This window comes from Anolis sagrei, chromosome 1 (genome assembly GCF_037176765.1).
Source record: "Anolis sagrei isolate rAnoSag1 chromosome 1, rAnoSag1.mat, whole genome shotgun sequence".
NCBI lineage: Eukaryota > Metazoa > Chordata > Lepidosauria > Squamata > Dactyloidae > Anolis > Anolis sagrei.
In genome coordinates, this window is record NC_090021.1 from 136158581 (window position 1) to 136266439 (window position 107859).

Sequence of the window (107859 nt, forward strand, 5' to 3'; positions counted from 1 at the left end):
TAATTAAAATGAAGGACAATTTTAACAAATATAACAATGGGAAGTGTGGGCCTGCATTTGGCTGATGAGATAGAATTGTTGTTGTGTGCTTTCAAGCCATTTCAGACTTAGGCTGACCCTGAGTGAGGGACGGGTAAATGATCTTGGAGGGCCATATTTGTCCCTTAGGCCTTAGTTTGAGGAGCCCTGGTCATGCTCCCCCTCTATTCTGCCTTGGTTAGACCACACCTGGAATATTGTGTCCAATTCTGGGCACCACAGTTCAAGAGAGATATTGACAAGCTGGAATGTGTCCAAAGGAGGGTGACTAAAATGATCAAGGGTCTGGAGAACAAGCCCTATGAGGAGCGGCTTAAAGAGCTGGGCATGTTTAGTCTCAAGAATATAGCCATATAATTCAGAACATCAAGGCAAGGCAGATAATCCACAATATCTGCTTTGAAGTGGACTATCTGAGTTCATGCTGCCAGATAATCCAGTTCAATGTGGGATTTTATTCAGCTGTGTGGAAGGGGCCCAACACAGCTGGATATAATCCACATTATCTGTTTTGAACTGGGTTATTTGGTAGTGTAGATGCAGGGCCCTTCCACACAGCCCTATAACCCAGAATATCAAGGCAGAAAATCCCACAATATCTGCTTTGAACTGGATTATCTGAGTCCACACTGCCATATATCCCAGTTCAGAGCAGAAAATGTGGGATTTTATACAGCTGTGTGGAAGGGGTCTATGATCATCCAAGTTCAATTCAAATAATGTGGATTTTCTGCTGCAACAACCTGGATTATGTGGCAGTGGAGAAGGGGCCAAAGACAGAAGACACAGACAAATAGAAACACATCACTATCCTAAAGCTACTTGAATAATTAACACAGTCCCCTTCTACACTGCCATATAATCCAGTTCAAAGCAAATAACCAGGATTCGAATCCGGGGAGAGGCGGATGAGCTCCCTCTATCAGCTCCAGCTCCTCATGCGGGGACATGAGAGAAGCCTCCCACAAGGATGATTAAAAACATCAAATCATCCAGGCATCCCCTGGGCAACGTCCTTGCAAACGGCCAATTCTCTCACACCAGGAGTCACTCCTGACACGACAAAAAAAAATCTGGATTTTATATGGCAGTATAGAAGGGGCCTGAGGGCCCTTCCACACAGCTATAATAACCCAGAATATCAAGGCAGAAAATCCCACATTATCTGCTTTGAACTGGGATATATGGCAGTGTGGACTCGGATAACCTGGTTCAAAGCAGATATTGTGAGATTTTCTGCCTTGATATTCTGGGATATACGGCTATGTGAAAGGGCCCTGAATCCACAATTCCATATATCCCAGTTCAAATCAGAAAATGTGGGATTTTAGTCATCTGTGTGGAAGGGCTCTGAGTCTAACTGCCATATAATCCACATTCAGAAAGGTGGGAGAGATGCATACACCTTTAAACCTTTAAGAGCAGCGCTGGCTGAGGAAATGCATTCATGTTCATACAACTCCAGTTGCATCTATGGAATTAATGAAGCTTTGAACTGCCTTGGCTCAATGCTATGGACTTGCGGGGTTTGTAGTTTCATGAGGCACCAGCCTTCTTAGGCAGGGAAAGTTAAAAGCCTTGCCAAACTATAACTCCCACCACTCCATCGCCTGGAGACTGAAAGCACCTCCACTTTAGAAGGAAAGCAGTTTGGCATCCTTTGAGCAGGCATGTCTCAGAGCTGTTGTAGTTTTGCAAGGCCTTGGGTCTCCCCTGCCCAAGAAGTGCCACGCTACAACTCCCAGAGGTCCAGAGTACAGAGCCAAGGCAGTTAAACTGCATTCATTCTACAATGTAGAAGCACCCTTCCTCTCCAAAGTCATAGTTCAGTACCGCATTGGCTATTTAATATAATACAATTATAATACACTATAACGAGGTAAACAAATATATTTATTCACTATCCTTTGATTTATGGGCTGGAGCCAGCTCAGATTGGTGGCGCATGTGCTTTGCCTTTGGATCTGGGGAAAGAGCTGCGTGGGCACCAGCTTGGATTTCAAAGCTTTAGTTGGCTGCTAAATCCGGAAGGAGATCAAAACTCAGTAACACGGTCTGTCTCTTGTTAGTTCTTATCAAGGTTACCATGTTATCTCCTGCCAAGCGAGCTTCCTATGTCTTCAGGTAACTCTTAAAGGCACAAAAACCAGGAAGAACCTAAAACTGGAGGGAAATTAGGAGCCTTGTATTGCTCTCATTGGTGGATGTCAAGGGTGCATCTGTACTGTAGAATTAATGCAGTTTGGTCCCACTTGAACTGTGTTGGCTCAGTGCAATGGAATTGTGGAATTTATTGTTTGGTTGGCAGAGAAGACCTTGTAAAAGTAAAACTCCCATGATTCCCTAGTATTGAGCTATGGTGGTTAAGGTGGTGTCAAACTGCATTAATTCTAAAGTGTAGATGCTAAGTACAGAGTCAGAGGCAGCCCTAGGTAATTTTCAATGGTAAGCAAACAGTATTTTGCCCCCCCCCCCCCGCCCCCAATCACTGATATATATTTTCTGTTCATTGTGGGAGTTCTGTGTGCCATATTTGGTTCAGTTTCATCATTGGTGGAGTTCAGAATGCTCTTTGATTGTAGGTGAACTATACATCCCAGTAACTACAACTCACATATGTCAAGGCCTCAAGAGCGCCCCTGGGCAAAATCAACTATACTGCAAATGCTTACTTTGTGTGATGAGTTGAGCCACCCCTGTACAGAGTGCAGATTCAACACACAAAACATCAAAGAAATAGGTGTGTTTTAAGCATTTGATTTATGTTGTGAGGGAAATAGGTGATACAAACTAAATAAAAATTAAAAATTGGGACAGTAAAGAAAGAACAACACTCATGTTGTTCCAGGGGAATTCCAGACATGAAACAATCAAGGCCAGCTAACCTCCTAACAAAGGATTCTCCCAGGCAAGAAGCGGCCAGGCTTTTAAACTGCAAGTCTATTCACTGCTAATCAAGCTGGCCAATTGCAACATTCACACCTACCTTAAGCAGACAAGAGTTCTTTCTCCCTCCCTGGACAACACACAGCTATATAAACCCCTCTTGCCTAGTTTCCAACAGACCTCACAACCTGTGAGGATGCCTGCCATAGGTGTGGGCAAAACATCAGGAGAGAACACTGCTGGAATATGGCCATACAGCTTGGAGAGGAAGGAGTTTTTCCTCCGCAAGTCTTTTTTGTTCTCTCTGGATACAGGTGGGCGCAAAAAGGGTTTGCCGTACAGTCATTTTCACAATTTCCAGGGCCCTACTATGTGTCACTATTGGCTGGACAGAAGGCAAAGACGGGAGCTCTGAAATGTCTGCTTTTTCAAGGAGCCTTGTGTTAAGTGGAATCCTCCCCCTTTCCACTTTTTTGCTTTCTCATGCTAGGGTTTCTTGCTCAGTGGGCACTGGATGTGTAACTAGCCCCCTTTCCCCAAAGGTGGAAGCAAATGGCTGGTAGCAACAAAAATCAATTTTTGGAACATTTTCAGATAAGGGAGAGTCAACCTGGACAAAGCAACTTTAGAATAACGTGATCAAAACATTAACTTGACATATAAAAAAATGTAGAGACTGTCAGGTTTAATGCCATACTTGTCCATTTTCCTTAGAGGAGCTGAACCGGCTGTTGGTGGGAAGCAGGACCAGATGGCCCCTTGGTCTGGTGCGGCAAGCTGCTGCTTTGGCTCTTAAATGAACATGTCTGATCACGCCATTCATCTTCATTTACCTAATTTGACTAGTTAAAACTTCATAGCTGACACCAGGCAAAGTCTCATTGATCTGTCAAAAGGTGCCAACGAGATGCACCTTTGGACAGACTTCATTCTTTAGAATGTAGATTTCAAAGTCAAAACTATACATTTAAAAGGGGAAAGATTTGCTACATTTAAGGGAGCATGTGTATGCACAATTCTTCAGTTAACCAGATTGTGTTGCCCTAGCGCTTTAGATATTGTTGAATTGCAACTGCTAGCGTTCCTTCCACAAGCTGCCTTCTACAACCCTCCTATACTAGTTATTTGTTATGTATACAATTCAGATTGCTTACTCTATTGTATATGTGTGTATTGGTAGGCAGTTTTACCTTAACTCTATGTTGTTTGAGGTTGTGGGAGGGACTGCAGACCATGTGATCAGAACTGGGACTATTCAGACTGAGACTCCATTCTAGACGTCAGTGTTGTGTTGTGTTTAGTATTGTATAGTTAGTTTTGTTTAGGCTGTGTTCAGTTTGCATTAAGAGAGTATGCATTAGACATAAGACTGAGAAGAGACTGCAACAGAATGCCTTAGAGAACTTACTGTTTAAACTTTCAACTGATAAGCTGTATACTTGTATGCTGAATACATGAAATTTGTAAGTAAACCAACTATCTTATTTTTTTTAATGAAAACTACTTATTTTTGTCTCTTGAGAGCATGAAACCAAATATACTTTATCGGAGAGCAGATGTTTTTGGCAACTAAAATAATACTTCTGAAGATCTGCTATATATTCGGTGCAGTGGCATATCTCTGTTCATAACAGTTACCAGGTATATCAGTCTAACAACTGAGACACCTAATTTGCCTTGTATGAATACTAGTGGATGTACTACTAAAGAGAAGATTCGCTCAAATGAGTTTTTAGCGCTTCTCAGGAAGAGCATACTTTACAAAAGGGTTATGATTTTCCAAATGGTAATGAATGCCAATTAATCCCCAAAAGGTCACACTTCCAAAAGGCTATGGAAGGTCTGATTTTCCAAAAGGTTATGATCTCAAAGGTCATCCTTTCCTAAAACCTCTTGGGACAACTGCTTTTTTCCAGGAGCCTTGTGTCAACTGAATCACAGGAATGGAATCCTTCCCCTTTTGCCATCTTCTTTTTCCTCTGTCAAATTTTTGATGGTGGCAAAGCAAGGACTCCTTAAAGAAAATTTCAGTGCATGCTGGATGTGTGATCAACCCCCTTCCCCCATCCTTCCTTCACTATGTTTATGCAAATACAGGTATTCCAAAAACAAAACAAAAAATAAATCTGAAATCCAAAAACACCCACCAGTTGCAAGCATTTCAGATAAGTTAAACTCCATCTGTATTTTCTTTTCATTCCTTGTTGATGCTTTTGAAAATTCCCTGTTGATGCTTTTTTTAAACCATAATTATCATACATTTGAAATGAAAATATGAAATTGCTCCATCTATGAACAATGTGCTTAAATTCTGAGCGATCATTGGTTCCTTATTGGGTAGACACAGTCTGTTGTTGTGGTTGTTGTTGTTGTTATTATTATTAATTTCATACACTTTACCCCACCTTTTTCCCCCCAAGGGGGGACTCAGGGCAGTCTCACATAAACACCATACAATGCTATCATCATATAAATAGTCAACAAATACATTAAAACATTAAAACAAACATTAAAACAATAGATTAGTCACACCAGTTAAAATCAAATCCAAGTCTGGGGTTAAATCAATGTCGTAGTATCCAAATCTTCTTTCCAATTGCTGGGTAGATTCATTGGTCAGTGTAGACTCATACAACACAGTTTAACTGCATTTCAAACTGCATTATATGGCACTATAGCTCCTGAGTTGGCCTTGCGGCAAATATCTTTTTAATCAGGCAGGTTTCTGGCAATCATCTGAGTTTTAGGGAGAAGAGGGCTTTGAATGGGCAAGTGCTTCTTGCTTTTTAAAGATTCTGTTTTAATATTATTATCCATTTAATTGAATTTATAAATATTGTAAGTTGCATTCAGTTAATTTATTACTTATTTATTTGCCCAACATTTACATCACTGCACCACACTAGCGCTGAAACACTATTCGAATCATGGTTGCTCATTCTAGATCTGCCCCCTTCCCTCCTTCATACTCTGCTTCTCACTCTTGTTGGTTAATGGATTTCCTCTCCAATGCAGTCAAAAGGGAACATAGATCCTACATCTTTTCCAAAATCTACCCTTTGCCACCCACCCACCCATTTTTTCCAAAATCTAGGGACCCACAAGGACCTGAAATGTTTCTCTGCCACCCCCATCAGAGCCTGAAACATTTATTTTGATTCATGCATCTCACTCCATTCCAAGGGCACAAAATGTGAAAATCCATAAATAATAAAAAAGTAAACATGAGCCCCTGTGTTATCAATTTTTTATTTTAACAAATCCAGACTTCTCTTTCTGACTTACTAAAAAAATGAGAGCTTCCACTTACATTCTGTACCCAACTATAAAGGACCCTTTCGTTTTTAAATATACAAGTAGGATGGGTTCTCTGTATCCACTGGGCTTTGGTTCCAGGACTCCCCGTGATATCAAAATCCATGAATACTCAAGTCTATAGTAGCATAGTGAAATGCTATTCCTTGTATAAAATGACAAATCAAGGTTTGCTTTTTTGGAAAAAAAATTAAAAATTCAAGATGTGGATATGGAATGCTGACTATTTTTATTTTGAGAGTGTACATGCATGGCAAGTGTGCTCCTTTCCAGATGGCAGTTCAGTGGCATGAGTGTTGGTATTTGAAATATCCACAAATGAAAGATAAAATGAGATTGAAATTAATCTGAGGGAGCTATGGAAGAAGAATTTGGAAGCCAGCATGAAAGGGAGCTGGATTATGATTTGGGAGATCCGGCTTCCAATCCCAACATAGCCATATCACCCATTAATTAATACTGTTTGACACCTCTTTACTGTTACTGTTTGACATCTCTTTAACTGCCATGGCTGAATGGCATAGAGTCTTGTGATTTGTAGTTTGGTGAGGCACCAACATCCTGTGAAAGAGAAGGCTACAACCTTCATAATTCCATATCACTGAGCCATGGTTTCATACTGCAATAATTCTATGAATTAGATCCACCCTGAGGACCCTTCCACACAGTTGTAAAAAATCCACATTGAACTGGATTATATGGCAGTGTGGACTCAGATAATCCAGTTCAAAGCAGATATTGTGGATTATCTGCCTTGATATTCTAGGCTGTGTGGAAGGACCCTGAGTCTCTCTCTTTGTGTCTTTGTCTGTCTCTACCTGCTTGACCTACCTTCTCGTGATAAGGTGAATATAAAGTGTGGAAGAGAGTCATTTATACTGCCTTGAGCTCATTGGAGGAAAGCCAGGAAATAAATGTGAGCATTCCTATTAATAATTAAAGAATCGTAAGATGGCAGGGCAAACAGGAGCCTTGATGTGTATTTCGACAGCACAATAGTCACAAACCTACTCACTGTACAATTGGCCTTCCATATCCACAGATTCTGCACCCAGGTATTCAACTAAACAAAACTATCCAGAGGAGGGAAAAGCAAATACTGATTGTGATGTGTGTGGAACCGTACACTAATGTGTAGTCTACCCTGCTGTACCCTCCAGCCATTTCAGAGATCCTCATGTTAACTTGAGTTGTTCCCCCTTTTTGTTTAAAGGATGCCATATTGCTACACCATTATGGATAATCAGGCTTGAACTTGAACTGATTTTACTATCCATGGGGGGCCCTGGATACTAAACTCCAGCAGATGCAGAAGGACAACAGTGTGTGTGTGTGTGTGTGTGTGTTTGTTTGTGTGTGTGTGTGTGTGTGTATATATATATATATATATATACACACACACACACACACATACACACACACACTACACACATGCGTGTATGTATAATAGTAATTATTTTTGAGTGTGTGTGTGTATCTATCTATCTATCTATCTATCTATCTATCTAATAGTAATTATTTTTGAATATGTGTATGGGAGCCCCTGGTGGTGCAGTAGATTAAACTGCTGAGCTTGTTGACCGAAAGGTCACAGGTTTTAATCCGGGGAGCAGCGTGAGCTTCCACTGTCAGCCCCAGCTTCTGCCAACCTAGCAGTTCAAGAACATGTGAGTAGAGTAGATCTGTAAACCGCCTTGAGTTGCCTGAGGGCTGAGAAGGGCGGTATACAAATACAGCAAATAAATAAATAAATAGGTACTGTTCCAGCGGGAAGGTAACAGCGCTCCATCAGTCATGCTAGCCACATGACCTTGGAGGTGTCTAAGGACAACGCCTGCTCTTCGGCTTAGAAATGGAGATGAGCACTAACCCCCAGATTCGGACACGACTGGACTTAATATCAGGGGAAAACCTTTATCTTTACCTTATGTGCACGTACATGGGCAATTTTTTAAAATGCAAATGAACCTTAATAGCCATGCTTACAACTCACAGACTCTATCTCTACTCCATTTCCCTTTCTCTCATGTCTTGCAAATATACTATGGGTTCTGCTGGATCAGATAGGCCACCAAGTGCAGGATCCTGTTTCCAACAAAGGTTAGTCAGAAATTTCTAGAAAGCTCATAAACAGAGGAGAAGTCAATCCCCTTCACCCCCATTATGCAAATCCCAGCAGGAGGGCTGTGGGGGTGTGCGCACTGATGAATTTGTGTTTGACTAGCTCCATCAGTTGTGGCACAAGGTTATCTCAGCAGTCTGTTGCAAAACAGCATTTGCCTTAACTTTCTTGGCCTTATCAAATTAAAACCCACTAGGGTTTTTTTTTCTTTAACGTCACTCTGACTTCATGCATCTCTGTTGAAAGAATGCACATTAATCACTGGCATCCGGAGAGTCTGCCGAATGTCCGGCTCCTAATGAGTCATCTGCTCTAACGGTACGGGTCTAGGTCATGATGGCTGGGGAACCTCTTTCAGTCCAAGGGCCAAATTCAATTTCCGTGAAGATCAGTGAAGGCCAACATTCCACTGGTGAATGGGGACTAAGGTAAAAGGGTGGGGACAAAAGTTAAAGGTCTTACTGCAGATAACTAAACTTTACAAGAGGAACTTCAGCCATTGTATATGGTGGATATATCATACAAAATTTGGGAAAGCACCAAATGATGGGACAGGAAGATCCCTTGTCCATGGGAGATCCATTACATGACCCTCCATAGATGTAAACATCAGTCAATATATGAAGAGTCATTTGTTCTTCCACTACTCCAAACAGAAAATGGGTTATATGACCTCTGTAACTAGTGGAGTGATGTGATACATATTTACAAGGGGGACAACTCGTTTGCAACTGGGATGGATATTTCACATGAACAGAGGCGGCCCTAGGTAATTTTCAATGGTAAGCAAACAGTATTTTGGCGCCCGCCTCCCCCCCCCCCCCCCAACCAATCTCTGATAAATATTTTCTGTTCATCGTGGGAGTTCTGTGTGCCATATTTGGTTCAAATCTGTCGTTGGTGGAGTTCAGAATGCTCTTTGATTGTAGGTGAACTATACATCCCAGTAACTACAACTCGCATATGTCAAGGTCCATTTTCCCCCAAGAGTGCCTCAAGAGCACACCTGGGCAAAATCAACTATACTGCAAATGCTTACTTTGCGTAATGGGTTCAGCCACCCCTGCACATGAATGGAGTGATCAGGGTAACAATTATACCCCCCACCCCAGAGTCTGCAAATGTTATATTTGTGGACTACAGTACCTAGAATTCCCCTTACCAGTGGCCAGTTTGGCTAGAAAGGATTCTAGATATATAGTCTGAAATAGAGCTTTTCCAAGATCTTATTCTATCTACAATTGTCTTTCTCCTTGTCTGGATTTTGTTTAGTTTTGAATCTGTACATCTGCCCTATTGAAGATGGAAGAGGTAGAAAACCAAGAGGTGCAACTTTGATGCCACATCTTTTGGGGTAGTGAGAAATCCTTCGCAGCAAAAGGACATCCCTATTCTTGAACATCCTATATATATTTTTCTGCAGTTCATCTCATAGGGTCTGATGTTGAGTATGTAGCAGAGGTCTGCAAAGGTTCTGGTATATTTCTGTGGCTGCAAACCAAGGCCCTTTTTACCCTATATCCCACGATCTGATCCCAGATTATCTTATTCAGACTGGATTATATGAGTCTTCTTTGCCAGATAACCTGGGATAAACAGATAACCTGGGATCAGATCCTGGGATAAAAGGACAGTGTGAAAGGGGCCCAAGTTCAGTGCTGTGAACAGCAAACAGCTGTCAATCTGCTGTGTAGCCTTATGTTTTTGCCTGCATGGAGTGCTTGGCTTTTGTATTCATTCTAGAGGCTTTGGAACTGAAGTTCATAAATCTGAATCCAACAGTGTTACTCCTGCTACATTTTCAAAACTTGTTGCTTTGTGCATTTGTGATTTCTGTGCATGTGTTTATTGTGTACTTTTACTCTTTCATCTATGTTATGAATTCTCAAATACCTGCCTTCAACTTTTACCGCCCTCATATCTTGCCACCTAGTGGTGGTTCTTTATATTACTACTTCCTCCATCTCCATGTTCATAGTGTGATAGCAGAACCAAAGGTGAGAATTATTTGGCCTTTCAGATGATGTTGGGCTATAACTCCCAGCATCCTTCCACAGTAGCTATCCTGGCCAAAGCTACTGGCACTTATAGTCCAACGTCATCTGAAAGGCCAGCAGTTTCCCACTCCTGCTTAAATATTACCTGACTACAAAAGAGAGTGAATGTAACCATCTCCAAACACGGTTAAGGTCATATAAAAGTCCAGAGAATCACTGAATTAAATGGGCCATCAGTGTAATTTGAGACAAGTCTGTTTCTTTCTTCCTATCTTGTTATATAGAGAGAGATTCTTTGTACTACTACATGACTCATATTCTGTATATATGTCAAGAGTTCTGTGCTATCACATATTGTCTGTGTGCCAACATAGTCCTATAGCTGGGCATTCTGTCACTATATAGTGTACTAAATTGTGGCTTTATTAACTGTTCTGGTATAGAAATATGATGAAACCTTGCTAAATTGTTCATGCTTGGTAGACTTGTGAACAGAGTTGGTTGGGTCAGTTCCCTTCAGCCGAACTGGCTTGTTCGGCTGGCCATAATGGTAAGGGCTCAGCCGCCAAGTTTTTTTCAGCCAAAACAGCCCATGTGGCTGCCTGGCACGGCTTCTTCCCTTCTATTCGAGGTCATGCAGCACATGCTTCAAACCCAGGCTCCCTCGGAAGGAAGGAAAAAAACAAGCCCAGAAAGGGTGCTTCCTGAACCCCATTGCTCAAACTCAGATTCCCTTGAAAGGAAGAAAGAAAAGGGTTTCAGGAAGGCGGTTTCCTTAACTCATTCCTCAAATCTAGGTCCCCTTGAATAATAATAATAATAATAATAATAATAATAATAATAAACAACTTTATTTGGACCCCACCCCATCTCCCCAAGGGATTCAGGGTGGCTCACAACATAAATAAATACAGTAACATACATGGAGTAAATTAGACAAATAATAGCATATCAAGCAATATCAAAAACAGACAAGGCATGCTACAACACAAATAGCATTGTTAACAATAAAAGTTATAAACATTAGTTAAATCACTGTTATTCCTGTGAATTAAAAGTGCCTACTACTCCTGAAAGGAAGAAAGGAAAGGATCCCAGGAATGGAAAGGGTAGCCTTGTAAGTTCCCCATTCTCGCCAATGGGCTAGATCTTCCTGGATTATCTGTCTGCCTAGCTGAAAACATATTTTTCCATTAGCTATTTTCATGAGGCTCCCAAAAATGAATCTGGGTACCCAACAAAATTCAGATACCAAAGAAAGATCGCCCTTCAGCTGAAATGCACAAGCCTAATGCTTGGTAAGACAGGCGGCTGGGAGGTGGAGACCTCATGAGCTTTTTCCCCACCAGTGTGACAAAACAACAAGCACTTTTGTATTGTGGTTGAGGATTCCACAATGAGCACAAAATGTATCTGAAATAGTTTCCTTTCCCTTTGTAAAAACAAAGCACACATAGGAAGATTCAGCAATGAAGGATCAGCTCATTGATGAAATGGACACAAGGGAACCAATCAATTTCTTCAACTTTCAAAAATCCTTGCAACAAGGGGTCAGTGATTTTAACTTTGCTATGCCATTTACACCATTCACATTTGTTCACAAATCATTTTCATACATGCAGGAAACTTTGAGACCATAAGCCAATATTTTTCTGTATCATAGATAAAGAATAGATACACTATATACTCATATATAAGTTTAGAAATTTTATCCATGGGTCAATATGAGTACTGTATCTTAAGCCATGTGTGTGTGTGTGTGTGTGATTTTAATTGATGTTTTGATGTTTATGTTTTAATTGGTTTGGATTTTAATGCATTTGTTTATTTATCAATATGTATATGTATATGCGGCATCAAATTGTTGCTTTTATAAAGCTGCCCTGAGTCCCCTTCGGGGTGAGAAGGGTGGGGAACAAGTATGGTAAATATAAATTCACACACACACACGTAGACTGCCTCCTTCTCTGAGTAGAAATTAGGGCTGGCATTGGTTCTTTCCTCTCAATTTATCCATGAGTTGTATCAAAACCCATAATTTTGGCTCCAGAACTTGTCCTTGACTTATACATGAAGTTGACAGGAAGAATTGGAAGAAGTTTATAAACAAATATGGCCATGTTTCATGTATTTCTTTTATCATTTTTCATTCACATATCAATACCACCTTCCATGCAATGAGCTCAAGGCATGCTACATAATTCTCTTCCCCTCCTAACCCACAAAAACCAGTGGGTTTTGTGGCTCTTTGAAGATATGAGTTCAGTTCTCTTAAGATTATTAAAAAGAGCTGCCTTTTTAATATTTTTCTTGGTATGCTTTGAGCAGAGAAAGGAAGAGACCAATCATTGAGAGCAGGCATGTAGCTTGGGGTGTGTGTGTGTGTGAGGGTCTTCAGCCCCCCTCCCCCCCAAATTCTCAGAGTGGTCCGTGAGAAGGCCTTACTGGGACATTATTTAAACTGTTATGTTTATTCATATCATGATCTGATCACCATCTCAATATATTCCATATGCATGGGAGTATTGGGATAACGATACAAAAGGTTTGCTAGGGTAGATCCTCAGCTCCCCCCCCCCCCGAATCAAACTCAGCCCCCCTGAACCAAACTCAGCACCCCCCCCCCCCCCGAATCAAAATCCTGGCTACGGGCCTGAGTGAGGGGGTTCAAAGGAGCCATAGATGAGCAAGATGCTATGCAGAAAAATGCATGTAAGACACAGATAACAAACATTCCCCTTTAGACATTATACAACTTCCATTATCTCCAATTATTGGTCCTGCTAGCTGAGACTGATGGTAGCCTCACGCCATCTGGAAGGCCAGAGAGATTCCTCACCCACGTTGTAAGGACAGCTCATCTTGCTAAACATACAGAAGAAATTCATCAAGTAAATGTTTCAGGAATTTTCAATTAAGAAATGCCAGAAGTTTGATTCAAAATTGTCCCTGAAGAAGATCTTAAAGTAAGGACAGACCGAGACCATACTTGGAGCATTTTGACAATTTCTTGTATGGATTTGATTGGAAACTTCCCACCTTCTGTTTCTTTCATCCTGCTAAATAGCAACATTAATTCACTGCCACTGCCCATGACATTAAAACTGCTATAAAAAGCAATTGCAGAAATACTTTTGTCTGATGCATGTTGGCTTTTTTGTGTTCTTGTGTGGGTTTGTAGTTCATGCATAAACACTAAGTTAAAAAATGATGCCTCTATAGTCTTACTTTAGACAAAAAGAAAATGCTGTCAGAAATCATGACAACCATTCTTCACGATCTAGGTGTTTACCGACAACCAATATAGCAACTGGGCCAGAGGTCGGAAATACAGAAAGTCGGGCAATTTCTTTCCAGTTTCCTTGCAGCTTCGGTGTAGCTTAATATAGCCTAACTACAACGGATTCCTGTAAACCTCTCACTATGCCCTACCTAACTGCTACCTGAATGCAAATCTTGGTTGGTGGGTTTGTAGTGGAAAACATAAGTGGACAAATTGACATGAATAATTCATTAGCTCTCTCTTTCTAAGAGTTCTGATATTTCATCCTGGAATTTCTTTGCCTTCGACCCTGGAGAGCCACTAACAAGAGGAGAATATACTAGGCTAGAAAGATGAAGAGTCTGATCTACAGTGTCTGATGTCAGCCCTCAATTTATTAAGGCAGTCATTTCACATTTATTCCCCCTTACCTTCCACCCCACACACAGACGTATATCAACACAGGCTTTGCTCCTGCTTTTCCCCCCTTGCCTATTCCCTTAGGGCTTGCACATGCTTCCCTTTCAAATCTGGTCTGTTCTTGAGAACTGACTGTGGAGGTTGGTAGGACTGCCTGACGAAATGATTTATATGACAGATTTGCTGTATGTTTTCCTTGCATAGGTTTGTATCTCACCAGAAATACAAATTCATGCCTTAATAGTAATTAAAACACATTTTTGGAGACAAAAACGCAATGTAAACACGGTATATTTTGTGGAGGAAATGAGTTTAAAGATGGTTCTACACAGACAATATAATCCAGTTTGGAAGTGGATTAAATTTAACCATTTTCATTGCGCTGCACCCACATAAACACCCCAGGAAGTGTTTTCAAGTTGGGACAGTGGCCACAATATCCACTGCATGTGAATTGAAACCATTTTATATTGTCTGAGGTGTTTATTTATATTGTTTCTTGTACTTTTAGTTTCTTATATTGTATTGTTGTATTCTTATGTGTTTATTTGCATTGTTGTATTGCTGGGCTTGGCCTCATGTAAGCTGCCTCGAGTCCCCTTGGGGAGATGGTGGTGGGATATAAATTAATTAATTATTATTATTATTATTATTATTATTATTATTATTATTATTATTTGAAACACAACAAGGTGAGTCCACAGCAGACAAGATCACTATGCTGGCTGTTGTATTGGCTCACACATCGGACACTTCCCGAGTGTCTAGGACTGTGTGATGTATCAGTGAATAATGTGTGCAGATCCCAGTAAGGTGGTCTTCTGCAGCTGGCAGATGGTAATTTTGTCAGGACCGATTGTGTTTAAGTGCAGGCAAAGGTCTTTAGGCACTGCACCCAGTGTGCCAATTACCACTGGGACCACCTTGACTGGCTTGTGCCAGAGTCCTTACAGTTCAATCTTTAAATCCTCATATCATGTCAGCTTTTCCAGTTGTTTCTCTGCAATCCTGCTGTCACCTGGGATTGCAACATTGACGATCCATACTTTGTTTTTTAAGACAATTGTGAGGTCAGGAGAATTGTGCTCCAATACTCTGTCTGTCTAAATTCGGAAGTCCCAGAGGAGTTTGGCGTGTTCATTCTCTGTAACTTTTTCCAGCTTCTGATCCCACCAGTTCTTTGTTGGAGGCAGATGGTATTTGTGGCACAAGTTCCAATGAAGCATCTGAGCAATGGTGTTTTGCCTCTGCTTGTAGTCCATCTGCTTATTATTATTATTATTATTATTATAATTATTATTATTAAAGAAGACAGAGAATTTACTTACACAGGATCATCTCTTCACACATCAACCATTCACTTAGAGAAGACAAGGCATCGTTCTTAAGACACCAATTCTATGGGCTGCTTTACTTTCCTTCTCAATCCCATTACTCTAGAGGAGACCCAAGGTACTCTTCTAACTTCCTATAGTTGGTTAAAAAAGGAACAAAAAGGTTTAAGTGGCAACAGCACAATTTCGAAAGCCTAGTAGTATGAAAGGGAAGATGCAGCAAAAGCAAAGATGATATTTTACAATTCTACTATTCCTTAGTATTACATTAATGATTTTAAAAAAAATACTGTTCCAGGCCCATGCAGAAGGATTTTGAAAAAAAAAAAGTGGTGCATAGGAGACGCTTATTCCTCCACGCCACTGAAATGATTCAATAATAATAATAATAATAATAATAATAATAATAATAATAATAATAAACCTTTATTTGTACCCCGCTACCATCTCCCGAAGGACTCGGTGAGGCTTACATGGGCAAATCTCACCGATCCCATCTCACATGTTTTTAAGCCCAGAACCTAAGCAAAACCAGGTTATCTGGGTGATAATGCAACCAGTTTACTCAACTCAGCAGCTTGCTAATGTGTTCAACTACAATTCCCATTGTTCACATAGTTGTTATAATGGGCCCCAAGTTGGAGAACTTCATGATGGCAAGAACATCTCTATCCCTCCACACACCCTACTCCCAAGATATCAGGAAAGACTCAGTACAATTTTCACATAAACAGTAAGAAATATGTTAGTAAAAGCAATATATGATAACAGCTTTCAGCTATATTAAGAAAGAACATCTCCAGAGAGAATACTATGGTGTTAAAGAATATGAGATATGGTTAATAAGCACGATTAAATGTTATACATGTTTCTGTGAAAACAATAATTTCCCTACCCTTGAAGGGAAGAAACATGGAAATGTTATCTCTATTCTCTACTGGAATGATAAGTGTAATGATCGTCATATAATGCACAACCACACTGGAGATGAAAAAATGTTATTTTGTGGGGTTTTTTTTATCTCTTTTGCAATTACTTAGGAGACAAAGCAATGTCTCAATTTCCCATCGCCTCCTAAATAATTGCAATGGGGATAAAGAACCACAAAATCCAAGAGGAGTTAGGAGGATGGGGATGATGTGTAATAGCAGAGTGAAATTAGATTCTCTCACACAACATCATTAGATTATTTCACCCCTCCTGATACTTTCACAAGTCAAGCCTGTGTCTTTATATAGGGTTGCGAGATCAGAAAGATCACCAGCCCTGAGATTTCCGTACTAAAAACTTGAATGTAAGGGTGCATCTACACTGTAGATTTAATGCAGTTCAACACAACTTCATCTACCATACCTCAATGCTATGGATTCCTGGGATTTGTAGTTTGATGAGGCACCAGAACTCTTCAGCAGAGAAGGCTAAAGATCTTGTCAAACTACAAGTTCCATGATTCCATAGCACTGAGTTCTGGCAGTTCAAGTTGTGTCAAACTCTACAGTAAAGGTCCATCCTAAGAGATGACCTTCTGTGATCTCACAGGAGACATGTCCTGATAATACCATTAAAACTGATAGTTCACTCATTGACCAGAGTTGGAAGGTTATGTCATTTTTTTTTAAAAGCACGAACAATTTAGGAAAATATATATTAAACAGATGGAGCCCCAGGTGGTGCAGTGGGTTAAAGCACGGAGCTGCTGAACTTGCTGATTGAAAGGTTGCAGGTTCGAATCCGGGGAGCAGGGTGAGCTCCCACTGTTAGCCCCAGCTTCTGCTAACTTAACTGTTTGAAAGCATGCAAATGTGAGTAGATCAATAGGTACCACTCCGGCAGGAAGGTAACAGTGCTCCATGCAGTCTTGCCAGCCACATGACATTGGAGGTGTCTACGGACAACGCCGGCTCTTCAGCTTAGAAATGGAGATGAGCACCAACCCTCAGAGTCGGACATGACTGGACTTAATGTCAGGGGAAAACCTTTACCAATATTAAACAGACTCACTTTTGGGACATTGTCCACACCCTGAGATTCTTCCTTCTCAATTTTAAAACTCAAGTAGGAAGGCCAGATTCAGAAATCTGGAAAATCTATGTATGCTATTGTCACAGATATCCCGATTGCAGAGAGAAATATGAACTACTCAGACCTGGTTGACATGGATGAGAGCAGCCATTTTATTTTTGATCTATATGTCCCTATGAAGGCAGTAGATTCTTGTCTCCTGCTAGTGATTAATTAATTTCCTTATATATGACCTCCTTAACCCTAGGGGATATGTTCCTGGACTTTGTGTGGATACATGGAACTGTGGATAATAGTGAACCATATTATTTCCAATGAGACTTCTTATTTGTTGGTCCCTTTAAGTATCATTTTATTTCTACCTTCCTACTTTTAATAACACTCTTCTATATCAGAAAATCCAGGGTTGAAAATTGCCCCATCTTTGCTGTAAAAAGTAATAAATATGCCCAGTCTTTCTTGGAAATAGTCAAATAGTAATTTCTCCTTAATATACATTGTCAATTTGTTCACCATGGCTAATTCGCATATTTTCATCACGTCAGTATAACTGGTTCTTTCCATCTCTGGGCACAGATGATTCTTGATGCTGTAATCATGTATAATCTTCTAATCTTGTAATATGTAACCCATGTTTATTTTCTAATTGGTCATTTAGCAACCCCAACATATATATTGCCGAAGGCTTTCATGGCCAGAATCACTGGGTTGTTGTAGGTTTTTCAGGCTATATGGCCATGTTCCAGAAGCATTCTAGAACATGGCCATCCAGCTCAAAAAACCTACAACAACCCAACAAATATAGTTTAGGTTTCCTTGTAATTTTAACCTTTACAGTATCTTCTAGCATAATGTACATCTGAATCCAATATTTCTGGGCTTTTTCACATATGATAAACGTCCCAATATTTTGGTTCTTGTGGGTTTTTTCGGGCTATATGGCCATGTTCTAGAGGCATTTCTCCTGACGTTTCGCCTGCATCTATGGCAGGCATCCTCAGAGGGTGAGGTCTGGAGCTGGGAAAAAAGAGGGTTTATATATCTGTGGAAAGACCAGGGTGAGACAAAAGGCTTTTGTAAGATGGGCTAGGTGTGAATCTTTTCAATGACCACCTTGATTAGCATACAATGGGCTGACTGTGCCTGGAGCAAACTCTTAATGAAAGGTGATTAGATGTCCCTGCCTGTTTTTCTCTCTGTTGTTTTAATTTTAGAATTTTTTAAAACTGGTAGCCAAATTTTGTTCATTTTCATGGTTTCTTCCTTTCTGTTGAAATTGTCCACATGTTTGTGGACATATTTTCTTCACATTTCCAACCATTACTGGATCTACTTTAGATATTTTAGGAATCCTCACTGGTGACAGATACAACCTATAAATCATTTTATAAAAAATCTCTTTCAAAAGGTACTCTTTGTACAGACCTTCTCCTATTGTTCCAGTTTTATTTGTATGACCCATTTACCATACAATCCTTTGCCTGTTCTTTGAATCATAGAATCATAGAGCTGGAAGAGACCTCATGGGCCATCCAGTCCAACCCTCTGCCAAAAGCAGGAAAATTGCATTCAAAGCACCCCCAACAGATGGTCATCCAGCCTCTGTTTAAAAGCCTCCAAAGAAAGAGCCTCCACCACACTCTGGGGCAGAGAGTTCCACTGCTGAAGTTCTCTCGCAGTCAGGAAGTTCTTCCTAATGTTCAGATGGAATCTCCTTTCTTTTAGTTTTAAGCCATTGTTCCACATCCTAGTCTCCAGTGTAGTAGAAAACAAGCTTGCTCCCTCCTCCCTATGACTTCTCCTCACATATGTATTCATGACCCTCATCATGTCTCCTCTCTGTCTTCTCTTCTTCATGCTAAACATGCCCAGCTCTTTAAGCCACTCCTCATAGGGCTTATTCTCCAGACCCTTGATCATTTTAGTCACCCTCCTCTGGACACATTCCAGCTTGTCAACATCTCCCTTCAATTATGGTACCCAGAATTGGACACAATGTGATTCCAGGTGTGGTCTGACCAAGGCTGAACAGAGGGGTAGCGTGACTTCCCTGGATCTAGACATTAGACTCCTATTTATACAGGCCCAATCCCATTGGCTTTTTTTTTTTTTTTTTTTTTTTTGCTGCTGCATGATATTGTTGGCTCATGTTTAACTGGTTGTCCACGAGGACTCCAAGATCTCTTTCACATGTACTGCTCTTAAGCCAGGTGTCCCCCATTCTGTATCTTTGCCTTTCATTTTTTCTGCCTAAGTGGAGTATCTTGCATTGGTCCTCGTTGAACTTCATTTTGTTAGTTTTGGCCCATCTCTCTAATCTGTCAAGATCGTTTTGAATCCTGCTCCTGTCCTCTGGAGTATTGGCTATCCTTCCCAATTTGATGTCATCTCCAAACTTGATGATCATGCCTTCTAACCCTTCATCTAAGTCATTAATAAAGAGGTTGAACAGGACTGGGCCCAGGATGAAGTCCTGCTTATGGCACTCCACTTTTCACTTCTTTCCAGGATGAAGAGGACGCATTGGTGAGCACCCTCTGTGTTTGTTTGCTTTTCCAATTACAGATCCAGCTAACCGTAGCTTTGCCTAGCCCACATTTGACTAGTTTGTTTGCCAGAAGGTCATGGGGGGCCTTGTCAAAGGCCTTACTGAAATCCAGATACACTACAATTATGCGTTACTATTAACAAGTTATGTAAACAAGAAAAAAAATTCTGCCTCCATGTGGAATTTCATAGTGAATTTCTTCATGTTCCTTATGAGATGTATGTCTAAAGCAAGGATATGAATTACCTCCTTTATTAATAATTTAAAAAAAAAAAAAGCACACGGGAACCAATCCCCATTACGATTTCCTGGGAGTAAGGTCCCACCAAACTCAATAGGACTTACTCCTAAGAAGACATTTTGCGACAATTCATTTATATATATAGCCCCACTTTTTCTGACATTGAAAAAGCCCAGGAGGGAAGAGAATCTGGGGCAGGCAGCCTCCTGAATAAGAATCTTCTTTTCCACGTACCATTTATTTTTCATGGAAATTACAATGGAATTTATATGCTGGAAAATACAATATGAATGCACTCCTTGGCATACTCCCTGAAAGTTAGTTCTACTAAAATAAACAGTAAGGTATTATTACAGAGAAAACATGCTGAGGATGAGCAGATCAGCAGGAACTAAATTGTTATTTCTTTCTTTAAGAATCAAACAGAGCATGAAACTTAAATGTGCTTTGCCCATTCTGGCATTTGTCAAAGTATTTAGTCGATTTCATTCACTTTTTTTTTGTACAACCTTTTTGGAAGAGAAAGTACCTGAGATCTGAGACACATTGACTCATCTGTAATCATGATCCAAGTAAGTCATAGATTACCTAACTTGTATATGAAGACAGCAATGATTAAACTCATCAAGTAGTGACTTGTATGTTCAACACTGAAGAGGCAACATCCCAGATGAAGCTTCCTTTTCACCTGGCAGGTTGAATGTTTCAGGGGAGGCTGTTCATACGTCCAACCTGTGAGTCACTGAGTGATGACACGTCAAATGATGAACGTGCCAGACGTGAGTCAGCACAAAATCCCAAGTTCTCACAAGTAGCTGCAGGTAGTCCTGAATAATCCTGATGCAATAGGCAGTTCTGGAAATTTCAATCCAATGCAGTGATTCACCAGTTGTCCAGTATGCAAAAGGCACCCCTATTTTTGTACAGGAAGGCCTCTATGCCCAGAAGGACCTAGACGTGTCACCAAGTCTACCTTGGATTTATGAGTGCAAAGATCAGTCAGAACTGTAATATCTTCCTTAAAAGAATTGGTCAGTGAGTCAGTTGTTGTCTCAAAGATGATACGAAAGGAGGTGGGAGTGGGGTAGGTGATTTGGGGTTGTTGCAATGAAGCAAAAGGCATTCTGGTATAATACAGAAATATTATGAGCAGACACCATTTTTGTGCAGTTGTGTCGTATAGGTGTGTTGATACCCAGGTTCTTCCCCTAGGTGGGATTTAAGGTGTATTTATAACAGGCATGGGAAAACCTTGGCCCTCCATGTGTTCTGGACTTCAACTCCCACAATTCCTAACAGCCAGTAGGCTGTTAGGAATAGTGGGAGTTGAAGTCCAAAACACACGGAGGGCCAAACTTTGCTCTTGCCTGAATGATAAGATCAAAAGCCATATAAGTAAACTTACATAAAAAGTGAAGACTCTATGCAATGAAATTTTCAATTTTCTGGTTTTGTACTATTTGGAAGAGAGGTTATTGGAGACTGGCAATTGCCCTGGAGTAATTATGTCATTCCCAAAGGCCATGTCTACAGCAGCTATAACACACTAGAGAAAAAGGCTGCTTGGTGCTGTCAGATTTTCTCTGCCTTCTTTGCCACTTCTGGACAGCTTGTGTAGAAAACCAATTGAATTCTGACCCAGTTACAGGGAATCCAAGACAGAAATCCCTCCATCAGCTCAAACTGATATTTCCCTTGTAACTGAAATTACACCTTCTTCCTTCATTCCGCACTCTAACAGCAGGATGATCTTCGAATGTCAAATGTCCTGCCATTGCTCCCATTGATGAAACGTCAACCATCCATTCTGGATTACCAGATATCTTCTTGAAGAAATGATTGCACAGGAACGGTAGTAATATATTGATTCACATTGCTTGCCATTGCACAACTAAACAAGAGAAGTTGTTGTTGAACTGCAACACTCATCACTCTCTACCACTGTTCTCTGCTGGAGATGATTCAGAAGGGTGCAGTTTAGAGGGGTGCAGTTTAGAGCTCCCTAACAGGCATGGATAGAGCCGCGTCAGATAACTCATTGCTCATAATAATTTCGTTAAAATTACCCTTTTAAAGCAATTTTGAAGCATTTTTAAAAACCAGAAATTTCTTTGCCCTTCCAAAGCCTTTTCTGCCATTTTTTGTTACGACTCAGGAAGTGAGTCGGAAATTATTCAGCATATTTTCAGCCCTCTAGCCTGCTGGGAGGCTGGGAGGGTTGGTGGGATGGAGGGAAGTTTGAAGGAAATAAAATAGAGACAGTAGTGGCATTTGCAGTGGCCTTTCACAAAAGAGCTGTTGTTGAGATAAAAAAAACATCCTGGTAATAGACACAATTCAACCAAAAGAGGAGGGAATCGGTTGGTAATTTGTAATTCTTTTAGTTGCCTTTTCAACTTAATTTCCTGAAATACTTAGGGATGTGCAAATAATTGGATGAAAATAGCACAGAAATACTGATTTATCTTCCACAGCAGGGAGGAACAGTAGATTTTATTTAAAGACCCAAGCCTGGGAAGCAAACTGAGCAGAAAATGTGAAATGAGCTAGCAAACTAACTCAGTATATGGACAATCGTTCCTAATTTTCCTGTACTAGCGGTAGGAAACATGAAGATTTTCAGATTGTTTTGAGACAGCAGCTTCCAGCAGCTCTAGCTAGTAGAACTAAAGGAGAAGAACGCTGGGAGTTGTGGTGTAACAACATATGGGGGAGTGCATGATTTTCCCCTCCTCATTCATCCAAGACACAAGGTCATATTTAGCTCATAGGCCGAGGAGTTCACTCTGTATTTAGTTATTACCTTGTGCTTTTGACTTCTGTAAAACAGAAGACTCTACATCACATCTTATAATTTTGATTCTCCCTTGGAATGGGAATTGCATGGACTAAACTGCATTTTGTTTGTGTAGACATAGGCTGTGCATTTGGCTGACTCCTTTGGGTGGGACAGAGGCTACCTTCCAATCATTCTTTAAAATTACAGTGAAAGTATGTCCACATACCATTTAGCACGTACACTATAGTATATTATAGATGTTAAAATAAGCTGTTTTACCTCGGGACTAAGTGGTACTGAACAAGAAGACTGTCCCAGGTTTGGAGACACTAGATCCCTTTTTTAGATTCTCTTTTTAAAGTACCATACAGGCTCTGTTTATTTTATGGGAAAGTATATCTTAAATTTCCTGCCACACACTTGGAAGGGAATGCTTTCAATGCAAATCCACCTCATTTCTAGGGGATGTGGGGGACAGCATGTCCTTAAAATGGGTAGCATCAAGACGCTGCCAATACATCCCAGTGTTTAATTCGGTTGTTCAGGAAAATGTACAAAAACATGTTCTATATTAAAAGATGACTGAAAATATAAAACTTTCCCCTTTTTTAGAAAACAGAGAAACTACAGTTGGCAGAAACATACCCAAACCTTGTATTTTCACCTCAGGATAGGCCACATGTTGAGCCCTTCCTGGAAGAGACTGGTTGCTTCGCTGCCACAGGGGTGCCATTTTCTAGTGTTTGAGAGAAGGTGCCAGGTCCTCCTTGCTCAGGCTCATAGACTAGCCCCCTGAATGGCCCAGAAGTTAAGCGGTCACACTCTCTCAGCCACAGGGTTAGATACACATGCTTTAATTTCTCCTAAATTATCAAATCATTTTTGAATAATTAGGTGCCAAATTAAAGGTATTTTATGTAGTTTCTAAAAATTTGGTAATAGGTATGAGTCATTGATCTCGATTTTTAGATTGCCAATTAAAAGTGTGTGTGTGTGTGTAGAGAGAGAGAGAGAGAGAGAGAGAGAGATCATTTTCTGGTCTTAAACATTTGTAAACATACATAAGAAGCACAACGGGGCAAGAAAGACTGACTGGACTTGCACTCTTGAGTGTCCACTGAAGTTTATTGATGGAGCCTGATTTTTGTCAAAGTGTATTGACACAGTTTTCAAGTGTTTCCAACAGACGTTGTGGTAGTCTTTTGTAACTATAAATTTCCAATTAACAGTCTCTGTGTCATTACATCTTCCAGGATGTCTATGTAAAGATATCTCAATACATCAATATTCATGCTTCATTGATTAAGGAGGAAGATGCCCTTATTGGTTAATTATGGATACTGGAACTGGGAGAGGAAAAACCAGAATGGCTAGAGGGAAAAGCCTGCAGTAACACTACTGTGAAACTTTTCATTGTTGGTCTCTAGCATAAATGATTAACACCACTAATATTCCTTCAAGTGTAATCCACCATATATTATAGATCTCACCAACCTTGGAGAACAGTGTTTCTGGACCTTTCAAGGCAACAGAGTAAATTTACTAATTTGTCACAATGCTTTCTCCTCAAACTCTCAGTATTTTAATTACTTCCTTTTGGTCTCCGGAATCAAAGAGGTGTAGATAGAGAAAGGGTTGAGGCCCAGAGAAGTCCATTATTCTTTTGAACTCTTCACTTAAGACAGAGGTTCTCAATCTGTGGGTCCCCAGGTGTTTTGGCCGAAACTCCCAGAAATCCCAGCCAGTTTACCAGCTATTAGCATTTCTGAGAGTTGAAGGTCAAAACATCTGGGGGCGCACAGGTTGAGAACCACTGACTTATGAGAAGGGAACATGTAGCCTTCAGATGGTCTGAGACTACAATTTCCATCACACCAAATGAGTTAAAATTGGACAAGGAAGCCAGAGTTCAATTACTCTTCACTGAGTTAGGGGTGTAGGTAGGGAGGCAAATGCTCCCCCTTAAGAATTCTGCATTCCCAAATGAGTTTTACCCACTTCCCACCTTTCATAACTTCAAACTTCAACTAAGCACTTAGAAATAGTTAAGGCATTGAAAGAAAAATGGCAACAATAACAAGGGAATGCCAGTGTAGCAAATCTAAGAGTTCTAAGTGCACATTCTTACAATGTCTTCATTTCCATTACCACCCAGATATAGTTATACCCGTGTTACATTCATATGAATTAGATTGTATCATGAACAACTTCATTGGTCTACTTTGTGCTCCCAAAGACTTACAGTATTTTTATTAGTCTTCATAGTGCCACAAGATTTTTGTTGTTGTATGCTTGATTTTCTCATTTATTATATGCAGAATTGATTTTCTTCTTAAAGGGATGCAATGAAATGGAAGAAGACAGATTGGAATATGTCCTAACTAGAGGGAGGGAGAGAAAGAGATGAATGAAAAATAAGAGGTGTGTGCAAGTAGGCTGTGAAAGTGCAACCTATGACTCAACATTCCCGCTGAGGAAGGGCGGAAAGCCCAGAAGCCAAATGCAAATTGAAAAGCTTTCTGACTTAGATGGCCACACAAGGAAGTGTGTAGGTGGCTGCCCATCATTCAGTGATGTAATCTGGGTTCAGGAAGATTAGTGGGCTGATCAGGGAACGCTGACCACTCACTGTCTCAGCTTTCTATGTAGGGCTACAAAAACAGTATTCTGGAAATGGAAAATGTTGAGGTTATTTGAAAGAAGGGAGTTGGTTGCATGGATGTGTTAAAAGAGGGAGTGCTAGCACAAAAGGATAAAGGCAGTCAATTAAATTTTCAGAAGCCCGAAGGCAACAGAATGGAATGAATAAAGGTCATATGAAGCATAGTGTCAATTTGCACACCATTACACATCTTCCTGAAGTGTGCTAAAAAGGGTTCCACCACTTCAGTAAAATGATGTAATCCAGGTGGCTGAATGAAACAAAAGATCAATTGCAGTTTGTGAGTCTTCATCAGAATTCATAAAAAAATCTGATTTTATCAGTGTTGCTCAGTAATGTAACTGCATTTTCCCACGTTTCATTTTTCAATGAAAGGTGTGCTACAAATACTGACACAATCTCGCCGCTTCTCAATGACTTCAAATGGTGAAAATCACGTTTTCTCAACCCATCTTGTCAAAGCAACGGGCCAATGTCAAAGTGTGGAGCTGTTATTTCGGGGAATGTTTCAATCTGAGATGAGCAGGACAGTGGTCACATGGGACACAAAAGCTCCATATGTGACTCCTGGTGTAATAGTCAATCCACATCAAACATCAATTCTAAATACATTTCGTCTATATTATTGTATCCTATAGAGTCACTTTTGAAATATTGGCTGTTTGAATATAGTCCTCCAAAAATGTGCTTTAGGACTCTGTGATCATCTTGTAAATTATTCTATGTCCAAATAGGAATATTCTGGACATGCAGAACTTGCTATTCAAACTTAAGCTCTTAGCAATCCTCATCCTTGTTGACAGAATTAGCAGTGGATGGGTTTTTGGACTGTGTTTTCATTTTTCTTTCTGAATAAGCATGAAGAGATATTGCTGTGGTGAGGGTTTTCTGTAAAGAAGTGGAGTTTTGAAGCTGTACAATGGAGGCTCAAAGATTCATTGCTGTCGATACAATTGGGTTTTCCTGACTTCTCCTATCCCTAGAGTCCACTGCATCTACTCTAAACAATCCTGATTCAAGGACTGCCTTTCACGAGAACCTTCTTCTCACTCATTTTGGGCTATATAAAGTATGAAGTGGCTCAAGTCAAATTCAAGAAGCTTTATGAATATTTTCTGGAGTTGCTGGAGACATAGAAACCCTAGTGTGAAAATGAACATGTATTGAGAGGTAATGATTCTTCCCCCCTTGCCCCCTGAATATTCATCAAGAATGTTGGCCCACAGATAAGGGATTTTCATCTAATTTATAGAAATTTAGAGAATTTCATATATTAATTCCTGTAGTGTGAGAAAAATAGTTGGTTCTCCACATCTGCATGTTTAATTTTTTGTGATTTTGATCATTCGCACATTTGATTCAATGTTCTCTCTAGGGATCTCAATGTCTTCCTGTGGGAACTCCATGGGAAGTTGAGGAGAATATAGAGATTCCTAGAGCTGTTTTCCCAGGTTAATATACATTTTTCAATTTGTGGTTTTTCACAGGGAACCCCTGTGCCCCTAACCCTAGGGAAAATGATGGGCTGACTGTATAGTAATAATGAATGAATGCTGGGATAAATCTGGGACAGGCTGATATTCTGTGGCTATTCTTTATAGGAACATTTTTATATAGTAGTAATTGTCCAATGAACATGAGTTGCATATTAAAAAAATGTGTGTGTAAAAAAGGCATGCTATATATGCATGTGTACATACTTTGTAATGAAACTATGCTTTATCGTTTACAAATTAAGTTTTTTTAAAAGGATCATAGACTGAAGAAGCCCCTACAAAACAGGTAGACTTCAAATTTTACACCACAATGTCTACAAAGATTTGCCCCTTTCAAGTATGTTGGATTGAGAGTCACAAGGACAAAACATTGTAAGTGGTTGCTCCAGCAACTGAGAAACTTCAGAGTTAATAACATTTCTGTTAAATGTACCTAATATTTCCATGAGAAGTAACTGTAGTCAATAGAAAAACAAAATGTTCTGGTAGGAATCAATGATAAGACCAAACATATGGCAATAAAGTTATTCACACATTTTCATTTTTTTACAGCATATTACAAGTGAACATTACATTATTCAATATGAACTAAGAGCGGCCTAGAGGCAGAACAGACCTAAACAGACTAGGCAAAATGTCCCATGCCCAAATTCACATCAGAGAAAAGACTCAAGGAAGAGGGGGAAAACATAGTTGTTCTTGACCAAACATAGCATGTCTTCCACATATATGATGTGAGAAAAAGGATTCCTGTTTTCCTAGTATTTCTATTGTGCAAATATATTTCATAAAACTAAACAAGTGTTGGTCAGATAACAGAAAAGAGCATACTATATTAGAAGACAAGTATTCACTTAGGCAAACTAGATTATAGAACAGACTCCCAACATTAACATAAAATATGAAATTATTCTTTCAAGGCTGATCTAGAAAATTGTAGGAAACTTCATCATATTATACACTAGAGAGGATTTATGCCTCTCCTCCAGCTTTCAAGTGAAATTGTGAACAACTATATTCTCTGGTTTAGAAATTTTAAAATTGTTATCAGGCTTCTATTCCTACTGGAAAACTGTTCTCACACAAATATTATTAATTTGATATTTATTCAACTTTTTATACAGCTACTGAATAATTTATACAAGATAAAATGATATTATAAATGTCAGTTGTGACAATTAACATTTAATATTTTCATGTATGACTCTGCTATTCTGTTAAATGATCAACATTATAACTGTGTTTTTGCTATAGGCAAACTTTTATTTTACAAGAAGAGTAACTGTATCACATAAATGTGTTGCTCTCCTAAGTACTCTCCTCCCACCCACCCCCCACCCCCCGAAGAGATCTGGAGTGTTGTGTGGTTTCCAAGCTGTATGGCCATGTTTTAGCAGCATTTTCTCCTGATGTTTCGTTTGCATTAGTGCAGTGGTTCTCAACCTGTGAGTACCCCAAATGGTTTGGCCTTCAACTCCCAGAAATCCTAACAGCTTGTAAGCTGTCTGGGATTTCTGGGAGTTGTAGGTCAAAATGCCTGGGGACCCCCCAGGTTGAGAACCACTGCATTAGTGGCTAGCATCTTCATAGGATCAGATCATTCAGCCCGGAAACCATACAATACTACTCCAGTGATTCTGGTTGTGAAAGCCTTTGACAAGTTCAGGAGATCAATTGTCACGTTCCTACCAAAATCGACTTAAGTGCCCATGTTATTCCATCAAAATGAGTGTCTGCACAAAATACTGACTTGAACAAAATACAAAGCATTTTTATCTTTCAGAAACTGAATGTACAAAGTAAGCTTCTTTCCAAAATATTTTCATAGGCAAAGGATTAAAAAGGATTTTAATTATACACATATGGTCACAATTCTGCCTTAAAAAGGAAACTGGGAAATGTACATAAGGCCGCTTGTAAATGTACACTTTTTATGTTACTGTTACAGTGTCATGTTCAGAGAAAAATTGACAGTATCATACATATTTGCTTTAGGATGAAACAAGCTGTTCAAAAATACAGTACTCTTCTGTACAAAAACAAATCGTGCCACATTTAAGATGGAAGAAGCACTGGTTTGTGTAATCAGATTTCAGTCTATTAATTTGTCTCTATTCCCATTAATGATTAAACTGGTTAAGTTTCCCAATGTCCATATTAACAGAATAGCTATGTTATAAACAAAAAATTTTCTTGTAATACATAAAAGAAAGCTGGTTTGTATTTCGGAAACCATATAAAGATAGAATTTTTAAAAAATCAGTCTTGATTTGCTGAAATAAATTTACATTATACAACACTATGTCAGGGCAAAAAGGGACAGGGGTATGAATATACACTAAAATGCAAATTTTCTTCCCAAAAGGGGTAAAACAAATTACATTTACAGCATGAAGGTTTACAAATGTACATCTGTACAACCAAAGTAAGCATCACTACTCCATTAGCAAGGCTTGTAAAACATTGAAAACGAGAAATCTGTTTACAAATGGTAAACTTACATCTATTAACTACACTTATACAATGCCTATATTTATAAGGAAGCAAAAAGCTATTTGAATATTTAATCATGCTTTAGATGTTGAGCTATCAAGTTTAAGTAGGCCTTGCCCTTTCCCATTAAATGCCTACAGTTTCATCTACTGTGAGAACACAAAGCATATATGCTCAACACGTTCAACTTGTCTTATATTTGTATATGCAAAGCAAAAAACACATATCTTATGCCAGCTATCTGTCTAGTCATTTAAGGTAGGTTTACTCTTTTCCTGGACAGTATGTTGCTGGACTGAAGTACCACCTTGATTTTCTTCTCCTACCTTCTTCTATCAATTAAATATTTAAGGATATATACATAGCTTTTATACACTCTAGAGAAAAGAGTACTATGTTGTAAAAAACTGTTTCTGACGTGAAAGGTAGAAATTGTTCCTCAGTGTTTACATTTGATCATTCCTTAACTGGTATTTGCAGTGCCCTGAATGCTATTTGGATTATAAAATTGTGAACCATCAAAATACAGAACTTAACTTTCTGTAACATGTTAAATAATAAGTATGCAACTGCTCTATTTTCAAATGTTATCAAAAAGATTCCACACAAAGGGGGGAGGGGAGAATGAAAACTAATTCTATATACAATTATATAAACATGTTGCACTATGGAGATGGGGAGACCTACCAGATTGTAAGCCAGTATATTAAAAGAATACTGTACTTTTCCCTTTAAAAACTATTTTTATTCAGTGACTTTACAAGTAAAAATTTACAAAATGTGAGCACAATTCTGATAGTTACATCATTTACAGGCATTCTGTGCTTTGTGAGCCATGCAACCTGATAGGTCTCTGATAAGAAATGGCCATATGTTGTAAATTCATTCCCCCGAAATATACACATGAATATTTTTTTTACAAATGGATGACGTCAATAAATAGGTTTTTTTTAAAAAAAATCACAACATTTTAAGTTAAGTTGTGTGTTTTGATAATTCACAATAAAACTCATCTTCTAGATTGCTGCTTGAATGTGTCTTTAAAGCATTCCATTTGGTGGTCCTCCAACTGGCCCCAGATCAGCACTATTCTTCAGGTAATACTTTTCCAGTTTGGCAAGGATATGTTTGCCATAGGTGTATTTCCGCAGGGTTGTAATATGAGGCCGGATCTGCAGTAAGAAAGGTTAGGTTATCAGAACATCTCCATCACCAAACAGACAAAGAGAAGAGTGATGAAACTGAGAGACAATCCTCCCATTTAAACCTCAGGCAAGCACATACAGTGAGATACAGGCTGGCCTCAAGCTGTATAAGGCAGTATCATCCATAAACCCAGTGCCCCCAGTGGCACAATGGGTTAAACCTTTATGTCGGCAGGACTGCTGACTGACAGGTCAGCAGTTCAAATCTGAGGAGAGCGGGTTGAGCTCACTCTGACAGCTCCAGCTCCTCATGCGGGGGCATGAGGATGGCCTCCCACAAGGATGGTAAAACATCAAACATCCGAGCATTCCCTAGGCAATGTCCTTGCAGATGGCCAAGTCTCTCACACCAGAAGCGACTTGCAGTTTCTCAAGTCACTCTTGACACGAAAAATAAAAAATCCATAAACAGTATTTGAATTCTTCTTGGAAATGGGTTGGGGGCTAGTGAAGTTGTTGTAACAAGAGGATTGTATATTCCATGCAACCAGCTCTGGGCAGGGGGGTAGCCAAAACATTTGCACTGGCTGAAGTTTCTGAACAGTAGTGTGCATTGAAGCAATCCAAAAGGGGCTGTATTCAAGACATGTGCCAATAAAGCCAGGAAGGGCAGAGGTGCAAGGTCCATATAGTATTGTCCACATCTTTCAACTTCCCAGTAAAAAAAAGAGGAAAGTTGAAAAAAAAATCTTTCAACTCCACAGGACAAGCAGTAGATAAAATTACATCTGCTGGACCTGCATCAACTACAGCATACAAGCTAGAACACATCCAACTGTGCCTGCAAATTATTCACAGCTGGAAGTCAAGTGGTCTGCATTCTGTGGTTGAAGGCAATCGGACACTAGAATTAAGAGCCATTAAGGGACTCCAAAGGGTGAAAAATGGGGACTTCTAATATAATACAGATTAAGGGGAATTTCTTTAAAATACTACAGCAGATACTGTGGACAATTACCTTGTGCATTATAATCTTGCGTTGAGCAGGTTCAGCCATGTCAATCATCTTCTGAACAACATAATTTGCATACTGGTCCTTCATCATGGTGTATAAGGCACTGTGAGGACCATCATTCTGGCAACACACCTCATCAATAAGCAAAGCTCTTTCAGCACGAGACGCGTGCGTTACACATTTTTCAACGACATTGCTGGAAAAAAGATATGTTAGTATTTTTTAAATCTGTTAATGTGTGTTTACAAAAACACAATTTAAAGTATGCTTGGAACTAAACAAGTCAGCACTGCTGAAATGATGTGCCAACAAAAATTTATTCTACCATGCTACTCTCAATACCTACCTACAGGTTTATTTTTACAATAGCAGTTGGGATGCAGGAACTACTCTAAAGGTTCCTTTCTTCATGACTAAGAATATAACCAAAGCTCTGAGAAATGTATGAAGAGTCCATTCCTTTATCTGCTTTCCATTCTAATGTTGACGCAGTTTCCAGGAAATACAATCTTGATGTTGGGAAGAACATCACCTAGATCTCTAAATTAGCTAGTTATACTTGTTTGGAATGGGGCTGAAGTAGCTCCCACAACTGAAAACAATGTAAGAATGGATATGGGACTTTTCTCAACAAAGTATCTAAAAATATATGATAATGGCAGATCCAAGTGTTTAAACACAGAATTTTCCAAATCATGATAGCTGCAGTCACTGGATTTTGATTTCAACAGACACTCAAAAAAGAGGCTCTAACCGTGGCATTATGACTTTTTTTTTCTCCATCTGAGGACGCCACATAAGAATTAAACTGAAAATGCTCCGTATATACTCGAGTATAAGCTGACCCAAATATAAGCTGAGACACCTAATTTTACCACAAAAAAAAACCTGGGAAAACATATTGACTCGAGTATAAGATGAGTGGGAAAGTACAAAATAAAAATACATACCAATAAAAATACACTGATGCATCAGTAGATTAAATGTTTTTGAATATTTACATAAAATTGTAATTTAAGGCAAGACTGTCCAACTCTTATTAAACCATTATTCTAACCTTCTTCAGTGTAAAAGTGCTTACGCGTTCTTCCAATAATATTAAAAAAGTAAAATAAATGTAATAAAAAATAGAACAAAATAATGGATAATAATAATAAATTGAGTAAGATAATAAATATAACAACAACAACAACAACAGACTAAAATGATAAATAAATCTGACTTGAGTATAAGCCGAGGGGGGCCTTTTCAACCTAAAAAGAAGGGCTGAAAATCTCAACTTACACTCAAGTATATACGATACTTGGTGGAATCGACAACAGAAGATAACACTCCTTTGCCTTTCTGCACATGATCCCTCTTATGTGACCGAGACTCCTGTCGCCCTCCAATCTGCCACTACCATGTCCCTCTCCCCAAAGTTCTTGACCCTAAGGTACAGTTTACTAAGAAGACACAGGTAGGTTAATTACCTGTAATGTGCTCTAAGTGTACTTCTAAAGGAGTCAGATTCAACAAGGGAAAGGGTGTTAATTTTTAAATCTCAAGGAAGCACTACAATCCATCTAAACATTTTCTCAACCATAATATATTAAATGTTTTCTTTTCAGATCTGGATATTTTCATGACATCAAAATAGTGTAGTTTTAAGGATATAAAACCCCATCACCAACAGAAGACTCCTGTTATTACAACAGAGAGGGAGGGGATTCCACCTTTCCTGTACACTCAATCTGCTCCAGAAAAAAGGAGAAGATGACTAAGTTCATCGGCCGAAGCAGATGTCAACACACATAACAGTGCATGTCATGTCACATTTGGCACGCTAACTTGAAAAGCTTAAGACAGGGAAAAATAATTCAATTTTCAAATTTAAACAGACTAACCATACCTGGCAAACTTATGCTGACTCAGAGTGAGAACCTTTCCTCTGATTTCAGTAACAATTTTACTCTTGTCTTCAGGACGACCGTGCTCCAACACATGCTGGATGACATAGTTTCCATACTGATCCTGAAAGTAACACAGTTAGATCTATAGCAAGTGTTTGCCAATGAGAAATTAATTCTTAAATGTATTTTGCAATATGGGCGCCTGCCACAATATTTTAGTGCCCACCAACCTGCACAAGTTGTTCTGTGTGTTGGTGAAGTTCTTCTAAAATGGGCAAAGTCTGTTCAGCAGTGCAGTGCTCCAGAATACGCTGAATTACTCTGCACCCATAAGGATGAGTCGAAAGGACAAATACCTTAAAATAAGAGGTTGCAATTATTACTTGTTATTTTCTATACATTTTTCTATTTCCTGACAAAATTGCTTGATACGTTAAGGTCTTCAGACTGTTCTGAACTGAATGAATCTGCAACCTCAAACCTGTGACTACTATGTCTTGTAAAAACCCTTATAACAACTTGTCGTGTAAAGACCCCATATACAGGGTGAGGCAGCATAACTTCCTTTTTTATAATGCGTGCCATTCAGTCAGTTGAAGACGTAGCGGAGCGCTAGTGGTCTCGTTCGAGAGGCGGGAGTATAAAGTTTTGTCCTGACACAGTTCAGTCGCCATCATGTGTTGGAACAGTGAGGAGTGTGGTTTTGCCGTTGGGACCTACTTTTCGAGTGGATTTGGAGTGGCCAGCACGCCCTCCAGATTTGGCCCCTTGTGATTTTTTTCCTATGGGATTTTTTGAAATCCTGTGTTTATGTGAACCGTCCAAGAACCCTAGAAGATTTGAAGACCAACATCCAGGAAGAAATTGCCAACATAACGCCTGCTATGCTGGCAAGAGTCATGACAAACGCCAGAAATCAGTTTACTCAGTGTATGGAGAATGGAGAATGAGGGACATCACCTACCTAATTTGATCTTCAAAACAACGTAAAACAAAACTTTAGGTATGCACCTACATTATAAAAAAAAAATCTGATTCGTACAATGGGTTTTATTAAGTTTTGAAAAAAGGAAGTTATGCTGCCTCACCCTGTAGATAACGTTGTATAGCGAGTCCTACACATTTACAGGAAAGTTAAGGGGAAGAGGACCCTGTGAATACTTCTCTAGGGATCTCGGAGTCCTCCAGCATAATGCTATGGTCAACATCTGCTGGGTGCTGACCATGGCATTTCACTGAACAACCAAGACATTTCTAGAGAGAACACTTTGGTCAAATCGGCAAACAATCAAATTTGCAGAAGTCAAACCCGCAAATGTGGTGATTGTCGGTGAATGTACACAACATAGAAGAAACGGCAGTAGCAGAATGAAATACATGAAGTTCTATCACACAAAAAACTCTTAGTCAACAGTTGCGTGTTGAGAGAACAAGCTGGAGTTCATGTGGCAAGGAAAAAAGAATTGTTGGAGAACAGCTCAGATCACCAACACTGGCAGAATGAGAGCAGGGTCCTCAACCAAAGCTACTCATTTTTAAAAAGTTCCAATCATAGCTCAGTGCAGGCTGAGCATCCATGTGTGTTATTCAGGGAGACTATGAAGAAAAGGATATTCAGTGAGTGTTGAAAGGATCACAACATAAGTCTAGATGAGCCTCTCTGAGAAAATAAACAGATCTGTACTTGTTTTAGTATGTTACCCACCTGCCAAAATGAGTATGTAAATAATCATTCAGTCAAAGGAAGTAAAACTATGTACCTGTCCTTTGAAAGCATCAATAATAAACTGGAGTGACTGCGGCTGGACACATTCAATACACTTTTGAACCACGTGGTTTCCATTTTGATCCTTCACACATTTCAGGACATGACCATCTAGTTCCTTCACCATTTCATTCTAGAAAGGAACAATATGAGGTTACCAAATTACATGGTTCTAATTAAAAATGTGATTTCTTGAATCTTTAACAGCATACCATCTTCAATAAAAAACTAGATCAATATTTTATTATGAGTATATATTTCAGTAAAGTAAGAGAGAAAATATTTCATGTTATATTTTAAGGAAAAATACAAAAATATTGTTCTAACTTACAATTACCTGCTGGTCAGGTGAGATGGACTCTAATGCTTTCTGAATGACACGACAACCATACATCTGCAGAGCTAATGGGAGAACATGCCCACGGATGCGAGTTGCAAGTGCTAGCTTCTGGTCAATGCTTCCAAACTACAAGAAAAATGAAAGCCCCATTAACAAGGCCAACCACATGTCTACCTGTTCTACAAGACAAAGCCTCCTAAGAACTTAATTATTCTGGTTTTTACATATTCATTTGACATTTGCTAGTACAAATAAAATCTGTGAACCCTAGATTCCTTTCTATCATTCTTGTTTTGAGAGTCTATTATATAATCTGAAAATACTTGAAATCAGACCTCCCAACCAAGACTATGTAGAGTTCAAATGTATATAAATCTGGTCCTGGAACATTTTTCTGATTTAACTTTTATGAACTTTGCATCACTGGAGTGAACTTCTGTGGCACAAAACAATAAAACAGTTTTGCTTAGCAAAATATTAGTGTGGTTCCTTTAGCAAGTTTTCCATGAAACATTACAACTGTTTGAAATCTGCAGTAATTCCAGAAAATCAAGTAAACAAGCACAATATTTTCAGAGCAGCAGTTTGATTTTGTTATAACTTTCAGAAACAAATGTAGTTTTTTTTTTGTTTTTTTCTCCAACTCTGCCCTGATATCTAGGCATAAATAAATAAATCTGCAGCATCTTACCTAAGATGCTTCAGTATTTGGCTGAGATCCTGCATCACGAGGAGTATATCTGGCACATAGCTAGATCTCCAAATCCTACCTTCCAAAACCACCTTATTTATTTCCTATATTTATACCCCACCCTTCTCACCCCTGAGGAGGGACTAAGGGTGACCTTGAAGCTATTCAGGTCCCTCAACATTAGCACTTCCATGTTGTAGATGGACATGCTGCAAAGACACTCTCAGCAAGTTTCTCCCAAGATTCCCAAGGAGTCTCCGTGGCTACCTGTTGCATCTTGTCCATGTATTGGAAAATAGTTCAGTCTGTCTACTCTGATTTCACTGCTCTCCAAGAATATGAAAACAGTTGCATTGGGAGCCCTGTATTGCTTAAAGGATCTATGGGAAGAAATGGAGCTGTGAACAGTGCCTGAGTGAACAGGCCAGAACACTGGGACATCCCTGGGGATTATCAACAGCATGGAGTTGAAAAATACTTTTTGAGAAAGAAAAAAGGACAGTCGCAAACCTCTCAAGAAGCAAAGCATCTCACCTTCTCCACTGAAAGAGAAGGGGAGAAAGGGGGGGGGGAGACATCACTCACTTCAGCAACAGACGCAGACAAAGTAACCTCGATTGACTTCTTAAAATCCTATATTTACACAAGGCTGAAAAAATGCTTTTAAATCTGCTGTTAGTTTATCAACTTTGTCAACAAAAACATATTTGAGAGGTAAAGTGCATTTTTTCCCTCTGTTGGAAATTTTAGAGATAAAAAAGGACTTTAAAATCTAATTAGAGGAACTATTCTCCAGGAAATTCCTAAATCTACCTGATGAAAGTATCTGGTGAGACAAATTATAAATGGTGAACATGAATTAATTTGTTAAAGATTATGCTATAAGAACCATGGGAATTAGAATAAACATACCTAAAAGCTCAATAGCCATAACATTCTGGGATGCCTTTGGATTGAGTCCAAACAGCAAATAAGACAGGAAGTGACCATAGAGATGAACCATCAAGAAAACCATAGACCCTGAGATATAGCTTGAAATACAGAAAGAAGGGAAACAACTAAAAGAGCTGTAAGCTACAGCATACTAAAAGTGAAAGTGACCAAAGGAGGCACTACAACAAATATTCAAAATTAGACATTTGGGTTGTTGTTGTTTTTTTTAAAATATATATATATATACAGAAATGACTGCAAGATCAACAAGACCAAGATTCAAAGATCAGAAAGAAGCTCCCAAGAAAATATTGCTTCCACAAGAAGAACATCCAATGGGGGAAATCTTGACCCAATTAAGAAGCATTACTGATGGATTGAAAAAATTGGAGGCTAGGTTTGACAAGAGAATTATACAGGCTGAAGATTATTTACAGAAAGGGTAATAGGGGATGAAAGAGGCTATACAACCGATGGCAAACAATGAGAAATATTTTGAAGCAGCAAGAAAAGCAAAAACAGAAAATAAAGATAACAGAAGAGGTACAAAAGAAGATGCAAACCAATTTCCAAAGAGATTCAATCCAACTCCAAAGATCACAGTATGCACAAAGAGAAAAACACTTTGAGAGTGAGGGGAATACCGGAATGTGCACAGGCACTTGAAATGGCAGTAACAGCAGTTGTGGCTGGAATCCTTGGCAGACCAGACAAATGATCAAGACACAAATTGACAGGGTTGTTTTAACTGATATGCAGGAAATCGTTTGCAGTAAGTTAGGTCACTGTCCAAAGCTTAGTACTCTCTACAATGACTTCCGTCAGTTTTCCTGAGTTAACAACAGGGGTCTCCTTCCCAAACTGCTGGAGAAATTAAGGGTCAAACCTGAACTGTTCTATATGCCAAACATTTGAACTGCAGCTAAGAAGTTAAACATAAACAGAGTTTATGATTTTTCTATATATACTAATCCAGGGACAGGGTGGTGAAAAATCAAAGACCCCTGCCACAGTTTAGGACACTTAAATCCAAACAGTTTCAGTGATAGAGATATAGGCATGAACTCAACTTTCAGAGAAATGAAGGGACAAGTGCTTTGTTTTGGTAGGAATGCATCTCAAAGTGCAATTATAAGAATTTATTAGAAATTCTGTTTCCCATCCATAACTGAAAATAATAAAATGACAATGTTTGCAGCCTTTAGGATTACGAACGTGGAGTTATCCAAATCCTCCTAAATTTGGACACATTTAAAATCATTAAAACCTTCTTCAACAAGTGTCATCTTCACACACTAACCTCAAAGAACTTCTGTATCACATAGTTTCCAAACACATCCGTCATCAACTGATATGCAGCTTGCAGAATCTCACTAAATACCATCTGACGCTCAGCTGGAGTAGCCCGTTCTAGTTTCTGCTGTATAAACCTGTAAGTATCAGAAATGTATATAATGCTATAAATAAAAGAGCCCAGATACTGTAAAATTCTGAAAGGAAAAACCCAAAAAGTTTAAGACAATACGGAAAGCTATTCTTTCTTGTTTTTACAATGTTTATTAATATTAAGTGGTAAAGAGAAAGGTTACCTAGATATGGGTACTGTACATTAAGGATACATTATTGATTAGCATTGCACTAATCAATAATGTACCCCTTTAATGTACAGTACACATTTCTAGGTAATTCATGCTTTCAGTAGCATAAAATTAATGTAAGAGGCTTGTTACTCACTGATAACTGTGAGATTTCGTCCCACATTAGCCTTCTGTACAATGAGCATAGAAACAGAAAGTTAATACTAAATTTCTCTATATAAACAGTGAGAATGAAGTACTCTCTGAACAAAACTGCAAAGAGGCCTCATCTGGGCATTTCTATGTCAAATACTGAAATGATTAAAATTGACAGTGTTTTATCAAAGACCCAACTAAAGGGAGAATTGATTACTGCAAATATTCTCCCAGTTATTTAGCACTGATGCAAATACCTACCTAGAGCCATGCTGGTCTCGGGAAAACTCAACTATGTGTCCAACCAGGTCTCTTAGCTGAAGATTAGGGAAGCGATTGTTTCTGAAATCCTCCAGTAACCTGCTACGCCCAGAAGGCATAATGTCAGATCTACTGTAACGGAGCCGTGAGGGAGGAAACAACTGGCTGCTGGAGCTGAAGAGACTGGAAGTACTTGCTGCACTGCGATACTTTGCTTCTGCTCCAGGTGCTGCAGAGATATAGCGACCACTACCATTGGTCAGTCCTCCTAAAATGAAGCAACTCTGTTAGTGAGAAGTCTTAAACACACTATTGTTAAATTGCATTTTATTAGAAATAGGCAAGACTAGAACCATGAGCACATTTTCACATTTGCTATATAGTATGACTTTCTAAATATGGCAGAAAAGAACAAAAAAATTATCCCCCTCCAAAAAAACCCAGAAAGCAAAAAAATCTGATAATGACAGGTCCAACATCTCCTTGTGGAGTGAAAAACCAAGATATAAACATAATAATAATAATAATAATAATAATAATAATATCAAACAACAATCTTGCAACCAACCTCTGAACACTACTGCCCTTCCAGAGTGGGCACTTATATATTACATATTAATCACATGATTTCAACAATACTCAACTGATCCTTCCAGCTTCTTTTATGTTATGTCACTCTACTAGGATATAAAGAGATTTGCATCTGCTGCTACACAACTTAGGTCTAAGGCACAATGTAATATTTCAGCAGACCAGCCTCACTACAAATTTACACAAAAATACAGTAAAAGTAGATTGTATCTCTTTACTTTTAAAAAGATACTCAAGCGATACCCTGCTCTGATTTACTTTTTTAAAACCACTTCTCCAACAATAGCCATGAACCTCCCCTCATATTGAAACAACAAAGTTGAAGGATGTAAGTAAAACTGAGGTGCTTCCAAACATGACATGCTTAACCCTTTTCATTCAGTCAGCACTCCAAACATACTAAGCTGATGGATATGATGCAAGCACCTGCACAGGTTTATAGTTAATGGCGGAATGGCCTGCAACCAAAATTCAATTAGTGGCTACATCAACTAATTGTATTAAATGTACAAAATTCTAATGCGGATTGGTTTAGATAATTGTTTATAAAGGGATATGAAATATTTCCAAGACAGCACTGGGTTATATCCAAATATTCCTTTGAGTTTCTATGGAGGACAGTGGGGGAAATCCCACCCTTCAAAGAAAAGCATATACGAAGAGGACCAGGGAAATCACCCACTATCAGTAATGGAGTATGATTGCAGTTCTCCTTGTGCTAAATTGCTATGCTTCACTTTGGTTAATCCCCCACGTACATTGTAGACTTATGTGGCTCAATCAAGTCTTGAAAAATCCCACCCCCAAAAAATCTAGAGAAGCTTCCCAGGAGTGTAATGGAGAAAAAAGAAAAGAAAAGATGACTGCATGCGGAAGCAGCAGGAAAGTTCAGAGAAGCATCTGACTATGATCCTGTAACAAACTCAAAATAACTACATCAGAACTGAGTTTGGTTGGGGTCCTCTGGAGATTTCAGCACTGGTATCCATGCTGTGTATGGTAAGAATGGAATGAGGATTTTAGGCACTACAGAGGAAGAATGGAAATACCAACCTCCACAATGCCCAAAAAAGAGAGAAAGGGAAACGGGCACATTTTTATCCCATTAACAGACTAGCAGTTATAATAGTTCTTGTGAAAGCTGATATCTTCATCTCCATCCCCCTACCTCTACAATCTCCCTTAGTGTCAAAGGGCCCCGGTAAATAATTTGGGGTGCTGAGCAATGAGGGGGTCCCTGGAAATGGGGTTGAGGAAAATTTCCTAAAGTGGAAGCTTGTTTCAATCCAATTTTAGCCTGGATAGCTTCCAGGTTGAGGAAAGTAACAGTCGCACAATATCCTGTGTTGATCAGGCTTCACCTGGAATGCTACATTCAGTTCTGGACACCTCATTTTAAGAAGGAAGAGCTGGATTCAAAGAAACATAACAAAGATGATAAGAGGTATGGAGAACAAAACATATAAGGAAAGGTAGGAGAATATGTTCAGCTTGAAGAGAAGACTAAGGGTAGCATAACTGCATTTTTAAACAGCATAAAGGCCGTAACAGTGATGATTGTGCAGGTTCATTCTTTGCGGCTCCAGAGAGTAGAAACAAGTTTAATAGTTTTAAATTAAAGGATAAATTTTGACTGGACATTAGAAGGAACTATTTGACAGTAAGAGTGGTTCTGCAATGAAACCAATTGTTCAGAATGGTGGGGGTTGGGATCTCCTCTGACAGTCCTAAAAAAAAAAGGTTGAACAACTATATACTGGGGGTGGTTTAGCTGGAGACCCTTCACTGATGAGCGGGTTGGATTTGATGGCCGACAGGGGCCCTTCTAATGGTATGAAATCCCAAATTATTATGTTTATTGTTTTATGCAATATAGTTTGCTGGGGGGGGGGGTTGCATTCTTATATTTAAAAGAATTTTAGGGCATCAAAATTAAGTAAATGAGATGAATATTGCTCGACACAGCAATCAATATATACAAAAAATCATTCCTGCATACAGCAAAAGGTTGCCATACAAATTAAGAAGCTGAAGTTTTAAGAAAGGATGGCATCAAAATGTTTTGAGAGACATGGCCAGAAAGTGCTTCTGCCTAAACAAAGAAAGTATTTCAAATGTCTGTTGAATGTCTTCCCTGTAGGCCACACTCCATGTTAATGCATCAGCTCACTCAACTCACTTGGAAATTTAGAAAAGCCTATTTGTGCACTGGAAAAAAGTAATAGGAAAACCTACATTCTTTTAGGAAATCTCCAGTTGTGACTTCCTCGACCCTCATATCTAGACTTTCAAACCACACAGACTCTTCTGGCTTTATTTTGTATAGATTATCTAGATTGTTTTAAAGACCAGGACAGGTAATGCACATGGGACATAGTTTTGAAAAAAAAAGCACATTAATTTTGCATTCGTTCAATATCCACTGAAAAAGAAGACACAGAAGGGAGACATAACTTGGTATTATCAGATAACATTGAGAAGATTTCTTCTGTGCTCATCTTTGAAGGAGCATGTCAATCTCTTGTTCTGCAGATATGCCTGAAATCTGGGGAACATTCTGCAGTGAAATTAATCCAGACATTGGGAAAATTATCTGGGAATGTAGGTATTCGACTGAATGTAGTAACATTCTGAAGGCCACAAGGTGGCAGCAGAATTTGCTTAATAAGAACAAGAAACTGTTATTTCCTTTTTTTTAAATTCTAACACATAACAGCTAAAGCTCATATTAATGAGCTACACAAAAGTTTTCTTGTTTTCAGCTTGAATTATGACTGTTAGAATTTAGATCCAAATAACTTCACAGTGGAATTAGCGCACACAATCAAGGCATAAAAATTAGGAATACCTTGCACACATTTTTGTTTTTAAAAAAACCCAAAGCCACCGAGGCAAAGTAGTTATATTTCCCATCAGTTTCAATTAATTGACTGTAGATAAATGGTGCATGACCAGATCTGTAATTTTTCAGGGAATAAATCACATCTTATTTATTTGGAAAAGTGTCCCTGGAAACAATTTTTCTTTTAATATTTGGCAGCTACTCATAGACAATGAACAGACGTAAACTTGCTCTCACTACTACCAAAAAAAAAAAAAAAAAAAAAGAAAAAAAAAGAAAAGAAAAAAGAGCCCTGCTTCAATCTTTTATAAAGCTTAACATAAAAGAGTCAGCTAAAATATTGGTCACCACCACCTCCATAAGAAATTCATCTACCATATGGGTCTGTATGAGGGACATGAATCCTATGAACACATTTGTTCCAACTTTATGGAAAGAAAGACCATAGCAACATAATAGCAGACATAATCCTAACAGAGGTGGCAACAGGGTATCTATTAAAGTGAACATGGGGAAAAGTAAGGCTTACTAACAGCAAGTAAGCATAAATGCTGGGAAAAGTTATAAGCAATAGCTCTGTCTCCATATTTTCTCTACAACAGGATAAAACAATAAGGACTTTTTGGTGATATTGGTGCCTTTATCCACATGGTAAAAGTTTTAAAAAATTATGTAAGAGATTCCAGGTTTGATCCATAATTTTGATGGTAGCTAGAAATATTTTCCAAGATTATTATAATTATTCTCTACTAAATGGCAAATGCCAATGCTTTCTTTAAGATTAAGAAATCATCCATAAAACTTTAGCATCTGTCTCATCCATTTTGGGATGTGAGAGAAGGAAATGTTAGAAGCTGCATGGGAAAAAACTGGGGGAAACCACTTCTTCAATTTCTTTTAATCAACCAGAGCAACCTAGATAAAATGTGTTCCTGCTAGCAGAAAACCTGGATCCAGCCTAGAATACAGAAGCTACTTAATAAAAATAAATTCATTCATTAAGATACCAGGAGTAAGCTATTTTTGCAGGAAACACCTGTGGCTCATTTAGTCAAAAAGCTACAATAATTTCAAACAGTGTGCGTTCCTAAAAATATGGAAGCCTAAAAATGTATCATGTTCAGTAGCCTCATATACATTTAACATCCTCAAATGTGTTTTAAAATTCAAACGTAAAAATGCTATAGTTATAATTCACTTTATTTTAAAATTTGATTGGGTATTTTCCAATAAATTGTCTAGAACAAGTGACTTTTAGACAGAGAATAAAAATATCTCCTAAAATGTCTCTATGTTTATAATAAGTATTTTTCTGAATTTGTAGCCTCTCTATTCAGAGAAATAAATAAATAATCACTTTTAAAATTCCATTAGGCGAGAGAATCGTATCATTTGGAAACTAGCCACTCTCTGGAATGAATAGCAATTTAAAAATGTGAAATGAGTCACACTAATCAAGCATGAAAAGCTACAGAACATGTATTGGTTGCTGGTTTCAATTTCCAGATAAGACATTTCATATTTAGACCTTATACAATTGATTTTAAAGCTTGAGCCCATAGAGCTACAAAGGTATATTTAGCACTGTTTCAGTCAAAGCATGATTATATATAAGAAGCTATAGAAGGTGTTGAGTTCAAGTTGTCCAGCATCCAGGATATGCCTGATATTACTATTTTGCTCCTTCTGTGACTTACCAGAAGAATGAACCAAACTATGAAAACTAAGGGAATGCTTGATTCATTTACTTTAGGCAGGTTATAAATCAACTTTTGTTCTTAATTCAGAGAATAAAAACATCTCACCCAAAGCTTGAGGGCAACATGCTAGAATATAGTACTTTACTTGGAATTATTACATTGAATTGTGGTAACAGCCACCAAATATTATTCCCTATGGTAAATATTTTTTTTTAAATATCCCTATTCATTCCTTTCCTTCACAACAAGGACCCCTGCATTATTCACTACTGGCTACGGCAGTGAGCATTGTGTTCCAGGTCTTTACATGAATTATCAGAAGTGTACAGGACACAAGTATGTTCTCCAAATGGCTAAGACACTTTCTGAGGCTTTATTGGTTTTTCATAAAAGCTATGTTCCACATAGTTTGAATTCTGGTATAAAGAAAGACTGGAAAGTTTCCATAATGGAATAGAGGTTGCAGCCATTTGCCAGGTTCTGGAAAGGAATAAGTGTGGGGGGACTTTCTGCTTTTTGCAGGGGATTGGACTGGATGGCCCATGAGGTCTTTTCCAACTCTATGATTCCTTTAAAAATGGTTTTGGGGATGTTCACATATAATTAATGCTTAATGCAGAAAGTTGTATCACTAGATCCACCAAAGATAATGATCTGGCTGGCCATCGCTGCAAATGAGAAAAATGCAATGAGTCCCCTCTATGTTTTTGGAGTAACATCCCATGTTTTGATTTAATCTAGTCTGGAAACTAGAAATATCTGCAGAATTGTAAGTCCTTCATTTACAGTAGGATGTTTTGCTGACTTTCTCTTCTGTCTGAATCTTCCTAAATTACCATGTAAGTCAACTTTATGTATAAGTTGAGGATAGGTTTGGGGGCCAAATTAGCAATTTTTATATGACTTGTGGATAATTCATGGGAAAGCATCAACGTTGCCTCAGAGGGTCAGCTGTCCCTAGCCACTGCTACCATTTCCCAGCCCAGGCATTTGAAAAGACCATAAGTGGTACCATGGTAGACAGAGTAGAGGGAACTAAGCTCTTGTCTTTCAGCACTCTACTCAGAGAAGAGGATGGTTCACTTAAGGTACAGTACTCACACTGACCTGTGGATAAATCGACCCAGATTTTTTGGGTTGATTTTCTTGTCTAAAAATTCTAGACCTATATATGAGTATACTGAATCACACAAAGGTGAAGAGAAATCCCTATCTTTAGCAACAGCATTTCTGCAGATATGCCAAGGCTTCTACTGGGAAATAATAAGTGTTTACATATGCTGAATTCTGTGACTGTCAGCCATTGTGTTACAATGAAAGGGGAATTCTTACATGAAATGCAACAGAAGGCTTCCACTGCTTCTGGGGAAAGATGCATTCAGATGCAGCATAGCCTGATTCCCCTCATTACAAAGAGTGTAAGAAAAATTTCCCAAGTGACAAATTTTATATGATAAACAGCAAAACCGGGCTCTAAACCATGCAACTCTTATAGTCTGATGTTCCTAAATTCAAAACCTTTAATATCCATAATATTTTCATCATTGCAAATAATTAAAGCAATTCACTAAATAGCAGTGGTTCTCAACCTGTGGATCCCCAGATGCTTTGGCCTTCAATTCCCAGAAATCCAAATAGCTGGTAAACTGGCTGGGATTTCTGGGAGGTGTAGGCCAAAACACCTAGGGACCTACAGCTTGAGAACTACTGATCTACAGACTATGAAACACAAAAAATGAATCCAAGTGAAACTTATCATTTAACTTAGGGAGAAATCAAGATATGGTGACACTACTTCTGTAAATAAGGTGTAACATATATTGTTTTTTAAATGCAGCCAGGAACACAATTTAAACAGGGCCAATATATATGCCCAAATCCTACCTGACTATAACACTGGGAAGGAATAAAAGGAATTATTTGGGTGATATGAGAATTTCAAGACAGCTACAACATGTGACATTTCGAAGTATTTATTGTAACTAATTTTAGATCTCTTTTCTAGCAAAATGTCCAATAACAAAAAAATTCAATAGTGTGAAGCATACAAAATTACTATACATTTCACTTCCACTAGGTATAAAACTAGTAAAAGGAAAGGTGTGGTTACAAATTGCAAAATATGTCTCACAAAGTATGTAATTATAAAATGCAATTAAGTTAAATCTTTTTTTAAAAAAACCAAAACGCCAGCATGCATTTCACTGGCTGAAATATGCAAGTATTACTGATGCAGCAGGTGTAATGGAAAAGATGCATTATAAACTAAGTATTACTATTGCCCTCACAGATTTTTATATTATTAGTTTATGCATTTTGAAAGTGAGGTCCTAAAAGACTTAATGTGAATTCATGAACCAAATGGTTCACACTATAGTCTAAATTCTGGAAATTTTGCTTTAAGTTTTTCTTTAACAAAGATGTAAAACTGGTATTATTACCATGCACTAAACATTAGCCTAAAGCTGACTCCATAAAAGCAGACATATGTTCAACACAAATACAGGAAAAATATATCTTTGCCTGTCATACAACAACAACAACACCAACAACACAGTAACAACAACCCAATCATATTTCCCCTAAATACCAAGCTTTATTTTTATGTGGCAAAAATGCAAGGGTTGTATGGAGAAAGTTGTTGTTCCCACAAGTGACCCCCTGCAATGGCCACATCAGCACGATTTGACTGCACTGATCAACAAATAGGGATTAAGTCCACTATACAACAAACTTTACTGAAGATGCAAATTGACATCTTTAACCCAACATAAAATATTGATATACATATAAAAATACATATACACACATACATATACAAACAAAAAGGGCTTTGTTTTTTTTACCTAAATGCAAACTGGATGAGGATCCATGTGATGAAAGTGATGGCGGTGGCGTAAGTGAATGTCCTGGAGTTTGGCTTGGCAGAGGCATGCCTATTGGGCTTGGAGAGGAGGAAAATCCCAGACTATTGTAAAATGGCTGCCCTATGGGTGCTAGGCTGCTACTAGATCTTTTGTACAAGTCAGAACTAGTAGATAGAGACTCTCTCCTTGTGGCACTACTACTTGCAGAACTGCCAACTGAAGAAGAAATAAAAAGACCCTATTACATACAGTGTCAACCAAAGAAAACCTAGCCCCAACCTACAGCTGGGCAATAACAGATGTGATCACAATAATTATAACAATCAAATTATTCTAAAGACAATTACTGTGATAATCACACATGAGTTAATAAATCACAAAATGAATACAATCATTCCTCAAATAAGGAAGAACTCAAAGGATCTCCAAGTCTTGAACATTCAAGACTTAGCAACATTTTTATAATATTTGATATTCTGGAGTCAGGCTTTGGGACCAATAGTCAGGCATGTCATACTGTGTTGTTAATATGAACAAATGAGGCTGAATATCAAGTTCAAATCATTTATGTGAACAATTCCCCTCATTCCTCCCCAGCTGTACTATTTTGAAAGGCAACCCCAATCCCAACCCTACTCCAACTCAGTGGTGGTTCATACATGCTGTAGGATTATTGTTCGTGACGGGCTCTAACACAATTGATTTTACCTTACTCTACAGTTACCATTAAACATTATCCCAGGTTCTGCGCTTCCCAGAACTATGCAAAATGACCATACTCAGTCATATCTTTTAAATAAAACAGAGGAGGGAACAAAAAGACCAATGTCCATTATCCTTTTGAAGGCTAGTCCTAAAATGATCTTTTCAGATGCAGAGTACAAGTCAAATTAGAAGCTTTTTAGAACTAGTTTAATGTCTTATTGCCTAGTGATAATGTAAAACAAGTAGTTTTAGAAATTTTCATTACATATGAAAGTTTTTTTAAAAACTGATTGCCAGGTTTATTTAAAATTGACTTATAAGATTTTACTTTTCTTTAGATGATATGAGTAAGGATCCTGGGGTTCATCTATTCGTTAAGTTAGTCAGTTTTACCCTTTTGTTCTTAACAATAAAACAATATTCATTGTGGCAAAGAAAACACAGAAGCAGATTTCATGCCTGAGAAGACTTCTACTCCACCAGAAATATAAATATATTATTGGCCTTATTTCCTTTTAATTTAGAATCAATTTTAGCATAGTTTAGTCAAGGGAGCTTTTTGCAGAAAAAAAAAAGAAAATGCTGTGGCTTATTAAAAAGTCAGCTTTCTAGAGTTCCACTGTATGAATCCAACTATTTTAAGGTACATGCTGCAGTAATTAATTGATGTTAGTTTAAATATGGGTAACCCAGTTTCAAATCCCATATCAATTAACAAGTTCATTGGATGGTCTTGAACATTTTATCTAACTTAGTGGAATGTTGTGAGCCTAAAATGCTCTTCCCTAATTAGGACCCACGAAATATGCTGGATTACAATTCCCAGCATCTACAGACAGCATGGTCACAAGTCATGCAGGCTGAGTATGATGTAGATAGCAATCCAGCATGTCTGAAATGCCCAAATAAATGGTTGTGGCTTTGACTTTCCTTGAAAATAGGAAATAAATGTAATAATTCAACTACCAAACACAGGTAACCTCAAACCGTGGCCTTCCAGATGTTTGGGCCCCCAACTCCCAGAACTCCTGACCACTGAACGAGCTGGCTTGGGCTCCTGGAAGTTGGGAGGCCCAAACAGCTGGAGGGCCGCAGGTTGAGAATGCCTGACCTAAAACTTTAAAAAGATTTTTAAAAAACTCACAACATCAATACAAGCATTTAAAATCCTCATTTTAATGTAATTCTGCAAACAAAATAATAGCTGGGAAACTTACATTTATAATCAAGTCAGGGTTTGCTTTTAAAAGTGAATTAACTGTAAAATAGCATAAGGCTACAATTAAATAAGGCCTGAAAAATGTAGGACTATACATCATGTTCTTTCTTTATAAACAGACATCTGCTTCATACTAAACTACTGGAGGAAAAAAAACTTCAGAAGCCTACCATAAAAAGTGTGTTTTAAGGATACTCTTCTCCCTATGCAGGAAAATGACAGGAACGTGATTCTCAATTTTTGTCATGAATAGCTTTCAAATGAAAACATTGTAAGACCTGAATATCAGGCTTTTTTCTTAGATTACACTCTGCTTGTTTATTTGTTTCAAACAGAGATGTGCCAGCTGAAATGAAGATTCTTTGAGGCTAATTTGAGGAGACGGTTGAAGTGAAGCATTCTAACAAGGTGTCTAAGACACTTATAAAAATTGTTTCACATGGGACATTTTCCAAGATCAAAGTGTGCAGGTTCACTTCTATTCTTTTGTAAAGTGCACTGAATTGTGTGGGCTTCGGACATGCCTTTGTCTATGCAAGGTTAGCAACTAACAATTGCTCCTATGTGCCTTGCCACATATTCAGATATTTTTTCAAAAACAAAAACAAAAAAATCTTCACAATCTAAAAAGCTACTGATCTCTAAAGGGACTTATCACATGATGAATAAAACAATAAATATCATTACACAATGAAAATAAAACAACATGACAATGTTTAAGCTCTGAATTAAAGCAATTAAAACACTAGGTGAAGGTACTGCAAGGTGTATGGAGAACCACAGGCTACATTATGAGGCAATGGCAAAAGAACCTCCCCCGCTCTGGCTCTGCAGAGAAGCAATGTGCCCAAAGAGCAATATGAATGGTGGATCTTTGCTTCCAAAGTCATCCTGTCTCACTGCAAGTACCCTTGGTGGTAGAGGACAGAATGCTCACGTCACTCCTCAAAATGTTCCTGAACATGCATTTGTAATTCTGAAAAGGCTACTTTCTCACCTTCAGTAACAAAGGCCCTTGATAAAATTATGCTGCTAGGAAAGGGTCTACTGGCCACTTTATCAGAGAAAAGCAGACCTAGTTGCATTTACAGGACATATACTTATATAACCTCTCCACTGTTGTCTTTACAAAATAAATAACTTACCAGATGAGCCAAATCCACCAAGAGCTGACCCAATAGCGGCTCCTAAGGAGCTGCTGTTTCCAAAGCCAAGAGATGTGTTTCCTGGTTGGCCAGGACCATGTGAAAAAAGTGAACTGCTCTGGGAGTTATTGGTCAAAGCATTGTTGCCATAAAATGAATTAGATTGTAGACTGTTGTTTGCTTGCTGCTGCTGCTGTTGTGGCTGGGCACCAAGAGGACGAAAAAGCCCATTTGTGGCTCCTGTGATATTGTTTGCTGTTCCACCAGCTGACGCTGCGGCAGCTGAAAAACAATTTTTCAACTATCATTAGCAATCAGAGTCTTTTCATAATCTCCTAACGTTGGTTATGCTGCCTCGGACTGAGTAAAGGTAGTCCCAATACGATTTGGAGGGCCACAAATTGCTCACTTCTGTATAGAGAAAAATCTATGTGATGGAAAAAAATATCATGGCTACATAGCATTTTAAGTAGAGAAAGGCTTTTAGTGTACAATTTGATGTTACTTCTGATTTAAAATGATAATGGATGTACAAATTCAACAACTTTTCTTTTTTGAAGAGTAATGCTTCCTGCATATCTGTATAGAGGGGAAAAAAACCTTCCAACACTATCCAGAAATTGTAAAGAGCTCAGAGGAAGAAAGATCTAAGTGTCAGGGAATCAGCAGGAACCAAGAGTCATAGATCAACAAAAGCCGGTGCAAGAGAATAGCACAGCACTGACTTTCCACAACTTTTCTAGCACAGCAATTTTTACCATCTTGTCCTTTACATGTCTTGGGGTCCTTCCACAATGCCATGTAATCCAGAATATCAAGGCAGATAACCCACATTATCTGCTTTGAACTGGATTATCTGAGTCTACATAGCAATATAATCCAGTTCAAATCAGATCATCTGAATTGTATACAGATGTGTAGAGGGGGCCTTGGTCTTTCAAATGCCAGAAATCCTGACCAGGATTTTTAGGAGCTAAAATCTAAATCATTTGGAGAGACAAAATTGGAGAACCACTGCTCTAGCACAGTGGTTCTCAACTTGTGGATCCCCAGATGTTTTGGTCTTCAACTCCCAGAAATCCTAACAGCTGGTAAACTGGCTGGGATTTCTTGGAGTTGTAGGCCAAAACACATGGGAACCCACAAGTTGAGAACCACTGCTCTAGCACATACAGAGAGGGTCTTATCACTTTCCCCCTGGTTTTGGTATTTCTCCTTGCTTTCCCTTTCCAATGCTTTAGAGCACTATGAGGACTATCACTCCTCTTCTCTACTCATTTTCGCTGGGAAAATGGGGTCCTATGCCTCAACACTATTATGTTTGAACTTCCTAAAGAGATGTTTACCTATTGGATATTAGAACAATTCTCATAGGTTGTAGACCCACTTCCCACTAACAAAGTAATTCCTGGCTTGCCACTATGTATATTGAAATGCCCATGTACTACAGGCTAGACATACCTACAACTAGCAATGCCTGAAATACAGTGCCTTGACAAAAATGAATGTAAGATATCACTGATCAGAGATTGGTCACTGTTGGTTCACACAGATGTTTCCAGGGAGAAATACCTTTAAGATGCAAGATCTTTAGAAATAAAAGCCAGATGGTGGTAATTTGCCTTTTATGGCTTTGAGGAGAAAAACAAAGGAAATGAAAATCCTTTAGAGAATAATCCATACATGTTCTTGTATGTAGAGATGTGGGGAACTCTAAGCAAATACTAACAGAAAAATTTCTACCAATGAGTCTCAACTTTCTTAATAAGTAACTATCTGAGAGTTTTTGAGGGGGGGGGGGGAACCCTGAGAAAAATACTACAGTAGTCTCCATTTTCATTGAGATTAAGGCATGGCAACTGTGAAAGTAGAAAGCTATGAATTAAAAAAATAGCTTTTTTAAAATCTGAGAGAACACATCTCTAAAATTTCCAGGTTCTCCATGGCAATTCTAATTCAAAATTTTGTGGAGGGTCTAGAGATTCCTAGCGAAAATATATTAAATCAAATCTACAAATAATCAAATCCACAAAAGCTAAATACACAAATGTGAAAGGCGGAGTATATTACTATAAGAATTCATTTTCCCCCAGAGGAATGCAAGAGCACTGTGGAAGATCTACTTACCTGCCTGTGCAGCTGCAGAACTGATGATAACAGGTGCTGAAGCCACCAACCTGACAGGTGCTCCAAGTCCCGTTCTGGCCCCAGGACCTACCACCAAGGCACCTGTCTGATCATAATAGGCCGTGGGCGCAAGCACTTGATAGCCTAACCAATATAGAAAACACATTCTAGTAAGCTTCTCTATTACACGAGCAATACTTCTACTTTGCATCTTGCTAAAGAAAAGTGATTTGTTTTTTTTTAGATATTAGTAACCAGTTCTACTCCAAATCCATTTATTTCATTCTTAAACTTTGCTCCCGAGGTTTAAATTACACGTCAGTCATTTGCCCAGGACTAAAATTGTAAAATTGTATCCCAGTGTACAAACAAGTGTGTGCATCTTCCCTGTGCTGGTCCCTTCCTCAATCTGATCATTAATCTGTCAACACAGTTACAGGGCTTTCCTCCTCCCCTGCCCTGACTCTTCCTAGCAATGATATAATTGCACGATATTGCTTTTCCTAGCCAGGGAATGGGATGCCGCACAAACAATGCTTCTAGATGAGATACATTACACTACTTGTAGATAAGTAACTCTGGTGGGAAAATATGGGGCAGGCATATACTACTGATCTGTACTTGCAGGTCAGTTTTACTTTATGGTATCACTTTGAATTCCAAATGTTGATATTGATCACCAAGTCTCAAGAGCATGCCATTTGCAGTTAGATTTCCAAATCATGAAAAATACTCTCCTCGCGTCACATTTATCAGCTTAATATTATTAAATTATCATGCTGAAGGTGTGTCCTCTACTTCCATTATCAGTAGCCCTAAAGATGAAGTAGTGACATCTTTTCGGGATTTCCTAACAAATCAACCTTGTTCTTTTACACAAGTTTTCCAAGGACCGAATGAAGGCGTAAATTTAAACAAGAGACCTATGAACATTTCATCTAGAAAGGCCAAGAAGTCCCATTTATATTCTCTTACCCACAAACCACAGGCTATTCATGATCTGAGCAACAGCAATTCACAAATGTAATCTCAGAAATGGAGCCCCCGGTGGCGCAGTGGGTTAAACCCTTGTGTCGGCAGGACTGAAGACCGACAGGTCGCAGGTTCAAATCCGGGGAGAGGCGGATGAGCTCCCTCTATCAGCTCCAGCTCCTCATGCGGGGACATGAGAGAAGCTTCCCACAAGGATGATAAAAACATCAAAATCATCCGGGCATCCCCTGGGCAACGTCCTTGCAGACGGCCAATTCTCTCACACCAGAAGCGACTTGCAGTTTCTCAAGCCACTCCTGACACGACAAAAAAACAAACAAACAAACAAAAAACCCTCAGAAATAAGCAGTTTTTGCTTCCCTCTACAAAAATATACATTTCCTCAACTGTTTTAGCCTATTATTCTAGATGCTTGACTGTATTCTTGGCTTGTTGTATGTTCAAGCCATGCAGATATTTAATTGTGTCATATGAATTCCCTCTCACACATACAGATCTGTATGTGCAGACACAGTGGATTATGTTCATTACTATATATCAAACCAGGAAGAAAGGAATATGGGAGATTATGTGTTTATTTGTAGGCATCCAAGTCCCTCCAACTTAAAATAGGGAATGACTATACAAAGGCTTGGAATATATAAAGAATTAAAAAAGGGCTTCTAAGAAACAGAACTATCATATATATTTATTGGTGTTAAAATGTATACACAGAACTAAACTGGGCTATTCTGTTCTACTACCTTCACTACCATTTTCACATTCTAGCAAATGGCCAGGCTTGCACTGCACTCTGTTTACTGCTTTTCTGTAAGGAATGTAAAATAGGCTGTTAGACAATAAACAGTACATTTAGTATAACAAGCAACTGATTTACAAATGAAGTTACACTGCACTAAGCAATGAGTTCACAAGCAATTACTTATTACATGGTTATCACTAGGAAGTGCCCAATACTCAAAGATGAAGCATTAATTATGTGTGTGCTAAATGTTACTCAACTGTCATTCAGCATGAGGAAACTAATTGGTTGTGTTCACAAAAAACAGTAATTCAGAACTTGGTTTATCGCTCCCATTACTCCTCCCACTACAGGAATGCCTACAAGTATATAGGTACTCAAAAGTGCACCCACACTCCACTCTCAGGATTATATCTGAACCTGAATCACAGTTTGACTCTGGCACAGTTGATAGCTGAATTCATATTCTTACTTTATACTAAAGATTCATCAAAGAAGAAGAAAAAAAACAAAAATCAAATCAAAACAAAACAAAGGTCTAGTATGGGTCTTGATGCTACATTACATCCTCAATCATCAGGTTGGGGGGGAAGGTTTCTATAGGGCCTGGGCCTCTGGGGGAATGGACACTGGTGTATGTGCACCCATCCATATAAGTGTGTTGGGGGGGGGGGGGAGGAGAACTAAAATACAAAGTAAATTTTGGTATCTCAACAGGCCAGAGAGCAGCTATTATATATGACGCTCAATCTCAACATATCTAAATCTTACAAGCAGCAATATTTATTCAGATATGCTAACCCTGTTAGACCTACCCTATATACCCATGTATATGTCTAGAAATGTTAGTCATAAAATCAATTCCACAAATCCTGGATCAACTTATTCATGGCTAAAGGTAAATACTGTACCGTAACTCATATAAAAAAAGGAACCATCTCCTTCTCTGAGTAGACTATCAAAAATCCATCACAGGAGAACAAAAAAGAAGCACCAACCCTCACTACTCTCTCTGTTGCGATGCCACTTCTGGCCTTTTTGAATGCCTGGGCGGGGAAACGGCAATGGTGGCCAGAAGTGGCTGGATCCCTGGGATGACATTCTATGGAATGACCCTTGTTTTATCCATGGGTTGTATTAAAATCCACAATATTGGCCCTCAAACCTACCCTCAACATAAACATGAAGTTAACTCATAGATTATATATAGTAAGTAAAAAAACTTGTTTAAAGAAAATCATAACATTTGCTTTGGGGGATGATTTAGAGAGGAGGCCTCATTCATGGGTCCAGTGCCACTAGCCTTTTGGATGGTATAGACCAGAGTTTCTCAACAGTGCTCCTCCAGATGTTTTGGACTTCACTTCCCACAATTCTTAACAGCTGGTAAGTTGGCTGAGATTTCTGGGAACTAAAGTCCAAAACACCTGGTGGAGCACAGTTTGAGAAACGCTGATATAAGCAATTCCACGGGTGGGAGAAGCCAAGCAAGAATGAACAGATAGTGAGCAGTAGTGCATCACTTACAAACAATGACAAGAGTTCTACAGAATCCTGGCTTTTTATGTCAATGCAAACGTTTTCTGCATGGAGCCTGTAAGAGATGTTTATGTTAGACGAAATTTGTGGAGAACACTGCAAAGCAGAATGGCTGCTTCTAAATGAAGGTGTTCCACGAGTGTAACTTTTAATCTCACCCAACTGGCAATGAGTTCTGTAAATTTAAAAAATCTGGCAATTTCACTGCTACATTCAATGACAACAAACTAAAAAGAACACTTGTCTGTTGCATTGAAAGTGTCATTTTGTTTAAAACTTTAATGTAGAAAGACAACAGTTGACATATTCTAATAACCTTATGCAAAGAAAAAAAGTTGTTCTCTCTTCATCTTGTTACATTCCAAATAGACTACTGCAATACACTCTACATGGGGCTGCCTTTGAAGACTGCCTGGAAGCTTCAACTAGTCCAATGGTTGGCAGCCAGGTTGTTCACTGGAGGGGAGTACAGGGAGCACACAACCCCTCTCTTACACCAGCTCCACTGGCTTCTGATCAGCTTACGAGTACAATTCAAAGTGCTGGTTTTAAACTTTAAAGCCCTAAACGGTTCTGGCCCAGGCTATCTGTCCAAACGTATCTCCTGTTAATGAACCATCACGAAGTTTAAGATAATCTGGAGAGGCCCTCCTCTCCATCCCACCAATATCACAAACACGATTGGTGGGGACAGGGCCTTCTCGGCAGTGGCCCCCCATCTGTGGAACTCTCTCCCTAGAGACATCAGACTGGCCACCTCTCTCCTGTCTTTTAGAAGGAAACTGAAGACTTGGCTATGGGACCAGGCGTTCGACCAGTGAATAGCGGTAAGTGGAAAGAAGACTAAGGCAACTCGTGACAATGAATTAACCCAGACTTGGGTTTGGTTTTTACCTGGCGTATTTAATCAATTGTTTTAATGAACTGTTTTAATGTTTTAATGTATTTGTTGAATGTTTATGATGGTGATGGCATCATACGGTGCTTGTTGTGAGGCCGCCCTGAGTCCCCCCTCGGGGGTGAGAAGGGCGGGTTACAAATATAGGATGTAAATAAATAAACCAGCAATTACAAGCTCCAGTCATTCTACTGTTTAGAATATCTAATTGCATCTAGTTAAATGAATCTTCTGGTACCTTTATCTCTTTATTTTACTGAGATAAACCAAATACAATTGTTTCCACACGTCTTTTCGGCAGTGCTACTCCTTCAAACTTTTTTTTAATGGTCAAGAATGGTCTCTAAACAAGTAAGTCATGGCTCATATCAGAACTATTTGTTCTCTTCTATACCCAGCACCGTATATAAATAAACAAAATAAAAATGCAACTCACCTCAATTCTTCCCAACTACAGATGGCAACATACTAAGACTATAATCTTAAACAAAAAAACACTGGGGGTGGGGCTCACTGAGCAGACTATCTGGCAAACCCAGAAACCTCCGACTAAACCTGCTCTACCAATGTAATACCATTCATGAGTATTTGGAAGCAAGCTCCCATTGGTCTACGAGGACTTTTGTATCTAGAAAGGCATCAGGAAAACTGGTAAGAGAAACATAATAATGCAAAGGTTGTATTATTACCATGGATTTGGTTAAGTTTAAAGCACCACCAACTAAAGTATGCCAGAACAGACGTACCAACAATCTTACTGCCAAAGGCAACTTTTCTTCCTTTGCCTAAAGATTCACTAAAGATTCACTACCACATTCACCATTAATGAAAGCTACATTTCTTCGTGGTACAATGATTTGAGTTACACTGATATATGAAGTTACAGCATCAAGTGTGTTCTAAAGAAAAGCTACTCAATTCATGTGACACAAATTTATGCAGAACACAAAATCCCCTCACAATGCACGCTTTCATGCAGATGTGTGCTGTACCACAGTATAAAGAAAGTGAAGGCCCTTCCAGACAGGCCCTGTATCACAGGATCTGATCCCAGGTTTTCTGTTTATCTCAGATTATCTGGAAGTGCGGACTCATATAAAACCTGGGATCAGATCCTGGGATATAGGGCCTGTCTGGAAGGGCCCTGAGTTAGGATCCCACCCACCCCCCAAAAAATTGAGCTGGGTTTTGGAAACTAAGCTCTTGAGGAATTTACTGCAGAAAGGAAGTGGTAATGTGCCATTGTGCAAGAAGAATGTTGCTCAGATGTCTCAGGATATAAGCCATTATATTGCCTGCTTTTACAAAAGTATGTTAAATACATTATTAATACTTAGTAGTTGATTTAATTCTTTTGGACAGTACAGACACAAACATTCTGGGCTAAGAGGCCAGGAAACTCTCTTCCCTGGCCTTTTCCGTCATATGTAAATATTCCTCCTGCCTTTATTCTGCCAACCATATGCATGTAAAGAAAATAATATTTAAGCTGTAACTCAAACTAAAAGAAAATAATTATAAAGAGATTGCAACTAAATCAAATTATGTGATCACAACAGCAATTCAGGAATATTTTGTGTTACTTTTTTCTTAGTTTCCTTAATTCATCATTATATACCTGGCATGCCTGTGGCAAGACCCTGACCAAAAGCCAAAGCTGGATTTGCTGCCGCAGCTGCTGCAAGAGACTCTGCCTGCTGCCCTTGCTGTCCCTGATTGGGAGTAAGAGGGCGCTGACTTCCTCCAGTACGAAGAACCTACAAAAGACCAAGGGCAACACTATTTGCTTAAAACATGAGTATGAAAATGGCTTTATATCATAAAAATGATGGAACATCTTTGTACACTGGATCGTATTTTTAAAAGATGGATAAGCAAATTAAAACGTAGCAGCTGTGGGCTACTTTGACATCAGAATTCTGGGCATAAGAAACACAAGGTCAACATATTAGAGGTTCAGCACCATTTAAAAGAAGGATAGAAATTGCAAGGAACTCAATTCTCTATGTTTTAGTAAGTAAATACTAATACAAATAGCTTCCATTTTTAACCCCTGAGTTTTTAACAAATGCAATAATTGATCAGGCTTCTGTGGTACAGTCCTATTTACAAGAACACTGGACCAATGCAGATGTAATGCTTCTTGGCCCTAAACCACATAGAAGAGATTAATATTAGTTCGAAAACCCTCAAGCTTCACTACCCTCAAATATAGCTCACAGATACTGTTTGACTGTTGTCAACTACAGCTGATACAAACCAGACTGTGCTCCAAATCTAGGACATCAACCAAGTGATTGAACAGGAGTTCCAAGTTCCAAATATTGAGCACACCCAGCACATATCATCCATAGTTAAAGAAGGGATTTGCTTCTGGAGATTTCATTATAAACCACTGCTAAGGGGAATGCAGGGGGTTGGGGAGGCGAGGAGCACTCTATCCCATAACCCATTCTTTACCTGTGATAAAGAGATGCATACTATCACTTCCTTGACCTCTTGCATAGTTCACAAATTGATGCATATATTTGAAATTGTATATCTTCCCTTAAGAAGATTACTCTCTTTTTAAAAAAAATTGCATTCTTTTTCTTTAAAATTATGAGCTTCTATTGTCTTCTGTCTTTCTATTTAGAAGGAGAGTGTACAAGTGGATCCATGGGTGAGCAAAGAGGTTGCTAGAGCCCCAGGTAGCACAGTCAAGACAAATATTGGGAGTTACTATTCAGTAAGAACTGGAGAGTTGTGTTTTGCCCACTTCATTGAAAGGTGTGATGTATGCACCCAAGCTAGATGTTTAATTATTATTCGTTAATTATCCTCATGTAAAGTAAAGAGAGTTTAAGAAATGCCAAGTGACACCATCATATTCTGTAACTTTTAAACATGGATCCTGCTGTGAGTTGCTGGTGTTGATAGTCCTGCTATAGTGAAAGCATATGCTTTATTTTGTGAAAGCAACTGCTTTACATGTAAATCCCCCTTGTGCATATTAGCATTCATCAGTGCCAGTTGAACCAATGCAACTCATTCCTGAACATGCCCTGAGTAAACCTTCATTATTTTTATCAACCAGACATAACAGTAGAGCAAGACGAATGCTGAAAAAAGGAGATAGAAAGCACTCCTAAATCTGATCAGAAGTCTGTGATGTTCCATCTGCACTGGGTTAAGTGGCATCAATTCATTTTTAATAATATGAAGAAATCCAAACAGAAGGTTGCAGGCGGACATCAATGTAGACTAGTCAAATTCCCCCCCCCCCTCTCTCTCACACACACACACAAACCAACCCCTCAAAACAGTGTAGTTCAGGTACTAGGTAACATAACATAATGCCAAGTTGCACATTTTTGTAATGCAACCCACTTTAAAATGTTTTTAGTTATATAAGATGAACTGTACAACACATTCAATAACAAAAGACTGTGTTCATTAGTGTTTTTATAGTAAATAGAAAGTACATCTACTTGCTTAAAATGGACACTAGATCTTCATCAATTCCAGTCATCCCACCACCCCAGAGTAAGCTGTTCTTCAAATGGACTGTAGTAGAGTAAAGGACTGCAACAGATAGGGTGGGGTGGTAAAAACCAGATGCTCTCAATCACCAGAATCCTAATAAATTGCTTCCACTGGTACAAAATCATCATTACTGTATGACCTCAATATCCACTGAACTGACAAAATATGTTATCCCTAAGTATTTTCTTGCTTCTCTAGCAGAATTCTGTGGTGTTTGTGGGCTAGAAGTACTTCATTGCACTAGAGTTTGCTATTATCCACAATTTCATGTATCCACATACAGCCCATGAACATATATCCTGTGGGAGTCAAACTATACATACAACCTAGAAATATGTAGTTCATCTTAGTGCAAGCTTCATCCAAACAGCACTTTTTTGCATGAAAATAAACAAATAAATTCAAATAAGATTTAAAACTAAGTCTAAATAGCCCCAGTTTTTCATAGGGAATGCTGAACACATATATATTTCTATTCTTTTCTATTGTAAAGCAAGTATCGGTCAAAGCACTAAGTAGGTCAAGGAATTGTTACAGTCATTTTAACTGTCAACTAATAAAAGAGACATTTCCCCAACACTGCTAAAAATAACCTAACCAGCTTTGAAAGGAGAAATGCATTCACCTGTCCCAAACAAGGGAACATAGCTACAAGTGTGGAAAGAATAGCAGGGAAGGATAGTAGGTTTTTAAATCCATCACTCCCTTCCCAATATGAGAACTAAGAAATATTGGATACATCAGATCATAAATAACACTGTCAATTACTAAGGCATGTCGAAATGACAATTTCCTGATACCAGTATGCCAAAGATGCTATGGGCACTCTACTGCAGAGTGAGTACTTTTTCAAGTAATAGATCTGTGCGGTCAATAAGTCTGTTACTTGACAGCTTTCCACATCACCTTCTCTTTCATGACTTTGCTTGGCAACCAAAAGAACTGAAGAAGCTCAGCTCAGTAAATGGTCAGAGATATTTTAAAATATAAGGACAGATCAAGCTTGAATACCATTTTATTCTTGTGAGTGACACAGAACTTCTTTCCCATTAATAGGACTATCTAATTTGAGCACCCAATGTATCTGTGTTAGCTAGTACCAGAATTACAGAATCTTATAAGGTTACTCTTACGAAATTGGGAAAAGTCTGAGCCACGACTGACAAACGAGATGGCCCCCAGGAACAAATAGGTATGCAGCTGACAAAAGTAGCAAGGAAGAAGTCTAATGACCAAAACTTGCCTGGATAAGATATTGGAGTCTGAGACCAAAAAATGACTATAATAGAAAAAGGCGCAAACTAGGAATTGCTTTCACTTTTGAGTAAATCTTGAGTCCTTCACTTCTTACTAGGTGAAAAATCTAACAGGAGTTATTCTAGCAGCTTCTCCAAGTCCTCCCTCTATCTGGTCTTTCCTGCTTTATGTGATCTTGACAGAACTGTAGATCCTGAAATCTGTGCTATGATGAAGACAGCAAGTCAACAAGAAAACAGAGACTCATTTTTATCCAGGTCAAAAATGGAGACTGTCTTCAAGGTCCTGATGTAGCTTATCTTTTCTAGCTGCCAGCCTTTAGAAGGGGAGAACTGAAAATTGAGGAGTCCTTTGGAAATGAAATTTGTGGTAGAAATTACGAGGCCACAAACTGACTGCAGACCGCTGTCCACCACGGCATATACACAAAGTGTATAGAATTACCCAAGTTAATACAATGGCACACACTGCCATGTAGCAAACTGCTCAGGAAGACAAATATATCTTTAAATAATCTTCAAAGGTGTCCCACATGTTTACCTGCTGCTGTCCTTGTTGTGCCTGTGATGCAGCCTGCTGGTTGGCTGTGTTGTTTGCTGCAGCTGCTGCTTGCTGCTGAAACAAGTTGGCTGGATACACTCCCCAAGGAACTCCATAATATTGAGGAGGAACTACAGCTGGCCCTAATAAAAAAAATAAAAAGCTTAATTTAAAACATCATCTGTAGTAGTTGCACCTTCCAAATTCTTCAGAACAATATTGACTCCACTGTGACAAAATTAATTACATGTTTACATAAGGCATGCTGATTCCTAGCATTCTGCCATAAAAATACTACATCTAATACTATATAAGTCAACCTACGGTAAAAATTAAGGTTGAGGCCAAAATTATGAATTTCGATATGATCTGTGTGGATAAGTCGAGGGTATTCCGCAAAGAAGGGAAAGTGACAGCTTAGTGTCAAGAGGGTAGTCTCCCTTGGCTGCTGCCATGTTGCTACCAGTCCACATGGCGGATAAACAAAACTGATGGGAGTTGTTGTTCAATAACATTTGGGACCCAAACTAGGTAAAAACTAAAGAACATCAAACACTTTGTAAAAAAAATTATGGTTGGTTCTCTTTATCTATGGATTCTCTGTCCATGGATTCAACGGCGGGCGAAAGTATGATAGTTGGGACCCAATGCCGAGACAGTGCAGCGAGTGAGAGACGCAGGTGTGGCAGAGTCGTGGCAAGATAGCTCGCCAGAAGGGGGGGGGGACAGAAAGGGCGGGGAGGGAACAAACAGCCAAGCATAGTGCTTAAGGCTACCCAGATATCGTATGCAAACACGTTCAAATACGTTATGTCTTCGCTTCTCTAATTCTGACCCACGCCACTCAACTAGCATTGAGTCCCAGCTATCATACTTTTGCCCAACGGCCTTTTGAAGGCAACCATAGTGCTAATGTGGCCCCCAATGAAAATGAGTTTGATACCCCTGGGCTATGGCATTGGGAGACTAAGGTTTGTATTCCTGCTCAGCTATGGAAATCCTCAGTCTCAGATACAGGGAAAACTCCCTCTGAACCATTTCTGCCAGAAAAACCTTGCAATAGAATTGCCTTAGCATCATCGTAAGTCAGAAATGACTTGAAAGCACACAATAAAGAATATAAATCAAGCACAGCTAAAGGTGAAGTATAGTAGGGAACAAAGGTTACACTGATTGTAGAAAGGTTGGGGATGCTTGTCAGAAATGTTTTCCTAATACTTTTCTTCCCAGGTCTACAAAATAATTTAGAGAGCTTAACATAATGCAAACAATCCCTTCTTATAAAGAAACAGCACTTATAAAGAAAAAAATCTCTCTCAGTTCCCACAAGTCATCTGAGGAATATAATTATTTTACAAAGGACTAATTTTAATTACCTTGTACACTTTGGTGAGGAGTATCCAAAGATACACACAGGGAGAAACTAACCGTAGAACCGTAGAGACAGCTATTCTTTAATTTTAATTAAACATTTTATTTAAAGGAATAAAAATTACATTTGACCAAAGACTTGTCTCTTATCGGAGAGCTTTTCCGTCCAAATGCCCAGGAAGTAAAATGGCACAAAGGTAAAAAAAAAATCAGAAGCTATTATGAGCTTTCTTTCTTATTGTTAAAATATTGCTCCCCCTCCCCGCCCCCACTTTTTCTCATGAAACCATGCATTTCCCAATTCTACCATGAATATCTAGGGAAGGAGTGCTGTAAATTCACTGGAAATTAGTATTTTGAAACTGTTTATATACTAAGATATCTCAAACATATTTACAACTGTAGAGAATAAGTCAGACTTGGTCCAATCTAACTTTTCTAGTGTGAAAACAACTGTGATTTCCTAAGAAGGAAATGTGTTTACCTGGTTTTAAAGTAGTCAATTAAACTGATAAGAAGGAAGAAAATTGCACACTCATGTGGAACAGCAAAACAGCCTTTTGCCACCTTGGTTTGCATGTGTAGCTCTTTAAAGTGAAAGGTGCCCAACACTAGGAATATGTAAACTTTTCTAGATTAGACATTGCTAATAGTACAATTTATCTGTGCAGCTGTCTGTTCTTACCTGCCAGTGTAGCTGCTGCAGCTAATCCTGCTGCTGTGTATGGATCAGCACCTGGTGGAGCAGTACTGATAATGTACGGGTTTGGCACAAAAGCAGCTGGAGCCAAGCCTGCCGAAAATACACCTGTTACAGTGACAAAAGATTCAATTTCACCACAAAAAAACACCACATGAAGTATTGTACCATAAGAAATATTCCATTTGCCTTAGATACTTATGGCATCAACTACTGCTGAGGCTTTAGAACGCAATAAGACTATAATGTTTTTAACATCTCATTTAACTATCATGTTTGCACCCAAACAACAGCCATATTAATTTCTGTGTTACTGTTGACACCTTAGAAAGTCAAATAAGCTCCAACAGAGAATTTTGTGATCTCACTTCATTACCTACTATAACCCACTGTTACAATACAATCTTATTTACTATGCATTTGATCGTATACTTGTAATCTTAATCTAGGCAATCAGATATCCAAAGTTTCAGAACAGAAGGCACGATCTCTTTCCTTCCTCTCCTTCACTCTCTCCCCAAAATCAGACGCAGCAATCTTGCACTGCACAGGGATTCCCAATTCTATACAACCATAATCCGTGCACAACTCATGTGTTTACAAGATTCATAAACAATAAAGCGATATATTCAACAGTTGACACAATCCAGAGATTTCTTTTGAATACAGACACAACAGAAGGGAAATAAGAAACTGAATGATCTATTTCTAGAGCTTGCCTTCTCCACACATCATCACTGATTATTACCCCAAAACGATTTCCACCAAGTCCACATATATAGTTTCAGATATCTACTGGTCAAAAGTTTTTTAGCCCAAATTTACAAGCTTTTAACAAAGCACACACGCAGTACTTTACTAGTACTTTCACTTGACATTTGAAGCAAACCAACTTTTAAAAAGCCTCACCTATGTGCGGTTGCTGAGCTGCTGCCAATGCATACTGTTGTTGTTGAGCTGCTGTTAACTGCTGGACAGCAAGAGGATTAGTCCTCTGAAAGAGCTAAGAAAAAGCAAGAATTTAAATTCTTTGTACTTTGCAGTGAATCCCCTTTTATAAATTAAACAAGGAACTATATGTAGACCATACAAAGGCTCTTTGGAGTTCTTTTTACACTATGAGTGAATTTTAAATTTAGACAAGTCTCTCGTTCTCCTGAAACAGAATTTCACATTATAATCAACATGTGGCTCCTGCTTAAAATAGCAATCTTATGTTGCTTTCTTCCATTCTTTTAATGTGAGACATAGTAACATTTAGCTATGACCTGAAGTTATCTATCCCTTTGCTTTCACAGCAGTGATATGAAACTGGTGTAGGAAAATAAACATAACACTCACTCTAACACAGGTAAAAACAAAAGGGACGAATTATACTGAGCTCCTTTTTTCCAATAGCAGACTCTTATTGTCATGTTATATGGATAAATGTCATTGTTTGTGAGCATTCTCATAGTACTGCACAGCCATATAAAACACTAACCTGCTGCTGTGAATTGTAATCAAAGAGTCCAACAGTAGCTCCTGAAGAGTCCATTTGTACCTGATTTCCAGGATAATCAAACTGCAGAGAATCAAGACCCACTTGTTCCATAGCATCCAAATTCTGAGACTCAGAGTTTGAAAATTCTTCCACCAGAGGCTTGTGGGTTGGAGGATTAGGAAGGGAAGCCAGTCCTTCCACAGTGCTTGGGTTAGGTCCCAAGCGCTCCACTACTTCAGTTGGGGAGGCTTGCCGGCTTCCAGGAGTACGACTGCTTAGAAAACAAATTAAAAGTAGATGTCAGGGCTTTTTGGGGTTTTTAAAGGCAATTGTTTCAACAATGGGATCTCAAAATATCTGCATGTTTTCTTTAAGATTTTAATATTAGATCAGTTTCAGGTGCTGATATCATGAAGTGGAGCTAAAAGACTGATAGTGGATAAAATCTAATGTCAACTAAAGTTTTATTTTAGGAATATAACAGAATTACTATTAAACAGTGAGAACAATCATAGAAATGAAAAATCTTGAAAATGTGTAAAGAAAACAGAAAACTTTCCTACATTTAAAACTCTCATTGTTGACCAAAATGCTTCTCAGGTATTACTGAAGTGAACAGATTCAACACAGGGAGAGCATGGTCTTATTCAATTGATACTTTGGATGCTCTTTCAATATGGAGGGAGACTAACATGACATTTTCCATCTTGAGAGTTTAGGTTACCCACTTCCCATGTGGCTCAAAAGGGCTTAAGATGGGTATGTTTCACCTTTGCATTCCTTTGAGATACTATTCTCCACCTACGACAAACCTGTAACTACTTTAGATCCCAAGTTCAGTGGGAGATTTTCTTCACTAAGCTAACTCAAACTACTTTCAGTGGCAAAGCACATTTGCAATTGATTTTCTTTACTTTGCCTCTTACTGTGCATGTGTGTGAAGAGAAAAGGAGACATAAAAAGACAATGCAACAACCCCCAGCATCTTTTTATAAAGCATGCATCTATAAGTTTGGTGAACCAAAGTGGAAATTATTAGAAAAGAGGAAGTTTGTGAAAGAAAAATAATCCCTGAATGCATTTTAGAAGAAGCTTCAAAGTAGCCTCTATAATATTCCATATAGTTTTGTTTACTCATGCATTACTCACCTGACCTGGTTTTCATTTGACATGTGCATACCTTTAGTTCTGCATAAACAGTCTGCTAAAACATGTTCAAACTACTCTTATGTGGTAAAAGAAAACATTTTCTTACTCTTTCCGTGATAATTCTGCTTTTGTTACAAATGTTTCTGTTAAAGAAATAGTGACCAGGTATAGATCTTTGTGAGCTATACCTGTAAACACTTGGACAACAGGTACCAAATGCCTACTAGGTCATGATCAGAAACATCACTATACATCTTTAAGGCCTGTCCAAATGAAGGCCCAGAATATATTCAACAAAAAGATGCACATATCATGGGAATATGAGCATATTAAGCATGTATATACTCCAGCTTCAGCCTGCTGCTTCACTATAAAGCTAAAGGGAGGCATTGGTCAAATTATTCAGATTGTGAGAATGACAGTTTTACAGTTCTCTTCACTCTAAGGAGCTAAAAGGGCCAGCATGAAGAGAGAAGGACTATGTGAGCTCACTAATAACCATTCAGAGAACCACAGTTATAGGTATGCAATCCGTCCTTCTTCCTGTCCCTGACTGACACATATGGAAGAATAGCAAGCTAAACACACTAAGGATGGTGAAACCAATGATAACACTGCCCTACTAAATGCCGCATCAGCTTGGGATTGAACATCTAGTCTGTAACAAGACAGGAATGGAGACAACTGCAACCATATGGTTACTTTATAAAGAGTTCCAAAAGAAAACTTCCACTGAAATACACAACAAGCTGTGAGACTTCGCCCGTTAGTGAAAGTGGTTTCCCAGCAATGAAGCAGACCGTGTTCCTCACCTAGTAGGAGAGATGCTCAGATAAATTACCTTCCCCTTCCTAAAAATGAAATTGGTGGTGAACAGACAAGCAGGCTCTCTAGATTGAGAAATGTAGAACATGGTGTGGGCACCTTACTTTTAAGTGTGAAGGGAATACTCAAGATTAGAAGACGGGGACTGTGTGAATGTGGGAAACACAAGTGGTCAGTAAGAGGGGAGGATAGAACCACTTGAGGGAAGAAAAAGATTTCCATGGAGGGAATCAACTTTTAAAAATCCAAGACAGATCCATCCTGAGCTCTGACCACTAACTGACACTAGAAGGAAAGATGTCTCCCAGAAGAGCAAGTAGATATCACAGAATGCAATCACTTCACAAAGACATGCGACGAGCTTAGCGAAGACCAGAAACAAGATCCACATAGGTTGTGAACTGCTAATTGGGCCGAAGACTGTATATATAGTCCTTGACGAATAGCTTTATCTTTGATTATGTCAATAAAAAAGGGCATACTGTGGTATTGAGTATGCAGAGATGACCACCAATTAATCCTTCAATGTAGAGGAAATAAAGGAAACGTCTGAGCAAGAAACTGTCTAGCACAACACTCTCAGTCTGTAAGAATGGAGAGAAGTCCTCTTGACCTGATAGGAGCATTCTGTCTACTGTTTATGAGCCACAGACACAAGATGGGTGTTATCCAACAGGTCTGATGAAAGTGAAATCTCTTGTGGGATGACAAGTCCATTCTGCTGAGATCATCAGCAAAGACACTGTCAACTCATGGGAGCTGTCCCACCATGAAGAATATGCCTCTGCGCCTGCACCAATCACTGTTCTGGAGGCTGAGCGAAAAGAGGGTGTGAAAATGCATGCTTCCTTGCTTGCTGAGGTAAAATGCTACAATCATGCAGTAAAAGCAGTGTCTTGAATAAACAAAGCAGTCTCTGGAATGCACAAAGTGCTTTTCACATCACAAGCTCTTTATAGATGTTGATATGAAACAACTTCTCAATGCTGGATTACTGTAAGTGACTGACAAGTCCAGAATGCTGACACACAAATCCCCCAAGGACATATCTGTAGAGAGGACCAGAGAAGACATAGTGCAGGTGAAAATCATGTATCTCTTAATTTTGGAGAGACCACCCCACAAGGAGAGGTTTAGAAACACTGAGTGAGATACTGAAAAGAACATCCTTGGAAATTGCTGCTTGCTATCAAAATGATTATAAAAACCAATTCTGAAGAGATGTCATTCAGAATTAGGTGAAGGGAATAACCATGGCAGTTGCTGCCATGAGATTCAGCAGAAACCGAATGGGTCTGGCCTTGGTGTGGTAATTCCAGAAGACCTTCAGTACTGAGCCTTTTAGAACAAACATTCTGTCATATTCTGTACTCTAGATTTGAGTACTGACCTTCTAGACTGGTAAAACAGAAACCCCTCCCAATTTATCATCAAGCATCAAGCTACAAAGGAAAGACACCATTAATTGGGCATCTTGAAGGGTCTGGTGGAAAGAAAAGGAGACGAACAGCTAGTCACCTAAATACTATCAGTGAAAGGGAATTTGTGTGGCTCTTATCTATGCCTGAGAACTAAGTCACTAAGCCACTGAGATGGCCTGAAATTTGGGGACGGTGGGGGGACTGAATTATCTCACTTTTTCATGTTTTATAACAGGACTGTATGCCTGCAGTCCTCTGAATGCAAGTCAACTCCCTTCATCCCAAGTCTATTTGACCAACAGCTAGGGATGATGGTTTGGTTTAAGGTTTACTCTAATATTGCCTGCACAGATGAGTTTGTCTCATGAAATGTGACACATATTAAGGTATCATGTATTAAACAAAATAAGGCAGAATGTGAAAAAAAATCCGATACATAAATCTGTAATTTATGGCTCAAAAATAAGCTTCTTATCTTTTTTTTTTTTTAAAAAAGGCTTACTTAAAATCTTTGCAGTCAGCATCCATTCCATTTGGCAAACCTCTGCCATTTATTTTAGTAACATCATCATCATCTCCTTGTTTGAGATCTCTATTTTTTTCCTCTTCAAATGGAGAAGCCTTGCCTTTCTGGTCTCCTTTCTCAGGTCCATCTGCTTCTGCTTCCCTAGTACCCTGAGGAAAATTGAAATTTCTTTGAATTTAGATGGAACATTATAAAGTGATCAATTCTATGATATAGCGCCTGTGAGTATATTTAGTAGCCAAATACTTGTTAGTCATTTTTCACTTCTATGCAAAATGTACAGTCCATCTGGAAAAGTGAACTATCATAATAAATAGGAGTCTGAGACTTGGCTAAAATGGAAAACCAGTCAAACTGGAACTCCATTTACACAATGTTGGGATATAAGCTTTACATTAATTTAATGTCAGACAATACAAACATGTGAAGTTAAAATAATTTCCACTTACAATATGTATAAAGTTATAAATAAAAAAGTTTTATGTTTATTAAGTCATTTCTTCTACTACCAACTATTTCCTGAATTCAAATATATCACATAAACTCCAAGCTTCAGCTCATTACAAATGAACTCATCCAATAATTCTTCACATTATGGACTTACTTATCTATATGAAGAATAGAAGATCACAATATACAATCTTAATTACACAAACGTTAAGCCCAACAGAACATCTGAGTGTTAACAACTCTAAACATCAATGAATTTTAAAGTACCATGCAAATACACTAACACAGGGGTTCTCAAGCTTTTTCAGCCACAGAGCCTTTTTTGAAGCAAAGGTTTGTTGTGGAGCCCCAATAAATGTTGATATATTATATTATGCTATGTATAGTGTATATATTTCAGACATGGGCTGGGTCAGTGGCAGGCGGATGGAGGGTGTTTGAGTGAACTAATTCAGGCAGTGTAAAAAAAGAAAGGAAAGCCAGAAAGAACGAACAATACAATATTTAAAATGAAGAACAACTGTAACCAACATGGAGGAATAATAATAATTATTATAATAATAACAGCAGAAACCCTAGAGGTCATCCAGCTCAACCCCCTTCTGCCACACAGGAAAAGCACAAAGTACCCTCTACAGATGGCCACTCACCCTTTGTTGTAAAAGTAGTAATAGTAGTAGTAATAGCAGCAGAAATCCCAGAGACCATTCAGTTCAACCTCCTTCTGCTATGCAGAAAAAGCCACGATCAAAGCAGGAAGCAAAGAAAGTGTGTGTGTGTGTGGGGGGGGGGGGGGTGGATGGTGATTTTTTTGTTTCCTCCTCACAGTACACTTCAATTCACTTTTTTGTTTCCTCCTCACAGTACACTGAACGCCTAACCAGAGTACAGCCCAGTGTTGGGAGAGCTGCTTTTCATGAGAGGAGACCTCTGTCAAAGTTATGGTAAGACAAGGAAGCTCTGCAGCATGGTTATTGTTAAAAAGCAAATCACCCGCTGAATGAGACAGTCTCATGCATATTATTCCTTGATATTACAATGCACAGCACTACATGGAATATTATGCCTATCCAAATTGTTCGTCCATCTTGTTTGTCAAGTACACCAAAGAGCCAATGAAGCACACCGGATAATACAGTTAAGACTAGGCTATGATAACGTTGGTTGATATAACAAAATTACTTACAAAAGCTCCTTTCCTAAACCGTGAATCCAATTTATCTGCTGGAGAAGAACTTAGTACATATTCTACCATGCTCACACCGAGGCCACCACTCTCTGATCGAGGCGATAAGACGGCATTTACTTCACTGTTTCCATGAAAAACAGGTTTTCTCTGAACCATAATAGGCTGAGACATAGAGTGGTCTGTTTAAAAAAATGAAACAAATACATTAAGGTTGCAACAGTAGATATAAGCGATGACTTCTCGATCACCAAACATAATAATGTTAATTCTTTTCCCCACTAATGTCAATGTGAATTCATTTTAGACTCACACACTCTTCAAATACACATGACTTACGTGGTGTTCCCCAGGCAGTTTCTCTCCATTCATCGCCAAGAAATATGCCTTTTTGTCCATCCTTTGCTGGATCATCTGGTTCCCAAAATTTTTTGGCAGGTAGCAGCTATTGAAAAAGGAAATATTATGTTAAGTACTGATGTATTTACTTGTTGCTAAATCAAAGCTTACAAATTTGTCTAATTACATGGATTTAAGAACATCTGATTTAAAGAAAACTAGTGTTTAAACTGCAACATTGCTACTTAGCTCTTTACCTATACACATGTCTTTATGCCTTCCAGTCACTTGTTGACTTGCTGGCTTATGGGTTTCTTTAGGCTTGGAACTCAGGAGGTTGTTTTTCTAGTTCTTTCCTTTGAAATACACTCTACAGCACCCATTATTCATTGGCAGTCTCCCATCCAAGTACTAATGAAGGCTGACCCAACTTAGCTTCCAACATAAGGTTTGATCTAGTACTTTTAGGGTAATTATGACTATACAGACTGTTAATAGGCTAAGAGAATTTGGTAAAAACCAGGGCCATAATTACTACATTTTCCCTTTCAAAAATGCTATTGTCATTCCTGTCAATAACCAGGTTGGAGCATGAAATGCAGGAAATGAAGTGTAGAAAAAACATAATAAACTTTGGTTATATTCAGAAACCTGTGAGTTTTTCCCTTATGCTCCCAATCTAAAGGTTGAATGCATTAATACACCCCAAAACTATTTGAAAATGTTCACCTTCAATATCAAAGGATGGCAAAATGATCCTCCTCAATTCTTTCCTTATAAATGGAAGTTTTAAACAGGAAAAAAAGCATTTTACAATTCTCTTAACGCTTTTATATTCTTTCCAAAACAGAAATGGATTGAACACCAGTGAATCACTCCTCCCAAGCCTTATGGCACTGGGATCCCTAGGCTCTAGTATCACAGAATGAAACACAAAAATATAAGGAAGAAGTATAAAAAGTACTCTGGCTTTGTTTGGAAGTTGAACTGACTTTTAAAACTAAACTGAGACTGATGAAGTAGAAAACATTCTGGAGAAATGTCAGCAACCAAAACGAAGAAACAATGTCACTTTCATCTACGTTCTCCATGTCAATACTAGAAGAAGCATCACTAGCTACATCACAATTAGTTCATCATCTCATGCCTCTGAATTTTATCCAGTTTAATGGATAACTTTAGATAATTTTTCTGCTCTCATGATTATGAAAAATCTATTTTCACAAAAATGAAGCTACAGACAAATACCCTTCAAATAAATTATTGAAATATATGGTCATATAATTAATATGCACAAAAGCATATTGACTTTTAAACAAAAACAAAATGTGAATCGCCTTCCAAAAATACTGATGTGCATTATCACTGCAAAGCTCTGTAGCTTGCTGCTTGACAGGCAGAAACAATAGTGAGCATATTGCATTGCAGTCTGCTTCTTTGCACAGTTCAAAAACACTGGTGTTGAACTTTAAAGCTGTAAACAGTTCAAAACCTGAATATTTTAAAAGAGAATTTTCTAAAATATGCACATCAAACTCTCTTGAATCAAAAAGCAACACTTAACTCTGCAAACCTTCATTTTTAGCATTGAAGATCTGATAAGGACTCTCCTGCTATGGAACATCCTGGACTGAGGTTGGTTAAAGCCTACAAACAAATTTTGTGGACTACTAGGGGCACAGTTTTTTTCAGCAAGCACTTTGATCAGGTGAGGCAGCCATTTACTTCTGGGTTATGGATTTATTATTTAGTATTAAGATGATTGTAGCGGAAAGAGTTGAAAGTATCTCTCCTTATGAACTATCTAGGACACTAAGATCTTCTGGGGAGGCTCGGCTCTTGTTCCCGCCTTTCTCACAGATGCGTCTGGCGGGGACGAGGAACAGGGCCTTCTCAGTGGTAGCCCGACTGTGAAATGCCCTGCCTAGAGAGATAAGATTGGCCCCTCCCTCCTGACCTTTCGAAGCAAAGTGAAAACCTGGCTTTTCCAGCAGGCCTTCCCAAATACGGCATAGATATATTGTTGCCTATTGTTAACCGCTCCAAGTTGCCCTTGGACTAAGAGGGGCGGTATATAAATGTAGTAAATAAAATAAATAATAAATAAATTGTTTGTTGATGCTGTCAAAATATAGTTATAAATTCAAAAGTAGCGATTTGGTTTAAAAAATCTTCTAATATTTACCTCTCCCATTCCCCGAGATTCTAGTGCAAGAGCTTGAAACTCATGATTCATTTCATCTACAGAACGAACCTAGAAAAAAAGCAGAAATAAAATGAGTAACTTATGAAAGGATTCTAAATGAGGCAAGAAGATTTTTCATGAGCTTTATTTCAGGCGATTCCCCCTTGCACAGCAATTGTATTATACAAAATGCACAAGACAGAGCAGTAGAAGTGAAGGACTGGTTCTGGCAGCCCCCTTCTTTCATTCAACTAGTGGACATAGCCCTAACTTTTAGAGTATACTAGATTTCTCCTTATTTTATATCCACCTAGATCTGCAAATAACCAGAACGATGGGGGAGGGAACATTAACCCCAAAGCCTTTATTCAAAAAAATAATGATGTAATTTTTTCTCCTGGAATGATAAATAAAACATTTAAAATAAAGTATATGTATATATACTCCCCAGTATATTACTTATAAAAATATGGTAGAAGATAAGATTACATCTGGTATCTTGTACAACTATAATTCTGGTCTCGGTTTCTTTTGCTCCATTCTTTTTATCGAATGATTCTTTAACATTTACTGACACTATGGAGGAGTACAGGATGCAAAATCATTTCCTTTGTTTTTAACCAATTCTGAAAGTTAGTTCTTTTATCATTTTTATGTCTAATTTGGCAAAAGCAAAGAGACTCTTCATAGCCCAAGTGTTCCTTACAATCCAAGACTCTGTAAATTCCATTTGTAACAAAAAGTAACATTTAAAAAGGCAAATTCCATTTGTAACTATTTTTGGAATACATGACAAACATGGTATCTTTAAGACATATAATGTTTTTATGAATGGAGTCACTTAATTCTCTCATAGTGAATGAAAAGAACCACAAAAAAAATGCTGGAATAAATAATCATCACCAAAGCACAAGTGTGCTTGACTAAGTACAATTTCACACAAGGTTAATAGACAGAAGGAAAATCTTGTAACATAAGCAAGAATGATGAACTGTAATCTGACTAAAAATAATGTATTTACTATGAAAGAAGAAATATGGAGAGCTTGATACCAAGACAAGATCCAATGCTTGAAAACACACAATTCCTGTGACATGCCAACCTTGCCTTGATTAATAACTTCCGAGGAATAACCATTCATTATATTCAAACACTGAGCATAATCCATACACAAGAATTAAAAATGAGTAAAAATTTAAAACACGAAATCTGAGTAAAACTTGCGAGTGAAAATTTCCCATATTAAATTAAGAATAGAAAAACAAGAAAGAATGGCTGCAACAAACTACTGGATTGCACAAACCCAACAAACAATTCAAACAAAACCCCCTTCCATGGGAATTTAAAAGAATAGCAGGTCAGAGGCAGTAGTAATATTTGCTTTTTGGACAGACCCTATAGGCCAAAAACAAAAACAACAACAAATTCATAGACACAATCAATTTACCATGGTTGCTACAAAATGTAGTGATGGCTAAATCAATATTCAGGAATTATGGGAATACTGAATTATTTTTCACATAATAGCTAGTCTCAGAACAGCAACGTAGAAAGGACAGCAGAAAAGTGAACTATGGTATTCACAACTGGCATTTACTGCTGCTTTCACCATCCAGCCCCTCCTCCATCAATGGAGGCCAGCAAAAAAAACTTGTGTGCAGGGAAGCAGGACTATCTGCTACAGGAGTGGTGATGTGTCTGTCCCTCCCCCAGACCTTTCTATTTCAAAAAGAGTGGCAAAGACACCAGAAGTAAGGCAAAACCTCAGCCTGCAAGGCCAACATCACCCTCCAACATTCTCTATGTGTTTGTACCTCCAAGTCTCCTGTCAAGCTATGATGACCCCATGAATTCCATAAGGTTGTCTTAGGAAAGGAGGAGATTTCACCAATTCCTTCCCCTGAAATACAGCACACAACACCTAGCATTTCTTGGCATCCAAATCTTAATCAAGACTGATTATGTTTGCTTCGTAGATCAGACAGGATCTGGCACCTTAAGAGTATTTGGGACAATTCTGCAACATTATTCTGGCTTTGGAAAACAATGCTTTGGTAGCAGAGAGTGCCAGGATGTAGGAGTGATCTTTATCTCCCTGAAACCTCATGAGGCCTAAATCTCACAAAGCAGCCATTACTTAAATCTCTTCATTCCTGCACATGGAAATGTTGGGACTATGGCAGAGAGTAAATGTTTGTGTCTTTGGCCCATTCACCCAGCCAAAACCACAAGTATTGTACACCCTTCCTACTAGGTCAACTACAAATACAGGTATTTCAATTCTGAGAGCTAATTAAAATGAGTAATTAAAAGTTTATGCCTGAACTCCATATCTTCCCTCTTCTGCTTTTGTTGTTTAGTTTGCAAATCCAAGAGCTAGGAGACCACCATAAAATAAACATTTGTAAGTTTCAGCTGAAGAGACATGGAAAAATAAAATATTGCCACATAATCCAGTTTAGTTTTTCTGTAGGCAACTGACTAAGTACTGTAGGAAAAATATCTGACTGGCCATTCATCTTGTTCTGAAACTGTTCCTCCTTATATTCATTTATGATAATACGGGTGAAAAACATGAAACCTAGTTTTCCAAAACTTAAAGCAGTACTAAGGGACCCCTGACACTGCTGTGTACTTTTTCCGCTGAGCAAATTGGGTCTCTGGACTGTATTAAAGATAGATGATTATTCATTTTAATGAACTAAAATTTTCCTGCAGCCTACATTTACACAATATTAGATGGCAGACAACAGATTCTTCACAAATTAAGGTATCTCCTTAATAGTAAAGGCTTTACTCTAGAACAAGAAGCCTTCAGGTTTGGTCCAAAACCAAGCTGTGAAGTATTCCCCCTTTTTCTTCTTCTTCTTTCTTTCCCCTATTTTTTCCCTTTTTTTTCTCCTTTCCTTTTCTTTCTCTTCTTATTTCAGTTTTCTCCTTCTCTTTTTATTTTTAATTCCTATTGCTTTTGTCCTCCCCCCATTTCCATACCCATATTTACCTTGAACATTCCTATAACTCTCCACTCTATTTTCTTTTTCTTTTCCCCTTTTATGTATAATTTGAAAAACCTCAATTTTTTTTTAAAAAAAACAATCAATATATTATTTATTGGTCAAATAACATGAAACACTGCAATACAAATGGCAAAAAGGTATGTTACAAGGATGAAAATAATAACCCTTCACGCCTCCAAACACATAAGTTTTCTATCCAATTACTACCCAAGGCTGACACCGCTTAGCTTTGTAGATAAAACAAGATCAAGTGTCTTGAGTGTATTTACAATCCAGGAGGCCATCAAAAATACCTGGTGCTATAGGCAGTATTTAAGAGGCAATGACTAGAAAAATCACCTCTGTATATACTTTGCCGAAGAAAATGTAATGAAATTCATATGTAGGTTCAAGTCAACAGGTGACTTGAAGACACACATAAACTAATATGCAGGCCAGCATACTTATTTGGGGCAAAAAATATGCCTTCCACTTCAGCTATTTTGGCTACCATAAACAGCCAAGTAGAAATGAACTGGCTCTCATCCTAAGCCGAGTTTTTCTGGAATTGCACCTTATTTCCCCCAAGAGCAAATTAATTTTTTGTAAACTACTCTGAATGCCTTTGTAGGTGAAGAGCAGGATAAAAATTCTTCAAATAAATGCTATTGTATCCAAACACAGTCTATATTTTTACATGTAAAATACTTGAGCTGCATACGTGAATAGATTGTAGCCACTACTCTTCAAATCAGAAGCTCCTCAAAGTAGTATCAAAATCTGCATTTTAAACTTTGAACACATAGGAAGTTTTACACTTTTCTGTTCGAATGCCAAAAGTAACAAGACACACTCATAGGAAACGCTGCTTTGTAGTTTAGTGTTCACACAAGGAGGAACCATTCTTCTGTGTTGGATCATTTGTACACTTTAAACAAAAATTAAACTGTAGGAAGGTGTTAAGTGAAAACTAAGGTTTTTGAGAGTTCTTCAGTAAATAATGAACAACTCTCAAAAAAGGGGAATTCCAGACAAGAAACAATCAGGGTCAGCTAATCACCTCCCAACAAAGGATTCCCCCAGCCAGTAAGCAGCCAGACCTTGAAACTGCAAAGCCAATAAATGCTAACCAAAGTGGCCAACTGCAACCTTTAACACTTGCCTCAACAGACAAGAGTGTTTTCTCCCACCCTGGACATTTCACAGATATATAAACCCTACTTTCCAACAGACCTCACAACCTCTGAAGATGCCCACCATAGAGGCAGGTGAATCTTTATGGAACATAGCCACACAGCCCGGAAAACTCACAGCATCTCAAAAAAAATAGCTATTAAAAAAACATTTGCTTGGGATGAATTATACTGCAATGGCTTTGATACAGTTATAGTGCTATTTTCCAACACTGATCATTAACAGTTGGGAATTCACCACCAAAATATCATGTGTCAGGTGGTGGAGAAGGCAACATACAAACTCCTTGTTTTATGTTTATAAGAAGACAATATTAAAATAAACAACTTTGGAGACATACTTTTACATGGTACACAGCCATTTACTTAACTAATATTTTAAATGTCCATATGCACACCTTAAATTAGGACAGAATGAATACTAGTTGCGTGATTTCCATCCCTATGATGACTTTATTTTTGGTCGCTTTGAATTTCACATGGACAAGGAAAACAATGAGCTATATAATGTGCATTTTTCATAGATCAATTGTATACCATGCTAGCATCAAGAATTAGTAAATGATTTATGTAACTTTTCTAACACCAATAAATATTATCAAGAAATTGCAAGGTAATCCACTTATATATTTTACTTCACTATATAATCTATTTATAGCACAATATTCTTAACCAATTTATGTTATTGTCTGGAAATATCCCACTAGTTTCCCAATAATTAAATGAAATGCTGGAAGTGGCAAGTACTTAAAGCTTCCTGCCTACAATAGTTTAAGATGAATTAAATATGGTTGTTTTTTTCATTTTTCCAAGATGAAAAGTAAACCCTTTTCCTCAAAACATTATGTATTCATTCATACATAATGATTACTAGGATATGGTTTTACTTGAAAGCAGGGTGGAGTCCTATGCGTATTAGTTCCCATTTCCTCTCCTGATATGTATAATTTTCTTTTGTTGAATTTCTGATTTGCCATTACAGTAGAGTCTCGCTTATCCAACATAAACGGGCTGGCAGAACCTTGAATAAGCGAAAATGTTATGGATAATTTGGGGGGATTAAGGAAAAGCTTATTAAACGTCAAATTACACTATGATTTTAGAAATTAAGCACCAAAACATTATGTTTTACAACAAATCAACAGAAAAAGCAATTCAATACATGGTAACTTTATGTAGCAATTACTATATTTACAAATTTAGAACCAAAACATTGCAATGTATTGAAACAGGTGTGGATCCACCCGGGAGGCAGACTGCGCTGGATAATACAGAACGTCAGATGAGCAAAGGTTGGATAAGCGAGATTCTACTATATGTGGAAATCAGAATGACAGCTCAAATCAAATTTCAGTCAGTTAAACTAGACAAAAGTGTAATCTAGAGTTTGCTGATAGTTTGTTTAATAAATAATTTTTAGTTAAATCGCAAAATATACAAACCCTAATTCAGGCTCAATGATAAGCTTGCAATCAAAAGTTGAGGTAAATTACAAATCTTTGGTCGTGATATGTGACTATCAGACAATTTGTTTAAATTCCAACCTCTCCTCCACAAGGTTGAATATTCTCACTTTCCATGAAACTATACTCTGCACTTTAAAAATCTGTTGCTGTCATTTGGGGGACCCTTGGGAATGCTACAGCAGTTGATGGAAATAATACACATCTCATTATGACAAGAAGACTAATATTCAACTCAGAGTAATCTTTATATATGTGTGCACATATGTATCAAAAATCAATTTTAACTTTAATCCTAATACACGCGAAGAGCAAATTCTAAAATGTTTATTAATACAACAAAGACTAATTAAACAACAACACAACAAAGGCTAATTAAGCACAGGAGAAGTTAATCAAATCTATTACTAATCTTCATCAAGCAGAAGCAGCTGATATTTATGAATTCTTGGTCAGAGAGTACTTGTTGCAAAAATCAGTTATGACTAACAATAAAAAGAGAAACGAAAAGCACAAACCAAGTCTCTTAATCTCATCATCAATGTGTTATACCCCTACAAAAGGATCCCAGCTCCCATTATCTCAACCTCAAGCTATCCTAGTTGGAGCTGATAGGAATTGGAATCTAATATCTATAACCAACTGTAAAATGTAGATTAATATCAATTTATATAATTGCGAGTCCAGAGGAATAATCCATATGATCAAGCATTATAACATTATACTGTTACTTTATAATAACCAGTTTGATCAAGGCCAAAAATTGTAATATGGTAAATGTATCTGGAACATAGTTGTGGGGGAACCGTTTTATGCTTGACCAATTTGTGTATTACTAGACATCGACATCCATTTTAAGTATCATGTTAAAAAGTTTTCTCTTACTGAGATAAGTTTCTTAACATAATCAGGGGAATCATAATATTATAACAATTATAGTTATATAAAATATGCACCTTCAGATTTGCATTTGTGCTTTCAATAGACTTATTATATCTTGTTAATCTGATATAGTCTGGCATTTGGGGGTGAAATCCAACGCATCCATCTGTGAATTGAATTGAGCATGGCTGGCAGCCTTTCCCCCCTCCCCCCTCTCCAGCCACCCTCCATTTGCTTAACAGCTCTGGGGGCGACCCCAGAGCAGATTTCAGAATCAATGGGAACATGAACAGCAAAAGAAAACTACTCGTTCAGCAATGAATACCACACTATACTCTCAAAATGGTGCTGGGAGACTTATAAATAAAACACATAGGTGGAGTTTCAATATCTCCAGACATGGCCACTTCACTGGGACTAACAGCAGCTGAAAGAAAAAAAAATTTTGGGTCTGTTCAGTAGCAAGATGGGATACCATTTTTATGTACTCTATTCTGAATTCTGCTACAGAAGGAGACAAATGAAGTATTGGCTAAAAAACCCTTGTCTGAAATGCTTGAGACAGGAAGTGTTTTGGATTTTTAGATTAATGTACATATGAGATATATCTTGGAGATAGGATAAAAAATGTATGTATGCTTCATATACACCTTATGCACATAGTCTAAAGGTAACTGGATTCAATATTTTAAATAATTCTGTGCATACAATAAAGTGTTGCACACTGAAAGCACTTATGTGAACAACTTTGGACTATTTTAGATTTCAGATAAGGGATTCACAAATCTGTGTCTGCAGATTTAACCAACCACAGATCAAAAACATTTTTTAAAAAGAAAGTACAAAGACTGTCCTGCAGAAGTTGCTTGCCTTTCTTTATCATGTTCCTGGCAGCTGGGATTTTCTACTGCCTCCATTGCTGCCTATGGTATCCTCTGTGGATACCAAAGGCACACTGTATCGTTTTTAAAAGTATGCTAAAGCTAGAAGCAATTATTTACATTAGTAAAACTTCAGAGAGCACTACATATAAAACCGACCATATCTTCCAAATTACTGAATCCCACTGATTTGCTGACTCGTTGGAGGTAGGGACTGCTTCTAATGTTCATTCTTAAGCAGTCAACTGATGAGATTTAAACCTTTAAAAAGGGTTATAGATGCATAACCAGATTCTTGACTGGTCTGGTAAAACACAGACTATACCTATTCACATAGATGGCACAAAATATGTATACAGAAAACTATATTGTCATTACAGCTTGTCTTTCTATATCAATGGATCTCAACCTATGGGCCGCAGACCAGCATTGGGCCGTGAAAACAAAAATCTGGTCTGTGAACCTCCTTCCTATTAATTTATTTTATTTCTGCTCCTCTTCGCAGAGCTGACCAGCCCTGCCCTTTTGGTACTAATGTTGGAGAGTGGTCCCTGGTCAAAAAAGGTGGGGAATCACTGATCTATATCTACTACTAATTTCACTGGATGGTGCAGAACTTTAGTTCCATTTCATTAAAAAAATTCTGTTGAGGTTTCACATCTTTATAGAAACCATCCTGAATTTCAGTTCACATTTCCTGAACCCCAGTTTGGGAAAGAGACAGGATATAAATTAATTCCCCTTCTTCCCCTTCAACTACTGTGTTCTGCTACTAGGCACACTTTCAGACAAAAATCTAAAATATAGTCATTGCAAGCTTTTTCAGAATCACAAAATTCTTTTTTTTCCTATATATTCTTTAGGATGTGCTTTTAAAAATCTACTGCATTGAGGAATATGAAATCATAGAGCCTATTCGCAACACTAGATATTATGACATGAAGAATGAAATAGATACTGGTAGGTGTTTTTTAAAACATGTAAGTCCCTTCAGTTTCAATAGCAAAAAATATATGTTACATATTCACAAAAAAAACCTGAAAATAGATCACAAGATAGATTATTTTTCAAGTATTTTGAACTCTAGTTTTTAGCAAAATGCATACTAATATTAAATTCCCCAGTACAGCAATACTACACAACTATACTTGGAAATAGTATATGCATTCTGCAAAACTACTGAATTCAATAGGACTTACAAAGTAACTTTCAGAAGCACTTACTTTCAAGTCAATACGTGCTGGTCTAACAATAAAAACCTGCTATACCACCCAAAGGCATGATACACTAAGTGCAATTTCTGTGCCAGCAGAGCAGACAAAATAAGGCTACAAACCTACTGAACACAGAGAAGAGCCACACTTGTGTCATTACCCCTTCTCTTCCAAATCATGGCAATGGCATAACTTTATACTGATAATAAAGTTGAGAGAAAGGAAATTCTCTGGTTAGATTTAATGAAAGAGGAAAAGATAAATAAAAAACATTTCCAGTATATTATAACCATCATAGCACCATGTTCATATGCAACTCCCAGACTACAGACCACAATTCAGATGAAGTAACCTAAAGCTAAACCATGCAAGCCTCTTATCTGACATATTTAAATCACACATAAAAATAACTCTGCTGACAGGAAATATGAAGAAAGGATAGTTTGCAGAAGAAAGCCTAGTGCAGGAATTTATGAGGACATTAAACACTGTTAATAGTTCCTTCCTTAGAATTCTAACAGATGCCACTCTCTATGGCCACAAAATCTCAACAACTTTTATAACCTACAAGTAATAAGCCAGGAAAAAAGCACCAACAAACCAAAGTAAGCAAAAGAATCTGCAAATGGTAACTACTAGAACTATCTCTCAATCTCCTTCGTCTTATGTAAACAGTCTAATCACTTCAAACTATTTTGCCCCCAAACTTCCTTCCACTTCCATCCCCGCGAAACAGTAGAAACAGCATCTTTGAAATGCAAATATTGCACTTATCCATACATAAGATTTAAATTTTTCTGAAATTTTGAAGCTACAGGGGATTTTTTTCCATTTTTAAAAGCAACCTTTTTGAAAATAGAAAGAAATGTGATGTTAGAATCTTTTACAAATGGAAAATAACTTTGTTACTTTAGAAACATAAAATGTTACAATATTTACATTATATCAGGATATAAACTTGTCTGGCACAAATTATCACATTTGATACAGTTCAGTCAGACAATGGTTACAAACCATTGGTTACCCTTTAATTTTTGTTGTTGCTCTTACACGTGGAGCTACAAGATCATGAACCTCTTTAGTTTTGCCACTTTATAAGGATCAGGAAGGGAAAAAAACAGAGAGAAAAAAACAAACTACATTCAACATAAGCAAAACATAGAAAATTATTTTGATTCCTCAATCTTCTTATATTCCCACACCAAAAGAAAAGATTAAGATACTAGTATCAATACCAGGAATTGTAATGAGATAGTGTACAGTGTTTTACATAAACATTGTCCTATTATATAATTTAGGAAATCAAAATGTTTTGATGTTAACAGCTATCGAGTCAATTATGACATATAGCAACTCTGTGAAAGAAAACACTTTGAGTCTCCCTAACATCAACTGCCCTGCTCAGATATTGTAGACTCTGAGCCATGGTGTCCTTGATTGAATCTCTCCATCTGGAATGTGGTCTTTCTCTTTCCCTGCTGCCTTTTATTTTACTAAGCTTTACAGTATGACCTCCTTATCCAGACTCTATATCCAATCTTTCACATGCAAAAAAAAATTACCAGGAAGACTTTGTGAGCTTTTCTAGGTCCTCCAGTGTGTGGTTCTATAGTATACTTCCAGCTCAAAACATGCCATAAAATAGTACTGGAGGACCTGGAGAGACTCACAAACAAATTCATTCTTCAGTATTTTTTTAAAAAATCAAAAATTGTAAAAACAAAAAAACAAACAAAAAAACACACACACACAATCCCTTTTCATTTCTTTTCTGGCCCTTCAAATCTCTTAACTGTAACAAGAAAGCTCTTGTTAGCAAAGGTCAGAAACTCCATTGCTGAACTGACAGTGCTGAGCCAATGCATATAAACACCTTTACCTTGGAGGAGTCATAGCCCTAGATCAGTGGTTCTCCAAGTATGAGTCCCCAAGTGTTTTGGCCTACAACTCCCAGAAATCCCTGCCAGTTTATTAACTGTTAGGATTTCTGGGAGTTGAAGGCCAAAACACCTGGGGACCCACAGGTTGAGAACCACTGCCCTAAATGGAAGAACAGACTAACTTATTCCTACACACACAGTTCCACTGCAACCACCAAAGAGGAAGTGATATACAGACATAGTGACAACTAGTCTCTCCCATAATGGAGACAAGGGAGAGGTGAAGGAATTAACATTGGCATTAAACAGATATCTCCACTATTGACTCTCTCTCTTCCTCACAAATCCTTACTGCACATCCAGTGACCACATGTTTCAGCTTCTGGTTATTGCTCACTATTTTTCTTCCCATCCCTTCCACTAAGTTCCAGATCTTCCATACATGTGGTTGCATGCAGTTAAAGAATACACACCATCATCACCAGAATACGAGAAGTTCCACCATGGTGTAGTAAACCTATTTATGAAGGTGCTATGGAAAGGAACATCTCTGACCAATAGCTGCTGTACCACCTTCACCCAGTATTAGTGAAAGCAAATTAACTCTCAATCACAATACTACAATACAACATCTATGTGGGGTTACCTTTAAAAACTATTCAGAAGCTACAGCTTGAGAAAAAGATCCCCCCCCCCCCCCAAAATTATTCTCTCTGGCCCTTTTGAATGCCTTGTTGGGAAAATGATGGTGGAGGCATCGGCTCTTTGGCATCCCTCCTCCCAGGAGTGGTGAGAAGCAGCCTGTGATTTATTTAGGTTTTCTTAGGAAGGACTAATTTTGCAATTTTAATGGTTCCCTACAATCACCACCTTTTTTTGGCAGGAATTAAAACCATGTCTGAACTTTTATCAAAATAGGAAACATCTCAAAGAGTGGCAAAAGATCTGTTTGGATGCCTAGGCAGGAAAATGGTGGTGGTGGAGGCAGCCAAAGAGGCTGGTCCCCTGAAGCAGAGCTAGCTGTTTCCTCACTGCAAGGAATGACATTCCAATTTGCCACAAATCATATCAAAATCCATAATTTGACAGTCAAACCTTTCCTCAACTAATACATGACATTAATGTATACACAAGTATATATGATTTGTTGACCTATAAAGCCATAGGCAGTTCAAATCTTCAACAGAGACCCTACTGCACATACCACTAGCCCAAGAGGCAAGCAGAACTGTAGTAAAGCTGGTACGCAACAGGAATAATTTTGTCCAAGACAAGCCAGACTAGTTTCATTTCTTCTGAAAATTTACAAATGGTTTTCCCCCCTTTCTGTGTCTGAGTTTTAAAAACTAACTTTTAAACCTATGTTTACTTTCTTGTAAAATTTTAAATCAATATATATTTGTTTTAGGCAGAGTCCTGCAGTTCTGCAAGCTTCATGACTGAAAGCTATGCAACAATTTGTGGTGTTCCTGGCAGGGAGCAGGTGATCAGGCTTGTTAAGTCTGCTATTTGTCAATGCCATGTTCAGTAGCTGGAAGCCTGGGCTAAAAGAGTTACTGGCATAAGCAGCAGCACTCCTGAATGATTTGGCTACAGGAGCCCCTCATCATCTTTTCTATGTGAAGTGTACTCTAGAATCCAAATAATGGCCTAACACATACAAAACACCAAGAACGAGGAATCCTCATGAAAAATATGGGATCCTGGCATGCTGACTGGGCTTGAGATTGAGGGAAGGAGAAAAATACTCAACAGCATCTCTTCTTGTTAGCTACTATGGCTCAGAGGGTAGGAGATATCTAGCATTAAGGATTAAAGATTTGCCCTTACTCTTTTGCTTATGCATATACAGAGATGACAAAGAAGCTGGAATGGGGGCTTTCTATTTCAATGCTGGGCCTCAAATTCTAACCTTCTGCTTCCATCTAATCCCTTGGTGCCTGTCTCAGCTTAATCCAGTGGTTCTCAACTGGAGAACCCCTGGATGTTTTGGCCTTCAACTCCTAGAAACCCAGCTGGTAAACTGGCTGGGATTTCTGGGAGTTGTAGGCCAAAACATCTGGGGACCCACAGGTAGAGGATCATTAGCTTAATCCTTCCCCTCTTTCTGAATGGCTCTTCAATTTCATAAGTAAACCTCATACCAAGTCCAAGAAGAAATACATGTAATTTTCAAAGACCTCCTGGGAAGGGAGATAAGTTGGGATATTTTCCTTTTTATACATGGCCATTAATGTGCTGTGATTTTTAATAGTGTTTTGAGAGCAATACATCTTGTATGGAGTTTAAAGGAAATATCTTCTGAAATCTCATGAGATTCTAGCTGAGGATTTTTTTTCAGCAGCACAAAAGGGAAAGAGAAAGAATCCTTATGTTTCTGATTCTGGAAATACAATGTATAAAGATTTTCCCTACACCTAAACAGGTTGACACAATCAGGAAAACCATAAAACTGAAAGAAATTTTGCATTATTGAATTACTTTCTGAAGTTCTACATCATAATTTTACTGTAACATTATTAGTCACTAGCCATCCCGTGCCACGCATTGCTGTGGCCCAGTCTGGTGATCTGGAAAACAAAGTAATGAGAAAGTGTTGCTTTCTAATATATGTAATTTCTTTTATGTTTGTGGGTAAACAGTATTTCTTGTTTCTTTGTCAGTATTTATGTAAAGATTGCCTGGTTTGCCTACTCTGGAACATGGAACATATTACTGTCCCTCTTTAGGGGTCCCTTTCAAATTTGTGATACTATGTCTGTCATATACATATGTGTGTGTGTGTGTGTGTGAATCATATATATCTATCTAAATCTATGGCTGGATGGCTCTTTGTCTGGAGGGCTTTGATTATGTTTTCTTGCCCTGGTGAAGGGAGTTGGACTGGATGGCCTTAAGGCATTATTTCTCAACCTGGGAACGTCCTGAGGGGGTGTCAGAAGGGTTGCCAAAGACCACCAGAAAACACAGTAATTTCTTTTGGTCATGGGGGTTCTGTGTGGCATATTTGGCCCAATTCTATCATTGGTAGGGTTCAGAATACTCTTTGATTGTAGGTGAACTATAAATCCCAGTAACAACTCCCAAATGTCACGGTCTATTTCCCCCAAAGTCCATCTGCGTTCATATTTGGCCATATGAAGTATTTGTGCCAAGTTTGGTCTAAATCCTTCATTGTTTGAGTCCACTGTGCTCTCTGGAAATAGGTGAACTACTATTCCCAAACTCAAGGTCAATGGCCGCCAAACCCTTCCAGCATTTTCTGTTGCTCATGGGAGTTCTGTGTGCCACAATTGGTTAAATTCCATAGTTGGTGGAGTTCAGAATGCTCCTTGATTGTAGGTGAATTATAAATCCAAGCAACAACTCCCAAATGTCAAAAAAAATTTGGAGTGATGGTCACTCCTTGGGTTAGTAGGGCTCTTATGACCAAACTGAGCGGCAATTCATCCAGTGGATTGTAACTGATGTCACTCAAAACGAACAGAGCATGCGTGTGTGTGTGATAATAAATTGAAAAAAATATTCTGAAAAACAGTTTCAAATGAAATACAGAATATACTTCAAAGGAAGAAACATATCCCCACAAATGTAAATGTAATATACAAAAATAACCCAAAACATCAGCTTCATGAATTGGGAGTCTTTCCTTCCCCATAATCAACTATTACAGAGCCTTTCTAAGGAATGAAGGTTACTCAAATGTTTTATATGAATCACTAAGTGCAATAACCAATTTCCGTAGTATTTTAAAAGGACCAATAGACACCACAGTGTCATCTTTTGTAGATTATAACACACTTCGGCAGATATGCAAAGTGTTGCTCAAATTTCTCTTAATCCCCTCCCCCCCCCCAGAGAATAGATATTTGGGAGGCGGGGGAGGGGTTTTTAGAAATACTACAATCTTACGCCAACCATATTAGGGTACGAACAGACATAACTCATATTACAAAGCTGCCCACAAAGAAAGTTTTTCTCTCTCTTGTTCTCTGCCTGACTGGAATGATTTTTAGCAGCAATGCAACAGGGAGAAGTTGGAAAACAGTGAAAAAAGGCTGGAGAAATACATTCTTACAATGTTGAATTATCCCAGATGTCTGCAGTAAACACTGCAGTAAAGCTTCAGTTGGAAAGAAAGGGATTTTGTTCTCACTGATCTTACTGTAACTGTGTGTGTCTGCTCACAACAGGCATGGCAAACTGCAGCTACCTCCAGAATCCCTTACTGATCACATGTGAATAGCGAAACAAGATAGAAAAGGAGAAATAAAAATATGACCTTATCATCCATCATTAGCATATTAAAAAACCACAGATTTGTGAGTCTAGGGTCCTTCCACACAGCCCTATAGCCCATGATATAAGGCAGAAAATCCCACAATATCTGCTTTGAACTGGGTTATCTGAGTCCACACTTCCATATAACCAAGTTCAAAGCAGATATTCTGGGTTATATGGCTACATGGAAGGGCCCCCAGTGTACAAAATGGAAATCGTAAGAAAAGTAGAAGCTAGTGTCGGGAGGCAGGGGGGATATCCTTAGATGCATTTTGTAAAATACTTTCAGATTATCTCTGGACAATTCCAAATGCTGATCTGATCTGCTTGGTTTATTTCATTTGCACATTGTCGGTCTTAAATAAAAAGTTTGCTAAAACATGTTAAACTGCTTTTTGTGTTGGTGTAAGAACCTTTGACTATTCCTTACATCCGGCATCTTCAAATTGCAGCCCTCCAGCTGTTTGGGCCTTCAACTCCCAGAATTACTGACAATTGAACAAGCTTGTTAGGGCTTTGAGAGTTGGAGGCCCAAACAGCTGGAGGGCCGCAGTTCGAGGATGCCTGCCTTTCATGATATTTCTGCATCTGTTATAAAACCTTTATATTAAAGTAATACTCTAGAATGCATCTAGTCTATTAACTGTAACAGAAGTTCTAACGAACTCTTTTTGCATATAAAAGTGTGGTCTACGGCTATTAAAAGGTAATGCAATAATAAATGAGCTATAATCTTTAAAGTGGCAGAAGACCCTTATTGTTTTGCTGCAACAAACAGAGCAACCCAGTTTCCCTTTGGGACTCAGATTACCGTAACTATGCCCCCATCTAAACTGACAATTTAATGTTATTTCAAACTGGTACAGATGAAAGTGATGTACAGATGATTAAATAGGAAATCCTGAAATCAGTTTGAGGCCCGGATGGAGATTACAAAAACCTCAAAAGACTTGTGCACATTAAGAGGTTACTTTTGCTCACTTTTGCGGGAGTTTGATGTCTGATCCCCGCATTTTGAAGCTAGTTTGGAACTGCATTAAATGGTCAAAATAAATAGGACCGATGAAACTTTTAAGAAACAACGGGTAGGCCAAAGCTTTCCTTTTTCTACACAACTTCCCTGGAGAATAATTTCAGTGTAACACAAGAAGATTCCTATTTTTAGCCACCACTTCTTTTAACAGCTACTCTCCCCCACCTTACTCTTTTGTCACATCAATCCTTTCCTCAGATTACAACACAAAATGGAATCTCATGTCGGCGAGGGCCTAACTAACAGATAGGTTCCACTACAGAAATCGCACTTCCGCTCAAATATTCCCGCAGTTTACTCTTGTTACAGTTTTAGCTCTCCTCGTCAGAATAGGCTGAGCGCGCAAAGCCAGTTCCTGTTGGCAAGGCTCCACCAAAACAACAAAGGGAGAAAAAGAGGTTAACTGGTCCACTGGCCAATCCAGTGCCCCGGCGATGCTCCTCTTTCGCCTCCCACAGCCGAGGAGGCCTCTAAGCACTGCTTTCTCCTACAAAGGGAGCACACACCCCAGTCTTTGAACCACAGGCTGCACAAAGAGAAGGCCACTTCGAAGAAACCCACCAGAAAGGCCCCTTCCCCCTTGACACTCCGCTCCACCGACTTCCAAAAGGATCTCCTTGTCTCTCTTATGCAATCTCCTGTCCTAACCACCTTTGGAGCTGCATCTCCCAGGAGGCGACAAAGCCCATGGAGGTTCCTTTCACACAGATATCTAACCCAGAATATCAATGTGGAAAATCCCACAATATCTGCTTTAAACTGGGTTATATGTCAGTGTGGACTCAGATAACCCAGTTCAAATCAGCTATTATGGGATTTTTTGCCTTGATATTATGGGAAATGGGGTTGTATTTAAGGGTCCCCAGAAGATCAAGGCAGAATATCCCACAGTATCCGCTTTGAACTGGGTTACCTGAGTCCACACTGACATATATTCCAGTGTAAAGCAAATATGGGATTTTATTCAGCTGCGTGGAAGGGGCCAGAGGCACTTCCTGAAACTGGGCAGAGGGCCCTTCCACACAACCATATATCCCAGAATATCAAGGCAGGAAATCCCACCATATCTGCTTTGAACTGGGTTATCTGAGGGCCAATCTACACAGTCCTATGTCCCAGAATATTATGGCGGAAAATCCCACATTCTCTGTTTTGAACTGGGTTATCTGAGGGCCCTTCCACACAGCATTATATCCCAGAATATCAAGGCAGAAAAGCCTACAATATCTGTTTTGAACTGAGTAATCTGAGGGCCCTTCTACACAGCCTGATATTCCAAAATAGCAAGGCAGAAAATCCCACCATATCTGCTTGGAACTGGGTGATCTAGGGCCCTTCCACACAGCCCTATATTCCAGAATAGCAAGGCAGAAAAATCCCACATTATCTGTTTTGAACTGGGTTATCTGAGGGCCTTTCTACACAGCCCTATATCCCAGAATATTATGGCAGAAAACCCCACATTATCTGAGTTTTGACTCAGATAAACCAGTGCAAAGCAGATGTTCTGGCTGTGTAGAAAGGCCCCTAGAATATCAAATCAGATCATGCACAATATCTGCTTTGAACTGGATTATCTTGAGTCCACACTACCATATAATCCAGTTCTATGTGGATGTCAGACAACTGTGTAGCCAAGAGATACATCAAGTGCGATAAAGATGATCATTTTATATTATTTGGGGATGGGGGAAAGGCAATGGCAACGTTTCCAAAGATACCCTGCTGGCTCCTTCCAGCACCACACCCACACTGGCCGCCTCCCTCCTCGTCTCTTTCTCCCCCCCCCCCCTTTCCACCTCTGCGCGGCGCTTTGTATGGCTTCCTCGCCTCCACACAGGAACACAAAGGGACGTAACGCGGATCCACCATGCAGGCCCCGCGCGGGGGGAGGAGAGCGGCGAGGAGGGCACAGCCACCGCGGCTCTTCCCTTCTCTTTCTCCCCCTCCCTCCCTCCTTTATTTTTTTTTCTCCCGGCGTCGAAACAATAGAACGTGGGTGAACGGGCGCAAGGGGGGGGGGGAAAGAGGCTGGAATACCCTCCGCGCGCGCGCTCGCTCACTCGCCGCCTCCCTGCCGTTCCACCCACCCAGCTTCCCTCCCCCTGTTGGAATACTCACAGGCTGTAACGGACTCAGGGAGGGGGGCTCCCTCCGCCTGCAGCAGCGCTCGCGCCGATAATGGCCCCGCGCGGCCACTCTCGCCTACCCTCCGTCGCCGCCTTCTCCTCCGCCTCCTCCTCCTCCGCCTCCTCCACCACCACCACCGCCGCGGCCGCCCCTCCCCCTCCGCCTCCTCCTCCTCCACCACCGCCGCCGCCGTGAGGAAGACTCACAACAACATGGCGAGTGAAAGAGAGAAAGAGAGGGACAGACATACACAGCAACAGCAGCGATAGCAGCGGCGGCGGCGGCAAGCGACTACTGCGCATGCGCGCCCAGGCCCCAATCGGTGAATGCTGGGACACAAAGGGGGCAGGCTTTTTTCGAGAGGAGTCCGAGGGAGAGAGTGCGTGCGTGCCTCCGTGCGCGCGCACACACACGCGCCACCTGCCCCGCCCCTTCGCCCTCCCTGCGCGTGCGCAGGAACCGCAAGCCGCTCACCAGAAAGAAGCAGGAAAAAAACAAAACAAAGCCATAGAGGCTCGGTCTTCGCCGTTCAGCAAGACAAAGAGTTCCGGTTCTCAATTGCATTCACCATATGAGGGGCAAGAGGGCAGAGAGGCCTGCTTCTGGCATAAAAGAGCTCACAACTGGGTTGTTGTAGGTTTTGTCGAAGGCTTTCATGGCCGGAATCACTGGGTTGTTGTAGGTTTTTCCGGACTACATGGCCATGTTCTAGAGGCATTCTCTCCTGACGTTTCGCCTGCATCTATGGCAAGCATCCTCAGAGGTAGTGAGGTCCCACTACCTCTGAGGATGCTTGCCATAGATGCAGGCGAAACGTCAGGAGAGAATGCCTCTAGAACATGGCCATATAGTCCGAAAAAACCTACAACAACCCATTCTTGTAAGTTTCTCGGTCTATATGGCCATGTTCTTGATGCATTCTCTCCTGACGTTTCCCTGCATCTATGGCAGGCATCCTGCCACAGGATGCCTGCCATAGATGCAGGTGAAACGTCAGGAAAGAATGCTTCTGGAACATGGTCACACAGCCCAAGAAACCTACAACAACCTAGTGATTCCAGCCATGAAAGCCTTCAACAATACATAGACGATGCAGGCAAAACGTCAGGAGACAATGCTTCTGGAACATGCCCATGCAGCCTGGAAAACTTACAATAACCTACAAACAAAACAGCTCCCTGCTCTCAAGGCTTACAGTCTAATTAAGACATGACCCAAAAGAAAAAAGAGATGGCAGTGTGGGAGTAGATTGAGCACAGAAGATATGGATGGCCTCCTGGGCTTCTATGAGGTAACAGGGATCCTCGACTGTTAGATTCAGATGGATTGACATCTATCTATGCAGTAGATTCTCTGTTATCCAGAATTCTCAAGCAATCGGCAAAAAATGGAAGAAATAGTGTTTATAATACATTAAAATTGGTGTTTGAGATGCAGTAAAAACTTTGTCTCATTAAGTGTGTCTTTATTTGCCTATATTTGTGTTTGATGGCGGCATTTCAATATTAATATTACCAGTGGCACAGGGGGTTAAACTGCTGAGCTGTTGAACTTGCTGACTGAAAGGTTGGTGGTTCGAATCTGGGGAGTGGGATGAGCTCCCGCTGTGAGGCCCAGCTTCTGCTAACCTAGCAGTTTGAAAACTTGCAAATATAAGTAGATCAATAGGTACTGCTCAAGCAAAAAAGTAATGATGCTCCATGCAGTCATGCTGGGCACATGACCTTGGAGGCATCTACGGACAATGCTGGCTCTTTGGCTTTGAAATGGAGATGACCACCCTCCACAGCCGGGCACAATTAGACTTACTGTCAGAAAAAACCTTTACCTAATATAGTAAAATCGATTTTTGCAATACAATAAAACTTCATCACATTAAGAATGTCTTTATTTGTCTATATTTGTGTTTGATGACTGCATTTCTATATTAACGTAAAGTTTTACTCCAAGTCTGTTGCTGAATACGCATGCCCAGTGTGGAATACAGCTTGCCATGTTAATAGAGTGGATGTAGCTCTTAATAAGACATGTCACATTATAACAGGATAGCTATGGCATGAGGAGAGGCGGGTAGGAAATAAAATTGTTACTACTACTACTACTATTATTATTAGCATTAGAATATGAGAAAGCAATGGTGTCACTGTCTCAGCCACCTATATGGACATCTTCAGATTTGGGAATTCCCAATAACGGATGCCCTTCCAATATTCACGTTTTCATTATTCTTTATTGAACGTGTTGTTAGCTTGTGTATATTGGTGATAAAAGTACATTGGAGATTCACAGCATTTATGTACTTCACAGTACAGCAAATAACATGGAGAAAGCAAACAAACAACCTGTATTAGTTTCAACATTCCTCATCTGTAAACATCTCTCGTTGCTTACTTTTCACAAAATTGGTCTAGATTTACTGGCCAGTGAGGCCTCTTCTACACTGCCATGTAATCCAGATTATCAAATCAGATAATCCACATCCGCTGCTTTGAACTGGATTATATGGGTCAACATTACCATATAATCCAGTTGAAATCAGATAATCTGGATTTTGTCTCGCACTGTAGAAGGAGCCTGAGAGTTTTGTGTTAGAATTTCTTTGGGATTCCTGATGCCAAACATGTAATGATTAATTCACTTGGTTTTGCTCCCAAGTAAGCAATTCCAGTAGAACAATTAAGAATGACCTTTAATTTACAAGCCTGCTAATGATGTTTGTAAGAAGCCTTGGAATGTTTTTTAAAGTATTTTTTATTGGGAAAGAATGAACACAATACAATGGCAATAGCAAAACAAACAAGATTTTAGGATATATTACAAGGTGTCTTAAACTTGTTCCACTCATGACTCCCTTTCCACCGGATACATTTTTACATGATTCCAGGTACACAGTGATATAAAATAGATATGAAAATCAAACATTTACTGATAACAAATCAGCATTTGCAAGGCTTGCTAAATAGGCTGATTTTCCTTTTCGAAGAACACAGCTGGAGCATTTTCTGCAGATCCCACTTGCTAACAGATCCGTGTAAATGGGTGGCATTCAGAAAGCTTTTACTGTGGTCAATTTTTTGCTGATCTCAACATTGAACTGCGGGGACATCCTTTAAGCAGCAGTGATATATAATACCAAAACTATACAGTTACATTCTACTACCAAGTACAAACTGAAACTGAATCACAATACGAATCACACCTACTCATAAAAACCTCAACACTCCTTTTTGGATGGCTTTTACCCATTATAAAGGTTTTCCCCTGACATTAAGTCCCATCGTGTCTGACTCTGGGGGTTGGTGCTCATCTCCATTTCTAAGCCAAAGAGTCGGCGTTGACCTTAGACACCTCCAAGGTCATGTAGCCAGCATGACTGCACAGAGTGCCGTTATCTTCCCACCGGAGAGGTACCTATTGATCTACTCACACTTGTATGTTTTCAAACTGCTCGGTTGGCAGAAGCTGGAGCTGACAAGCGGGAGCTCACCCTGCTCCCCAGATTCGAACCTGTGACCTTTTGATATGTAAGTTCAACAGCTCAGTGGTTTAACCCACTGTGCTACCGGGGGCTCCTTATAATTCTACACTATTTAAATGGTATCATACAGCCACACTTCTACCTTTGGTCTGTGGTGTTTTTAACTAGTTCCACTAGTACCAGAAATAGGGAGAAATAGCATACAATATTGTTAATTGAGCACTCTCTGATTTCCTGGTAAAGGAGCGGGCAAACTGTGACCTGCAGGTTTGGCAATACGAGATACACCATTTAATAAAGAAGGCATTCCTAAACCATCAGCTGTGCTAGGCGTTTGCGTATTTATTCACACTAATTTGGATCAGCCTTGCCGAACCTTTTCCCTCTCCAGGTCCTGGACTAGAGCTCCTGCCCTTCTTGCCCATCCAAAACACAGAGTCGATGAGAATTGTAATGACACACATCTGGAGAGCCCTGGATTGAGGAAGGCTGGTATACAATTACATACCAATCGGCGCTTCGAGGTTATTGTCGCCAGCAGAGATGTTGACAGGCAGGAAACTGAGGTCAAATTTAGGCCTGTGAAACCCATACCTAACAGGAAGCGTGTATCAAAAGTGACAGAGGCCAAAACAGGCTCAGCGTGTTGGGCTAATTGTCTCCTTTCCGTGGCAGCCTTGCCTATGCACCCGTGGAATAGATAAACAGGACACAAAGCGACAGCATTCCTTCTCCCCACTTCTTTTGCAACTGGAGCTCACAGGTCCCTGAGTCTGGAGGTTCAGTTTAGCTTCCAGGATTACTGACGAAAATTGTTAAGAAGGCAGCAAAGGAGCTGGAGGAAGGGAAGAATAACAGGAAATACAATAGGAGTGAATTACGGGCTGCAACTCTCCTTTTGGAAGCAGTGGCACCTATCCCACTGTTTCTGGCTCCATAGGACATGATACAAGTCACTGGCAAGGTCATAGCCCACCTTTGAGTCCTTGATGATGCAATCTATGTATATGTCTTAATTTCATTATTTAATTTAAAAAATGTGTTTAAGGATGCTCCCAAACAATGCCAAAAGATGTGCTTTAAAAGAGAGGCAAAAAATCACGGGACCTGGCAGAAGGCAGCACACAGACCTGTCAGTCTTTTGAAGCGGATCAAGATGGAGGATGGATGGGGACATCCGGCAGAAGTTGAGTTATTTTTTTTATTATCTTCGTAATGTGCTGAACTTCATATGTGCTTAATGTACACACAAACAGATTCTTATTTCTCTCTTCACTCAACTGTTAATTCAAGCTCTGTTTAATATTATGAAGTTCAAAAGAAAGAGTTTCAGAGGGTTCTAATTGCCTTCCACTTGTACTTCCTTTGAGCCACCTATGTGTCCATGGCCCCATTTTTTTGACAGCCTGATGAACTGATTAACTGTTTCAGGATTTCAAAAGGTACAGTTGTGCTAGAGCAGTCTGCACAGGGGAAGGAAAGCATATGTTTTGCATGACTGCAGGGATATACAATCATACGAAGGTACACATTTTTGGGGTTTAAAGCACACCTTTTTAACATGCTTTTCAGCTGTTAACCTGATTCCGCCCACACTTTGTTGAAATATGATATATCCACCCACTTTCATCCCAGTTACTTCTGGGACATGGTTTTTAGCCGTATGTGAAAGTCAGTGCAGTGGTAATTGCTGCTGGAATAGGTACTTATAAAATATTATACAACTGTAAATTACAGTCCTCCATATTTGCTGGGATTAGTGGCATAAAACCCCTAAGAAAGTGAAAACACATGGGGGGGGGGGAGAGAGAGATTACTAGATTTTTTTTTTACTTGAGGCTGGATCTATACTGCCCTATATCATAGGATCTAATACCAGATTATCTGCTTTGAACTGGATTATATAAGTCCACACTGTCAGAGAATCTGGGATAAACAGATAATCTGGGATCAGACCCTGGGATATAAAACAGTGTAGATACAGCCTGAGAAAACACATCTCTAGCAATTTCTAGGTCTTCCAATATGACACTGTCATTGAAGGACATAGAGAGATGTTTTCTCTAGAAATCTCAGGTCCTCCAGCATTTGGGGGAAGGTGACCATAGACGCACATTGAAGGACCTAAAGAATCCTAGAGAGAGCATTTTTAATCAAATCCATGAATAATCAAATCCACAAAAGCCAGAACTGTAAATGTGGAGGGACAATTACTTTTCAACCAGAGTTTTTCATGAATAGGATAAATATTTTTATTTTATGTGCTGTTACAAAGTATATCTTTACTGCATTTACACATATTGGAAGTCTTCAGAGCTAAGCAATTTATAAATATTCATAAACATATTAAACTTTGAATTCTCCATTTATTTGTGTGGTCTCAGTGAGTTACTATTGCCTCAGTTCCATGAATCCTCATGCTTAAAACCAGCTTCCTATTGGACTGGCAGTATACTAATTATCCAAGGCCTGTAATATTTACATAGACCTAAAAAAATTTTCCAGAAGAGCTCAGTGTCACTTTGAGGAAGTTAAAGCAGGAATGAACAGCTAAGGCAGATGAGGAGGTGGGTTTTTTCCTCTGTGGATCTTATGGAGCAGAGATTACTTTCAAAGAGAATATCCAATTATTGAATGAAAAATACTCCTGTATCAAAAATAGAAGGTAGGAAATACTCAAGAACAAGGCAAAACATGATTACAGCAGAAAAGCCCACAACCCCAACCCCGAGATGAAGAAACATTGATAAATTACAGGTTTAAAAGATAACTATATGGTACTAATTGCTGAAGCAACACCACAGAGTCTTTCAGCACAGATTATTACCCTTACAATTAATTGCTTTAATTTTGTTCTTTGCAGGGTGTAGTCTGTTGGCCTCTGCTTTACATCCCCAAATATGTCATTTTGATGCCTAAATAATCCAGCCTTCTTTAGTGCCCTGTTATGCCCTACTGAGTGTAAATATTTATTGAGTTATGTTTTTTTTTAAAAAGGGGGGGGGGGAGCAAGGCATACCATTGCACAAAAAGATGATCTGAACAAATTCTACTGTTCCATTTTTGAGTGGTGGATATAGAAGACACTCTGAGGATAAACAAACAATCATATTTAAAGCAGGGGTCAGCTGCCTTAGGGCTACACCGGGCCCTTAGCCAAATACCAAAAGGTCCATTCAAAACAATCAATTCAGACATCTGGCAAGAATAAAATGATTGCCTTCCCTCACTGTCGCCAGGCTTTATGGGTTGGGAGGAAGAAGGTTTGGGGTTGGCAGAAGTGACAATGGGGGAGGGAAGAAGAACCAAAAATAGAAAGAGAAATGACAGAACGAGAAGAGGAAAGGAATGAAGGAAAGGGACACATATCAGATGAGGTTGCCACAAAGGGAAGTGGGTTGATAGAAGACACCTTTTTATTTCAGCATGCCTCCTTTTTCATGTTTATTGATGGTTTGTTGTGAAAAAAATCTTGGGAGTCCTTAAGGACATCAAGTTAAACATGAGCCAATGATGTCATGCAGCAGCTAAAAAAGCCAATGGGATTTTGGCCTACATAAATAGGAGTCTAGTGTCGAGATCCAGGGAAGTCGTGCTACCCCTTTATTCTGCCTTGGTCAGACCACATCTGGAATCACACTGTGTCCAATTCCGGGCACCGCAATTGAAGGGAGATGTTGACAAGCTGGAATGTGTCCAGAGGAGGGTGACTAAAATGATCAAGAATCTGGAGAACAAGCCTTATGAGGAGCGGCTTAAATCGCTGGGCATGTTTAGCCTGCAGAAGAGAAGACTGAGAGGAGACATGATGACAGCCATGTATAAATATGTGAGGGGAAGTCTTAGGGAGGAGGGAGCAAGCTTGTTTTCTGCTGGCCTGAAGACTCGGACATGGAGAAAATGGCTTCAAGCTACAAGAAAGGAGATTCCACCTGAACATAAGGAAGAACTTCCTAGCGGCGAGAGCCGTTCAGCAGTGGAACTCTCTGCCCCGGAGCGTGGTGGAGGCTCCTTCTTTGGAGGCTTTTAAACAGAGGCTGGATAGCCATCTGTTTGGGGTGCTTTGAATGTGATTTTCCTGCTTCTTGGCAGGTGGTTGGACTGGATGGCCCAAGATATCTCTTCCAACTCTATGATTCTGAGATTCTATGGCAACATATTGATTAGACTTCCATCTAATATTAGTTCCTGAGAAGATCTTATTTTGTAAACAGCTGTCACTGCAACACAACCTTCAGTTAGGATGGAACAACCAATTCATGAGGACCATATATAACTGATAAGGACAAGGGGCCAACAGGGGTAAATCATTTTCTTAAATCTCTGCCATTCCATATCATTTAAGGTTTGTTGTGCAAAAGCAGCAAAGAATTGGGAAGCCCTGGCCCTTTAGTGCTTTAAATGGAGATCAGTTGTGTCCAGCAGTGCTGCGGATTTCGAAGAGGCACAAATTGAGGGCAATAGGGAGAAACGTACCAAGAGAAAGGCGCATCAAGCCAATCCTGATCGGGACTGTCTTCCACCTGGGAACCAATGCCCTCACTGTGGAAGAACATCCAGGTCAAGAATAGGGCTCCATAGACACCTACGTATCCACTGCCAAGACACTACACTTGGAAGGCCATCATATTCAGACAACGAGGGATTGCCTAAGTATATCAGTTAAACAAGTACAAATTGAGATAAGGGGAATCATAGAGAGAACATGGATAGAATGTGAGTATTTAATGTCGTTTCCTCTCCACTTCCTTTTAGATGAAGCGATCTAAAAGCTTAACAGTTTGCAGATTTTTTGGTTGTCCCTAGAGAATTATGTATAGTTCAACCCCCATTACCCACAGATTTAATATCCATGGTTTCATTGATTCAGACTCTCAAAAATATTCCCTCCTGGAAGTGTTTGTGGAGCGCTCTTGATCATCCATCACTATTCTATAGTATGCTTCTGGCTCAATATAGTCAAAATATATGGTTTGTTTATCCACGGTTTCAAGTATTATCATACATTATGTCATTGGCAGTGAAATAGTGACTTGGCCTTTTTGGGGACTCCTCCCAGTTATGCTGTTGCTGATTAAATGGTGGGAGTGAGCATTCCTATGTAATAATAACTTGCTTCACAAGTATTCCTAACTTGTTATAAAAGAATTGAACAGCAACATAGGAGTATACCTCTCTTAAAAAAACTTGTTTGACACTTAAATAAATCTTCTCTGAGTGGAAGGATTATTGTAGATATGGTAGAAAAGGGGCATATAAGAAGGCATAATTGTGCAAAGGAAGAAGCTGGAGAGAAAACAAATAACACAATGGATCTCATGGTTAGTGAGCTTATATACAAAGAGCCATCTTGAATCAGACTGAAAGCCTACCTAGCATTCAAAACTGAGACTGCCACCATTGCATTGGAGAGCTGCCATTCAAGGATCTAGTCCAGTGGTTTTCAACCTGTGGGTCCCCAGATGTTTTGGCCTTCAACTCCCAGAAATCCTAACAGCTGGTAAACTGGCTGGGATTTCTGGGAGTTGTAGGCCAAAACACCTGGGGACAGGCATGTAGCCAGGGGAAGGGGGCTTGAGGGGCTTCAGCCCCCCCCCCCCCCGAAATTCTCATGGTGGTTCGCGAAAAGGCCTTTCTGGTGCATTACTTAAACTGTTATGTTTATTAATGTCATGATCTGGTCACCATACTCAATATATCCCATATGCATGGGGGTATTGGGGTAATGATACAAAAGGTTTGCTAGGCTAGACCCTCTTTCACTCAGACTCAGCCCCCCCCCGAAACTCAGCCCCCCCCCAGCCCCCCGAAAAAATTCAGCCCCCCCCCCCCGAAACGAAATCCTGGCTACGGGCCTGCCTGGGGACCCACAGGTTGAGAACCACTGATCTAGTCAATCAAACTTTTCTTTCAAGGTTACTCCACTGGGTTTATCCTGTTTTTTGTACTTCTGTGAAACTTGAGGTCCCTTGAACCTAGCTCCTTACCTGGAGAATGACTTTACTATCAATATGCAGAATACCTTGAAATAAACAAAAGCATAATTTCTAGTGGGGAAAGGAGGGGGGGGGGGTCAAAACAGCTGACATTTGGGTTGCTTTGAGTTTTCCAAGCTGTATGGCTGTGTTTCAGAAGCATTCTCTCCTGACATTTTGTCCAATTCTATGGAAGGCATCCTCAGAGCTTGTGGGTGAAACATTAGGAGAGAATGCTTCTGGAATATGGCCATACAGCCCAGAAAACCCACAGCAACCTGGTGATTCCAGCCATGAAAGCCTTCAACCACACAGTTAACCTTTATCAGGCAATATGACTAGCATATTTTTGGCACCTGTTTTTTCCTATGTGATCAAAACAAATCAAGCAACGCTGAAAGAAATTTCTCCATGGTTGCTGGTTCTGCCTCTTTTAACACTCACCATGGGCTCACCTATGCCAAGCAGTTTAGCCTGATGTACTATGCCTTGCAGCAGCCCCAGATCTGCCACTGTTCAGACAGTTGGAGAGGACATCTGCTTCTCTGAGGTAGCCTATATCTCACACAGGTTACCTGTTCTGCTCTCTGCAGAGATACCTGCAATAGCCAGGAGCTTTCTCCAAGCTCCATAGCTGGCTCGAAGCAGTAGTAGCTGTGTCACGGGCACGGTCCATCTGCTTTCCCTCTGCTGATGAATGCAGAGAAAGGGCAAAGTCACCAATTTAAAGTCTGGATAGCCGATCGGGCCAAGTCTGATCTCAGCAACTGTCTAAACTGCCTCAATGAGATACTCTGGAGTTTCCAACAAATTCTTCACTATCTCATGACATTGCCCAAAGCAGGCCAAAGTCAGTTTAAATTAAAAACAAAACAAAACAAAAATCTTATGATACTCACCAGGAGCCACTGTGCTCCTTGGGGTCAGCTAGCCTTCCATCCAGGGTGAGCCCAAGGTTGTTGTTGTTGTTGGTAAGCATAGTTGGGTTGTTACTCTGATTTTATTGAGTCTGTCTTTTTTATATGTTACTATTGGCATTGAATGTTTGCCACTGTGTTTTATTTTGCTGGAAACTGCCCTAAGTCCTCTTGGGGAGATAGTGTGGGTTATCAATGAAGCATTATCATCATCATCATCATTTGAAACACAACAAGATGAGTCCACAGCAGACACTCTGCTGGCTGTTGTATTGGATCACACGTTGGACACTTCCCAAGTGTCTAGGACTGTGTCATGTATCGGCAAATAATGCATGCAGATCCCAGTAAGGTGGCCTTCTGCAGCTGGCAAATGGTAATTTTGTCAGTGTCGATTGTGTTTAAGTACAGGCCAACGTCTTTAGGCACTGCACCCAGTGTGCCGATCACCACTGGGACCACCTTGACTCGCTTGTGCCAGAGTCTTTGCAGTTCGATCTTTAAATCCTCATATTGTGTCAGCTTTTCCAGTTGTTTCTCTTCAATCCTACTGTCACCCGGGATTGCAACATCGACAATCCATACTTTGTTTTTTAACACGATCGTGAGATATTATTATTACTCAAGACTCTAATTAATTTGATTTAATAGTGTGTGTATTTATTATAGAACACATGTATTTTTTGCTTGAAGTATTATAAAATCATCTTGCCTTACTGCTTAAAGGCCAGCAGATGGCAACAGGTGATTTATTCCAAAGGAATTTAGCTCCAGCAATACAGGCCCCTTCCACACAGCTGTATAAAATCCACATATCCCATGATATCTGCCTTGAACTGGGTTATCTGAGTCCACACTCAGATAATGTGGGATTTTCTGTCTTGATATCCTGGGATATAGGGCTGTGTAGAAGAGCTCCTGGATTATGTGGCAGTGTGCACTCAGATAATCCAGTTCAAAGCATATTTTGTGGATTATCTGTCTTGATATTCTGAGTTATATGGCTGTATGAAAGGGTCCTCAGTCTCAGAACATCCATCAAATGTATAAGTATTATTATATCAACAAGTTTACCTTAGGAAGCACTAAAGATCAAATGCATAATAATGACAACAGGTCACCTATGGAGCTATTATAGAATGCACATATCCCCATGCAAAGTTTAACAGGGAGAAAAATATCCTCAGCCACTCATAATACTGACACTTGGACTCATCCACTAAAGATGAAGGATGAGAGATTCAAGGTGTATAAAAGGAAGCACTTCTCAGTTTTCTACCATACAATGATGGCCATTAGTCTGAGGCAGCCTTAAAAGAAAATTAGAAACATTAATGGAAAACAACACCATCAATCCTGACTAGTCTTCTTGATGATATAACATCTCCACTTATATAGAGTGATGAATGTTTCAATAAGAGTTCCGGAGAAAAATAGAAATGGGATAATTTTTATTCATGAACTACTTGTGGGCTTCCTGAGAGAAAGCTGGGAAGATATTTAATCTGAATCCAGCGAGATTACGGTTGGCCTATCCTTTTACCTTAAGGATGGGAATAATGTGGTCATCAGAGTGTTGTTACACTGCCTCTCCCCTCATTATTGCCCTTCTCGCAACATGATTTCCATTACTCACTTATTTGGATAATTGTGGGAGTGATCCTGGGTCAAGAAGATGAAAAGTATCTGATCTGTCCCCAATCTGCTGTCTCTTCCATCAATACACATCAATGTTACTTTGTAAGTATATGTCAAGTATAATGTCACAGCGCTCCATGAGGTTATGCTGGCCACATGACCTTGGAGGTGTCTATGGAAAACACTGGTTCTTCAGCTTAGAAATGGAGGTGAGCACCAACCCCCAGAGTCGGACACAACTGAACTTAATGTCAGGGGAAAACCTTTACTTTTACCTTTACTATAATGCCACACTTCCTTAGGGAGACTGAAACGAAATAGCAGGGCAAAACAAACAAAACAACCACTGCAAGGATAGTATATGCGAAAATTTGGAAAATGGATGGAATACCAGAAGTAGAGGACTGAATAAATAAGATTCAAGAAATTAAAGATATGGACAAGTTAACTTTTTTTTTTTTTTGAAGAAAAGTTTGGGAAACCCAATAAGAGAGACAGATTGGTCATTTTTTGAAAAATATTTAAAAGAAAAGAGGCAGAAAATAATAACTGACAAATGTTTCCCTGTAGGAGGTTTATGACAGGAGTATCTGAAATACTTGAAAATGCCTCTTTTCGGTTCTGTGAAATAAAAAGATTCCCTAGAAGGGAATAGAAAGAAATGAAAATAATTGAACAAGAAATTACATATTATAATATCCGGCCCCACGCATCAAGCTGGGCACACTCTCGACCTTGTCTTTGTGGCGGACGACGAATTGATCAGAGTGGAAGATCAAAACATCCTTCCAGTGTCATGGTCTGACCATCATCTGATCACATTTAGACTTACTGCGACCCTAAACCTCCGCAGGGGTGGAGGACAAATTAAGATGGTCCGCCCTAGGAGACTGATGGATCCGGATGGATTCCTGAGGAATCTTAGGGTTCTTCCTGCCTTGGAGCCTGGCGATTCTATCGACGCCTTGGTAACTCTCTATAACGGGGAGATGGCCAGGGCGTTAGATATGATCGCACCCGAACGCCCCATCTCGTTGCGTCGTGACAGGCCATCTCCTTGGTTCACCGAGGAGCTGGCTGTGATGAAGCACACGAGAAGGGGGCTAGAGCGCAAATGGAGGAAATCTCGAGTTGTATCTGATCGAACACGGGCTAGAGCCTCCCTTAAGGCATACTCCGTGGCCATACGGGCGGCCAGGAAGTCATTCACGACCGCCCGTATAGCATCTGCAGCAAATAGATCATCGGAGCTGTTTCGGGTCGTGGGAGAACTCCTCCACCCACCTGCGGTGGAGGAGGTCCCTGACGACCCCGCAGCTCGGTGTCGCGATTTCGCACACCATTTTGCAGATAAAGTCGCCCAGATACGCCTCGAGCTCGACTCCAATTCCATCGCAGTGCCTGAAGAGGTGACGGAGGTACCTGCTTGTCCAATTTTGTGGGATTCTTTTAGGCTTGTTCTTCCTGAAACCGTAGAGGAGGTTCTTGGGGCTGTGAGGGCGACCACCTCACCTCTAGACCCATGCCCATCTTGGCTCATTAAATCAGCCAGGGAGGGGTTGGTTGACTGGTTTGTATTGATTATCAATACATCGTTGGAGCAAGGGATTTTTCCATCTGGTTTGAAACAGGCAGTGGTTCGTCCACTCCTCAAAAAAGCTTCCCTTGACTCCACGGTGCTGAATAACTACAGACCAGTCTCCAACCTCCCTTTCCTGGGTAAGGTGCTGGAGCGGGTGGTCGCCTCGCAGCTCCAGGGCTTCCTAGACGATACCAACTACCTAGATCAGGCACAGTCTGGTTTCAGGCCTGGTCATGGCACCGAGACAGCCTTGGTCGCCTTGGTGGATGACCTCCGTAGAGAGCTGGACAGGGGGAGTGTGACCCTGTTGGTTCTCCTGGACATCTCAGCGGCTTTCGATACCATCGATCATGGTATCCTCCTGGGTCGTCTCTCTGGGATGGGCCTTGGGGGCACGGTTCTGTCGTGGCTCCGGTCCTTCCTGGAGGGACGTACCCAGTTGGTGAAGCTGGGAGACGCCTGCTCGGACCCCTGGCCTTTGACCTGTGGGGTCCCGCAAGGATCTATCTTGTCGCCCATGCTCTTCAACATCTACATGAAACCGCTGGGAGAGGTCATCCGGAGTTTTGGAGTTGGGTGCCATCTCTATGCGGATGACACACAACTCTACTACTCCTTTCCACCTAATTCCAAGGAGGCTTCTCGGGTGCTGGACGAGTGCCTGGCCGCTGTGTCGATCTGGATGAGGAAGAACAAGCTGAAGATCAATCCCGACAAGACAGAGGTCCTCCTGGTCGATCGTAAACCGGATCGGGGTATAGGGTGGCAACCTGTGTTGGACGGGGTTACACTCCCCCTGAAGCCACAGGTCCGCAGTTTGGGAGTCCTCTTGGATTCTTCGCTTACACTTGAGGCTCAGGTGTCGGCGGTATCCGGGAGGGCCTTTGCACAACTGAGACTTGTGCGCCAGCTGCGACCGTACCTCGTGAAGGCGGATCTGGCCGGGGTGGTCCACGCCTTGGTCACCTCTAGAATGGATTACTGCAATGCGCTCTACGTGGGGCTGCCCTTGAAGACGGCTCGGAAACTACAATTGGTCCAGCGGGCAGCAGCCAGGATGCTAACTGGAGCTCATTATCAAGAGAGGTCAACCCTCTTGTTCAAGGAGCTCCACTGGCTGCCATTTATTTTCCGAGCCCAATTCAAGGTGCAGGTGCTCACCTACAAAGCCCTGAACGGTTTGGGACCACCCTACCTGCGTGACCGCATTTTCATCTACGAACCCACACGCTCGCTCCGGTCATCTGGGGAGGCCCTGCTCGTTATCCCACCTACGTCGCAAGCGCGCTTGGTGGGGACGCGGGACAGGGCCTTCTCTGTGGCGGCCCCCCGACTTTGGAATGCCCTTCCAAAAGAGCTTCGTCAGGCCCCTACTCTGGCAGTTTTCAGAAGGAACCTAAAAACTTGGCTGTTCCGATGTGCCTTCGCAGATTAGGAATCCCCATCCCAAGTCCTAGATGCACTTTAGCACAACTAATGTTGCTGCACACCGCACTTTTAATCCTACGTTCCTCCTGCCATCTCAGCACTTTTAACCCTGTACCCCATTGCGCTGGCCGAACCAGTTTTAATAGTGTCTTGATGTATTGTCATTGTGGTTATTTTGCTTAATTGTTTGATTTGCTTTGTTTATTGCTGTGTTATGTTTTCTATTGTATTGTGTTTTGTGGCTTCGGCCCGTGTAAGCCGCATCGAGTCCTTCGGGAGATGCTAGCGGGGTACAAATAAAGTTAATAATAATAATAATAATAATAATAATATTACAGGTGAAAACACAGAATGGAAGTCAACAAGATTTTTTTGATTTTTTTCTCTATCTTCTATTTTCTTTTTTTTCTTTCAATTTTCCTACTTTCCTACAATTCAATGTTCTCCCACTTGCCTTGTAAATTTTCACTACTTGCTCTATGAATAATCTAATAAAATTACTTTAACAAAAACAAACAAACAAACAATCTTCAGACAGAGGGGACCTTTTATTTTATCATCCCACCGCTTGCCACCATTTGAAATGTAAGCACAGAGGGATCTCTCACCGAGAGACTGAAAGAGAGAGACTTTGTTTATGATGAAACAGTAACTCTGTGTAGTTGTAACATTCTTGTGGCATAAGCGTAGTGGTTACATAGGATCAACGTTTCAATATGAGTTTCATCCAATCTTTTCCTTTCTTCCCAAAAGGACTGTTCTACTAATACATACAAACAAACTTCACACTGTCTTTAACCTATTCCTTTGACCAATCTTCCAGCTCCTTCTCAGCTACGTCCTCCCAGACCCTAACTCACTGACCAACTCTCATAGACTGCCTCCAGCTGACTAACTAACTGCCATAGAATGCTCAGTTGGGCTTCTCTGTCATCCTTGCCTCTGCCCCTCTGTCAAATCTTGGCACCCACTCATTTGCATATGGCTAATCGGGTCGCTCGCATGCAAAATAGCCTCTCCACTGGTGCTGTTGCTCTCTGGGCACCACAAAATGGCCACTCACATGCCAGCCCTTTAAGGTAGGTCACTTCCTAACTTTCTAAAGCAGTGGTTCTCAACCTGGGGTCCCCAGATGTTTTTGGCCTTCAACTCCCAGAAATCCTAATAGCTGG

At 39.4% G+C, this 107859-nt stretch overlaps 1 protein-coding gene across 14 annotated transcripts; it reads right to left on the reverse strand.

Moving 5' to 3' along the window:
- Positions 1 to 27642: 27642 nt before the first annotated feature.
- PUM2 (pumilio RNA binding family member 2) lies at positions 27643 to 91784 on the reverse strand. Of its 14 annotated transcripts, none has more exons than XM_060787099.2 (22): positions 91661 to 91784; positions 73717 to 73785; positions 71532 to 71637; positions 71193 to 71374; positions 69533 to 69705; positions 65636 to 65906; positions 65062 to 65155; positions 64138 to 64245; positions 62082 to 62224; positions 58378 to 58516; positions 52588 to 52731; positions 50461 to 50742; positions 49486 to 49518; positions 47371 to 47607; positions 39392 to 39659; positions 38698 to 38827; positions 35765 to 35899; positions 35429 to 35566; positions 33899 to 34024; positions 33668 to 33789; positions 31780 to 31972; positions 27643 to 30788 (listed from the first exon to the last, which is right to left on the reverse strand). In XM_060787099.2, the coding sequence occupies exons 2-22, from the start codon at positions 73765 to 73767 to the stop codon at positions 30657 to 30659; spliced, it is 3207 nt and encodes a 1068-aa protein (XP_060643082.1). In that variant the 5' UTR covers positions 73768 to 73785; positions 91661 to 91784; the 3' UTR covers positions 27643 to 30656. The 14 variants fall into 14 exon arrangements, with proteins under 14 accessions (XP_060643082.1, XP_060643055.1, XP_060643074.1 ...); XM_060787072.2 differs by having other exon boundaries at positions 64138 to 64260; XM_060787091.2 differs by having other exon boundaries at positions 65636 to 65909.
- Between the last annotated feature and the right edge of the window lie 16075 nt (positions 91785 to 107859).

Excerpts from the sequence above, each read along its gene's own strand:
- PUM2 (XM_060787064.2), bottom strand. The coding sequence starts at position 73,767 with ATGAATCATGAGTTTCAAGCTCTTGCACTAGAATCTCGGGGAATGGGA. Across the intron at positions 47,608-49,485 it reads CTTAAAACACACTTTTTATG|TTGGCAGTTCTGCAAGTAGT; the intron begins GTAGGCTTCTGA and ends TTTCTTCTTCAG. Across the intron at positions 30,789-31,779 it reads GCAAGATTATAATGCACAAG|ATCCGGCCTCATATTACAAC; the intron begins GTAATTGTCCAC and ends TTCTTACTGCAG.